Genomic DNA, 144,179 nt, shown 5'->3' with positions numbered 1-144,179 from the left:
AACCTCTTATGTAATACATTGTCACTAAGGCTAGCATCGCATCGGGGAACATTTGAAGTGATTTACCTGATCCACCTAGCGACAATACTATACTTCAATAATTGTATTTCATAGCATCCCAACGTGATTCATCTTATGAGGGGTATTCTAATCCCGTGCAATTCATAAATCCCTTTTATTTAAATCATTACTCAATCAAAGGCCTAAACGTCATCCTCTTATCAATCACAATTATACCTTTATTCTACCACCAGGGCAGCATTAGCTTAAAACTTCAACAAAATATTCTTTCACTTTTACCTCCCTTTGCTCCATCTTACTGGCTCTTCGGGTTGCCTAATATTCTATTTTTTACTAGGGGCAGGAGTCATACTAAGGTAAATATTTATCCTTTTAGGATTCCACTACATAGCTTCTAAAATTCCTGAATGTTCTGTATTCATGTCAAACTGTACTATTCTAGAGTGCACCATCTAGGTGTATTACAAGTAGAACTATTACCACATTTACAATATCCTTCGGAAATGTCAGCTAACACTAACAATCTATCCACCATTTTGGGTAACTTTAACCCTAGCTGGATCCTGATATCCCATCCTTCTCTTAAACTATATCTATTAGCTCTCACAGGCTATAACTGAGATGGGTGTGGCCAATTGTACATACCTCTGTTACTATTGAAGGTAACTCATAATGCTTATATAGCTCTTCTTGAATTGTAAATATTAATAATCTTCCCTAACTAGGTACCTCTTACCCTCCTTCACTTTGTTTCTGTTACCTGTTGAAACTTATACTTTTACCTTTTGATACTCCCATGGCCTCATATATGTGGAGCGCATTAGATATTCCCATCCTAAGGTATTAAGAAGGAAAATTTGCATATTGAATATGCACGATCTGATAGGGCCTCAAACCGGGCCATGTTGTCAAGAACTCTCCCTCTACCAGTGCCCTTACTTTCTGCTGTATTAGCCCTCTAACTACCTGTAATATTTCTAATCGCAAATATCTCTGCATCATTAGCAAACATAAGTTCTGGCTCAAACTCTTATGGCTCAGCTCTATAGCACAATTTATATTTGAAAGAAGGGTAACAAACTCCAAAATGCCTTGTAGCTTCCTATTTATATAATGTGGTGCAAAATATCTATAAATAAGGCTCTACTAGACACGACTTGTAGACTCCCTAGAATAGAACTGCTCTGATACCAAGTTTGTCATGACCCAAACCGAAGGGCCGCGATGGGAACTCAGTGCCTTACTCAACCGAATACAGACGTAACATATCTTCCTTATCGTACTATCATGGCTAAATGAGCCGGAAAGGCCGTCATGAGATAACTAAAATAAAACATAAAGGAATATTCGACATAGGACGACCCAACATGATATACAAACTTATACATATGACATGCGTGCCTATAAGGCCGGCATAATCATTTGTACACTCAAAACATAGAGTGACAAGGACAAGTATCCATATATATGATATCTTTCTACAAGCTTCTAAGAGTACATAAACATCATAAAGGTCGGGACAGGGCCCCACCATACCAATCTATTCATGTCCAAAGCATACAGACCACATAGGCAACTTCGGAGCAAGTGGAGTGTGCCAACACCTTCTACTGAGCTAATAGCCTACTAGGACGACTGTCAACCTGTCTATCGGTACTTGCAGGCATGAAATGCAGCATCCCCAGGCAAAATGGACTTCAACCAAAGATTCTTTCACTTTTAGCTCCCCTTGCTCCATCTTACTGGTTCTTCGGGTTGCCTACTATTCTATTTTTTACTAGGGGCAGGAGTCATACTATGGTAAATATTTATCCCGAAGAGCCAGTAAGATGGATCAAGGGGAGCTAAAAGTGAAAGAATCTTTAGTTGAAGTTTTAAGAATAAGGTAACTGACAGAGAATCACCGTGGGATTTCTAGCGTTGGATTCATGTTTTTGTCTTTGGTTTTCACTTTAGAATCATGGAGACTACTTTGAGAGTATTTTAGGAGATTATAGGGTCTGGTCGGGTCAAAAAATGACCCCAAATGAGCCTTGCCATGATCTTTAATGATTGGAAAATCACCCACCGCCTAAGTGGGTACCATGGGAGCTGCTTGCGCAGTCTCGCAATAACGCTCATATTTCTCTACTCTAATGCCATATTGACAAGCGGTTTAATGCGATGGAAACTAGACTCGTAGCCCTTCAATTTAGTATGTGGAGCATCCTGTAATTTCAAGAATATTAGGAGAAATGCTCAGCTACATTTGACCTAATTTCCAGCACATTATGAATGTAACATGTGATGACCTTTGCCAACTTTCGTTCCACAACTCGCTTGACTTCAAAACGTAATACACGAATATCATACGACTAAAATAACTCATAACATAACCTCCTTATCATGTTAATCATCCTAGTCTCACCCCAAAATTACATGTTATAACATTCAAAACTTGTCGACTTTCGACAAAACTTATCTTCTTCAATTCATTTAGCTTCTAAGTCTTCCAACCCTCTTGGTACTTGTTATTCATGATCTTAAATATTTGTAACCTCCAAGGTAACATGCAGTAAGAAAACATGGGGTGTAATAGGTTGTGTCCTTCCTTAAGGCACATCGGGTAGTTGAGAAGGGATGTGATACATATCTAGCCTTTGTGAGAGATGTCAATATTGATACTCCTACCGTTGGGTCAGTTCAGGTAGTGAGACTATCCAGATGTATTTCCAGTAGATCTTTTGAGCATGCCGCCCGATTAAGATATTGATTTTGGTATTGACTTGTTATCGGGCACTTAGCCCATTCTATTCTACCATATTGTATGGCCCCGGTAGAGTTAAAGAAGTTAAAGGATCAGTTGAAAGAGTTGCGTGATAAGGGTTTCATTCAGCCTATTATATCACCTTGGGGTGCTCCAGTTCTGTTTGTGAAGAAAATGGATGGTTCTATGCGTATGTGTGTTGATTATCTGCAGTTGAACAATGTTACAGTGAAGAACACGTATCCACTGCCGCGCATTGATGACTTGTTTGATCAACTACCGGGTGCCAAAGTGTTTTCAAAGATTGATTTGTAGTCAAGCTATCATCAGCAAAAGATTCGGGATCCGGATATTCCGAAGACTACCTTTAAGACTCTGTATGGTCAATATGAGTTCCTTGTGATGTCATTTGGGCTAACCAACGCCCCTGTATCATTTATGCACCTGATAAATAGTGTATTCCATCCATATCTTGATTCGTTTGTCATTGTGTTTATTGATGACATCTTGGTGTACTCTCGCAGCCGGGAGGATCATGAGCAGTATTTGAGGATTGTGCTCGAGATCTTGAGAGAAAAGAAGTTGTATGCGAAATTCTCAAAGTGTGAATTCCGTCTTGATTCAGTGGCATTTTTGGGTCATGTGGTGTCGAGTGAGGGGATCAAAGTAGATCCGAAGAAGATTAAAGCAGTGCAGAGTTGGCCCAGACCGCCTTCAGCTATTGAGATCTGTAACTTTCTTGGTTTGGGCGGGTATTATCGCCATTTTGTAGAGGGTTTCTCATCTATTGATGTACCTATGACCAAATTGACCTTGAAGGATGCTCCTTTCCGATGGTCCGAGGAGTGTGAGACGAGCTTTCAAAAGCTCAAGACTTCTTTAACTACAACCCAAGTGTTGGTGTTGCATACAAGTTTGGGGTCTTACACTGTGTACTGTGATGCATCACATCTTGGACTTGGCGCGGTGTTGATACAAGAAGATAAGGTGATTGCCTATGCATCTCGGCAACTGAAGACCCTTGAGAAGAATTATTTGGTCACCGACTTGGAACTAGTAGGTATTGTTCATGCCTTGAAGATTTGGCGGCACTATTTGTACGGTGTCCCTTGTGAGGTCTATACCGACCATCAGAGTCTCCATTATTTGTTCAAACAAAAGGATCTTAACTTGCGGCAGCGGAGTTGGTTAGAGTTGCTTAAAGACTATGATATCATCATTCTATATCATCTCGGGAAGGCTAATGTGGTGGCTGATGCCTTGAGTTGAAAGGCGGAGAGCATAGGCAGTTTCGCATATCTACCTATAGCAGAGAGGTTACTAGCCTTAGATGCTCAGGTCTTGGACAACCAGTTTGTTAGATTGGACGTTTCGGATCCCACTCGAGTTCTTGCTTGCGTGGTTTCCCGGTCTTCTTTATGTGATCGCATCAGAGAACGTTAGTATGACGACCCCCATTTGCTTCTCCGTAAGGACATGGTACAGCACGACAATGCCAATGAGGTTTCTATTAGAGATGATGGTGTGTTACGGATGTAGGGTCAATTATGTGTGCCCAATGTGGATGTGTTACGTGAGCTGATTCTTCATGAGGCCCAAAGTTTGTGGTACTCCATTCATCGGGTGTCGCTAAGATGTATCAGGATTTGAGGTAGCACTATTGGTGGAGGAGAATGAAGAAAGACATAGTGGATTATGTAGCTTGGTGCCTAAAATATCAGCAGGTGAAGTATGAACACCAGAGACCAGGTGTGTTTCTTCAGAGACTTGAGATTCCCGACTGGAAATGGGAGCATGTTACTGTGGACTTCGTTGTTGGGCTCTCACAGACTCAGGAGAAATTTGACGCAGTATGGGTGATTGTGGACAGGTTGACCAAGTCAGCCCATTTTATTCCGTTAGTGACTACCTATTCTGTAGAGTAGCTGACTCAAATCTATATCCACGAGATTGTCCAACTTCATGGCGTGCCGATATCTATCATTTCTGACCAGGGTACGCAGTTTACATCGCGCTTTTGGAGAGCCGTAAGTGTGAGTTAGGTACACGGGTTGAGTTGAGTACATCATTCCACCCCCCCCCCCACAGACGTACGCACAGTCCGAGCGCACCATTCAGATATTGAAGGATATGATTCGTGCATGTGTTGTGGATTTTGGGGGTTCTTGGAATCAGTTCTTGCTACTTTCGGAGTTTGCTTACAACAATAGCTACCAATCGATTATTCAGATAGCTCCTTATGAGGCCATATATGAGAGACAGTGTTGTTTTCCATTTGGTTGGTTTGAGCTAGAGAGGATAAGTTATTAGGCACAGATTTGGTTCGAGATGCCTTGGAAAAGGTCAAGTTGATCCAGGATCGGCTTCGTACAGCCCAATCTAGACAGAAGATCTATGCGGATCGGAAGGTCCGTGATGTTTCATTCATGGTTGGAGAGCGAGTTTTGCTCCGGGCTTCACCTATGAAGGGTGTGATGAGGCTCGGGAAGAAGGGCAAGTTGAGCCCTAGGTATATCAGACCTTTTAAGATCCTTGAGAGGATTGGTGAGGTGGCCTACAAGCTTGCATTGCCACGTAGTATCACGCCCCAAACTCAGGGAGCCCGACCGGCGCTCAACCGAGAGAACCCAGCCGAGCAAGCCTATTAGACTTCCTTCTACCCAAACTCATCCATGAATAAAGAGGAGATGTACTCCATTAATCAATCACTGAAAAGATTTTATTAACAACTTCCTTTCCATTCCCATTAGTAGCTTCATTCACAATTTTCAAAACATTACGAGTTTATAGAATTAATGAAAAACATGATTTCTAAGTACCAACATTTCTAGTTCAATTCCCAACATCAACCATAACCCACAACCTGTCTATGGAGCCTCTAAGTACAATAGAAGACTAATATGGAAATGCCGGCAACAAGGCCCCGGATATACCTCAAAACACAGTACATGAGAAACAAAAGATACATGACCCCGAAATGAAATGAGGCTCACCAAATTAGCTGAAAAGAGTGTACTGCTATCACTTATCAATGCCGCCTGTTGAAGAACCACCTGCATCCATTAAAGATGCAGCACCCCCGATAAAAGGGACGTTAGTACTGTCGAATAACACTAGTATGTATAGCTAAAAATCCTCTTTCAAAATAAAATGCCCATATAAGAAAAGGCAACACATAGAAACAGCAAGTCACAATCAACAATATCCAAAAGTCCAGTTAAAACATAATAATTTTAAAAATATGAACTTCATATATAATTTTGGTTGAGAGATCATTAGCACCGATATACCACCATCTTTGTTAGCACGGAGTCCGATCACGCCCGATCTGCTAGGCCATCTCCCCACGAACAATGTGGTTTGACATGTGATGCGAAAGAAAGTTGTTACCAAGAGTAGTACCACCATATGCACTATATGGCGTCTGATCTCCACCCGATCAGCTAGGCCGCCTTCCCACATATGCCGTGTGGGTTGACTTTTCCAATCCACAAAGGTTCCAGTTTCATCCCAATTAAGGGGAACAATATCACAATTTCCAAAGATTTCACTTTCATCCAAAATAAGGGGAATAATCCCAATCCAACCCTACACCGGCACGTGTAGTTTCAGGTGTGGGCCTTATGACCCACCCTTCCTCGGTATTGCTAATGATGCTCAGAAAAATAGTTTTGATTTGATTTGCAAACAGAAATATCATAAACACAATTGTACTCACCTCAACATCTTTCACATTGTATGAATTCTCATTAGTAATTCTAGTCATCACAAAGACAATATTTCCTTGGCTCATTAGGCCATTCACAAGATTCTTTATTCCTGGCATGATGGCTGTATTTCATATTCCACACTTTCACCTCTTTCAAGTTCAAAGATCACCATCAAGTATCAACATATAGGATATTTCAGAAATCATATACTTCAAATCCATTCGAAATGGAAACTTCAAACACAAATGGTATCTTCCCAAAGAATGAGGCATACCAACCAACAATGGAAACACACATGAAAAATCATAAACAGTCAATACACCATTTACTCTTGCAATACTCTTCCCCAGAAATGACAATGTACAATTTCAATACATGAGTATATAGAACTCGAATCACAGTGGATATATTTATAAATCAAAGCATTAGTTAAAGCAGCCACTAATGGGCATGAATTTAGTACAAAAGCTTTTAGACAATTCTATCTTCGAAGTCATTTTTAAACAACTGAGTCTAGGCTCATTTCACATTCTTTATCGCATCTTCTCAAATCATTTGCACTACTAGACACAATCATAACTTAAATTCTTGGCACGTTGGCCACAATCTATATCCCCAATTAACTTATTTCACTTCCAACCATCTTTATAGATTATCAACAATAAAATATTTCCAAATCAAGACTTTAGGCACACATATGAGCAATTAAGAGTCTTAAGAATATTGAGATTTTCTCACACAATTTGGCATACTATCTTTCATTGAAACACGACTCAAGGCCATAACCTTTTAATATGTAACCCATACTTTGAAACTTACGAAAATATTATGGAATTCAATACCAAGAGAGAAAGTTTAGCCAACATACCTCAATCAAGCTTCCTTAACTCTAGAATGATCCGGAATTCTTAGCAATCCTGATCTATTTTGAAACATAACAAAATTGAACCATATTTAGGAAGATATTCATGGTCTCAGCTCATTTGAGCATTTTATCAGACACTAGGTGTGCAAATTTAACCACAAGGTTCTCCTACAAGATTTCCTTCACTCCACAACCCAATCCTTACTTATTTCGGCTCAACAATCTTCCCACAATTCTTATTGGTATATGAATGTATAAATAATAATCTCATACCCATGAATTATACTCCTAATCAACCATCTTTTACCGAAATTCAAAATTGAAAACTACGGTATGGAACCTTACCTCTTAGATGAAGAACTGGCGGGTTTTCCTTATTAATCTTTCAAGATTTGAGCAAGACTTGATGAATAATTAGCCTAGGATTTTCCTCTCTCTAAAACAACAGATTTCTGCTCAAAAATGACCCAAAGCGTGTATTTAACGAAGTAGGGTCGGGTTTTAAAAACACAAAAATGGAGTTCAGGAACAGGTTCTGCAGTTGCATATGCGACCGCATAATGGATATGCGGACCGCATATCGGTCGCATAATTACATACCAAAATGATCAAAAGTCTGCCGGTCCGCATAACTGTTATGCGGTCACTATGCGGTCCGCATAACTGTTATGTGATCGCATAATGCAACACATAACAGTTATGCGGTCGCATAGACGACCGCATAATTGCCCCCAGACTGGCCCTTCTCATGCTCACTTCTGCGGCCATTATGCGGCCTGCAGAGTGATTATGCGGTCGCATAATGGATCGCATAAATGCACTTTTTTGGCAAAAATTTCCTTTACTTTCCGGTGCATTGTTCAACCTAAAAAGTCCGAACCGTGGCTCGCAAGCTCGGCGCGAAGATTTTATACCATCCTCAAACACGTAAGCCTACTCCGGCACCACGAAACCTTGAATTCACTTGCGAAATTTGCGGGGCTTTATACTGAAATACTTCAAAATTTTCCGGGGTGTTACACGTAGTCTATCTGCAGTTCATCCAGTGTTCCATGTTTCCATGCTCGAAAAGTATCACAGTGATCCTTCCCATGTTTTAGATTTCAGCTCAGTCTAATTGGATAAGGATTTGTCTTATGTCTTAGAGCCGGTGGCCATCTTGGCCAGGCATGTCTGAAAGTTGAGGTCAAAGAATATTGCTTCAGTAAAGGTCAACCAGTCGAGGAGGAGACTTGGGAGACCGAGCATAATATGCGTAGCCATTATCCTCATCTTTTCATCACTTCAAGTATGCGTAGCCATTATCCTCATCTTTTTATCACTTCAAGTATGTCTCTATATTTGTTCAAGGACAAACGCTTTTTATGAGGGGTAGGATGTAATGATCCGGCCGGTTATTTTGAGTATTTTAGCCTAGTTACCCTATTTATTGCCTCCTTTATGTTATATTGTGGTTATGTGACTTGTCGGGTGGTTGGTTTTGGTTTCGGGTGAGTTTCGGAGTGAAATGGAACACTTAATCCCAAAGTTGGAAGCTTAAATTGAAAGAGTTGACCGGAGTTTGACTTTTGTGTAGACGACTCCGAAATGGAGTTTTGACGGTTTCAATAGCTTTGTATGGTGATTTTGGAATTAGGAGCGTGTCCGGATATTGATTTTGAGGCCCGTAAGTTGTTTTGTCTTAAATTGGTGAAAGTTAGAAAGTTGAAGGTTTGGAAGGTTGAGAAGTTTGACCGGGAGTTGACTTTATTGATATCGGGGTCGGAATCAGATTTTAAAAGTTAAAATAGGTCCGTTATGTCACTTATGACTTGTGTTAAAAATGTTAGGTCAATCGGAGTTGGTTTGGTATGTTTCGACATTAGTTTTAGAAGATAGAAGTTCATAAGTTCATTAGGCATGAATCAATGTGTGATTCGCGGTTTTAGTGTTTTTAATGTGATTTGATCCTTCGAGCGACTTCATATCGTGTTTTTGGATTTGTTGGTATGTTCGGATGGGATCCCGGGGGCCCCAGTCGTGTTTCAGATTGACTTCGGATCATTTGTTCTTGAAATGAGATTGCTGGTTTTCTGAGTTTCTGGTTTCCTTTATCGCGTTCGCGAAGATTATATTGCGATCGCGTAGAGTCCTCAGTGACCGATGGAGTTTTACTCTTTGCGTTCGCGAATTCAGGGATACGATCACGATAGTTGGAGAGCTTGTGCATCGCAAACGCGTGAGTGGGACCGTATTCGCATATGAGGAAGGAGAGGCAGTGGAAAGGCATGCGATGTTCTTCGCGTTCGCGTGGCCTGGTGTGCGTTCGCGTAAGTAGAGGAAGGTTGGTCACCGCATTTGCGACTAAGTTCACGCAATCGTGTAAGAGGTGTTTTGAGCAGGGAGAATATGTTCTCCGCGATCGCGAGTGTTTTTCCGCCATTGCGAGTATTTTTCAGCGATCGCGAGTGTTTTTCCGCGATCGTGTAAGGCAATAACAGGGCAGCAGTATTGTTCTATTTTTCATCTTTTGAGCTAGAGACCTCGGTTTTGGGAGATTTTTGAAGAGATTTTCAAGGCGTTGATTGGGATAAGTGATTCTAACTCAGATTTAGCTATTATACATGAATCAATCATTGTTTTTACCATTTAATTAGTGTTTTGAGTTGTAAAATTAGGAAAATTTGTGAAAACTTCATAGACTATATTTTGAGGAATTGATGGTCGATTCGAGATCGGAACTGAGTAATTTTAGTATGATTGGACTCATTATTGAATTGGTGTTCAGATTGTTTAAGTTTGGTCGGCTTTTGAGATGCGATTTTTGGGTTGACCTTTTGAGTTGACTTTTTGTTTTTCTTTAAATATTGCAACTTTATTATCCGAACTAGTTTCCTATGGTTTGTATCTACCGTATAAGTTATTTGGATAGATTCGAGCCGCTCAGAGTTGGATATTCACGGAAAAGGCTTAGTAGTGGATTTGCGTGTTTGAGGTAAGTGTCTTACCAAACTTTATGTGGGGGAATCACCCCTTAGGATTTGTGTTGTTTTGTGTTAATTGCAATACGTGAAAGCCGTGTACGCAAGGTGACGAGTGCGTACACGAGCTAAAAGTGGTAATTGACCGGTTTAAGCTATGTAGATTATTTTCATGCCTTTAATTGAATTCATCATCGTTAATCTATCCTTACTTGCTTCACTTGACATTGTTAATACTTGTTTCATCTCTTACTTGTTATTTGCCCTTACATGCTTAGTGGAGGTTATTGTTTTCTCATTTTTTTGTTAAATACTTAACTGTTGAGTTACCTTACTTGAAGTTGTTATTTCATTGAACATCTTATTGTTGAATTTTGGTATTGAAGTTGTAAAATCCATGATCACATTGAAGCAAAGTTGTAAATTGTTGAAATACCATCCTTGTTGAGTTATTCACTTTCGGTTGCTATTATTGAGACTCTTGTACATATTGTGGTCGAGCCATGGGCTATTTATTGTGGAAACATTATTATTATTGACTTCATTCGCAAGTTGTGGTATTGTGCACTTGAGGTGCGATATGTGATATGTTGTGATATTGATACGTATGTGGTGGTATAAGGATAGGGATTGATACGCATGCGGTGAGAAAAGATGGGCTTGATACGCGTGTTACTAGTAGGGGAACTACTTGAAGCCACGCGGTGTGATAAGGTGGGCTAAAACGCGGGTACCAATTTAGGGAAAATGCTTTTCAAAACGAAATGTAAGGCTCCTGCGGTGATATAAGGAAAGATTGTGATTGAAATTGTGAAATAAGAATACCAGGCTAGGCATCCGTGAGTTGAGCTTTGGATCGGAGACTTCAAGATATACATGCTGGCGTTCGCAGGCCTCAGAGTCACCCTCTGTCCTTTTCTTTTTTTTACTGTTTACTCTGTATTTAGACTTTGATGTATCAGAGATTGGTCCAGTATATTTGTATAGAGCTTATGACTCAGTCTCACCAGATTTTGGGAGTTAATGTAAGCTGTGTTATGGAATTATTTTATGATAGTCGGTTGGTTTAGATGGGAGTTCTTTTATTATTTTTGTTATTTCTTCATGTATGTTAGGCTTACCTAGTCTTAGAGACTAGGTGCCATCACGACATCCTACGGAGGGAGATTGGGGTCATGATACAACCCTGGGCCCGCACTCCAGAACCGAACAAAACTCACAATTTTCGAACATCCGTTCCAATACGAGTCCAACCATACCAATTACATCCAATTCCAACCTCAAATGGACCTTCAAATCATTGTTTTTATGTTTAAGAAAGGTTTTTACTACAATCCCTAATTTTTACAACTAAATTCCTCAATCAATCATTAAAATTGAGGGTGGAATCATGAAATAATAACAAATCCGAGTCAAAAACACTTTTCCCAATCCAAATTGTGAAAATCCCCTCCAAAATCGCCCAACACCGAGCTATCTAACTCATAATTTGATAAATGAAATTAAACCCCTCGTTTAAGATATTTCTGCCTAGCCTTTTCGCTTTTGCAGTCCTTCAGTGGCATCTGCAACTCTGCATCTGCGGAAATTTCATTGCAGATGTGGACTTCACTTAAGTCCCAAAAACTCTACTTGTGTGCACCCTCAAGCGCTCCTGCAAAGCCGCTTCTGTGGACCTAAGAGTGCACCTGCGATCGCGTTTCTGCACACCCTCTTCTGCACATGTGGAAGCCCCTACCTAACCAACACCGCGTTCGCAGTCCGCAGTTCGCTTTTGTGGTCTCACACCTACCATCGCAGGTGCGAAAGTACCATATCTTATTGGACTTCAATAATGCAACCAAGTCTCAAAATACTCCGAACTCAATCCGAAACACACCCGGGGCCCCTAGGACCCCGTTCAATCACACCAACCAATCCCAAAGCATAACATGAACTTACTCGGGTCCTTAAATCACACCAAATAACATCAAAACTACGAATCACACGGCAATTCAAGCCAAATGAACTAATCCAAGTTTCCAAATTTAAAACTTACACTGATCAAGCCTAAACAACTCTGAATGACCTCAAATTTTGCATGCAAGTCCTAAATGACATAACAGACCTATACCAACTCCCGAAACCACAATCTGAATCCAGTATAAACAAAGTCAACCCTCAGTCAAACCTATCAACCTTCCACACCTTTAACCTTTTAACTTTCGCCAAAAAATATCAAATCTGCCTAGGGACCTGCAAATCTACATCTGGACATATGCCTGAGTCCAAAATCACCATATGATGCTACTAGAACCAATGAAACATCATTCTATGGTCATCTACATATAAGTCAAACTCCGGTCAACTCTTACAACTTTAGCCTTCAACCAAGGGACTAAGTGTCCCAAATCAATCCAAAACTCTCCCGAAACCTCACCAATCAATCATGCAAGTCACGAAAGCATAAATACACATATGTAAAGAATCAAATAAGGAAATGGGACTAAAATACTCAAAATGATCGGCCGGGTCATTACATTCTTCCCTTCTTAAACAAACGTTCATCCTCGAACGAGTATAAAGACAAACGTGAAGTGCCAAAAGGGTGAGTATATCGGCTCCGCATATCATGCTCGGTATCCCAAGTCTCCTCCTCTACTAGCTGACCTCTTCACTGAACCCTCACTGATGCAATGTTCTTCGACCTCAACTTCCAGACGTGAGACTAGGTGCCATCACGACATCCTACGGAGGGAGATTGGGGTCATGATACAACCCTGGGCCCGCACTCCAGAACCGAACAAAACTCACAATTTTCGAACATCCGTTCCAATACGAGTCCAACCATACCAATTACATCCAATTCCAACCTCAAATGGACCTTCAAATCATTGTTTTTATGTTTAAGAAAGGTTTTTACTACAATCCCTAATTTTTACAACTAAATTCCTCAATCAATCATTAAAATTGAGGGTGGAATCATGAAATAATAACAAATCCGAGTCAAAAACACTTTTCCCAATCCAAATTGTGAAAATCCCCTCCAAAATCGCCCAACACCGAGCTATCTAACTCATAATTTGATAAATGAAATTAAACCCCTCGTTTAAGATATTTCTGCCTAGCCTTTTCGCTTTTGCAGTCCTTCAGTGGCATCTGCAACTCTGCATCTGCGGAAATTTCATTGCAGATGTGGACTTCACTTAAGTCCCAAAAACTCTACTTGTGTGCACCCTCAAGCGCTCCTGCAAAGCCGCTTCTGTGGACCTAAGAGTGCACCTGCGATCGCGTTTCTGCACACCCTCTTCTGCACATGTGGAAGCCCCTACCTAACCAACACCGCGTTCGCAGTCCGCAGTTCGCTTTTGTGGTCTCACACCTACCATCGCAGGTGCGAAAGTACCATATCTTATTGGACTTCAATAATGCAACCAAGTCTCAAAATACTCCGAACTCAATCCGAAACACACCCGGGGCCCCTAGGACCCCGTTCAATCACACCAACCAATCCCAAAGCATAACATGAACTTACTCGGGTCCTTAAATCACACCAAATAACATCAAAACTACGAATCACACGGCAATTCAAGCCAAATGAACTAATCCAAGTTTCCAAATTTAAAACTTACACTGATCAAGCCTAAACAACTCTGAATGACCTCAAATTTTGCATGCAAGTCCTAAATGACATAACAGACCTATACCAACTCCCGAAACCACAATCTGAATCCAGTATAAACAAAGTCAACCCTCAGTCAAACCTATCAACCTTCCACACCTTTAACCTTTTAACTTTCGCCAAAAAATATCAAATCTGCCTAGGGACCTGCAAATCTACATCTGGACATATGCCTGAGTCCAAAATCACCATATGATGCTACTAGAACCAATGAAACATCATTCTATGGTCATCTACATATAAGTCAAACTCCGGTCAACTCTTACAACTTTAGCCTTCAACCAAGGGACTAAGTGTCCCAAATCAATCCAAAACTCTCCCGAAACCTCACCAATCAATCATGCAAGTCACGAAAGCATAAATACACATATGTAAAGAATCAAATAAGGAAATGGGACTAAAATACTCAAAATGATCGGCCGGGTCATTACATTCTTCCCTTCTTAAACAAACGTTCATCCTCGAACGAGTATAAAGACAAACGTGAAGTGCCAAAAGGGTGAGTATATCGGCTCCGCATATCATGCTCGGTATCCCAAGTTTCCTCCTCTACTAGCTGACCTCTTCACTGAACCCTCACTGATGCAATGTTCTTCGACCTCAACTTCCAGACGTGCCTGTCCAAAGCATCTCAAACCAAATCAATGCCCAATAACCTAGCCTCCCTAGGATCAAACCAATCAACTAGAGAATGACATAGGCTCCTATATAAGGCCTAGTAAGTAACCATCTAGATGCTCGACTAGTAGTTATTGTTATAGGCGAACTCTACTAGAGGTAGAAACTGATCCCATAATCCCCTGAAGTCAATGACACAGGCTTGTAACATGTCCTCCAATATTTAAATAGTGCGCTCGGACTGTCCAACCGTCTGTGGTAGAAATATCGTACTCAGCTCAACCTGTGTGCCTAACTCACACTGCACGGCTCTCCAAAAATGTGATGTGAACTGTGTGCTCCGATATGCGAAAATAGACATCGACACACTATGAAAAAGCACAATCTCTAGATATAAATTCGAGCCAACTGCTTTGAAAAGTAGGTAGTCATGACTGGAATGAAGTGTGCAGACATGGTCATTCTATCCACAATAACCTACACATCGTCGAACCTCTTTAAGGTTCGTGGAAGCCCAACTACAAAATCCATGGTGCGCTCCCACTTCCACTCCAGAATATTAAGCCTCTGAAGCAAACCACCCGGTCTCTGATGCTCGTACTTCGCCTGCTGACAGTCCAAACACCAAGCCATATACTCCACAATATATTCCTTCATTCTTCTCCACCAGTAGTGCTGCCTCAAATCATGGTACATCTTCGCGGCACCCATATGAATGGAATACCACAAACTATGGGCCTTCTCAAGTATCAGCCCCCGTAATCTATCAATATTCGGCACACAAATCTGGCCCTGCAACCACACACCCCATCATCACCAATAGTAACCTCATTGGCATTACCATGCTGCACCGTGTCCTTAAGGACAAGCAAATGGGGGTCATCATATGGACGTGCCTTGATGCACTCAAACAAAGAAGACCGTGAGACCACGCAAGTAAGAACCTGGCTAGGCTCCAAAACATACAACCTCACGAACCTGTTGGTCAAAGCCCGAACATCCAAAGCTAAAGGTCTCTCCCCAGTTGGAATAAAAGCAAGACCACCCATGCTCTCAGCCTTCTTACTTAATACATCGTCCACCATATTGACTTTACTCGAATAATAAAGAATGGTGTTATCATAGTTTTTCAGTAACTCCAACCACCTATGTTCCCTCAAGTTCAGATCGTTTTGCTTGAATAAGTATTGTAGACTCCTACGATCCATGAAAACCTCACATGACATGCCATAAAGATAATGCCTCAAAATCTTCAGTGCGTGAACAATGGCTGCCAACTCCAAATCGTGCACTAGGTAGTTCTTCTCACGGGGCTTCAACTAACGCGAAGAATAAGCAATGACTCTACCCTCATGCATCAACATACACCCGATGCCAATCCGGGAAGCATCACAATAGACTGTACAAGAACTCGATGCTGAATGCAAAACCAGAACTTCAGTTATAGTCAAGGCAGGCTTGAGCTTCTGAAAGCTCTCCTCACATTGGTCAGACCACCCAAATGGGGAAAACTTGTAGGTCAATCTAGTCAAAGGTGCTTAAATGGACGAGAAACCCTCCACGAGACAATGATAATACCCATCCAATCCAAGGAAACTCTGTATCTCAGTAGCATAAGATGGTCTGGGCCAACTTTGAACTGCCTCAATCTTCTTTGGATCCACCATAATCCCCTTACTGGAAACCACATGGCCCAAACCACTGAATCAAGCCAAAACTTACACTTGGAGAATTTAGCATATAGCTTTTTCTCCCTCAATGCCTGGAGCGCGATCCTCAAGTGCGGCTCATGATCCTCCCGACTGTGAGAATACACCAATATATCATCAATGAATAAGATGATAAAAGAATCAAGATACGGTTGAAACACATTATTCATCAAGTGCAGCAAGGTTGCTGGTGCATTGGTTAGCCCAAAAGACATCACCAGGAACTCAGAGTGACTATAGCAGGTCCCGAAAGCCGAAGCCTAGATCTTCAACTGATGGCACCCCAACCTCAAATCAATCTTCGAGAATACCCTAGCACCCTAAAACTGATCAAATAAGTCATCAATACGCGGTTGTGGTTACTTATTCTTGATAGTAACCTTGTTCAGCTGCTTGTAGTCAATACACATCCTCATCGAACTGTCCTTCTTCTTCACAAATAGAACTGGAGCACCCCAAGGTTAAACACTCGGCCTGATGAAACCCTTGTCAAACATCTTCTGAAGCTGTTACTTTAATTCCTTCAACTTCACTAGTACCATACAGTTTGGTGGAATAGAGATAGGCTGAGTGCCCCGCACCAAGTCAATACCAAAATCAATATCCCTATCGGGTGGCATGCCCGGTAGGTCTGCTAGGAATACATATGGAAAATCTCTCACTATGGGAACTGATACAACGGTAGAAGTATCAACACTGACTTCCCTCACAAAGGCTAAATATGCAAAGCACCCATTCTTAACCATCTGTTGTGCCTTCAGAAAGGACACCACCCTTCCACAAACATGATCTAATGTACCTCTCCCTGCCAACCGCGAAAAACTCGGTATAGATAATATCACGGTCTTAGCATGATAATCCAAGATAGTGTGATATGGTGGAAACCAGTCCATGCCCAAAATCACATCAAAGTCCACCATACTGAGTAAAACAAGGTCGACCCTAGTCTCATAACCCCTGATAGTGACACAAGACGACCGATAGACACGATCTACAATAATAGAATCCCCCACAGATATAGTTAAATAAACAGGAGTACCCAAAGAATCATGAGACACATCCAAATATGAAGCAAAATAGGATGATACATATGAATAAGTGAAACCTGGATCAAATAACACTGATGCTTCTCTATGAAAGACCGGAACAATACTTGTGATGACAACATCTGATGCAATTACGTCAGTCCTACCAGGAAAAGCATAACAACGAGCATGGCCTCCCCCTCTAGGACTACTTCTACCCACATGTCCTCCATCCCTAGCTAGCTATGCAGGTGGAGTAGTAATCATAGTAGAAATCATAGCCTAAGAACCATGTGGAGGCCCACCTCTCCGACGTATAGGACAATCTCTCACAATGTGCCTAGTATCACCATGCTCGAAACAATCTCCCTGTGGGAGTGGCTGCTGGTACTGAGTCTGACTTGGTCGGCTAAAATAATCATTGTCAGTACTGCATGTAGGGAGGTGAACTAAAATATGGTTACCCCACACAGATACCCTGAGGTACCTGACTAGGTGGAGCACCATGGGTAACATGAAGTGCAGACTAAACTGGTTGACTAATATAACCTCTGCCATGACAGATCTTTCCCCCATAGTAGGAGCCCCCAAATCCTCCCGAACCACGAGGCCTCTTAGCCTCCCTATCCTCCCTCTAACCTTGGAAACACCCTAACCTCCTGAAAATCTCCATAACTTGCTGAAATGGAGTATCAGTCTCTAGCTCTTGTGCCATCCCAAACCTGAGACCATATCTGAGTCCCTCAATAAATCTGCAGACTCTCTCTCTGTCTCTCTGACTATGGAAACTAAAGCAGGTGCATGACGAGATTGCTCACAAAACCTCGTGGCATACTTGGACATGGTCATAATCCCCTGACGTAACTACTCAAACTCTGTGGGCAACGCATCCCGAAGGGTCTGTAGAATAACTCCCTTAGAAATAGATCATAAAAATGAGCCCAATAGATTAGTGTTGCGCCAGCTTGCCTACTCTCCTCATAAGCCAGCCATCATCTATATGTCGACCGTGTCAGCTGGAAAGTAGTAAGGTCAACTCCGCTCACCTCAACTATGCCCATATAACGAAGAATATGGTGACATTGATCAAGAAAACCATGTACATCCTCAGAAGCTTCACCGCTGAAAGTAAGAGGAAAATACTTCTTGAACCTCTCAAGCCTCTTCTGATCCTCCTCTAATGCCACTGGACTGACCTCAGGCTAGACCGCAATCACAGGATGTACCGGCATAACACCCGGAGCCTGATCAATAAAGGCTCGTTGCTCTGGAGTGTGTGCGGCGGGAGTCTAAGCTCCTCCCCCAACCTGAGAAGTAGTTGGTGAAATTGGGATCAATCCCGCCTGAGCCGAGGTACCAAACATGCTCAGAAAATGTGTGAGAGTCTCCTGGAGTCAAGGGGTAGCAACATGCATCTCAGGTGCCTGCTCCCCAACCGGAGCTACTGGTGGCTCCTCAGCTGCTGCTATAGCAGTAGCACGTGCCCCTTCTTTGCCTCTACCTCGGCCCCGACCTCTCACGGCTCTAGCAGGGGGCGTGGATGTCTACTCAGCTGATCCGGTAGTGTGTCTCCCCACCATCTGTGAGAGAATAGAAAGACAAAAGCTTAAACTCCAAAATCAATAAATCTGCCCGATAAGGAATGAAAGAAGTGAAATATCCTAATAGTTCTATAGCCTATCGAGGATAATAATACACGTATCCATACCGATCCGTAAGACTCTACTAAAGTTGCTCGTGACTCGTAGAATCGATGAATCTAGAGCTCTGATACCAATTTGTCACGACCCAAATCCCTCCTTAGGAGTCGTGATGGCACCTAGTCCCCAAACTAGGTAAGCCGGTCATTTAACATTTTTTAGAACCATAAAAGCATGATATATCAAAAATAAAATTTAACATAAATGCGAAAATAGGAGTAATACATGCCAAAGTGGCAATAATCAACATAACTTCCCAGAACTAGGTGATACCGAGTCACAAGCTCTAACTGAATACACGAGAACATCTCAAAAATATGGTACTGTCTGAAATACTTAAACTGTAGAAATAAAATAAAAGGATGACTCTGAGGCCTGCGGTCGGATCATGCAAGGATACCTTAAATTCTCTAGTGTATGAAATGTCTCACTACCGATCAGCCCGGTCTAAAGTAACTGGATCTACACAAAAAATATGCAGAAGCGCTATATGAGTAAACCACAATCCGTACCTAGTAAGTATCAAGACTGACCTCGGTGGAGTAGTAACGAGGTACAAGTCGTTTGATACTTACTAGAAAAATAAAATGTGCAATGAATATATCAAAGAAAAACTAATAATTGAAAAATAACTAAAAACAATAATCACAATCCCTTTTAAAACATGTAATAACAACTCAATGTAGTAAAAACCCATCTTTGATCACAAAACATCAAATAGAGGTAAGGCATGTGATGAAATGTCAAGTACAACCATTAAATCAAGTAAGTGCAAAACATAAGCTTTCAGAGACAATCATGAGAATGAATTATCAATCCTGTCTCAACACAATCATAAAAACAAGAAGACACCCTGGAATATCACATAACATCATCAAAATGCCACCTTTATTACGCTGCATGTGCACATAAATATGATATGCCACGCTTGTTTTGCTGCGTGGGCAGCCCGATATAACACCACCCTTATTTTTTCCCACACGCATAACAATAATGCCAAGTGTCACAATATAACAACAATGATAACAAAGTTTCATCAAACTATAAGTTCACAACTTTGAACAATCGTGGACACATACCAAATAATCATAAAAGCGCAGGGATGTTCAATAAATAAAGTATGACTATGGCTAAGTCAATGGAATGATCACGATCAAATAGTCATAAAATGATCTCGCAAGTTTCATATAAAGTTCATAATCACATTAAGGAATATTAATAGCCTACAGTCTATTGGTGTCAAAACTACACATAGTACCCGTATACATACTCGTCACATCATGTACACGTCACTTACACGTCATAGAAATCAACAATTAGGACTAGAACCTAAGGGGTGTTTCCCCCACACAAGGTTAGGCAAGATACTTACCTCAAAAAAGCTAAATTAATACTCTAAGAAGCCATTCCTGTGTGAAACAACCTCCGAACGGCTCGAATCTAGCCAAAATTACAATCACAAATAAAAGCCATAGAAAACGATTCTGAAAAATAAAGCTTCAATCTTTAATTAAAATCAAAAGCTCAACTCAAAAAGTCAATTCCGGGCTTGCACCCTAGAACCCGACAAAATCACAAATACTACATACCCATTCCGATACGAGTCCAACCATTCCAATTACATCCAATTCCGACCTCAAATCAACCTTCAAGTCATTGTTTTATATTTTAGAAAAGTTTTTACTAAAATCTGCAATTTCTAAAACTAAATTCCTCAACCAAACATTAAAATTGAGGTTAGAATCATGAAATAATGATAAATCCCAGTTAAAAACACTTACCCCAATCCAAATCGTGAAATTCCTCTCCAAAATCGCCCAAAATCAAGCTCTTTATTTCAAAATGTGATAAATGAAATTAAAACCCACGTTCAAGATATTTTTGCCCAGCCTTTTCGCTTCTGTGGTCCTTTGGTCACATCTGCGACTCCGCATCAGGGGAAAATTCATCACAGATGCAGCCCCAAAAACTCTTCTATGGACCGTCAAGCGCTCCTGCAAAGCCGTTTCTGTGGACCAAAGAGTGCACCTACGATCGCGCTTCTGCGCAACCTCTTTTGCACCCCCAAAAGCCCCTCAGCCCAACCAACACCGCATGTGCGGTCCACTGTTCGCTTCTACAGACTCGCACCTGCAGCCCAACCATCGCACATGCGAAAGCACCAGACTTCAGCAATGCAACCAAGTCTTAAAATAGTTCGAACTCAATTTGAAACACACCTGTGGCCCCTGGGACCCCATACATTCATACCAACCAATCCCAAAGCATAACACAAACTTATACGGGGCCTCTAATCATACCAAACAATATCAAAACTATGAATCGCACCTCAATTCAAGTCGAATGAACTAATCCATATTTCCAAATTCAAAACTTACGATGAACAAGCCTTAAACAACTTCGAATGTCATCAAATATTGCATGCAAGTCCCAATGACACAACGGACCTATTCTAATTCCCAGAACCACAATCTGAACCCGATATTAAGAAAGTCAACACTCGGTCAAACCTATCAACTTTCCAAACCTTCAACCTTCCAACTTTCGCCAAAAAGACTCAAATCAGCCTACGGACCTCCAAATCTACATCCATACGTAAACCAAGTCCAAAATAACCATATGAAGCTATTGGAACCAACAAAACACCATTCTGGGGTCGTCTACACGCAAGTCAAACTCCGGCAAACTCTTACAGCTTAAACCTTCAACTAAGGGACTAAGTGTCCCAAATACATCTACAACTCTCTTGAAACCACACTAATCAACCTCGCATGTCACGTAGCCATAAATACACATATGTAAAGTATCAAATAGGGCAAACGGGGCTAAAATACTCAAAATGACCGGCTGGGTCGTTACATTCCCCATCTTAAACAAATGTCCGTCCTCAAACGAGTATAGAGACGTACCTGATGTGCCAAAAAGGTGAGGATATTGGCTCTTCATATCATGCTCGGTCTCCCAAGTGGACTCCTTGACCGGCTGACCTCTCGACTAAACCTTCACCGATGTAGCATTCTTCAACCTCATTTTTCGGACCTGCCTATCCAAAATAGCCATCGGCTCCTCCACTAAGTCAAATCCTTATCCAGTTGTACTGAGCTGAAATCTAACATATGTCACGGATCACCATAATACTTCCAGAGTATATAAACATGGAACACCGGGTGAACTCCCAATAGCTAGATGGCAATGCAAGTCTTTAGGTCACCTCACCTACTCTCTAGCGATAGAAATTGATTCCACTGACATGGGCTCGTAACATGTTCTCCAATATCTGAATAGTACACTCAAACTGTCCATCCGTCTATAGATAAAATGACGTACTCAGATCGACATGTGTGCCCAACTCATTCTACATAACTCTCCAAAAATACGATGTGAACTGTGTTCCCCATAGACACCGGCAGACCATAAAGGTGAACAATCTCCCAAATATAAGTCCGAGCCAACTACTTTGAAGAGTAGGTAGCTACGACTGGAATGAAGTGTGCAGACTTGGTCAGTCTGTCTACAATAACCCACACTGCATCGAACCTCCTAAAGGTCTGTGGAAGCCCAACTACAAAATCCATGGTTATACGCTTCCACTTCCGCTCCAGAATATCAAGTCTCTAAACTAAACCACCCGGTCTCTAATGCTTGTGCTTCACCTGCTGATAGTTCAAACACCGAGCCAGATACTCCACAATATCTTTCTTCATTCTTATCCACCAGTAGTGCTTCCTCAAATCATGGTACATCTTCGCAACACTTGTATGAATAGAATATAACAAACTATGGGTCTCCTCAAGTATCAGCTCCCGTAATCCCTCAATATTGGGCACACAAATTTGGCAATTCATCCTCAACACCCGATCATCACCAATAGTAACCTCTTTGGCATCACCGTGCCACACCGTGTCCTTAAGGACAAGCAAGTGGGGGTCATCATATTGACCTGCCTTGATATGCTCAAAAATGAAGACCGTGAAACACCGAATGCAAGAACCTTGCAAGTCTTCGAAATATCCAACCTTACGAACATGTTGGCCAAAGCTTGAACATCCAAACCTAATGGTCTCTCCCCAACTAGAATAAAAGCAAAACTACCCATACTCTCAGCTTTCTTACTCAATGCATCGGCCACGATATTGTCCTTCCCCGTAGACAACGAATGGTGATATCATAGTCTTTCAGTAACTCCAACCACCTCCGTTGCCTCAAGTTCAGATCTGTTTGCTTGAATAAGTGTTGTAGACTCCTGTGATCCGTGAACACCTCACATGATACGCCGTAAAGATAATGCCTCCAAATCTTCAGTGTGTGAACAATGGCTATTAACTCCAAATCGTGCACTGGGTAGTTCATCCCATGGGGCATCAACTGACGTGAAACATAAACAATCAATCTACCCTCTTGCATCAACAGATACCCGATGGCGATCCGTGAAGTATCACAATGGATTTTATAGAACCCGATGTTGAAGGCAAAACCAGAACTGGAGCTATAGTCAATGCAGTTTTGAGCTTCTGAAATCTCTCCTCAAACTCGTCAGACCACCTGAATGAGGCACCCTTCTAGGTCAAACTAGTCAAAGGTGCTGCAATGGACAAAATATCCTCCACGAAACGACGATAATACCCAGCCAATCCAAGGAAATTCAGGGTCTCAGTAGCAGAAGAAGGCTTGGGCCAACTTTGAACTACCTCAAGCGCTCCTACGAAGCTGCGCACCTGTGATCACGCTTTTGCGCACCCTTTTCCGTGCTTGCAGAAGCCCCTGAGCCTAAACAACACTGCATCTACGGTCCATTGTCTTCTTAAATGCACTAATCCATGTTTCCAAATACAAAACTTACGCTGAACAAGCCTAAACAACTACAAATAATCTCAAATTTTGCATGCAAGTCCCAAATGACATAATGGATCTTTACAACCTCCCAGAACCACAATCCAAACCCAGTTTCAATAAAGTCAGCTCTCAGTCAAACCTATCAGCCTTTCAAACCTTCAACCTTTTAACTTTCGCCTAAAAACATCAAATCAGCCTACAGACCTCCTAATCTGCATCTGGACATACACCTAAGTCCAGAATTACCATACAAAACTATTGAAACCAACAAAATACTATTCTGAGGCCATCTACATATAAGTCAAACTTCGGGCAACTCTTACAACTTAAGCCTTCAACCAAGGGATTAAATGCCTCAAATCAATCCAAAACTCTCTTGAAATCACACTAATCAACCCCTCAAGTCACGTAACTATAAATACATATATGTAAAGCATCAAATAGGATAAATGAGGCCACAATACTCAAAAAGACCGACCGGGTCGTTATATGACCACTTGGGCTACACTACCATGCACATAAATCAAGAGCTCAAATATTTAATCTAAGGATATTATCCATCTTTTAGAACTCACCGAACCAAAAAGATAATTTCCATTAATTTTTGTACCAATTAAGCCTCAAAAATCCCAAACCAACAGAAAATTTTAAAAACATGCTAGTATTGCAACAAAAAGAGTAAAAAATAATAGCAACAATTAGAATGGTCTTAGAAGAAGTTGAATTTGGACCAGGCTCTAAGAGGTGACTAGAGACCAGGTGCACTTATTAGGGGAGGGTGAGATTTGCATAATCCTAACATCTTGTCAATGTCAACATTGGCAACTTCTTGATCTTGCTGCATTTTTTCTTGCAGCCGCCCATTTTCACACTTGTAGAGAGGCAATCTCCCCATTCAGCATCTTATTCTCATCCTTGGATTCCTTCATATCACTGATCAACCGGGTGATTAGTCTGTTGCTCTTAGCACCTAGTTCCTTGTTGAGAAGGTTATACGTTTACAATGTTTCTAAATCAAACATATCATTTTTGGTCCTTTTTTTTTCCTGCTTTCACTAGAACATTAAAGTGATCATATACTTGAGTGAGTAAAAACCCATAAAGCAGTGCATGCTTTCCCTTAGGCGAAATGGCTATGCTAGTCATGTACTTGATCATAAATGATGACACATTGAATAACATGTTCTTGTCAAGCACGTCCATCACAGCCAAATCCAGGGCAATAACCCAATTCCTCCTTTTACCTCGGAAACACACACTTGTTTACAAACTCGTACAATAGTTTATGAAATGTGTTCATTTTTCTTTTATATACCTTCCTGGCCTCATCAGGCTTTCTTCCCTATGTGTAATTTACAATCACGTATGACTTCTTTTATTCCTTTTCACCTATCTTCAGCCATTCATGTTTTACCTAAGTGTCAAATACACAGGTATGAACCTCAGGATCTTCCCTAGACCCTATATATAGAAGGTTAGTTCTACCCCTTCACGCTGTGCTCATAGTTTTATCCTTAAACTCTTGAAAGTTAGATTAGAAATGGTATACTTTATCATCTCCCTTACTAGCACCAGAAGAACCTAGTTGTTGTCCAGGGGTATCTGGAGCAACACTAACGTCTTTTCCCTTACTGAAGGATTCATTTTTCTTTTTCCTTTTTCCTTATCCCCATCTTTTTCTACCACAAAAGTTTTGTCACTACCACTACTCACCTAATTACCCTCCTCCCCAGTATTAATTTTCTCTCCCTGAACTTTTACCTTTTCACTTACAAGGATTTTCGTCAAAGTTCCACCGCCAGCAGATTCTAGGATTTTTTATTCTTGTGTGAGGTTGGGATTTAGGACATTTTAGTTTGGGGTTTGATGGAGAAGCATCAAAACAAGTTTGGTGTGATTTATTTCATACGGAAGGGATTTAGGTATTCGACATTATTGGGTTCTTGGAAATTTTTGAAAGATTTTAAATTTGGAGTTTTCTTGCTTTTTTTGCTTTTAGCACTGAGACGAGAGAATTTGTGAGAATTTTGTGAGTGATTTACGCAATAAAAAATGAAGTTAATTAATGAGAGATACAATTTGATAGTTACTAACCTCATCAATCAGGGATTTTAATTCCTAAACTGGTTCTTAAGGAAAAGGAAAATGCGCTAAGATTTGAATTTTTAAAATTGGTGATTTTGATTAGATCTGTTTTGGATGGTAGAGACGTGTAGTTACTAGGTCTAGGAACATGTTCTCTTTTTTCACGCGAACTGACGGCAGTTATATTTTATCCTTTATGATATGGATAATATCAAGATTTGATTTTGTAACCTGATTTTATTATGTAGTAATTTAACAAGTTAATACAACTATCTGCTACAGAAGAGGCATATATCTCAACTTCGAAAGAACTAGTTTTTTTGTTTATTTTTTCAATGGGGCAGAGTATCCTATAATAATAGGGATAATATTATTAGACCTCATCTATAATACTTGTCCATGACATGCATGCATATTTGTTAAAATATAAGACCGAGTTAGATATTTTTAATATTTAGACATATTAGACACAATGATTTAACATAGCTAATCATTAAGGGAATCAAGAGTATGCTTAGTGCAGCTTGATCAAACCAATCTAGAAGCGGTTTCTCTCATGGTGATCCCTTTTTAAAGCTTTGGTAAATCTTCCTGCAATATGCTCTTTAGTCTTGTATACTCCATAGAGATGTGTCCTTTTTCCATATTATCTCTCATGGTGCCTAATATCAAAATATTCTGTGCTCTTATGATGAATTGGGTTCTTTGTCATGTTCACAATACTTGTATTATCACATAATATTAGAACCTGTTCAATTACCACATCATAGTCTTCAAACTGCTGTTTGATCCACAATAATTGTGCACAATATGACGCTGCAATAATATACTTAGCTTCTACCGTTGACAAAGTTACATAATTTTACTTTTTTGATGCCCCAGAGATCAAACATAAATTTTGGAAGTGAGCCATCTTAGGTGTATTCTTTCTATCGACAACATAACCAGCATAATCAACATCTACTTATCTCAACAAGTCAAATGTAATACTTGATGGATACTAACAAACCAAGTTTTGAGACCTTTTAGACACCTCAAGATCCTCTTCACAACTTTCAAATGTGACTCCTTGGGATTTGGTTGAAACTTGTCACAAACCCAACATTAAATACAATATCTAGTCTACTTTTAGTTAGATACATCAAAAAAATCTTTTGTAACCCTATATAATTTTTAATCAACATGAGAACCAAGTTCATCCATGTCCAATAGAGTTGCATTGGCTATAGAAGCATCAATTATCTTTGTATTATCCATATCAAACCTTTTGAGCAATATTTTATGTATTTTTCTTGATATATCATCATCCCATTCTCCGTTTTCTTAACTTGTAGCCCAAGAATAAAATTTAGCTCTCCCATCATGCTCACCTCAAACTTAATTCCCATTAGTTTTACAAACTCTTTACACAAAATTTTATTAGTAGCACCAAAAATGATATCATCTATATTGATTTGGACAATTGACAAATTTTTATCTGTCTTCAGAAAAAGCGTGTTGTCAATTTTATCTCTTATGAATACATTCTCAAGAAGAAATTTTGACAACCTCTCATACCATCCCTAGGTGCTTGTTTTAGTTCATACAATGCCTTGTCCAATTCGTATATAATCAGGAAATGCATGGATTTCAAACCTTGGAGGTTGACATACAAATACTTTTATCTTCAGATATTCATTCACAAAAACACTTTTGACATCTATTTAATACAATTTACAACCCATGTAGGATGCAAAAGCAATAAGCATCCATATAGACTCTGTTCTAGCAACCGGTATAAATGTCTCATCATAGTTTATGCTTCTTATTGATAGTAACCTTGCACTACCAACCTTGCCTCATTCCTAGTGATAGTACCTTGATCATCTAACTCTTTTCTGAAAATCACCTGGTTCCTATGATTGTTCTATCCTTCAGTCGAGGTTCCAGATTTCATACTTTATTTCTTTCAAACTAAAAAGTTCTTGTATAGCAACAATCCATCCAACATCTTAAAGAGCTTCCTTAATATTCTTTGGCTCAATCATGGATAAGTCGGTAGAGAAGTCACACATATTCCTCACTTAGATCTCGTCATGATTCCAGAATCTACTGGACTACGTATATTCTAAATAGGATGAGAGTTTTCATGCTTTCAGTTTTTCACTTGTCTTTCTTGAGTATCATCATTCACTTCATGTCATATCAGTATCAACCTGTTCGATTTTTCTTTTCTGTTGTATATATTGCTCAGCTTCCAGAGAATCAGATTCTTGTGTTGTCTCTCTTTGTATAAAATTGTTCTATGGAATACCTTGATAAGGTCCCTCAACATACACCTATGCGAGTCCAATTTCAACATTACTATTATTATCCTGTAAGCCTTTTGTGACGATCTTACTGGTCGTTTTGTTTAATTGTGCCCCGTTTCCCCTTTTGATGTTTCAGACATGTATGTTCATTCCTGGAAGATTTTTTGTTGATTTGAGCCCTTTGATTCTTGACATAAATGCTTAAGTTAGAAATGTTGATCAAACATTGACTTTTGTGAAACATGTCCCTGGAACGGTATTTTAATGTCTCTGATAGCTTCGTATCGTGAGTTTGGACTTAGGAGTATGTCCGAAATTGAATTCGAAAGTCTGTAGGTTGATTTGTGTTGTTTAGCCAAAATTTGACAATTTGAAGTTGAAAAGTTTGACCGTAGGTTGACTTTTAACTATTGAGTTTGGAATTTGATTTTGGGACTTGGAATAGGTTTGTTATGCGATTTAGAACTTGTCTGCAAAATTTGGTATCATTCGGAGTTGAATTGATAGGATTCAGACGCTTAGTTGTCATACTAGAAATTCTTGAAATTTACTTTGAAATTCATGTGTTTTAGAGTTCAATCCGTAGTTCTAGATGTTATTTTTGTGTTTTGATCATGCGAGCGAGTTAGTATGATATTTTCAGACTTGTGTGGACCTTTGGTTTGGAGCCCCTGGGGCTCAGATGAGTTTCGGACATGTTATGGAATCTTTTGGATTGAAAAACACGATTTGGTGTGCATCAGCCTCTCGTCGCATTTGCAAACACTAGGTTCGCAATTGTGAGGTTAGCAGGCGCATTGCGACATAGCTCGAGTAGAGGGTTTGTTCGCATTTGCGACAAAATAGTTGCATTTGTGATGGAGACAGGCTTCGCAAATGCGAAGCCAGAGTCATAATTGCAACCTAGACATAGGACTGATAGTGGTTGCATTTGTGAGGAATACTTCGCAATTGCGAACTCATGTCGCAATTGCGACATCTGCAGCTGATCAAAAGGGTTGGTAGTCGAGATTTCATCTCATATTCTCTCATTTTAGAACTCTGGACTCGGTATGAGGCAATATTTAGAGGGGATTTTCATTTATAAACATTAGGTGAGTGATTCTAACCCATTTCCAACTATATTTCATCAATATATCGTAGATTTAACATCAAAATCATGTGAATCAAAGTGAAAATTTGTGAAACTTTGTCAATTTTTTGAAAAATAAAAATTTGAGTTTTGAGACTCGATTTGGACTCAAATCTTGAAACCAATCATATATATGAACTCATGGGGTCATGGGTAGTCGGAATCTACTGTTGGACCCGAATTTTGACTGGGCGAGCTCGAGTTAACTTTTGTTGACTTTCTAAAAAAAGTGTAAAGATCATAACTTTATCTATGGTAATTGGTTTCCCTTGCATTGGTTTATGATATTAACTCGATTTTGGTTAGATTTGAGCCGTGTAGAGGCAAATTTTAGGAGAAAATCTATTTCTGAAGGTTGAATTTGCCTAGTTGAGGTAAGTATCTTGCCTACTTTGTGTGGAGGAACTACCCCTTAGAATTTGGGATTGATTGTGTCATTTGTGCTATGTGAAAGACGTGTACGCAAGGTGATGAGTGGGTACACGGGTTATATGTGATATTTGACCGGTTTAGGCTGCTTGGACTCTTTCCATGCTTTAATTGAAATGTCATATCATGTTCTAAATACTCATAGTCAATATACTCTTACTTGTTAGTCTATCGTTATATGCCTTAAATGACATTGTTAACACCTTTTCTACATCTTACTTGATATTTTGCTCTTATATTTTAGTTGAAGTTGTTACCTCTTTTATTATCACATGTTATCTCTTCCATTGTTGATTTATCATTATTTGAAGCCATTGTTACGTGTTATCTCTTTCATTGTTGATTTATCATTATTTGAAGCTATTGTTACAAGTTATATCTTCCATTGTTAATTTATTATTATTTGAAGCCATTATCTCTTTCATTGTTGATTTATCATTATTTGAAGCCATTGTTATATGTTATCTCTTCCATTGATGATTTGTCATTAATTGAAGCCATTATTACATATTATCTCTTCCATTGATGATTTATCATTATTTGAAGTCAATGTTACGTTATCTCTTCCCGTGTGAGTTATTCTTATTTTATATAGTAATTACACATTATCTCTCTTATTGTTGAGTTATTGATGTTAAAGTTGTGAAAACCATTTGTGGTGAAGTCGTTATTGTTGAGATATCCTTCTTGTTGAGGAATTTACATTCATTGTTATTATTGATATTCTTGTACACATTGTGGCTGAGCCATGGGCTATTGTTGTGGAAACATTAATATTGTTGATTATTGGCAATTTGTGACATATGGCCACTTGTGGTGCGAGTTGTTATTGTGATGTGATATTGATGTGCATGCTACGGTATAAACATAGGGGTTAATGTGCATTTGATGGCATAAAGTGGGACTTATGTGCGTGTTTCTTGTAAGGAAATTACTTGAAGCCACGCGGCATTATAAGGTGGGCTAAAGTTCGTGTAGCTATTTCGGAGAAAATATTTTCAAAATTATTTAAATGTAAGGCTTAAGCTGCGGTATAAGGAAAGATTATGATTGAAATTGAGAAATGTGAATACGAGGAGGTACCTCGGTTATGATTCTTGTTGTATACGAGGCGATACCTCGGTTGTGATTCTTATTGTGTACGAGGCGGTACCTCATCTGTGATTCCAGTTGTTTATCTCATGTTGTAAAGAGTTATTGGTGAAATACTCCTTGTTGTTTTTATTCTTCGGTGTTTTAGCAGTTTGGATCCGTGTTTGACTTTGGTAGTCCTCTTTAATTGCTTCCTTTATGTTATCTTTATGCTTACAATTTTGGTATTAGTTTATGTTATTAACTTGTTCGTATCTGTTATTTTCTCTCCCTGCCATTACTTCTCGTAATTATGTTTTCATGTTGTTGTTTATACCGTAGTAGGTGTCTTGACCTAGCCTCGTCACTACTCTACCGAGGTTAGGCTTGATACTTATTGGGTACCATTGTGGTGTACACATACTACGCTTCTGTATTTTTTTTGTGCAGATTCAGATACGTCTGCCCGTTCTGGATGCTAGAGGTTGATTGAGTAGCTGCTTTTGGAGACTTCAAGGTATATGTGTTTGACGTCCGCAAGCCTCGGAGTCACCTTCTGTTTTAGAAATTCTACTGTTTATTTCTTCTTTCAAACAGTATTGTATTTTGAGACTGTTGGTACTTTCTTGTAGAGCTTATGACTCCGTTCCACCAGGTTTTGGGGGAAAGTGTTGGCAATTGTACTGTTGAGTTTATGATAATAGTGTGAAGGTTTAATTTGAAATTTTAGTAGTATTTCCACTATTTCTCTATGCATGTTAGACTTACATAATCGTAGAGATTAGGTGCCATCACGACATCTTACAGTGGGAAACTGGGTCGTGAAAAGTTGGTATTAGAGCTCTAGATTCATAAGTGTTACGAGTCATAAGAAGGTTTAGTAGAGTCTTACGGATCAGCATAGAGACGTCTGTACTTATCTTTGAGAAGCTACGGAACTTTTAGGATAACTCCACTTCTTTGATTCCTTATAGTGCAAATTAGTTGACTTCGAAGACTAAATCTTTGAATTTCTAGTCTCTCACATATGGTGAGGATACGCACTGCTGGATCCGACGTGGTCAGGGCCATGGAAGAGGCCGAGGAAGGGCATGTGGTGCAGCTAGAGCACCTGCTCGAGCTGCGATAGAGGAGCCAAAAGGCCTTGAGGTACTGGAGGATTTAGTGGTGGCTACGCTGCAGCTACAGCCAGTTACGGTAGAGGCTATATGATCCATCCAGTTCACTCCGCACTTCCATCTTCTAGTGGTGCTCCGGTTATTCTGAGATCTCAGGTTGCACACTTTGCTCAGCCACTTTCTAGAGCACCTCCTGCATGGGGTGCCTTCAATGGTCAGTCCAGCCAACCAGGCCAGAGCCAGTCCCAGGAGCTATGCCTACTGAGAGATTTCTTCGAGTGTGGTGATACCTGTTATATGGTTAGAGACTGCCCCAGACTCAGGAGGGGTGCACCTCCGCAAACTACTCAGGCTCCATGAATTCAGTTAGGCCTACAGACTTCTTAGGCTATGGTTGCTGCCCCAATTGCCGCTCCACCCGCACAGCCAGATATGGGTAGGGGAGGGGTGGATAGAGGTTGCCCTAGAGAGGGAAGCCAGGCCAGATTCTATGCTTTTCTGCGTATGACGGAAGCATTCGCTTCAGACGCAGTCGTTACAAGTATGGTTTCGATTTTTCATAGAGATGCATCAGTCTTATTTGATCTGGGATCCACTTATTCATATGTGTCATCTTACTTTGCTCCATATTTGGATATAATTCGTGATTCTTTAAGTTCTCTTATTTATGTGTCCAAGCCTGTGGGAGATTCTATTTTTGTGGAACGCGTGTATGGATCGTGTTTAGTTGTTATTAGTGGTTTTGAGACTAGAGTTGATCTACTATTACTCAGTATGGTAGACTTTGATGTTATCTTGGGTATGGACTTGTTGTCGCCCTATCATGCTATTTTGGATTGTCACGCCGAGACTGTGACATTGGCTATGCCAGGTTTGCCACGGTTAGAGTGGAGGAGTGCGTTGGATTATGTTCTAGGTTTGTGTCATTTCTAAAGGCTAAGCGGATGGTTGAGAAGGGGTATGATGCATATCTAGCCTTTGTGAGAGATGACAGTGTTGACACTCCTACCATTGAGTCAGTTCCGGTAGTGAGAGATTTCCCAGATGTATTTCCAGCATATCTTTTGGGCATGCTGCCCAATAGAGATATCGACTTTGGTATTGACTTGTTGTCGGGCACTCAGCCCATTTCCATTGGACCATATCGTATGGCCCCAGCGGAGTTAAAAGAGTAGTTGCAAGAGTTTCTTGATAAGGGTTTTATTTGGCCTAGTGTGTCGCGTTGGGGTGCTCAGGTTTTGTTTTTGAAGAAGAAGGATGGTTCTATGCGTATGTGTATTGATTATCAGCAGTTGAACAAGGTTACAGTGAAGAACAGGTATCCATTTCCGCACATTAATGACTTATTTGATCAGCTACAGGGTGCCAGAGTGTTCTCAAAGATTGATTTGCGGTCGATTTATCATCAGCTAAAGTTTCGGGACCTGGATATTCTGAAGACTGCCTTTAGGACTCGGTATGGTCGCTACGAGTTCCTTGTGATGTCATTTGGGCTAACCAATTCCCCAAAAACATTCGTGCACCTGATGAACAATGTATTCCATCCATATCTTGATTCATTAGTCATTGTGTTTATTGATGAAATCTTGGTATACTCCCGCAATCATGAGGATCATGAATAGTATCTAAGGATCATGCTACAGACCTTGAGAGAGAAGAACTTGTATGCAAATTTCTCAAAGTGTGAATTCTAGCTTGATTCGGTGGCATTTTTGGTCATGTGGTGTCGAGTGAGGGGATCAAGGTAGATCCGAAGAAGATTGAAGCTGTTCAGAGTTGGCCCAGACCATCATCGGCTACTAAGATTTGGAGTTTCCTTAGTTTGGCCGGGTATTATCGTTGTTTCATAAAGGGTTTATTATCTGTTGCTGCACCTATGACTAGATTGACCTAGATGAGTGCTCCTTTCAGATGATCCGAGGAGTGTAAGGCTAGCTTTCAAAAGCTCAAGACTCCTTTGACTAAAGCCCAGTATTAGTATTACTTACGTGTTCGGGGTCTTGTACTGTGTATTATAAAGCGTCACGTGTTGGCCTTGGAGCGGTGTTTATGCAAGATGGTAGGGTAATATCTTACATGTCTCGGCAGTTTAAGGTCCATGAGAAGAATTATCCGGCCCACGACTTCGAATTGGCAGCTATTGTTCATGCAATTAAGATTTGGAAGCACTATTTGTATGATGTCCCTTATGAGGTCTTTACCGACCACTGGAGTCTACAACATATATTCAAACAGAAAGATCTTAACTTGTGGCAGCGGAGATGGTTAGAGTTTCTTAAAGACTATGATATCACTATTCTATTTCATCTCGGGAAGGCCAATGTGGTGGCCGATGCCTTGAGTCGAAAGGCGGAGAGCTTGAATAGTTTAGCATATCTACTGGTAGCAGAGAGGCCATTAGCATAGGATGTTCAGGCCTTGGCCAACTAGTTTGTTAGATTGGATGTTTCAGAGCCCAGTCGAGTTTTTGCTTGTGTGGGTTCTCAGTTTTCTTTATATGATCGTATCAGATAGCGTAGTATGACGACCCCCATCTGTTTGTCCTTAAGGACATGCGGCATGGCGATGCCAAGGAGGTTTATATCGGAGATGATGGTGTGTTGCAGATGCAGGGCCGGTTATGTGTGCCCAATGTGGATGGGTTGCATTAGTTGATTCTTGAGGAGACCCATAGTTCACGGTACTCTATTCATCCGGGTGCTGCTACAATGTATCAGGATTTGAGGCAGCACTATTGGTGGAGGATAATGAAGAAATACATAGTGAAGTATGTATCTCGGTGCCAAAAATTTCATCAAGTGAAGTTTGAGCATCAGAGGCTAGGCGATTTACTTCAAAGACTTGAGATTCCAGAGTGGAAATGGGAGCCTGTTACTATGTACTTCGTTGTTGGGCTCCCACAGACTCAGAAGAAATTTTACGCGGTATGGGTGATTGTGGACAAATTGATCAAGTCAGCTCATTTCATTCTGGTAGTGACTACCTATTCTTCAGAGCAGCTGGCTCAGATCTATATCCGTGAGATTGTCCGGCTTTATGGCGTGCTGATATCCATTATCTCTGACCGGGGCATGCCATTCACATCGTGTTTCTGGAGAGCTGTGCAGCCTGAGTTAGGCACACCGGTTGAGTTGAGCACAACATTTCACCCCCAGACAGACGGATAGTCCGAGCACACCATTCAAATATTAGAGGATATGCTCTATGCCTGTGTTATGGATTTTGGCGGTTCGTAGGATCAGTTCTTGCCGCTTGCGGATTTTCCCTACAACAACAGCTACCAATCGAGTATTCAGATGGCTCTTTATGAGGCCCTATATGGGAGACAGTGTCGTTCTCTAGTTGGTTGGTTTGAGCCGGGAGAGGCTAAGTTATTGGGCATGGATTTGGTTTAGGATGCCTTGGAGAAAGTCAAGTTGATTCAGGATCGACTTCGTACAGCCCAGTCTAGACATAAGAGTAATGCCAATTGTAAGGTTCGTGATATAGCATATTTATGGTTGGGGAGCAGGTTTTGCTCCGGGGTTTACCCATGAAGGGTGTGATGAGGTTTGGGAATATGGGTAAGTTGAGCCCTAGGTATAGCAGACCTTTTGAGATCCTAGAGAGGATTGGTGAGGTGGCCTACAAGCTTGCATTACCACCTAGTTTATGTGCAGTTCATCTAGTGTTCCATGTTTCTATGCTCCGGATGTATTATGGCGATACGTCTTATGTTTTATACTTCAGCACAGTCCAATTACAAGGATTTGACTTATATTGAGGAGTTGGTGGCTATCTTGGACAGACATGTCTGGGAGTTGAGATCAAAGGACATTGCTTCATTAAAGGTTAAATAGAGGGGCCATCTGGTCGAGGAGGCGACCTGGGAGACCGAGCACGACATGCGGAGTCGTTATGCTCATCTATTCATCACTTTAGGTATGTCCTTATGCACGTTTGAGGACGAACGTTTGTTTCAGGAGGGAGAGAATGTGACGACCCGAACGGTCGTTTTGTGTAATTGTGCCATGTTTCCCCTTTTTATGTGTCACACATGTATGTTTATGGCTTAATCACTTACAGGGTTGATTAGTTTTGTACCGGAAAGATTTCGAGTTGATTTAGACCCTTTGATTCTTGTCTTAGAAACTTAAGATAGAAATATTGACCAAACTTTGACATTTGTGAAAAACAACCTCGGAACGGTGTTATGATGGCTCCGATAGCTTCGTATCTTGATTTTGCACTTGGGAATATGCTCGAAATTGAATTTGGAAGTCCGTAGGTTTTTTGTGTTGTTTCGCCGAAATTTAGCAATTTGAAGTTAAAAAGTTTGACCGTAGGTTGACTTTTAGCTATAGGGCTAGGAATTTTATTTTGGGACCTGCAATTGGTCTGTTATGCTATTTAGAACTTGTCGGCAAAGATTGGTATCATTTGGAGTTGAATTGATAGGATTCAAACACTTAGTTGACATTCTCGAAGTTCTTGAAACTTACATTGAGATTCATGCGTTTTGAAGTTCGATTCATAGTTCTAGATGTTATTTTTGTGTTTTGATCGCACGAGCAAGTTCGTATGATATTTCTAGACTTGTGTGGATATTTGGTTTGGAGCTCCGGGGGCTCGAATGAGTTTCAGACATGTTACCGAATGTTTTGGACTGAGAAACAGGATATGGTGTGCATCAACCTCTAGTGTCGGATTTACGAACATGAGGTTCGCAATTGCAAGCTTAGTAGAGGTGCCTCAGGTATCGCAATTGCGATACCTGAGGCACCCCTACCAAGATAGCCACCAGACCTGGCTCGCAATTGTGAAGTAGCTCAGGTAGAGGGGTAGTTTGCATTTGCGACAAAGTCGTTGCATTTGCGATGGAGACAAGCTTTGCAAATGCGAAGACAGAGTCGTAATTACGACCTCCTCATAGGACTGACAGTGACCGTATTTGCGAGGAATATTTTGCAATTGCGAGGGTTTGTAATTGCGAACCCATGTCGTAATTGCGACATCTGCAGCTGATCAAAAGGGCTGAAAGTCGGGATTTTATCTCATATTCTCTCATTTTAGAACCCAAGACTCGGTAGGAGGCGATTTAGAGAGGGGATTTTCATCAACAAACTTTGGGTGAGTGGTTCTAATCTATTTCCAACTATATTTCATCAATATATCTTAGATTTAACATCACAATCATGTGAATCAAAGTGAAATATTTGACTTTGTCATGTTTTTGAAAAATAAGAATTTGCGTGTTGAGAGTCGGTTCGGACTCGGATGTTGAAACCAATAACATATATGAACTCATAGGGTCATGGGTATTCAGAATCTACCCTTGGACCCGGGTTTTGACCGAGCGTAAAGATAATATCTTTATCTATTGTAATTGATTTTCCTTGCATTGTTTGATGATATTAAGTCGATTTTGGTTAGATTTGAGCCGTGTGGAGGCGAACTTTAGGGGGAAAGCTATTTCTAAGGGTTGAATTGGCCTAGTTGAGGTAAGTATCTTGCCTAACTTTGTGTGTAGGAACTACCCCTTAAGATTTTGGATAGATTGTGTCATTTGTGCTATGTGAAAGCCGTGTATGCAAGGTGACGAGTCGGTACACGGATTATATGTGGTATTTGACTAGTTTAGGCTACATAGACTCTTTCCATGCTTTAATTGAAATGTCATATCATGTTCTTAATCCTCATAGTCAATCTACTCTTACTTGTTAGTCTATCCTTACATGCCTTAAATGACTTTGTTAGTACTTGTTCTACATCTTACTTCATATTTTGCTATTCTGTTTTAGTTGAACTTGTACCTCTTTAATTATCACATGTTATCTTTTCCATTATTGATTTATCATTATTTGAAGCCATTATTACGTGTTATCTCTTCCATTGTTGATTTTTCATTATTTGAAGCCAATATTACGTGTTATCTCTTTCATTGTTAATTTATCATTATGTGAAGCCATTATTACATGTTATCTTTCCCATTGATGATTTATCATTATTTGAAATCAATATTTCATTTTCTCTTCCCTTGTGAGTTATTCTTATTTGATATAGTAATTACACATTATCTCTCTTATTGTTGAGTTATTAGTGTTGAAGTTGTGAAAGAGGCTATCACGTTGAGGTGAAGTCGTTATTGTTGAGATATCTTTCTTGTTGAGGAATTTACATTCTTGATGTGATATTGATGCACATGCGGTGATATAAAGATAGAGGTTAATGTGCATGCGGCGGCATAAGGTAGGACTTATGTGCGTGTTGCTTGTAAGAAAATTACTTGGAGCCAAGTGGTGTCATAAGGTGGGCTAAATTGCGTTTAGCTATTTCGAAAAAATATTTTCAAAACTATTTAAATGTAAGGCTCACACGGCGGTATAAGGAAAGATTTTGATTGAAATTGAGAAATGTGAATGTAAGGCGGTACCTCGATTGTGATTCTTGTCATATACTAGGTGGTACCTCGGTTGTGATTCTTGTTGTATACGAAGCAGTACCTCATCCGTGATTTTTGTTGTTTATCTCATGTTGTAAAGAGTTATTGGTGAAATACTCCTTGTTGCTTTTATTCTTTCATGTTTTAGCAGATTTGATCCGTGCTTGACTTTGGTAGTCCTCTTTAATTGCTTCCTTTATGTTATCTCTATGCTTACAAATCTGGAATTAGTTTATGTTATTCACTTGTTCGTATCAGTTATTTTCTATGTCTGTCATTACTTCTCATTATTATATTTTCATGTTGTTATTTATACTCTAGTAGGTGTCTTTACCTGTCCTCTTCACTACCCAACCGAAATTAGACTTGATACTTACTGGGCACCATTATGGTGTACTCATACTATGCTTTTGCATATTTTTTTGTGCAGATCCAGGTACGTTTTCCTGTGCCGGACGCTAAAGGTTGATTGAGTATCTGCTTTTGGAGACTTCAAGGTATACCTGCTCGACTTTTGTAGGCCTCAGAGTCACCTTCTGTTTTATACATTCTACTATTTATTTCTTGTTTCAAACAATATTGTATTTCGAGACTACTAGTACTTTCTTGTAGAGCTTATGACTCTGTTACATCAGGTTTTTGGAAAAAGTATTGGCTATTGTACTGTTGAGTTTATGATAATAGTGTAAAGGTTTAATTTGAAGTTTTAGTAGTATTTCCGCTATTTCTCTATTCATGTTAGACTTACCTAGTCGTAGAGACTAGGTGCCATCACGACATCCTACGGTGGGAAACTGTGGTCGTGACACCTTTCTTAGCCAAGTGATCAGTTTCATAAAAAATCACATGTTCACTTTCTTCAACAGACAAGGTTCTTTTGTTATAAACTTTATAAGCCTTAGTATGTCAAGAATAACCAAGGAAGACACTCTCATCACTTTTTGCATCAAACTTTCCTAGAGCATCTTTTTCATTATTATGAATTGAACACTTACTATTAAATGCTTTTAGATGGGTCATATTATGTTTACAGCCTTTAAGTAATTCATAGGGAGTTTTCTCAAGCAAAGGTCTAATCATGAACCTATTAACTATGTAGCAAGTAGTGTTTATAACGTCAACTTAGAAGGTTTTAGGTAGATGATTAATAATTAATGTATGTTCTTGTCATATCCTCTAAAATTTAATATTTCTTTAATACAATACCATTTTATTGGGGAGTTCTAAGTGCAGAGAAATTATGATCATTGCCATAACTCACCTAATATTCAAGAAATCTAGCATTTTCAAATTGAGTGCCATGATCAGATCTAATACTAGCTAGTTGACTATCATTTTTCTTTGCAGTTGCTTAACAAATGAAATAATAGACCACATGATTTATCTTTAAATACATGAAACAAGGTCCATATAAACCTAGAATGGTCATCAACACACGTACCTATTTCAACCTCTACTTTAAACCCTCATGAAATCATATAAATCTATGTGCAGTAGTTCAAAAGAATGTAATGTACTTATCACTTTTTTTAATTTAAAGGAGGACTTGACATGTTTACCTTTTCCACAAGCATCACAAACTTTCTCTTCCTTGAATCTGAATTTGGGCAGACCGACAATCAGGTCCTTTAAGATCAATTTATTCAGTAGTGAAAAACTTATATGTTCTAGCATTTTGTACCACACCAATAAATTATTATCAAGTGCAATAAAATATGTTAGTTCATTTTTAGGAGAAAATATAATATTTGATTTATAAATATTATTGTACCTTTTTTGTTCGAAGAACTAAGTTTTTATAATGTAGATTAGTCACAGTACACACCAAAGTAAACAGAATCTAGTTTCCTTTATCACACATTTGAGATACCTTGAACAAATTATGTTTCAAACCTTTAAAATAATATATATTTTTAACCGCATGGGAGTGGTACTTAGAAATCTTACCTATACTAGTGATATCTCCTTACTTACCATTATGAATTAACAGTCTCTCCTTGATAGGTTGTCAATGAGAGAAATTGTTTCTCTTTTACCATCATGTGTTGATAGCAAGTACTTACAATGTACTATATATTATTACTTCCCCTAACCATAGCATGCAAAATAATTTAGGAGTTAGTTTTAGTAACCCAAACTAACTTGGGTCCCTTTCTTTTAGTAAAAGGATGAATCAATTTTATTAGCCCATCCTGAAAGTCTTATATTTTTCAATGAAGAACCAAGTTTAGCAATTTTTCTTTTCTCAAAATATTCAATATTTTTCTGAATTACTTTGAACTTTGCAGTTCATGAATCTTTGAAGTGTCCATTATTGTCATGGTTTGTGTACAAGCAATTTTAAAGAATAGAGACATAATTACTTTTGGGGTTATACGGACTCTTGACCTTTTTATGCCATAGTCCTTTTCTATTTCTATGGTGGTGTTCATGCAAGGTAGTTAGCATCTCTGAGGACTTGTTCTATTTCAGAATTCTTTCCGGTTCTTACTTAGTCTTTTTTAGATTCTCTTGCAACACCCTATTTTTCTCATATTCAATAGAGAGATCACTTTTGACCTTTTTCATTTTGTTCTCCAGATTTTCCTGAATCTCAGCAGCGTGACTCTTTTCCATAATAGGCGCATTAAGAAGCATTTTATTCTCAACTTCTAAAATTGGCTTTTTATTACCTAGAGTGAGAACCTAGTCTTTTAGAATTTTTTTTTATGGTGCTTTCCAAGTTTTTCTTACTTATATCTATATCTTTGTTATCAAATTTAAGTGAGGCATATTTATTTATAAGTTGTTCTTTTTTAGCACAGAGACTATGATGTGCTTCAATTAATACATGAGATAACAAAAGAAAGTTTTTTAGAGTAAGTATGAATCCTTTTTTAAATGTCATAAAAAAAATTATCACGACCCCAAATTCTCACCTTAGGATATCGTGATGGCATCTAGTCTCTAAGACTAAGTAAGCCTAACATACATCAAGATTCAGCAAAAATAATAATTTAGATATTAACTTAACTGGTAATCTATCATAATAAAACCAAATAGAACATCTGTCAATAACTCCCAAAACCTGGTGGAACTAAGTCATAAGCTCTACAGAGAGTTCACTAATAATCTCTAAATACAATACTATTTTGAACAGGAAATAAATAGTAATACAACTAAAAGCAGAAGGTGAATTCGAGGCCTGTGAGCTCGAGCAGGTGTACCTTGAAATCTCAGAAAATAACTGGTCAATCACCGACGTCCGACACGAACGGATGTACCTGAATATGCATAAAAAATGTACAGAAGCGTAGCACGAGTACACCACAATGGTACCCAGTAAGTATTAAATCTAATCTCGGTAGAGTAATTACGAGGCCAGGTCAAGATACCTACTAGGACAAGAAAAACTGAACAGAATATAATATAGACGAATAACAAAAACCAGAAAATGAATGATAACAAACAGTACAATAATGTAGTCTAACAACTAAATTTAAGGCAATAAAGGCAACAAGGAGTGAACACGTGATAAGAACAACAAGTAATCAAGTACGGATAAATACAAGTAAGACAAGTAAGGTTGTTCTCGGGGCCTGTCTTTTGCTCCCAGAGATGCTGGTTCGAGTTCGACAAGGAAATAACCAAAATTGTTCAACCAACAAGCCTTTTTATCAAAGAATGTACAACAAGAATCATAACCGAGGCACCACACCTCATATCCATATTTCACCACACCTCATATCCATATTTTCACAATTTACAATCACAATCTTCCGTATACCGTCGTGTGAGCCTTGCATTTGTATTTTATAATTTTTTTCCCAAATAGCTACACGCACTTTAGCCTCCCTTATCTCACCGCATAGTTTCAAGTAATTTCTTTACTAGCAACACGCGCATAAATCCCACTTTATCTCATCGCATAGACATCAACCTCTATCCTTATACCACCGCATGTGCATCAATATCACAATACAATAACAACTCGCACCACACGTGCCCATATGCCACAACTTGCCAAAATCAACAATATCAATATTACCATAATATATACAAGAGTCTCAACAACAACAAATAAATGAGAAGCAATTCGACAAGGAAAGATATATCAATAGTCACAACTTCAACCTCAATGTGCTAGTAGCCTTCACAACAACAACTTTAATAACCCACAATTTAGGTAATTCCCATGAAATGGCAACTTGCAAATTCAAGTGCAAAACATAAGTTTAACAATGAATATATAGCATTAAATAACAACTAAGCCTAATGCATGAAAACAAATCAACAATGGAAGAATGACATGTAACAACAACTAAAATAAGATGCATGTGAGAGTAACTTTGACAATAGAAGCTAGAACATGTAATTACAACTTTAATTAAAGCATGCAAGAATAAAATTGACAACAAAAGATATAACAATGAATAATAAATTTAATTAAGTGCTTATAAGAATCTTAAGTGTCTAATCCGGTCAAATAACACATATAAGCCTATATACACACTCGTCACCTCATGTACACGTCTTTCACATAATTCAATTAGTACAATCAACCCAAATCATAAGGGGTAGTTTCCTCCACACAAAGTTAGACAAGATACTTACCTCGAATAGGCCAAATCAACCCTAAAAATAGCTTTTCCCTTAAAACTCGTCTCCATCCGGCACAAATCTAACGAAAAATGACTTAATATCATCAAACAATGCAAAAAAATCAATTACGATAGATAAAGCTATGATCTTTACAAAATTCTTCAAAAGTCAACAACGTCAACCCCAGGCTTGCCTGGTTGAAACCCGAGTCTAAGGATAGATATTTACTACCTATAGCCCCACGAGTCTATATATGTGTTTTGTTTTTAAATTTGAGTCCAATTCGACTCTCAAATTCCAAATGTTTATTTTCCAAAACATAGACAAAAATTCCCAAAATATTTCTTTGATTCTCATATATTTTATGTTAAATCTCATATATAATCATGAAATATAGTTAAAAATTGATAATAAAAAAAACTACTTATCCAATGATTGTAGGTGAAAATCTCCTCTCTAAATCGCCTCATACCGAGCCTAGGGTTCTAAAATGAGAGAAAATGAGATGAAATCCCGACTTTCTAGCTCTTTGTTCAGTTGTACATTTCACAATTGCAAAGAAAGCCTCGCAATTACGGCTCCTGGCAGCCTAAGGGGAGCATCGCAAATGCAACAATGACTTCGCATTTGCAAAGCATGTCCTAATCGCAAAAGCAACTATAATGTCGCAAATGCGAGACTACCCAGCTCATGTACTATTTCACAATTGCGATCCATGCATCGTAAATGCGACACCTGAGACCCATTACTAAGATCAAAATTTCAATGCTGATGTTTCCAATTGTGACACCTGAGGCATCAGTACACCAGCAGACCTGTTCCAGCTCAAAACTAATCTAAAACACATCTGAAACTCACCCGAGCCCTCGGGACTCCAAACTAAACATCCACACAAGTCTAAAAATATCATATGAGCTTGTTCGCGCAATCAAAATACCAAAATAATATCTAGAATCATGAATCGGACATCAAAATGCATGAATTTTAAAAGAAAACTTAGAAACCTCTAGAATTGTAACCAAACGTCCGAATCCTTTCAAACCAACTTTAAATGACACTAAATTTTGCAGACAAGTTCTAAATAGCAAAACGGACCTATTCCAAGTCCCAAACCAGATTCCGAACCTAATAGCCAAAGAGTCAACCTACGGTCAAACGTGGAAAAACTTCTAAACCTCAAATTGCCCACTTTCGGCGAAACAAGTCAAATCAACGTAGGGACCTCTGAATTTGATTCCAGGTATACGCCCAAATCCAAAATAACAATACAAACTTATAGGAGCCATCAAAATACCGTTCCAGGGAAATTTTTACAAAATTCAAACTTTGATCAACATGTTCAACTTAGGCTTCCAAACCAAGAATCAAAGGGTCCAAATCAATCAAAAACTTTTTCGAAACAAAACTAACCAACCCTGCAAGTTATAAAATTATAAATACACATGTGTGAAGTATAGAAAGGGGAAACAGGACTCATTACATAAAATAATCGATCGAGTCGTTACAAAAATATATCTCTGTTTAGTCATCCTCTACATCTAGATCATAGTTGGCCATCCATGCAAGAATATCTTCATTGCTTGAGTCAAATTCATCATTTCCCATCAGGGACTGATATTCCTCACCACTATCATTATCAGAATATTCCCTATAGGTCTTTTCATAGCAGCTAGAGCACTTTCACGATCTTACCATCTCTCTTCTTTATAAACTTATTTCTAGGAATTTGGTTCTTTTTCTGCTCTTTTACTTTATCAATAGTATTTTTCTTCCGCTCAATCTTCCACATCGAGCAATTTTGGTGAAGTGATTGCTAGTGCCACACTTGTAGCACTCATTAGTGTAGCTCTTTTCTAGAATCTTATCTTTAGAGCTGCTACCCTTCTTGGAATTCACCTTTTCTGATTATCTTTTGGAACCTATGTATAGTAGTTCCATATCATCATCATTGGTTTCTAGCTTTGTAGTGACCTTGAGAATCAGGTTCTTACCCTTGCGAAGCTACTAACTAGTGATCTTGATACTTCTTCAGTTCATAGGTCTTCAAGTTTCTAATAAGATTGTCAATATTCATTGTCTCAAGGTTCCTTTCTTCAATGATAATGTTAACTTTTCTTAACTAGGAGGCTGGCAGTATGCTTAGAATCTTCTTTACAATTTTATTTGCAAGGATAATTTCTCCAAGAGAAATTAACTAGTTAGTAATCATAGTAAACCTAGTATGTATCTCTTTGATAGGTTTTCTCTCCTTCATCTTGAAAAGTTCATATTACTTTGTGAGCATGTCAATTTTAGACTGTTTGACCTTGTTCTTACCTTCATGAGCATTTTGTAAAGTATCCTAGAATTAGTACAAGCAGAAATTCGATTGTACTAGTCGTCTATTGCCACAGATTGAGATCTTATTGGCTTTGGCATTCTTCTGGACAACCATGCCATCTTCATTATTATATTTCTACCTAGTTTTTGGACCAGTAACTATTCCTTTGTCATCTTTCGCCATGGGAACCTTGGGACCTTTCCGAATAATGTCATAGAGTTCTAAATCTTTTACTTCTAAAAAATCACGTATTTATTCTTTTTACAATCCGTAGTATTTTATGTTGAACAATGGTGTCCTTGTATTTGATTGTTCTTCTTGAGTGTCTAGAGGTACAACTATCTCGGACCTTTTCAAGGTTAAGCCTTACTTTGAAAGAACTTGCTTTGAGACTAATTGTTATTTTAGGATGCACCAAGACACAAGAGGGGAGGGTGAGTTTTGTCATTCTCGTGTGTTAAAGAACCTAGTTCTTTTGATATAAGAATTCTAGACACAAACTAAAAGTGAAGTGTGACAACTAAATAACACAATAAGACGTAAAAAAATTTCTTGCTCAAGGAGTAAAAATCACGGCCTACACTCGTAGAATTTTTCTCAAAACTTCACTAACATTAAAGAGTGATTTTAGGTTATAACACAATAACCAAAGGGACTATAAACTCTAGTCATCAACCCTACAATCAACTCAATTTTAGCTAAACTTTAGGTTAAACTTGATAACCAATCCTTTTCTAATTTTACTCTAAGACCTAAAATATTTTGGTCACAATCTTAAGTAAAACAAATCCTAAAAGGATTCTATTTTATTTCCTTAAAAGCCCCTTCATGCATTTTTCTTTCCATGCAAGTATTTTCATAATTTATGAATCTCTGTTGACCTTGAATTCCACGAATCATTACCACACGCTTCCAGCCCATGAAATTAATCTTTAAGGAATCCGGCTTTCAACAGAAATTATTTTCCAACTCAAACTAACTTGAGCTAGGAAACAGCTTCTAGCTTCTGATCAACAGACTTCAAGACCTGATTCAATCACAAATGTTTGTTAGTCATTAAAATCAATATCAATTCAGCTCAGCAATTTTAACTTTGTAGTGTTTGTCCTATCATTTCTAAATCTCAAAAGGTTATTTTCAGATGGTGAATTGTTCTCGTCTTATTTCACATGAAATGTTTCAACTTATTAGAAAAATGTAACAATGCTTTAGGAAGGAAGAATATCTCTTTTTTCATTAAGGAAAGCCTATCATGAAGCTACTATTCCACCTTTCACCTACATAAATTCACTTACCTTTTCGGCCATCATCCTTTACTTTAACTAATCAGAAAAGAATTAATAATAGTTTTAAATTTAAAGTTAAACTCATCAGAAACATCTCGATAGTCATTACCTTGCTCTAAATCATCCTCGATGAGACCTTTCTCAAATCATAATCAATCTGCAAGCACATCCTAGTCCAAGAACTAATATAACGCATGACCATGCAATCGGATCGTCGATAGCAGGATCCCCCGCTTGGATCTAAGCCATAAAACACATCGTCTGTAGCCCATAGCACCCTTCCTCCATAGTTGCCCCAGTCTCGCACTGTTAATCAGCTGAATACTTCATAAACCCATGTGACTCTAAAACACTCCAAAGACTCAACCAAGTACATACTCACCATGGTGACCGTCAAGCCAACTTCCTCAAGCCCTCCGAAGTGGTGGTATATGCATTCCACTGAATAGAAGCCTCATACGAATCATACAACCGCAAATCTTCCCACCTAAGATAGCCCATCGGCTAGACTCAAATCAACACCCATCCTGAATCCGCCCATCGGCTAGACTCAAATCAACACCCATCCTGAATCCGTACTACTCACCTAAATACAAGAATCTGTTGCATCCCACAAATGAACAACTGGAAGGATTACCACTACACCCCCTTCCAAGACTAGACGAAATATCGCAACTGTCATTAAGAACACATATCCATTCATTATCCATCCATAGCATCACAAACCATCGGCGTATAGCTGGTACCGAGTGCGCAACATCACATACGAGTGAATAGGAGGAAATCAAAGATATAGGTGCCAAGCTGAGACAAAGCCGCATGATGAGGAAAGAAAGAAGGGAAGTTTCCTAGATGCCTTGTAGCCTCTAGAAGATAGGTATGGACATCATCATACCGATCCGCAAGAATCTACTAGACACTTGCTCATGACTCGTAGAACCTATGAACTTAGTGCTCTGATACCAACTTGTCACGATCCAAAATCCACTAATCGTGATGGCACCTAACTCAACCCGTTAGGTAAGCCAAACAATAATTACACAATTCTAAGGAAGATAAATAAGAACACATTAAGTGAAATAACTGAACTCAAGGATTTGTAGTACAAGACATGAGCTTTTAAGACTTATATTTACAAAGCTATTATGAAAATGATACAACATCTATTTCAAGTATACATAAATAGAACTTAAGTCCTAGGCTACCATGAACAAGAGGTAGCTTGAATCTGGAATGCTAGAACGTCTTCAATGCCAGATTTCATCTTCCACAGCTACGCAGCTCCAAGATCTACACGCAAGGTGCAAAAGTGTACTATGAGTAAAATCGATCCCATATATTCAGTAAGTATCTTGACTGACCTCGGTGAATCAGTGACGAGGTTTAAGTTAAAAGATACTTACTCAATATTTTACTTGTGCATATGATAAGGAAAAAGAGAAATGCGAGAAAGAGATACAAATAATCACGTAGTAAATGAAACGATAGAAAAGAATGATAATAGAAAACAATAGAAAAGAATAACCATAATATCTCTTCTCTTTTGTGGCGCGCAACCCGATCCACAAAAAAAATATATATATATATATATATATATATATATATATATATATATATATATATATATATATATATATATATATATATATATATATATATATATATATATATATAACATGTCTTCTTCGTTGAGGCGCGTAACCCAATCCACAAATTAATATATACAAATACCGTAGTGGCATGCAACCCGATCCCAAATAGTAATACAAATATATATTGCGGCGTGCAACCCGATCCTACACAATAATATCAATGACCGTTATGGCGCGCAACCTGATCCCACATAATAATAACAATATCTGTTGCAGCGTGCAACCCGATCCTATAAAATAATAACAATATTATTGCGGCATGCAACCCGATCCCACACAATAACATCTTCTCCATTGTGGCATGCAACCTGATCCCGTATATCAATAAAGATTCCGATGAAACTATTCAACAACAACAAACACGAGAAATTTACAACGTAACACCAAGGAAATTAACACGCGGAATTCAACTAGGAATACGAACTCAAACAAAGTAAGGTGAGCAACATAGCACCCCACATCTAATCTCCCATATTTTAAAACCAAAGGTTCTATAAAGCATAAACACACAACTAATCAAAAAATCACCCGATCCAGCTAAGCAAGGAAGTGTAGACAATGAAGCCAAGTAAAGATGTTTGTCAAGTAAGAACAAGGATCAGATGAAGACATTCAATATATACTAAACCATGTACCAAGTAAAATCATGTGGCGTATGGTAAGTAAAAGAATATGGTAAGTGAGGACATGTAATAATTGAAGCATGTACGGAATGAAGTCATATAGCAGATTAATAGAAACCAAAGTAAAGAGCATGTAAGTACTTAACGAAAGTGTAATTGTAACATAAATCCAGCTTTCATTATTTTCGCACAGTAATAACCAATAAACCAATCTCATTTCAAACCGCACGAAAATACTCATTGGCCAATATCATACCAACCGCACGAAAATACCTATTGTGCCAAATGTATCCCTAAGGCCAGATCATCATCTCTTATTACGAATAAAGAAGCTCAAGTAACATGATAATAACAGGTATAGATATAAGATCATGATAACCCGATCAAGTTAAGTATCCAACGAATCTCAAAACAGCACATTAAATCCTTTTAAGATGTCATATATTCTAGCATGATTTCTAACACAGTTGATTGAGTTTATTAATCATCGTGTTAAATGATGCATAGGTTAAAGGATCATCAAGTTCAATAAAGGCACGAAGAAGCATATAATTCCCCCTCCCGGGCATGGAAACCCTGGCACATGCACATATGTTTGTTACCTCGTATATACCTCATCCCCCGCATATAGAAAACAATAACACTTAGTAGGAAAGATTCCTTCAACGAAGCTAGGCAAGACAGTTACCTCAACAAGCCTAATCAATATACTAGAAGCACCATCCTGCACAAATCGACCCCCGAATGGCTCGAAACTAGCCAAAAGCAACTCAGAATTATCAAATTATTCCATAGAAAGCAAAACCAAGCGATAAAGGTCGAATCTTTAATCAAATACTCAAAGTCAACCAAAAAGTCAACCCGGGCCCGCACCTTGGAACCTGACAAAATTCACAAATTCCGATAACCCATTCAATTACGAGTCCAACCATACTAATTTCACTCAAATCCGACTCTGATGTTCAAATCTCAAATATTCACTTTAGAAATGTTTTGACAAAATCCCTCCAATTTCTCTTTATGATTCATCACCCAAATGCCAAAATCGAAGATAAAATCATGTAAAATAATCAAAACCGAGTTGAAAATACTTATCTCAATCCATGTGGTGAAATTTCTCACCAAAATCGCCCAAATCCGAGCTCCCTACCTCAAAATGTGATACAATAAGCTCAAGGTCCGAATTAGAGTACTTTATAACAATGCCCAGCTATGCATATCGCGATCGCGACATCACCCTCGCGATCGCGTAGAAGAAGAATGACATTGTGCAAAATACACATCGCCTTCGCGACATAGCCCACGCGAATGCAACCATCACAAGAATAGAACAACGCGAACGCGCCCAGCTCCAAGCGAGCGCGAAGACAAATTCGCACAGCACCCACACTGCCTCGTGATCACGAACACACTCCTGCGATCGCGATAGTCAAACCCCTCAATTTCCGAGAATGCGATCTTCTAGTTGTGAACACGTAGAGTAAAAGTAACCAGCTCCAACTGTGTACATCGTAATCGCAGAGAAGGTAAAACAGCACCAGTAATTAGAACAAACCAGCAATAAAACATGAAGGAAAAATGGTCTGATTCCACCCTGAAACTCACTCGAGCTCCTCGGGACCCCGTCCGAACATACTAATAAGTTCAAAAATATGACACAGACCTAATCAAGGCCTCAAATCACACATAATAGCATTAAAATCATGAATCGTACCTCAAATCAAGCTTAATGAACTAATAAACTTTCAATTCAAAACTCGTGTCGAACCATATCAAATCAACTCGGATTGACCTCAAATTTTGCACACAAGTTTAAAATGACATAACAAACCTATTCCAATCTGTGGAACAACAATTCGAACCTGATAACACCAAAGTCAACTTCTAATGAAACTTATCAAATTGCCTACTTTCGTCAAATAATGTCGAAACCTTCTAGAAAAATCCAAATGCAAATCCGGGCATACGCCCAAGTCCAAAATCACTAGCTAGATCTAACGGAACCATAAAACTCTGATCTAAGGTCAAATATAAAAAGTCAAACTTGGTCAACTCTTCCAACTTAAAGCTTCTAAAATGAGAATCGTTCTTCCAAATCAATCCCAAACCACTCAAAAACAAAAATGATGATACACGCAAGTCATGATATACCATATGAAGCTACTCGTGATCTCAAACCACTGAACTGAATGCAAAATACTAAAAATGACCGGTTAGGTTGTTACATATACACTGGCCACCCCGTATATACATCACCCCAATACCCTAAATACATAGCAATCAAGTCAAATCCTAGGGGTTTCTCTCTAAACAAGGTTAGCCAAGAGACTTACCTCCACTAGATAGCTAGAAATTATCAAAACTGCCAAATCATCAAATATCCAACTCCAAACCGCTCGAATCTAGACAAATAACACCCAACAACGTCAAATAAAGTCATATAAAACCATTCCAAATAATAAAGTTCGAATCTTTAATCAAATTCCTAAATGCCAATAAAAGTTAACTTGGGCCCACACAGTCAAAATCTGAGTCAAGTGGTAGATCCTGATTACCCATAATCCTACGAATCCAAATATATGATTAGATTTTAAAACCAAATCCAAATTGAACCTTAAATCTCCAAATTCGTCCTCTTAAGTTGTTGGAAAAAATCCCTTTTTTTCTCCAAAATCTCATGATTAAAGTGCATAAATTCATGGGAATTCAAGATAAATAGTTAAATCTAAGTGAGAATTACTAACCAAAAAGTGGTGATGAAAATTTCATGAAGAAACCGCCTCTTACCGAGCTCCAAATCTCAACATAGTGAAAAAAAGCCAAACCCGCGATTATAACATTTTGCCAATGATTTCCACTTCTGTGGATAACTTGGTCGCTCATGCGACATTGCTTTTGTGGCATTTCCCACGCAGATGCAAGCTCCACTTAAACAATCCACCTTCGCTTCTACAGTAAACTAACCTCTTCTGCGGAGCTGCGTCTGTGCTCAACCATCGCAGGTGCCCAAGCACTTCTACGCAGCTACGCCCGCGTATACGGGCTCCCAAGCGCAGACCAATCTCTGCTTCTGTGACTACGTAGATGCGCTACCTGGGCCGATTATGTGACCTTGCGCCTGCGCGAACTTCTCTGCTTCTGTGACTATGCAGATGCGCTACCTAGTCTGCTTCTGTGACTTCGCACCTGCGCAAAAACCTTCGCAGGTGCGACGCACTAGAACCAGTTCTGCCAACAAGCAACAAAATAGTTCGAACCAAACCAACAAGTCTGAATACCTAGTCCAAACTTATCCAAGGGCTCAAAACACCACGAATAACATCAAAACTAAAAATCAACGATCAAAATCTTTGTCTTCAGTTCAACAACTTTCAACTTCCATCCAAGTGTTTGATTTAAGCCTAACCAATCTAGACTCCAACCAAACTTCACACACAAGTTTCAAACCCACTATATGAACTTATTCGAAGTTCAGAAATAATAATCTGAATCTGATATCCTCAAAGTCAACTCCGGGCCAATCCTATGAACTCTTCAAATCTTCAAATTGATAACTTTCGAGAAATAGTGCCAAATCGTCCTAGGAGCCACTAAATTCAAATTCGAACATACGCCTGTTTAATCCAAAAATAGATTTCACGGTTAAAATCAATATCAAGAAGAAATCGGGTTATTGATAAACAAAATTTACTTCACTTTCTCAATAATTGGAAGAATAAGACAAATAATGGAAACAATTGACAAGGAAAGAAAATTCGAAGTAGATTGATAATCTCTCCTAGAATTGTGGTTGGAACCTTATGAATAAAATAAAGAATAATTGCATGTATTCAATAAAAAACAGATACCATTACAATATAGGAGAACATAATTATAATGGTTCCCTTAATAAATTCGGGCTTGTTAATGACATTAATTGCCTTGATTACCTGTTATCATATATAAATATAACGGAAGCACTTATGATTGATGACTTTCCATAACCAAGATTAATGTCGATTTTTCTTCCTATTTAGAACATATTCGTGCATCATCTCTATTTAATGGTCTTTATCCATTCCGCTCCTATTTCTTCTTTTCCAGCTGTCAGAGTCGGTTCCTTTCCCAGAGAAACCCCGGGGGTGTTTCTCCCATGACTTCTTGAATTCTTTAATGCATCTAATTGGAAGTGCCACATGTCACTTTGTTGATAGTCCACATGTCATGCTCTGTCACTTTGATGGTAGTCCCCGTATGATGCCTTTTTTCCACCAATACAGATAGTCCCTGCACTTTCTGAATATTCAGAAAGTGGTAAGTATTTATGGAGGGAATTCCTTGCCACCGTTTCTCGAGTATCATAATGCCTTTTTCAGAATTGATGCAACATACGTTGCGTTCAATTAATGCTCAAGACACGAGTCTCCCCATGATTGGTTCTGTGATTTTCAGCACCTTTTTAGAGTTTTTCTGCAGCTGCATCAGTCACAAAGTGACGGTTTCATGATGACAGTTCATAATGATCAACCCTGATGACGGTCGCTTTTCCTTATAAATACTTCTTCATACTTGATTTTCAAAATCTCTTCCTTCTTCTTTACATTCATCTCCTTAACTTTTCCTTGTATTTCTTCATCTCTTACCTGTATCTTCCTTTGTTAAGGATGTCTTCTTCAACACCAGACCCTCGTAAAGTGGTGATTATTGAGGAACTCTCTCCCTCTACTGCACCTACTAGGAGTAGGAGAGGTTGCAATCTCCGTAGTCTAGGTTCATTATCTACTCATAGTTCTACTCCCCAAAGTAGTACTACCAAACCCTCTTCTTCTAGGTCTAAAGCTCTCTTAACCCCTAGATCTTCTTCTAAGGGGAGGGATCAAAATGAACCCATGCGTGAGCCTACAATTTCTGAGATTGTCCCTCTAGAGTTTTCTTTCGTATCAAACCGCGAAGCTATGAAAAAACAGGTTTCTTCTATAGCATCTCTTAACCCTACTGAGCATTACCCAAGTCTGATCACTCCATGACTTTTTTCTTTAGTTCGACGTGAATGCCATTGAAAATCAGATTTTCCAGTTTTGATTCCTGGTGCCAATCAAAGAATCACTTCTTACCATGCTGGCTTTTCTTTTGTTTACACTTATCCTTTCACGTTAGGGTTTATACCTCCCATTGACCAAGTGATTATTGAGTTCTATCTCTATTTCAATGTTTGCCTCTGCCAAATCAGTCCCATCATGTGGAGGGCAGTTGTTTGCCTTTGCTACTTGCCAGATTTGGTTTCCACCCCTTTTACCTTCCGTCACTTGCTCCACCTTTATTCTCCAAAACTATTTCGTAAAGGTGTCTTTTCTCTCATGGCTAGAAGTAAAAGGGTTTTAGTCAGCCCCGAAGATGATCATGACCGTGGTTGGTATGCCCGATTTGTTGCTGCCTCGACTCGTGGATTAGTGGATGATGAAAACATGCCTTTTCCTGAAAAATGAAACTTTGCACGTAAGTGTTTATCTCCTTTTCTTTTTCTTTCCTTGATGTCTTGATTTTCTTTACATGAACGTATATTCATTTTTTCAGCAACCATGGAAGTTTTCGAAGAAATTCCTAATTTCCGTGCTTGAGTAGAAAAAATGTTGACTGTTGCTCCCAAGGATAAAAGATCTTGGAAATTTCTTTCACATAAATTCGGATGGAAAGTGAAGACTCATGATACCTTTTTATTCCCATGGTTTCCTTCCTCTTTGCTTTTTCCTTTCTTTGTATATAATTGTTTTCCACTTTTTCTTATTAGGGTATGTCATTCGTGGCATCAGTTTCGCATTTGTTCCCTCTGGGAGGCTTTCTGTAAGATCTGCATAAGAGCATATTTTGAGCGTATCTTCCTCCACGAGGAAAACTACTGAAGCCTGTGGGTCTGAAGATGAAGAGGATACCAAAAAGGTTCGTTGGTGAGGAAACCGTGTGTCAGAAGGCGCGTGGTTTCAGATGATGAAACCCATATCTCTCAAGATCCCCCTTCAAGTTAATTCCTTTTAGTATCGTCGATGAGCCAGAGAATGTCCCTTTGGATATCGCTGATGAAGATGTTGGTAACTTTGACAACCCTCCCTCAAGTCATGTTGAAAGGTTATTTGCCCAAGGCGTTGAGGGTGAAGGAGAATTTGGTTTTATTTCTGAAGAGCCTCCACTTGCCTCTCTTCCATTGTCGTGAATTACACCTACTTCTAATCCCCGTGTTTCTTTGCCTAATTTACCCCAATGGTTGCCCTCATTGCTGCCCCTCGCGAAGAAGCCGAGCCTTCTAGCGGCAGGCGGAGTATGAAAAAAGTCTTGATTGAAGTCCCTGATAGTGGGAATTTGTTGAAAAACTCTGATCAAGCTGTTGTGTGGCTAAAACCATTGCCAGGACCCATGGAAAGAAAGAAGCTAGAGGGTCACAGTTCTTTGACCTTCATGAATGACATCATTCACTCCTCCCTTGAGGTGTATCTTTACTTACTTATTTTCCTTTCAATATTTTCTCATTCATAACTCCTCTTCTTTTGTCTTTTTGTAAATCAATTTGATAGGTACGGAGCTTATGAGGAATTTCTTGGACAGATCAGCAGGTGGTTGAGTTGCGCACCAAGGTTGATAATTGGAAAGAATAGTTTGAAGGCCTTCAACTGGAGAAAGATGTTCTTGCTGAGGAGAAAGGATCTTTGGAACAACAACTGAGGATGATCTCTGCCGAACTAGTGTTTTTAAAAGCTTATTCCAATCAAGTTGAGAAAAACAAGGACAGATTGGAATCCTCCTTCACTAAACAACATTCCAAGGTAACTAAAGAGATAAGGAGTTTGAAAGAGCTCCTTAATCAAAAAGAGGTGTACGTGGGTGATCTGGTATAGATGCTTACACAGGCTCAAGAAAACCTTCGCACCTCTACAGACAAGGCTCAGTTCCTTGAGAGTTCTCTTACTCCTTTGAAGGAAGCTTATGAAGCCTCAGAAATAGAAAAAGAAAAGTTGAAAACTGTGATCAAGCGGTGGGAGAAGGATTACGAAGCCCTTGAAGACAAGTCAACACTTGATGTTAGCTGGTCTTTATTGAACACTCGCTTCGAGACTTTAACTGAAGCTAGCCATAAGGGTTTTGACCTAAATGCTGAAATTGCAAAGGCAAAAGGCCAAATAGACGATTGAGCAGACTCAGCAGCGTCAAACCTTCTCAACACCCAAGGACGAAAGTTCCAAGGGTGATGGTGATGGACTTACTCCTGGTGAAGCCGATGTTCAACCCCCTTATTCTCAAGTTAATCCTTCTTCTCCTGTGGATGATGCTCCCCAGTTCTTCCCATGTTGTCTTTTTTGTTGAAATTGTTTGTTTTTTGTTTTTGTTGGAATTCTCATGTGTTTTGGATAATTTGTGGAAGATTTTCTGCCCCTATTTTTGGGGTGATGATATAAATATTTTTTTTGCTGCATATTATGCTTTCTGCTCTTTGATATTTTGAGCTTATACTTGCATATCAAATGCTTTAGTAAATCGTGACTTTAATATACACGGGTTTTTATAAAATAGGGCCATTTTATATTAACAAAACTGATAAAGATGACGTCTCATCTTCATATTGGTGCAAAGATATGAAATATGAAGTAGATATGAAATACGAAGTAATTTGAGGAAGTTTTATTTTTTGAACTTTCAAATAAGTAAGTTTGTACAACATTTTCATAAATGCTTTCATTGTAGAAGGTTTACAAATTCTGGTATATCCTTCTGTGACTAAATTTATGGCCTTAATGTAGAAGCTCGTAGTAATATCATGCATCCTTTTTGCGAGTTTGAATGCCTTTGAAAAAAATTTCTTTAAGGGTTTCTTCAAGGTTTTGAATCATGCTGAACATGCTATTGGTATACATCTTCTTTCCTTGTGTATCCATCTATATGCATATTCTGCCTAGTGTTAGAGCATTGAATCATAAAATCTTAAACACTGGATCAACTACTTACTTTTGGTCCTTTTTTTGAAAAGGGAAATACATACGGGACTCGGAGATAATCTTTTAGATGATGACTGCATAACCCTTTTTCCAACAGAAATGTTGTAATCTAGACCGAAAATAATTTAGTATTCCGCGTGTCTTTCGGGCCTAACATCATCATCTGCTAGGGGCCAGATTTTTGCCTATCATCTAAAATGGTTAGTAAAATTCAAATGAACAAAATAAAATCAAACTTGCATGATACATGATCTTGGGTATTAACCTCTTTTAGAAGTAATACTTCTTCAAATGGACTACATTCTAATGTGATGGTAACACCTTTCCATCCATGGTTTCCAACTAGTATGCTCATTTTCCAACAATGTCTCTAACCGTATATGGGCTTTCCCAATTTGGACTCAACTTTCCTACGTTTGCCATTTTTGTTGACCAGAATACCTTTTTGAAGACGAAGTCCCAAATCTTGAAGTACCTCAAGTTGGCCTTCCTATTAGAGTATTGTTCAATCATCTGCTTTTGAGCAACCATCCGAATTAATGCTGCTTCCCTCCTTTCTTCTGTCAAATCCAAATTTACTCGTAATTCTTCCTCATTTATTGCTTCAGTAGTATGTGTATACCTCGTGCTTGGTTCACCTATCTGTAATGGAATTAAAGCTTCTGTTCCGCACACAAGTGAAAATGGGGTCTCGTCCGTACTAGTTTTTGATGTTGTTCCGTAAGCCCATAGCACACCTGGTAGTACTTCTAGCCATTTGTCTTTTGATTCTTCCAATCGCTTTTTAAAGTTGCTGATGATAACCTTATTTGTCGACTCAGCTTGCCCGTTAGCCACTAGGTGGTAATGTGCAGAAGTGATTCGTTTAATCTACCAGCTTTGAAAAAAATAGGTGCCTTTTGCACCTATGAATGTGAGCCATTGTCACAGATGATCTCCTTTGTGACTCCAAATCAACATATAATGTTTCTCCAAATGAAATCCATAACTTCCTTTTCTCGCACCTGTTTAAAGGAGGCACCTACTTCTACCCATTTTGAAAAATAATCCGTTAGAATTAGCAAGAATCATACCTTTCCCTTAGCTTGAGGCAAAGTCCCTATGATGTCCATCCCTCATTTCATGAAGGGCCATGGTGATATGACTGAATGTAATAGTTCCGACGGTCGATGCATATTATTGGCATGTCGTTGGCATTTATCGCACCCTGCGACGAAGTTTTCTACTTCTTCTATTTTTGGACAATAATAGCATGCCCTTATTAATGTCTTTACCAACAATCTTCCCCCGTCATGATTTTCATAATGCCCCTCGTGTACTTCTCTCATTACATATTCCGTTTGGGATGGTCCAAGGCATCGTGCTAAAGGTCTACTAAATATTTTGCAATATAAATTTCCGCGAATTAAGCAATATTGAGCAGCTTTCAACCGTAACAATTGGGTTTTCTTTTTATCCTCGGGCAAAATACTATACTGCAAAAAGTTCACAATTCGTTTCTCCAATCCGAAGGTAAATTATTGAAATTTACCTCACTCTTGGTTTGGTCTAGTGCTAAATGAAACAAATGTACCACAACAACATTTTTGCATTTGTTGCATCAGTGACAGACGCGAGATTTGCCAACACATTTGCTTCTGCATTTTCGTCCCTGGGTATTTGCACAGCCTTCCATGTCTGAAGTTGTCTAAGTAATTATCATACATTTTTGAGGTATTGCCGCATTCGTGTCTCTTGCCACGTAAGTCCCCTGCATTTGATTGACTACCAGCTGCGAGTCACTTTTGATCACAATTTGTTCAATACCAAGCTCTTGTGCGAGTTCCAAGCCTGCAATCACAGCTTCATACTTTGCCTCATTGTTAGTAATTGGGTAACATTTAGTTGCATGTCTTATGACTTCTCCCGGAGGTGGAATTAAAACAATCCTTAAACTTACTCTTTTAACATTTGAAGAACTGTCAGTAAATAAGGACCAAGTCCCCGGATTAGCTTCGGTAAATATTTGTAGCTCTTATTCTGCTTCAGGAACAAGGTTCGGACCAAAATATGCTACAAAATCTACTAACACCTGAGATTTTATAGCGGCTCTAGGCTGATATATAATATCATATTCACTGAGTTCTATTGCCCATTTAGCTAACCTACCTGATAGTTCTTGTTTATACAATATATTCCTTAGTGGGAAAGCAGTTATAACATAAATAGGATGACACTGAAAGTAAGGTCGTAACTTTCTTGATGCCATATTTAAAACTAAATCATGTTTTTCTAGGTGAGGATACGGTGTCTCAGCATCTAGTAAAGACTTACTAACATAATAAATTAGAGATTGTTTACCTTTATCTTCACGTACCAATATTGCGCTTACCGCTACTTCTGATACAGCGAGGTAAATGAGAAACCTCTCTCTGTCTTTTGGTTTTGCTAATAGAGGTCGATTTGATAGATACATCTTTAAGTCCTTTAGAGCTTGTTGACACTCGTCAGTCCACTCAAACTGATTTTGTTTTTTCAATACTGAGAAGAATTTAAAGCATTTTTTCGATTACTTTGATATAAACCTTCCCAGAGCTGCTATTCTGCATGTTAATCTTTGCACTTCTTTCTTGCTCATGAGTATATCTGGTATTTTCTCAATAGCTTTGATATGTCCAGGACTTACTTCAATACCCCTATTAGAAACAAGAAAACCTAAAAACTTACCTGAAGCCACGCCAAAAGCGTACTTTTCCTGATTTAACTTCATGTTGTACTTGTGGAGAATCTCAAAGATCTCAGACAAATGCTGAAAATGATCCCCCGTCTGTGTTGACTTGTCCAACATATCGTCTATGTATAGTTCCAGAGTTTTTCCCAAATGCTCTTGAAATATTTTGGTCACCAATCTCTGATATGTGGCTCCAGTATTTTTCAAACCAAATGGCATGACTTTATAGCAATAAGTCCCCTTGTCTGTGATAAACAAAGTTTTCTCCTCATCCACAGGGTCTATTTTTATCTGGTTATAACCAGAATATGTATCTAAAATACTTAAAAGCTCATGACCTACGGTAGAATCAATTAGTTGATCTATGTGTGGCAAAGGAAATGAATCTTTAGGACAAAATTTATTTAAATCACTATAATCAACACAGACTCGCCATTTCCCATTCTTTTTTTGGAACCACAACAGTATTAGCTAACTAGTCAGAGTACTTTACCTCTCGTATTGAACCGATTTACAAAAGTTTTTGTACCTCATCCTTGATTACTTAATTTTTGAAAGCCTCTTGCTTCCTTTTCTTCTGCTTGACAGGTGGGTGTAATGGATCCTCATTTAGCTTATGAGTCATCACCTCTGGTGGTATACATGTCATATCTGAATGCGACCAAGCAAAGCAATCTACATTAGCACGTAAAAATTTATTTAACTTACCTTTCATTTCTGGGCTCAAATTTTCTCCAATGTAAACTTTTCTATCTAGCCAGTGGACATATAATATTACAGCCTCGAGCTCCTTTGTGGTTGTTTTAATGTTCTCATTTTCCTCTGGCTCTTGAATCGTCATCAGTCTGCCCTTGTGTGTTTTTAGTTAAGGTATTAACAAAAGTGTCCTCAACTGAATTCTTTAATTGCTATTTCATATATGTGTCGTTGGCTGTTGTGTTTGAAATCACCACTGAATTAATACTTAGTAAAGCTTGTTGATCTCCGCGGATTTGTCGGATTCTCCACTATGAAGGGAATTTGATAACTTGATGCAATGTGAACGGGACAACATCCATATCATGAATCCATGGTCTTCCCAAGATTATATTATAGGTCAAATCCGCATATATTACCTGAAACTTTGTATCTTTGATGACTCCTTCTGCAAATGTGGCCAGTACAACTTCTCCTTTCGTAACAACGCTTGAATTATCAAATCCATACATAGATTGTGCCTTTGGTATGACCTTATCACTAGCTTGCATTTCATTTACTACCCTCAGTAAAATGATATTTATTGAGCTACCTGGGTCAATCAAAACTCGTTTTATATTAGTATCATGTATAAGTAAAGATATTACCAGTGCATCATTGTGTGGAATCATCTTCATCGTCCACATCTTTATCGTCAAATGTTATATTGTCACCATCCAAGATTTGGCGAACTCGCTTTCCGTGAGTGACAATAACTTTTGATGTCTTTTTCGCGTCTTTGTATGTTACTCCATTGACCTCATCTCCTCCGGTTATGACGTTGACTGTTCTCTTTGATGATGGAGGCTTTGGGGGTTCTTGTCTGTTTTTCATCTATGATTGTCTCCTTTTCTCACTGAACATATCAGTAAGATAACCTTGCTTTAGTAAATGTTCAATTGTCCCTTTCAAAAGCCTGCAATCTGATGTTCTATGGCCATGGTCATTGGGGAACTCGCACCAGAAATCTGGGTTCCTTTTGTTTGGATCTGATCTTATCTCTTTCGGCCATCGCACCTTTTCTCCCATCCCTCTTAGAACAACCACCAATTCAGAGGTGCTAATATTAAAGCTATAATCTCCTATTGTTGCTTGAGTACTGGAATTATTGCTTCGGGCATCTCGCTCCTTTTTTAACCTAGATGAAGAACTCGCTTCTTTTTGCCTTGATCTTGAATCAAATCGTGCATTCTCTTATTTAGATCGAGAATCTCGCCCTGCAGGTCCCATGTAAGGTTCGTACTTGTGTTTACCGGACCTTCTCTCTGATTTCGAGCGTCTCGAACATGTTCTTTCGTCAACCCTTGACTGAGCAACCGTATCTTCTTCTATCCGCAGTTTCATATTGTATCGATTGTATACATCGTTCCAAGTTGTTGAAGGAAATTCTCGCAAACTTTCTTTTAACCTCCTCATGGATTCCGAACTTTTCTCGTTCAAGTTGCTCGCGAACGCCAAGCCGCCCAGTTATCAGGTACTCGCGACAGCATCATCCTCTCTCGTTGGAATCTATCTACGAATTCTCTGAGCAATTCTATACTCCCTTGTTTAACTTTGAAGATATCTTCCATCCTTTTTTCAACTATTTGAGCCCCCGAATATGCCTTTATAAATGAATCTGCAAGCTCATCAAAAGAATCAATGGAATTTTCAGGTAAGAGAGAATACCATGTTAACGCTCATTTTGTGAGAGTTTTGCCAAATTTTTTTAGCCAAAACCGATTCAATCTCCTGCTTGGTTAAATCATTGTCTTTCACGAAGGTAGTGAAGGTGGTTACGTGATCTCGGGGTCAGACGTCCCGTCATATTTGGGAATACCAAGCATTTTAAACTTTTTGGGAATTGGCAAAGGTATTGCACTTGGCTTCCAGGGTTGTTGTGAATACTTGTCAATATCCATACCTTTGATCATGGGAGGTACGCCAAGTATTTGCTCTATACGCTCATTTTGCTCCTTCAGCTATTTCTGCAAAGTTAGCACTAAACTTTATAAATTAGAATTATTTAGTGTACCTGATCCTCCATCGCAAGATTCATTGGGCATTTCTCCACTTCTAGAGTTATCAAGTCCCGAACACGGATTCTCCAAAGTTGTTGTATTATTTGGTGGTGGAGTTTGTGCTGCGTTGGGTAATCCTCTAACAAAAGCCTGCAGTGCATTGTTCACATGTTCTGCAATCAACTACTTCAGAGTATCCTGATCAACGGTTTGGTCAACTCCATGTTGACCATCAATGCGCGAAGCAGACCTTTCAGGTGAACTTTCACGGGATTGTTGAGGAGTTCCCGTGAGTGTGTGATGTGGTGGAGTTCCACCTTGTTGATTCAGCTAGTTGTTCTCGTTAGCGGTTGACATATTTGGTCGTTAAAAATAAAGTTTGGAAAGTGAACAGATTATCAGATTTTCGGTAACGGAACCAATATGTTTAACCCAAAAATAGATTTCTCGGTCAAAGTCAATATCAAAAAGAAATTGGGTTACTTATAACCAAAATTTACTTCACTTTCTCAATAATTTGAAGAACAAGACAAATAATGGAAACCACTAACAAGGGAAAAAAATTCGAAGTAGATTGATAATCTCTCCTAGAATTGCAGTTAGAACCTTATGAATAAATTAAATAATAATTGCATATATTCAATAAAAAATAGATATCATTACAAATAAGGACTAGGCCCTTATATAGGAGTAAACAATTATAATGGTTCCCTTAATTAATTCGGGCTTGTTAATGACATTAATTACCTTGATTACCCGTTACCATATATAATTGTAATGGAAGCACTTATGATTGATGATTTTCCGTAACTGCGATTAATGTTGATTTCCCTTCCTTATTTATAACAAATTCGTGCATCTTCCCTCTTTAATGGTCTTTATCTATTCCGCTCATATTTCTTCTTCTCCAGCTATCAGAGTCGGTTCCTTTCCCAGAGAAACTCTGGGGGTATTTCTCTCGTGCCTTCTTGAATTCTTTAATGCGTCTAATTAGAAGTGCCACCTGTCACTATGTTGATAGTCCACGTGTCATGCTATGTCACTTTGATAGTAGTCCACGTGCGATGCCTTTTTCCCACCAATACAATGTCTAAGTCCAAAATTACCATACAACCCTATTAAAATCACCAAACTACCAATCTGAGGTCGTCTACTCAAAAGTCAAACCTTGGTCATCTCTTATAACTTAAGCTTCCAAAATGGGACTAAGTATCTCAGATCACTCTCAAACTTTTCTGAATCCAAACCAATCACCCAGCAAGTCACAAATAACAAACGAATATATAGAAAGCATCAAATAGGAGAATGAGGCTCGAATACACAAAACGATCGGCCGAGTCGTTATATTTTGGCTCATCACTTCTATACTTGCATTATACATATTCTTACCGAATAAACGTATTGGAATTTGTATTTACCTTTGCCAACTTTAGACATTTAGTTTTGAAGTTAGGCTTGTCCATTTCCCAACTTTAAACCTATGGGCGGGAAGTTTTCAAACTTAAGCCTGAAGGTACAAACTATTCAAACTTCAAACCAAGTGTAACTTCAAACCTGAAGGACTGAATTTTAAAATTCATACTCGCAATTTTCAACTTCTGTCTTGTAGGTCTAAATCTAACTCATCTGTACAATCGGATTAAAGCCCATCAGGCAATTCACATGATATCTTCGCTCCTACGAAGAGTCCACTGTTAGTGTGGTTAATTGTGAAATAGTTATGGATTTAGTGGAGTGTGGATATGTAAATATATGTTAAACTAGATAAATTGCAAGGAAAAATTCAAAGAATGAACAAAAAAACTTTTTCTTCAAAATTTCTATAGTTTTTTAGTTTATAGGCTACTTTTTTCTTCTTTTTCTTCTCATGGTGTGTTAATTAAGGTATTATCGGCATGAAGGGAAATGATCAACTCCTAATTACTGAGAGGCAGCAGGAAAATTGAAGAAAATGATAAACTTGATCTGTTGTTACGAATATCCTTAGTTCTACACAGAGAGTGATTTGAAGAAGAAAATGTGCGGAGGAAAATATTATTTTATGAAAAATATTTTCGTTTTGGCAATAGTTCAATGGTCCATTTTCAGTGTTGATTAGGTGTAAAAGCATTGTAAAATAGGGTAAGTGAATAATGTTATTATTTTGGGTATTAAAATTTTGTGATAATATCTAGGTATTGATTGACGGGTTAGAATGACTAAGGACCTGTTTGGCCATAGATTTTGTCAAAATAAACTTGGGTTTTATTTGACAAACACATGTTTGGCCATAGATTTTGCCTATATTTTGGCAAAATCTCAAATCTCAAAACCAGCTCAATAGCTGGTTTTGAGCCAAATCCCTAATAATACACATGTTTTTTCAAAATAAATTTGGGAAATATGTTTTAAAAACGTATGTCCAAACACATTTTCATCTTCAAGCCAAATTTCACCCAAAACAGATTTTTCAAAACAAATTTGGGAATCTATGGCCAAACGCTAGCTAAAAGTTAGAATTATTGCGAGGAAAGCAACTTTTGCCCATAAAGTTGACCATAAATGACGGAAGTAATTTTTTCCATCTTGATGGAAATTAAGAGACTATATTTTATCATACCAGACTTATTATTGTTGTAAATTTGCATATTATAGAATATTTATAAGCAGTGGCGGAATTAGAATTTTCATTAAGGGAAATCAAAATATAAACAAGTAAGCATGAGAATGATTTAAGCAGAGTCAGCATATAGTATATATATACATCAAAAATAAAAATTTAACTTATTTATACAATGTAATTTTTCGACGACAGGATCACTGCTTAGGATTATTAGTACAGAAATTAGAAGTTAGATCTCTATTGTTCTAAGTTTATGTTTTGGATTCTTTAAACTTGAATGAAGATAATCTAGTGATCAGTGGCGCGGCTGCGAGTAACAACATTTATGTCTACTTAATTAACTCATCAAAACATTGGCATTTTCAATAGTATATTTTACTATTGTTATCTTAGTTAAGTGCATCATTATATTTTCCACTTGCAAGCCAACCATACAATCCCAAACATTTATTGAGCAACTACTAGTATAATCACAGCAACAACCAACTATAATCCTACTAGTAGAGTTTGGGGAGGGTAGTGTGTACGCAGACCTTACCTCTAGAGAGGCTGTTTCCGATAGACTCTCGACTCCCTCCCTCCAAGAATTCCTCACCTTGTTCCTGGGGTGACTCGAACTCACAACCTCTTTGTTGGAAGTGGATAGTGCTTATCGCTAGAGCAACCAACTCTGGTACTTTATTGAGTAACTAGTGGTTGTTATTTTCTTCAGCGCAAACTCTATCAACTTATGATAAACCTTGTTATTTGCATGTACCTTAATGATTAGTTATATTAGTGCATTAAAGAAAGTAAAGTAATTATGATAAGGCAAAATAAGGGGGAACCATTTCTACCCACCAAAAAAAGAAGTAAAATTGAAATGACAAGAAGCACTGTTAGAATTTTTTGAATGAATAAACAACATTAAGGTGGAGCCAAACTGACAAATGACCCTTCAATAAACTAAAAGAAGATAGCAGTATTAAGGGCTCCGAAGCAATTAGAATATATTATCTTGAGGTGGGGTTCAAAAGCTATCTAATACTTCAATATTATTAACTTTCTTTGATTCTAATATTCAAATGATTCTAATATTCAAAGCTTTAATTGTTTTTCAACACTTGCATTGACTTGCTCATGATTTCTTTCTTTTGGAGTTCCTTTTTAAGTGAATTTAGCAATGGATTCCTCAAAGATAAACTTCACTAATCAATGATCATCACAAAGTCTTTGCTGAAATGACTTATGCTTCTAAAGACTGAATCTTTCAATTCTTTCTCGTTTTACTTTCTTGCTAGAAGCGCATCCATATTGCGATTAAAAGTCGCCTTTTAATTTGAATTATATGTGTATGTATATACCTTGTGTTTGTTCTCTCCTTGCTAAAATCTATTGTATCTATTTATAAATAATGTTGTCATGCTATATAATTTGATATTGTAGCTATGCCAGCGTTGGATAAGTTAATAAATTCCACGACTGTTTACAATAAACACAATCATGCCATAATCTAGCTAGCTAATGCAACTTGCTTTAAACAAATTAATACGGCTATTCTCTAATAAAGTGGATTTAGCTTAACTTTTTGATTAATTTCGCTAAACTTTACACTATCATAATTATAGATTTACAAAACTATTTCTTATCACACTAAAGTAATTGAACCTTATTCGGCACTATAATAATATATAAAAGTCAAAAGTATTTTTTATCATGTTAACTTAATTGAACTATGTGTCAATTGCTCAGAAATTTATGATATTGGGTTATGACACGTCTGTCGCCATATCAGGGCTTTTCCATTCTGGATTACGTCAAAAATTAAAATTCTACTCAAATTTTTAATAAGAGATGATTAAAAACTTTTTAATACAAGAAAAAAATTCGATTACCGTATAGAAGTCGTTCACTTCTACAGAAAAACAAAAATCCTACCCCTTTCTATATTGTAGTTATTTTTTCTTATCTTTTTGTTTTACTTAAATATTCTTAGTTGCCCTTTGTTTAACATATGGGAAGTCGAAATTCTTGCATGATGGGATATCTTTTACAGTGGTAAAGCGCTAGCGTGGCGAGCAGCGTACCATAAACCAATCAGTATTTGTATTTTTTGAACAATTTACTGATTATCTTAATGTGACAAAAGTAATTTTGTAATTTTCCTGCGATGTAGATTAGGTAAGTTCAATTTAGTTAATGTGACAAAAATAATTTTGTAACTTTAGCACTATTATAGTAGATAAAGTAGATATGTGAAATTAATCCTCTCTGCCTTATTGAGTAAGGGTCGGTGTTTGTAAAAATATCGAGCCGATGTGTGTATTCTCATTTAGCAGATATTGCGATATAATTAATCGACAATATTTTTAAGAAGCATATAATTAAGCATCAAGCTTTTCTTGAATGAATTGTGCACCTATATTATCACTAATAAATTGATTGATTTGTTTAGACATTTTACCCTATGTGGTTGATTCTTGTCATTCGCGAACTATTAAAAAGGAGACGAAAAAAAACGTAAAAACCGGCTCTTTGGGGATATATATAATTAAGTTTGATCTGGAACTTGAATATTCAATGGCTATGGAGTATGGCTGTCCAACGGGACGGGACGTCCCGTCCCGGTCTCGTCCCGCGTCCTATACTGTCCCGTCCTACTTAATTTTAAATGGGATGGTCCCATGTTAAACGGGACACGGGATGGGACGGGATGGTCATTTCGTCCCGTTTATCCCGTCCCATTTCGTCTCGTCCCGTCCCGTCTGTCTCGTCCCGTCCCGCCTGTTCCGTCTCGTCCCGTGTCCCTTTTTGTCTGTCCCGTCCCGTCTCGTCCCGTCCCGTCCCGCGTCCCTTTTTTTTTATATAATTATAGTCGTTGGGCAACGGCGATAATTGCAAAAATAGCCGTTCCCAACGGCCAAAAACAGCCATATTTGGCCCCCACTCCTACCAAAACACCTCCCATACCCCCAAACTTTTAATATAATCCCTAAATTTATTAAATTATACTTTGGCCCTATTTTCTACTATAAATACCCCAATCCTTCTTCATTTCTTCCCACAAAGATAAATTATTCTCTCTCAAATCCCTTTCATTCTATCTATATTATTCTCTCAATTTTCTCGCAATCAAGTGATAAGTTTTAAGTATTTGGATAAATATTTGGAGTAACTTTCAAGTTTCAAATTAATTTATCAAGTATTTGGAGCAATAGTTTGGGCAATTTCTTCAAGTTTCAATATTTAATCACGGTGCACTCGTTTCATCTCCTAATTTTAATATATATTTTTTGCGCATTATTTTAGTGCTTAATTTTTGTGTTTACTTTACGTGTTCTATTTTCGTATTTCATTTGTGTTTTTAATTTTTGTGTTAACTTTTTAAATTTAATTTCGTATTTAAATTATGGCACCTAAAAATGTATTTGGCATATTTAAAAAAATTAGTAAAAAAAGTAGTAAAGGTGAAAGTAGTAGTAATCCTAATCCTAGTCCTAATCCTAGCCCTTCTCCTATAATTAGAAAACATATAGATGAAATGACTCATGTTGATGAAACTTCATTTTCCCAACCCCCGCATGTTATAATATTAATTTCGGAGAACAACTAGATCATGAAACTTTACAAAGACAATTTGGCAAGGATATTTTTATTGAGGACGAAGAAAATGAGGATGAAGAAAATGAGGAAGAAGAATTAGATGAAACACCCACTAGTCCCGCAACACAAGCTCCAACTCAGAGTCAATCTCGATCTGGAGCTTTACCCCCTGTACCTCCTGTAAGGGGTAAGCCTAAGGGTGAACGTCCCAAAACATCACTTGTATGGAAATTTTTTAAACATGATAAAGTCAATCAACGTGCTACATGTGAAATATGTAAGCAACGATTTGTGCACACCAAAAGTGGTGGGACGGGGGGGTTTATCTAGGCATTTAGGTAGGGACCACAAAGCTTTATGGATACAAGCTAAAATAGAAGCCGGGCAAATACCGTATCCTAGCACTTGTACTAGCACTCCTAGTATATCTGGCGGGGGTTCTAATTTTTTACAACAACAGCTTGACCCTGCTTCTGGTATGACTTTACGCCCATATAACAAAGATAGAGATCGTGAGAACTTAGCAAAAATGGTAGTTGTATGTGGCTTACCTTTTACTTTTCCTTCTCACCCTGCTTTTGTTCATTATATACAAGAAACTTATAATCCTTCTTTTCAAGGTTTTCCTAAGACTACAGTTAGAAATGATGTTTTTAAATTTCAAACCGAATATCTTCAGTATATTCGTTGTGTATTTTTTCACTTAGATTGTAAAGTGTCTATCACATCTGATATAGGTCGTAGTCCTAATGGTTGTGATTATTTAACTGTTATATGTCATTGGGTTGATCATCACTTGAACATGCAAAAACGTATTATTGGTTATAAATTTGTTGATTCAAAACACACTGGAGCATATATTGCAACTACTGTTCTACAAATACTTGATTTTTATGGACTCATTGATAAAGTTTTAACTATCACCTTAGATAATGCTTCTGCTAACACAACTGCAGCAACTAGCTTAAGAACTAGATTTTGTCCAATTAATCCGGTAATTTTTCATGTTAGATGTGCATACCATATTTTTAACTTGGTTGTAAAAGATGGTAATAATTTATTTTCTGATGCTTGTAGTAAAGTACAACATGCTTGCGACTATATTTTTCGGGCTAATAAAGCGAGTAGAATTCGTGAATTTGCTCAACAATGTGCTAGTGCTAACCTTCCATATAGAAAAGTTCCAAAAGATGTTTGTACAAGGTGGAATTCTACTTATGAAATGCTTAAAGTTGCTTATGATTATCGGGTGCCTATACAAAAGGTATTTAATATACATAATGGTATCCCCGCTGATCAAATTGTTAATTCTGATTGGGATCAGATCAAAGAGCTTACTAAATTTTTAGAAAAATTTTATTATGCTACAAAATAATTTTCTGGTATATATTATCCTACTATTACACAAATATTATGGTATATTTGTGGAATTTCTGTTGTATTTGGTAAGTATAAAACTAATCCAACTTATGCACCGGCCATTAATGAAATGATTACAAAATTTAAAAAGTATTTTTTTCCTATTCCCCAAGTTTATTTAATTTCTACTATACTTAACCCATCTTTAAAATTAAGAGGTGCAAAGGGATTTGTTCGTAAAATTTATGAGAATTTAGCAATTCAAGAAAATGAACAACCATCTCTCGAAGAATGCCAAGCAAACATATATTCTTATGTTAGATCAATGTTTGATAAATATAAATCTATGGAAACAACAGGTGGTGAAACTGCTCATTCTACTTCTAAGTCTAGAGTAGAAGTTCTATGGGAAGATATAGATAATATAACATGTTTTGATTCCTCTATTGATGATGAACTTGATTCTTATCTTAATCAAGGATTGAAAAGTATTAAAGACGAAGAAGGCAACGAACAACTTTTGGCATGGTTGAGGGAGCGTGGCAAGACTTTTCCAACACTTTCCATAATGACCCGAGATATTCTTGCTATTCAAGCATCATCAGTAGCATCGGAGAGTACTTTTAGCGCGGCAAGATTTCAAATCGGAGATCATAGACATTCATTAGCGGAGGACAGCTTAGAGATTTCCGTATTATTTAGAGATTGGATTAATTCAGAAGAAAAAATCTTGGTTTTGAAAAATTAACCACTAGGGAAGAAGAAGAATACAATGAGATACTTAGCACTGGGAGCGATGACGGCATGGAACTCATGAAACATCAATCAATATTGCCAATTCCAAAACAATGTCCGAGAGAAATTATAAATAAATTACAACGAAATTATATAGGAGCTTACAAATATTAGTATGATAATTTTTTATTGGCTACTAAGAGGCCTAGTTCAAAGTTCAAACAGAACCCTTCCTAGAAGGTGGCTGCATAGATTAAGTGCTCTTCAAAAGAATTATATTTGTATGTGAGATTTGAAAGTTCTATTAATAAAATAAAAGGCTCTAAGCGTTGAATTTGTTTTACGAATTCTCTTACACTCTTACTTAGTTACTTAATGGATTGAAATTATATTAAATAAATTATAACTCTATTATATATTTATAATTGCTAGAATATTTTATTACAATATTTTGTTTTAATATTTTATAATTCTTTACTTAGTTTTCTAATTTTTATTTAATTTTTAAATTTATTGAATAAGTCAAAAAACTAGATGTTGCAAACTTTAAAAACTTAGTCATTGCCAAAAGAATATCCGTTGTCAAACTCAATGCTTAAATAATTTTTTTTAAAATGGCACTTAAGGCCCGCGAACCCGTCCCGTCCTATCTCGTTTGTTAGCAGGACGGGATGGGCCTACCGTCCGTTCCGTCCCGTCCCGTCCCGTTTGTTAGCGGGACGGGATGGGCCTACCGTTTTGTCCCGTTTGTCCCGTCTAATTTCGTCCCGTCCTATCACCGTCCTGGCTAAATATCGTCCCGTCCCGTCTCGTCCCATTAATTTTGTCCCGTCCCGTCTCGTCCCGTCCCGTTGGACAGCCATACTATGGAGAGATGATTCAAGGGGCTGATTAGACAACATTAATATGGTGGAAGACAAAGCTTTTGGTATTTCGCACGTTCTGTTTAAGTGCGTCTTATTTCTTTTTTACGTTTTATTTTTTGGTACCTTCAACTAGTACCAGAGAAATTAATCTTTTACAATATTTGGATTAAAAAGAATTTTAGTAGAACCATATATTGAATCTATAGTCAACCCAACTTATTAAGACTGAGACATAATAAATGTTGTTTTTCGTTCATCACGTTAAATAGGCGTTGGGACATAAAAATTGTAATTTCTGGAAAAAAAAAATAGTATTTAGAGTAAAGTTGAAAAATAGTATTTGGAATTTGAAATTATATGTGGACATACATCTCACTTGAAAAAATGTTGCAATTTTATGAGTGGAGAAACAAAAAAATTTGAAAATCTTGAAAAGGTGGTCAAAACAACTTTTTGGTTTTTGAAAAACTTATTTCCGAATTTATTTTAAAAACTTGTAAAATTTCATGGACAAACACGTTTTTTTTTAAAAAAAAATTACAAAAAAAAAAGAGAAAAAAACATTTATGAACAAACGGGTCGTAAAAGTCACAACTATAACGTGTCATGCATATTTTTACATACTTTCCACAATATATTTTGTCATTCATTGCTAGAAGATATAATGACATGTGAAGCTGAAATTTGTTATGAGCCAACGTACAATTGTATCAAAAGTTTTCAAGAAACCGTTTATTGTAAATTTGATAAATATTCTCTAGGTTTGACTTGGTAGAAAAGATAATTTAATTTATGTTTTGTGATGAATATACATAAAAATCCGATTTGGGTTTGCCAAATATGATTGAATTTATTTATTTCTCTCATGAGCGGCTTGTTTGATTTTGGACTTTTGGTGCATTTTGTTATTTGTAACATTATCGCGCATGCACAAGGACTACTAACTACGGTCTAACTTTCTTTTCATATAAAAAGTGTTTTGCACATGATCATGGGTCATGATCAGAAAAAGACAACGAACAAAAAAATAATTTGGCAACAACTTGGTACTTCAGTTCGGAATAGCATTGACATATCTTCTTCAAATGATTGTAATGATAAATTATAAGTCAATTTCCTTCTCAGTGCAAAAAACTTTTCAAAGTTTAGTGATATGTTGCTAATGATCTTTTGTCTAATTTGAATGATTATGTCAATAGGGTTTCAATTTTTATTTTTTTTATTGTTTAAATTTTGTAATGCTAGACACATGTAGCCACCTAACTTTGTTTTATGAGAGTCAATGAGAATAAACAAACAACTTTGTTTGCTTCAACATAATAAATGGTGCATGCGTCATTCAACGTAAGCTTGGTGCACCATCTGTAATATGTGTGTTGTAATTAATCATCTGGTATCAAAACAAAATTTATTAGTCCGACTGATATGAATTCATATCAGGTAGGTTTATGGGATCTTAAAGCACTTCCTAATGAAACGTTTTCCACTTTCAAGACTCGGAACTTGAGATATTTGGTTGAGGGTAAATAAACCGCAACCACTTATCTGTTGGTTAAAATGGTCTAAAGATACTTTTAATATTGTGTGATATTATTTGTTTTGAGTTAAATTTATACGGTTTTTTTCAAAAAGTCTCAAATTATTAAGAGTTTTCAACTCTTTATAAGTAGAATTTTTTTATTTTTTATTTTTCGTATGGGACTTTTCACACACAACCCAACAATTTCTCCTTGTAAGGTAACTCATTACCATTCGTGGACTAATTTGGAGATTAACTATGTGTAATGCGTCTTTGAAGCTACGGATAAAGGTAGTAAATTGGACCTTAGAAGGGCAAAGGCACTAAGTTGGGTCCTACACTATCACTTTGTCATCTACATATATATACTCGTCTCGGCAAACCATTGGCTCTGATACCATTTGTTAGGATAAAACGACCCAAAGATACTCTTAACATGGTGTGATATTGTCTTCTTTGTCTAATCCCCCACAGTTTTCCCCAAAAGATCTCACAATATTAAGAGTATTCAACTACTTATAAGTAGATCATTTTTTTTACTTTACGTATAGAACTTTGTTTATACACATTGTATACGGGTGAAACCGAACCCATGAGACGGCCTGGTCTCCGATAAAATAAATCGAGTAAGGGACGTGATGACAAAGAGCCGGAATCGAGGTAAGGGATCATCGAGACTGGTTTTGAGGGTACGACACCCACCCTCGAGAATATCGGGGTCGTGACCCCGGTATCGATCTAACTCTTAAAAGACTTCAGAAAGCATTATCGGGCGACCGAACATGATTAACAGGAGGTCGTCACATCCGTGACCGGCCGGATATCGCATGGTGGAACTCGGCACGTACCGGCGAAAATCCGGTGATTAGTTAAACAGAAGATTTTTTTTACCTTTTATTGAATTGTACCTAGAGCAGGACTCCCCCTACTATATAAAGGGTGTCTGATTATTCATTGAGCACATTGTAACACGCATACCAAAGCAATATACTATTACTTTTTCTGTTATTCAAAGCTCTTACATTTATTGATCAGTGTTTTATTACTATAAGCACGGGATCGAAGACGGATACCTCATTGAGGCTGCATTTGAGTCTAAAATCATCCCCCCTTATTTTCAAGTGGTTTGATAATCTATAACATCTTTTATCTATTTATTCTAGCAATCTTTGTCGTTTGTGTCAAATAAATCTACGTATCCTTAAAATCACTTACAAATTTAATTGTTATCCGTTTTTGAGAATAAACACATATTCTAACACCATATACATTAATGGTCATTTGTAATGTGCCAAAGCACATAATTGAAAATGGAGAGTCAAATGACATTCTGTTGGTATCTCTATCAATCTTTTACTTTACGTTAACAAGATATGTATATACCCAAAAAAGGGAAAGCTACTAACCGTTAGATCTTTTATAGCAAATTAGGGTGTCGAGCAAAACCCGCCAACTTACATATGGTTATCCTGATTAGTCTTTAAGTAAGCCTTGAGTAAAATGCAAGCTTTTCTTCAAAATAATATTACTGATGTTAGTAAAAACTCCATATATGTTGTTGACGCACGCTACATATTAAGTAATTGCGTAGTAACGAGCGCAAATTAACACTAAATTACTAATTCTCGATCCATCAAATAAAGGTAGTATTAACAAACAATGAGTTTAACGAGCAAAATAAGTCAGTCTCAAACGTTCAAAGGACGAGGAAAATGACTAAATGAATACCTCAAAACATCACTAATGCATGTTCTCCATCATATATAGTTATTATCAATTAAATAAGTTTAACCGGTAAAATAACTCGCCTTAAATGTTCAAGAGACAGCAAAATGACTAAATGAGCCACCTCAAAACATCACCAATTCTCCTTCAAATAGTGCTATTAGTTATTGCCAAAATTGAATTTACCATAACTGAGTTTAACGAGCAAAATAAGTCGTCTCAAATGATCAAGAGACTGAGCAAAATGACTAATGAGCCACCTCGAAAGGTCACCAATTCTCCTTCAAATAAAGTTATTACCAAAATTGAGTGAATTTATGAAGCAAAATAAGTCGCGTCAAATGTTCAAGAGACGAGCTAAATGACAAAATGAGTCACCTCAAAACGTTCTATCCTCCCACCTCATTCCATAAACCAAATGAGCTCTTAGAATGTATAGCATCTATATTCTATATATTATTAAAAGGAGAGAAAAAAGTTCTCTCATTAAGTCAAGTGGCAGCCAAGAAAAAAGTCACATAACATAAGTAATTAATAATTACTAGTTATCTATATATTATTAAAAGGAGATGAAAAAGCTCTCTCTTTAAGCCAAGTGACAGCCTAGAAAAAGTCACATGGCATAAGTAGTTAATAATTAGTTATCGGTTTTTATTTTTGAATTTAAATATCTATAAAATAATAAAATAAAATATTTTTTAATAAAAAATAAAATTTAAAAAAAAAACATTGAATTCAAATTGAATTCATTTGTTATTGTTTTTGAATTTAAATATCTATAAAATAATAACATAAATATTTTATAATAAAAAAAGAAAATTAAAAAAAATGTCCATTCAAATTGTTTAGTTTTTATTTTTATTTTTAAAAATAAAAAGTTTATTTATTCAGAAAATATTATTGATAATAATAGAATAAAATAAAAAATAAAAAAATATATGTCTTCTATTATATTTTAAAATGAAAGTAGCATAAAAAATTTAAATAAGGTAATATGCTAATAAAAATTTCTATTAATAATGCAATAATGCTAAATATTAGATAATAATATAATAAAGAAAAATACAGAACAAAAAATTTATTCGATGCCTATAAAAGTCTCACTAATTTAATAGAGATTTTATTTATTAAAATTTAAATAAAAAGAAAGTAGTAGACAAAATTATTAAAGAAAGTAGTAGACAAAATTATTAAATTATTAAATAAAGTAATATGCCAATAAAAGTTTCTATTAACAATACAGTAATACTAAATATTGGATAATATAATAAAAAAATATAAAATAAAATAGTTATTCAATAACTATACAACTCTCTTTAGTTTAATAGAGATTTTATTCATTAAAATTAATATCAATATATTATTAAAAGGAGAGAAAAAATCCCTCTTCTTAAGCCAAGTGACAGCCTAGAAAAAAGTCACATGGCATAAGTAGTTAATAATTAGTTATTTGTTTTTATTTTTAAATTTAAATATAAATAAAATAATAAAATAAAATATTTTATAATAAAAAACGAAAATAAAAAAAAAACTTTGCATTTAAATTGGAGAGTAGTTTAAAGTTGGAGTTTTTAAATTATTTTTAAAATAAAAAACTAAAATTACAAATAAAAAAAATATATATGTTCTATTATATTACAAAAAGAAAGTACTAGACAATAATATTAAACAAAGTCATATGCTAATAAAATTTTTTATTAACAATGTAAGAATACTAAATCTATATCTATATCTATATATACTGTCACGACCCAAACCGATGGGCCATGACGAGTGCCCGAGTCCTACCTGTCGAACACCCCTGAGCATGTGTCTAAGATATAAACATGAATTAAGGGTAGGTCATGAATAACACATGTCAATAAACTGCTGAATTACGTGAATAACATACGTGAGGAAAACATGTCCAAAAGACATATATACATATACATGCGGAATACGGTAGGGCGAGCCGACAAGGCTGCTATAGACAATTATATATCCAAAACTGGAAGCCGACAAAGCCACATACTATCCAATTATACATGATTGTCTACAGACCTCTAATAAAGTGTAGAACTGTATAAAGGACGGGACTGGGGCCCGTCGTACCCATATCTACATACCAAAAATAGCGTACCAAAACTAGTAACAGCTCCGGATCAAGTGGAGCACACCAACTCTCGTTGAATAGGCACCCCTAGTGCTTCTATGAATAGAGATATTTATGAAAGTTGTGCGTTTGTTCGTTTCGTTTGTATCATATGAATCATGCCAAAAGGAAAGAAGGGATAGCCTTAACATACCTGATCCGATTTTCTTAACAATCCCTCTAACCCAAGTCTTTTGCGAAAAACACGTAACGGCGGATCGAACTAGGAAAACATCCATATGATATTCTTGAGAAAGATTGTATTGTGCTCTCTTAGAATTGCATCTCACGCTGCTGTAGTGTTATAAGAGTTCATATGAATTTTTGGTGAAATTACATCTGTTATTTTGTAGAGACAGGCAACTCCCTTAGTGAATTAGAGAGGTCTCATATCTTAGTGGTTGTGGGATCCACTTGATAAGGGTGCCCTTGCCAACCTCCCCTAAATGTGTCACCTAGTTACATAAATTAAGAGTCACTATTTGGCTTTGATTAAAACCCCATTTGCTGCCACGTTGGGAGGCTCATTAAGCTTATCCAAAGATTCTAATTACTTAGTTAATCTTCCACTAAAAATTAATAATTACCCAATTATTCATATAATTAAGAATTATCTCAAATTACTTAAAATATTAATAACTTTTAACACACTTTATATACCTTACTATCATGGTCTTGTGGTACCTTGTATGACACTAATCCATAACTACCGGGTATTATAGCTTGGACCGTATTTTATCCCAAATTGACAAACTTCAACGAATACTCATTCTTTGATTTGTTTACCCTCTAATCTTTACGGCACTCACTTATCACTTGTTACAAATAATATAAATACTTATAACCTCAAAAATAATCTCATTCTCGAGCTTACGGCGAAACTTTAACGTACGAAATGCAGGATGTAACATCCTTCCCCCCTTAGAAATATTCGTCCTCGAATGTTTAACTCCCCGGGATCTATATAAATTTTTGGCAGAGCCACCTTTGTAACAGTACTACTACCAACCCTTCCGGTAGAAAACTCAATAATCCAATGCCACATAGGGCCACAATCATCATTAAGGACAATAGCCTCACACGACCAATGACAATAACTAACACAGGAATCCATACACGCACCTTAAGGCTGTGATGTCTCAGTCGGATCCTCCTTTGGAAGAGGAAACAAGTGAAGATACCTAGACTTCATGTTTTCTTCCGCTTCCCAAGTTATTTCTTCCATATTATTGTTTCTCCAAAGTACTTTCACCGAAGCTACGTCTTTAGTTCTCAATCTCCGAACCTGTCTATCTAGTATAGCAATGGGAGTTTCCTTATATGATAGCTACTTTATGACCTAAACATCATCAACTGACATGATTTTGGAAGGATCTCCGATACATTTACAGAGCATAGACACATGAAAGATCGGATGTACAGATTCCAAGTCAGAAGGCAAGTCAAACTCATATGCTGCCTGCCCTACCTTGCATATGATCTTATATGGTTCAATGTACCGAGGGCTAAGCTTTCCTTTATTAACGAACCTCATAATGCCTTCATTGGTGATACCTTTAGGGATACCCAGTCGTTAACCTGAAACTCCAAGTCTCGTCATCGATTATCCTGATAAGACTTCTGATGGCTTTAAGTTGCTAATAGACTTTCTTGTATAAGTTTAATCTTCTCGATTGCCTGTTGTACCAACTCTGGTCCTACTAACTTAGTTTCCCCAACATTGATCCATCCTATAGGCAACCTACACTATTGTTCGTAAAGAGCTTCGTATGGAGCCATATGAATACTAGCATGATAGTTATTATTATACGCGAACTCAATAAGCGGCAGCTGATCATCCCAGCTACCCTTGAAGTCCATCACACAAGCCCGTAACATATCCTCAAGTGTCTGAATAGTACGCTTAGCATGTCCGTCTGTCTGGGGATGAAATAATGTACTAAGACTTACCTGAGTCCCCAATCCTTTTTGTAAGGACCTCCATAAATTAGTTGTAAACTAAGCTCCTCTATCCGAGATAATAGATATAGGGACACTATGAAGTCGTACTATCTCCTTAATGTAAAGCCTTGCATAATCCTTTGCGGAATATGTAGTCCTAACAGGCAGAAAATGGGCTGATTTTGTAAGTCTATCAACAATCACCCATATAGAATTGAACTTACGCTGGGTACGAGGTAAGCCTATGATGAAATCCATATTAATTACTTTCCATTTCCAAGTTAGAATATCTATAGCTTGCAATAATCCACCGGGTTTTTGATGCTCAATCTTAACCTACTGGCAGTTAGGGCACTGAGCAACAAACTCCGCTATATCCTTTTTCATTCCGTCCCACCAATATATTTCTCTGATATCATGATACATCTTTGTTGCTCTTGGATGGACAGAATAACGAGAATAGTGAGTCTTTCCCATAACCCGTCGGCACAGCCCTACAACATTAAGGACACATAATCGTCCCCGATATCTAAGTACTCCATCTCCTGTAATCTTAAATGGTGTCTTATCTTTCTGAGGGATTGTATCCCTGTAACGAGCTAATACAGTATCCTCATACTAGCGTTCCTTCACTTTAGTTACTAAATAGGATGTTGTCGTGTCCTGAATAGTAACTCCGGTATCACTTGAGTCCAGTAATCAAACTCCAAGACTAGCTAGCTGATAAATCTCATGCGCTATCCCCCTCTTCTCTAGATGTAAATATGATAGGCTACCTAAAGATCTACGGCTGAGGGTATCGGCTACTACATTCGCCTTCCCTGGATGGTATAAAATTTCAACGTCATAGTCTTTCAATAGCTCCAACCATCTCCTTTGACGTATATTCAATTCCTTTTTCTTGAAGATATACTGAAGGCTTTTATGATCCGTATAGATATCAACATGAATGTCATACAAGTAGTGCCTCCACATCTTTAGTGCATGAATCACCGTGGCTAACTCTAAATCGTGGGTCGGGTAATTCTTCTCGTGCTTTTTTAGTTGTATAGAAGCATAAGCTACAACCTTACCATGATGCATCAATACACAACCCAATCCAATTCCCCAGGCATCATAAGAGATAGCATAACCATCGGTTCCCTCTGGGAGTGTTAGAACCGATGCTGAAGTTAATTTGTCCTTCAATGCCTGGAAACTCCGTTCGCAAGCATCGGTCCATTGAAACTTAGCTCCTTTATGAGTCAACTTTGTCAATGGTACTGAAAGAGAAGAAAATCCCTCTACAAATCTCCTGTAATAAACTGCCAAATTGAGAAAGCTACAAACCTCCGTCGGTGTCATGGGTCTAGGCCAAGTCTTCACTGCCTCAATATTTTGGGTATCAACCCGGATACCCTCACCTAAAATAATATGTCCAAGGAAAGCTACAGAATTCAACCAGAATTTGCATTTAGAGTGTTTTGCATACAACTTCTCTTTTTGTAGAACTCTGAGTACTGTACGCAAATGATCTGCATGCTCAGCCTTTGAATATGAGTAAACCAATATATCATCGATAAGTACAATTACGAACAGATCTAGAAAGGGTTTGAACACACGGTTTATCAAGTCCATGAATACTGATGGGGCATTGGTCAAACCGAATGACATAACACAAAACTCAAAGTGCCCGTATCTGGTCCGGAATGATGTCTTCGGAATATCTTTCTTCTTAACCATTACCTGATGGTACCCAGACCTTAGGTCTATTTTCGAGAAATACTTGGCACCTTGCAACTGATCAAATAAATCATCAATCCTCGGGAGCGGGTACTTATTCTTGATCGTCACCTTATTCAACTGTCTATAATCAATACACATCCGCAAGGAACCATCTTTCTTCCTCACAAATAACACAGGTGCTCCCCAAGGTGATGTACTAGGTCTAGTAAAGACTTTTTCAAACAAGCCCCTTAGTTGTTCCTTCAACTCTCTCAGCTCTGCAGGTGCCATTCTATAGGGAGGAATAGATATTGGGTGAGTATCTGGTAATAGGTCAATAGAAAACTCAATTTCTCGCTTTGGCGGAAGACCCAAAAGCTCATCGAGGAAAACATCGGGAAACTCATTAACCACAGGGATAGATTGAATGGTTGGTGACTCTACTTTCACATCATGTACCCGAACTAAGTGATAAATATAGCCCTTTCTAATCATCTTTCCTCCTTTGAGATAGGAAATAAACCTACCTCTCAGCGATGTCGTATTACCTTTCCGCTCCAAAACAGGCTCCCCTGGAAATTGGAATCCAACCATCTTTGATCTACAATCAACATTGGCATAATAAGAAGCCAACCAATCCATACCCAGTATAACATCAAATTCTACCATATCTAACTCAATTAGGTCTGCTACTGTAGATCGACTATGAACTACTACTGTACAATCTCTATATACCCGCCTAATTATCACTAGATCCCCAACAGGTGTGGACACCTCAAAATGTTTAACCAACTCAGGTTCTATTCCAAACATACTAGCAACCAACGGAGTAACATATGATAAGGTGGAACCTGGGTCGATCAATGCATATACATCATATGAGGAGACTAATAATATACTTGTAATAACATCAGGTGACGACTCCTGATCATGTCGACCTGCTAATGCATAGATGCGGTTCTGAAGACCGCTCGAGCTAGATGCTCTACCGAATGCCTCTACCATGACCTATTGGTGCTTATGAACCTTGCCCAGGGGGCGTACTGATGATGACGAACCAGGTACAGATCTCGCTAGCTGAACTATACTTGCACCATCTCTCGTCGGACAATCTCTCATAACGTGGCCTGGATAACCATAAGTATAACAAATACCCAACCCTATACGGCACTGCCCGACATGCTGCTTACCACACAGAGCACATCGTGGCAAGGGCGACCTCATCTAACTTGATTCACCCCTATACTGAGAATTTGAGGACCTGGAATTCTGACTAGGCCCTGAATATGTGGAACGATCAAATCTCCTACCGGCAAACTAAGGGGGTGCACTAGCCGATGGCTAGGCTGGATACCTCGGGTATTGTTGTCTCTAACTATCTCAAAACTCACCCGAAGGACCCGAAGATCTCTCTATCTTACTCTGGCCCCTATCATGCTCACGATCAACCCTCTGCTTATGCTTACGCTCCTCTACACCCTGAGCGTATGCCTAAATACGAGAAATATCCATGCCTGGCTGGAGTGAGACCGACATACAGTCATTAAGCAGGTGCAGTTCCAACCCCATCACGAACCGGTGAACCCGATCCTCCATATTAGATACAATAGTGGGGGAATACCTAGCCGATGAATCAAACTGAATACTGTACTCCCGAACACTCATGTTACCCTGCCGAAGGATCAAGAACCTATCAACTCTGGCCCGTCTAAGCACTGGTGGCAGATAATGATGAAGCAAAGCCTCTGTAAACTCATGCCATACCGCTAGAGGCGCATCCTCACCTCTGGACAACCCCCAATACTCGTACCAATTAACTACAACATCCTGAAGACTATAGGAAGCTAGCTCAACTGACTCAGTCGCAGTGGCCTTCATTACCCTCAAAGTCCTCTGCATCCTATCGATAAATACCTGAGGGTCCTCATTTGGATCTGCTCCAGCTAATACCGGAGGGTCCAAATTAATGAAATCACGAACCCTCGCACTGATAGCCCTATCTACATGACCAATACCTACTTCTCGACGTCGAGCCTGTGCGGATATTAATCGAGTCAATAGCTGAATAACATCTCTCATCTCCTGCCACGGTGCATCTGGCTGAGGAGTTGGGTGTACAGAGGTAGACGCTGGAGTCGGTGCCCCTCGGATCTCCTCTGGAGAGGACGGGGTATGTGAATTCTGAGATGGAATTTCACTATGAGACTCTCCCCGAGCCCTGGCAACTCGTGGCGCTCGACTAGTAGTCTCATCAGCCACAGACTTTCCCTTCTGGGAGGCTGTAGCCTACTTAGGCATTGCTAAAAACATATTATATCGTTAGGGAAATGAATCCTTATAAAGAACGATCTAAGATAAGAAAGGAGGATAACATCACATATGTCCTGTAGCCTCCTGTTTATAAATATGGTGCACAATACACACACATAAACAAGACTCTACTAGACACGGTCTATAGACAATCCTAGGACATAACTGCTTTGATACCACTTTTTTCGCGACCCAAACCGATGGGCCATGACGAGTGCCCGAGTGCTACCTGTCGAACAACCCTGAGCATGCGTCTAAGATATAAACATGAATTAAGGGTAGGTCATGAATAACACCTGTCATAAACTGCTGAATTACGTGAATAATATATACATGAGGAAAATATGTCCAAAAGACATATATACATATACATGCAGAATACGGTAGTGTGAGCCGACAAGGCTGCTATAGACAATTATATATCCAAAACTAGAAGCCGACAAAGCCACATACTATCCAATTATACATGATTGTCTACAGACCTCTAATAAAGTGTAGAACTGTATAAAGGACGGGACTGGGGCCCGTCGTACCCATATCTACATACCAAAAATAGCGTACCAAAACTAGTAACAGCTCCGGATCAAGTGGAGCACACCAACTCTCGTTGATCAAAGATCCTAAAAAGGGGGACCGTCAACCTGTCTACCTACACCTGCTGGCATGAAACACAGCGTTCCCAGGCAAAAAGAACATTAGTACGAATAATGTACCGAGTATGTAATGCATGAATCAGTACATAAAAGACATAAAAGAAACATGGAGTAAAGGAATCCACATGTAAGTCTAAATAACTTTGTGAATTCTGAAATATTTATAAGTTCATGCATGTGCGTATAAATGTCGTATCATGCATATGTTTATGTAAACATAACATCATCAAGTCTCTGAGGGCATCCTGTCATATCATCTCGGCCTCTGTGGGCGAAATCATCAACATATACCAACTGATCAGGTGGTGGTGTGTATATAACGTCGTAACCTTTTTTCATATTCCATATACATATAATATACACGTATATAATGCCATCTGGTCATGAGTCAATGTACATGTATAAATGAATGACATGCATAAGAAGTGAGTTAATAAGATTTCTCGGAATGCCATAAAATCAATATTTCTTCGGATAAATTTTATCAATTACATATTTTTCTGAGACCCATGAATAGAAGATATAATAATAAGACACATGGGTATTCAAGAACATAGGCACCCCTAGTGCTTCTGTGAATAGAGGTTTTTATGAAAGCTGTGTGTTTGCTCGTTTCGTTTGTATCGTATGAATCATGCCAAAAGGAAAGAAGGGATACCCTTAATATACGTGAGTCGATTCTCTTAACAATCCCTCTAACCCACGTCTTTTGCGAAAAATACGTAATGGCGGATCGAAGTAGGAAAAAATCCATATGATATTCTTGAGAAAGATTGTATCGTGCTCTCTTAGAATTGCATCTCACGCTGCTGTAGCGTTATAAGAGTTCATATGAAATTTTGGTGAAATTACATCCGTTACTTTGTAGAGACAAGCATCTCCCTTAGTGAATTAGAGAGGTATCATATCTTAGTGGTTTGTGGACCCCACTTGATAAGGGTGCCCTTGCCAAGCTCCCCTAAATATGCCACCTAGTTACATGAATTAAGAGTCATTATTTGGATTTGATTAAGACCCCATTTGCTGCCACGTTGGAAGGCTCATTAAGCTTATCCAAAGATTCTAATTACTTAGTTAATCTTGCACTAAAAATTAATAATTACCCAATTATTCACATAATTAAGAATTATCTCAAATTACTTCAAATACTAATAAATTTTAACACACTTTATATACCTTACTATCATGGTCCTGTGGTACCTTGTATGACACTAGTCCATAACTACCGGGTATTATAGCTTGGACCGTATTTTATCTCAAATTGACAAACTTCAACGAATACTCATTCTTTGATTTGTTTACTCTCTAATTTTCACGCCACTCACTTATCACTTGTTACAAATAACATAAATACTTATAACCTCAAAAATAATCTCATTCCCGAGTTTACGTCGATTAACTTACGGCGAAACCTTAACGTATAAAATGCGAGTTGTAACATATACTAATTAAATTTCTCATGCAGAAAAATTTAGTTAATAAATATAACTCATAATTTCATAATAGAAAATATAAAAATATAAAGATACTATTAGGATATTATAACACAAATTATTATTTATTAAAATATTGATAGGTTTTTATAAAATAATAAAAGGCTTATCTCTTTATACTTTTGATGAATTCAAAATTATAATTTAGTAAAATTATATTATATTATTTAAATTTTCTATAAAATACAAAAATTGGGAAAACTAACCAAATATTACAGTAGTAAAGAATGTAGGAAAAGAGAGAGATAAAGATAATATTTTGATATTTATATTTTGAATTAATTAACATAAGTTTAGACAATTAAATAATTTTGAACAATATAACATAAGTTTGAAAAAATATTTTCAGAGTAAGAAAAAAATAAAAATAAAATATATATATATATATATATATATATATATATATATATATTAAGCATTTATTTATATGAAGGAACAATAAAATTTAATTAATGAGAGAAATTTTATGCACAATAATACAACAATCATCTAAATGTAGAAAAATATTATTAAATTAGTATAATACATGAATTTGAAATAAGGACATCATCAAAGCTTACACAAATGATCAATTTTGTCATATTAGTTAGATAATTATGTATTATAGTTTAAAAGTAATTAATGTGATTGTATCTTAACGAACACTTCTTTGTGGACAATGTTTTTGTGTGTGTATGTTTCCTCCTAATGCTTTGGTTGCTCTATCTTAACCAGAACTTTTGTTGTCGATCTTGATATCCCTCTTGAAAGTGTAACATACAGTAGTTCGTGCAAGAAAATATATTGCGGTAAATATAGTCCAATATTTAGGATGTTTGTCTTTGTGCTTTATTTATTATATATGCAAAACATAAACATACTACAAATTATTTTCACACAAATTTAAAAGGATATTCCTTAGTTTCGGAAGACGAAAGTTGAATTCAGGGATAAGAATATACTTAGAAGCACATTGACCAGTATCATAATTTTTGCATGTATAACGTTATTGTCAAAACTTCTAATCATCAGTATGCTATTACATAAGTTATTCGGCATATCTAAATTTTTCAGTAGCATGATGGGCATATTTTTCTTCAAAATCAATCTATATACAATGGAAGATCAATTTTAACTTAGTCTATTATATATACGGTGACACTAACATACGTAAGAAATAATAAACTTGACAATAAACATGTATGACAGAATGCTATTTGGTATTAAAGTATTTAAGTATTCTTCTTAGTAGTAATTATTGGTATCATTTTCTACTGAGTCAAAAACTTAAAGTATTTTATTTTTACTATAAAATTTTACAATCCACATTTTATTTAGTTGATCAACATATTCATTTCTACTAGCTAAGATATCTTTTTAATTCTATCATGTGATTTGTACAATTGTGTTTTAATTTAATGATAGAAATATTTCTCTTATTAAATGCACTATGATTACCATTGGGGTTGATAACCAAGTGTTCAGGAAGAACCAAATCATCTTTTATTGATGCTCTTCTTCATTTTCGATACGAAGCAAGAAGACACTGAATACTGGATCTACTCTTACTTTATATTTCTTGTCAATTGAATCTTTTTCATTTGAGGCCAAAGGTTTAACTTTGGCAATCTAGCTTTTACAATCTATGCTTTTGTCGATTTTGAAACTACTAGTAGTACTTGACATAAATCATCTCCCAAACCATAAATTTTTCACCAAACGGTTCATTAATATTCAATATATTTGTAGAACTCTGGACAATTATTTTGATCGTTTGACACTTAGCCATAAGTGTTTCATCCCATATTATCAATTTTGCTTTCCTTATAAATTTAGCACCATTGCTCTGCTTTGATATATTTGTGATGGTTAATTAAGTTGTTTGATTAGGTATATCAAATCTAAAGTGGGTGGCCTCACAATAAAATTGTTGTTGGTATACGACTTGCTATTATTGTTAACAGTGTCATGCCTCTTGATATGATATTTGCAAGTAATGCATGACATAGAAATATTATTTTGATTCCGCCAGAGGCATCTATAAAGAATAATCCCGTTATACCAGAGTCGACTCTTTATAATATAGTCTTGAAAGCTTGTTCTTGTTTAGGATTTAGAGTTGATTGTGCTTCCTCAGACACTTGTATAGTATTTTGATTCTTAATAATATACTAACCTTTTTACTTTGTATTCTAATGCTCTTTTTATGGAATAAATTTATGTAACCTAAGATTTGTTTTAACTTGAATAAGAATTTTACTCATATGATGAATTTTAAAAATAATCGAGTTGGATTTTCTTGCTAAATAATTATTTAAAAGATTTAATTATTTAATTTTAACATAAAAAATAATTTATTCTATGTTGATTCATATATTAATATTAGTTCATCTCTTGTTTTGAATATTTAATTTTAATTATAATTTTATCCACCATAAATTGTATTTTCAAAGAGTAAAAAATTGATATGATATTTCACTTTTAAATATTTATGTTTGTAGAATCATTAGTGGTATTGACTCATACCAACCATTATTTTTTCTCTTTCTCACACATTTATATTCGTAGATATTTTCTTAATTGTTGTTTAATAATTGGGTATTTTTTAATATTACAAAAAAAATTGATAAAATATATTATTTTAGTTAAAAAATAGTTCAAATATAATATAAAAATATATTATCGTGGGGGTATGTTTTTCCTCAATTTCAACTCTTTATGCAATTCATTTAATATTACTTTTATTTTTTTGGTATCAGACATTATGGAGTGGCAATGTATTGTCAATACGGAGGATTTATGAAATTGATTTTAATATACCTTCCTACATATTTTTAATAAGAATTTAATAGAAATTTTTTTATTAATTTTAAAATCTTAAATATTAAAAATTAGAATAGAAGGTATTGTAGTCCAAAAAATAGGTTATTGCGGTGATGTTCTTTCCTTATGAGTTCTTCTGTTTAATATTTTAGGACTTTTTTGGTCTATTAATATTGTATTTGTGCTTTTATAATAATATATGCCCTCCTTTTTCTAAATGAATTTGGACAATATAATAGATTCTCAAACTAAATTAGTAATAGAAATTTTTAGGAAATATATCCTAAAAGTAATAGGATTACATGATTTAAAATATGTATTTACTCCGAAAGTAATTATATTAAAAGGAAACATAATGTGTTCCTAAATGTATTAGGTATACATGCTAACATGTAGTATTATATGTCTGTCACGACCCAAAATCCCAACCTGTCGTGATGGCGCCTATCTCGATACTAGGCAACCCGGCAATCTCGATAAACCACAATTTCTCTTAAGTTTGAAAATATAATAATTTAATACAATACAAAATCTCACAAATACTGACACGAACACTCCCCAAAACCTAGTGTCACTGAGTACATGAGCATCTAATATGAATACAAGTCTCGAAAATATGGTCTATAATAGTATGAGACCAAATACAGTAAACAAAGAGATAGAGAAGGAGAGATAAGGTCTGCGAAACACGACAGCTACCTCAAAATCTCCTGAAAATCAACCGCGCGAAAGGATCAATACCCGATATGTCCGAAAACACCTGGATCTGCACACGAAGTGCAGGGTGTAGTATGAGTACAACCAACTCAGCAAGTAACAATAATAAGTAAGTAACTGAATATAATGACGAACTACACAGTTATAGTTCACTTTCAGTAATTCCAGCAAAGAATAGACATGCTTTCAAATCCGCCAGTTTAAGTCAAATCAGTTTTATACAGTTCAATTTCATGTAATCCGGATATAAAATCTTTCAGAGATTTCAAAACAATGACAGATAGCAATCAAGTGCAATAACAAATGCAAAGCAAGTACAGCCTCTCAGGCAACAATCACTCAACTCATCACTCGGCTCTCAGCCCTCGGCACTCATACTCAATGGGTACCCGCGCTCATTGGGGGTGTACAGACTCCGGAGGGGCTCCTATAGCCCAAGCGCTATAATCTGCACGGACAACTCACGTGCTGCACGTATAACTCACGTGCTATAATATCCTGCACGGACAACTCACGTGCCATAATATCCTTACCTCACAGACAAGCCCTCGACCTTACTCAGTCCTCGACCTCTCTAGACTCTCGGGCTCTCAGAAATCAAAAAATCAGCCCAAACAAAGATAACATAATACATCAACAAATATCAAGAAAGACTGAGGTATGATACGCAAGTAAAATCATGACTGAGCACAAGATAGAAATTAGCAATTAATTCAATAAGTACGTGCCCTCTGTGGGTCCCAACAGTACTATCACATAGCCTAAGCATGATTTCTAACATGATTTATAGTCAAATTTCTTCAACCATAGAGAGTATATAGCTAACAACAAATTATTCAACTTTACAGTTTCACGGGACGGACCAAGTCACAATTCCCTCGGTGCACGCCCACACGCCCATCACCTAGCATGTGCGTCACCTCCAAAATAATTACATGACACAAAATTCCGGGGTTTCATACCCCCAGGACCAGATTTAAAACTTTTACTTACCTCAGAGCGTGAAATTCTTTACTCTGCTATGCCTTTGCCTCGCAAATCGGCCTCCGATGCCTCGAATCTAGTCACAAATAATTCGTTTTAGTCAATAAAATTTATTAAAATTAATTCTATAAGAAAATGCTAATTTTCCATAAAAATCTGAATTTTAGCTCAAAAATCGCCTGTGGGACCCACGTATCAGAACTCGACAAAAGTTAAAAAATTCGGAAGCCCATTCAACCACGAGTCTAACCATACTAATTTTATCAAAATCTGACCCTAACTCGACACTCAAATCTTCAATTTAAACTAAGAGGGTTTTCAAACTTTTCCAACTTAATTCACCAATTAAATGATAAAAACAATCATGGATTCGGGTAATTTAACCAATATTGAGTTAAGAACACTTATCCCGCTGTTTTGCTTGAAAAACTCCAGAAAATCGCCTCTTCCCGAGATCAAATCAGTCAAAAACTGAAAATGGGATTCAAAACTTAAACTCTCTGCCCAGATATTTGCTCTATGCGATCGCGAACATTCCCACGCGATCGCGAAGAACAATTTTCCATCGCCCAGATTTTACTCTACGTGATCGTGGACTTTCCCACGCAATCACGAAGCATAACATCACAGAACTTAAACTCTCTGCCCATACATTTGATCTACGCGATCGCGAAGAATAATTTTTCATCGCCCAGATTTTACTCTACGCGATCGCGGACTTTCCCACGCGATCGCGAAGCACAACATCACAGACCTACGCGATTGCGAACTCGTCCACACGATCGCGAAGTACAAAACGCATGACTTTTATTTCCACTCCACTTACTCTATGCGAACGCGACCTTCTTCACGCGTTCGCGAGTCACAAAATCCTAGAGCTACGCGATCGCGAAGCACAAAATGCCACTACCTCACATTAACCCTACGCGATCGCAGATATCCCCATGCGATCACGTAGAACAAAAACCCCCCACTGACTAACTAAGCCTACGCGATCGTAGACGCATTCGTGCGATCGCAGACGCATTCGTGCGATCGCATAGAAGGAAAACATCATCAGATATCAGAAAATTCCAGCAGCTGTTCAAGTCCAAATTTTTGATCCGTTAACATCCAAAACTCACCCGAGCCCCTCGGGACCTCAACCAAATATACCAACAAGTCCTAAAATATTCTCCGGACTTAGTCGGACCCTCAAATCACCTCAAACAATGCTAAAACCATGAATTATACCCTAATTCAAGCCTAATGAACTTTAAAATTTCTAATTTCTACAAATGACTCCAGAACCTGTCAAATCATGTCCGATTTACTTCATATTTTGCATACAAGTCATAAATGACATAACGGAGGCACTCAAATTTTCAGAATCGGATTTCGACCCCGATATCAAAAAGTCAACCCCCGGTCAAACTTCTAAAAAATTCAGAAGCTATTGGAATCATCAGAATTAAATTCTGAGGTCGTTTACACATAAGTCAATATCCGGTCAACTATTTCAACTTAAGCTTCTAACATGAAAATTTATTCTTCCAAGCTAACTCCGAAATACCTTAAAACCAAAACCGACAATTCACACAAGTAATAATACCTCGTAGGAAGTTATTCAAGACTTCAAATAGTTGAAAGGAACATAAATTCTCAAAACGACCAGTCGGGTCGTTACAATGTCTATGCCCAAAAGTAATTATACTAATATGATTTCAAAAGGTAATCATATAGGATTCCTAACGTGCAATATTATGTCCTAAAAATAATAGAATTATAAGGCTAATATTTAGAATTCCGGTTATATCCTTTTATTATGAGTTATTATACTTAATATTATAAGGTTATTTTTGTAAACCGATATTGTATTCATCATTTTATAATATATATATATATATATATATATATATATATATATATAACAGAAGAGGAATCTATACCTGCAGGCCACTTAATTCTTGAAGGGGGGAGGTACCTGCCTTTTTTGGGAAGCATTCTTCTACATCACAAAGGAAAAATAGAAAGGAAAAAAAGGTATATTATTAGTAAAAAATTTACAAAAAATAAAGTACTTTTGTCCGTACAACCAGCAGGTAGCATATTCATGGAGAGTTCAATGTTAAGAAACTTCCCTAGGCCCCTCTTGTTTCCTTTTTCTTTTCCTCTTTATTAAAAGTTAAATATATTTTTCAATTTTTTCTTCCAAAATATATTTTTTTTCTCACATAGTTATCAAGGAAGTAGAAACGGCTCAATAGGATTAAAGTTTTACTATTTGTTTTTATTAATATTAAGACGTTTGAATCTGAATATATATCTGAATATTAATATGTGTATTAAGATTAAAATGTCTGAATTCGAATACACATCTGAATATTAAAATATTATATTAAGATTTGAATATTGAATAATTACGACTATTTATATTCTTTACATTTGAATGTGTAAAACTTGTCTTATTTAAAAATTAATAAGTATAAATTTAAGTCAAGTAGTACAATTTAATCTAATACTAGATTAATAAAATATTTTTTAAAACTTTTTATGGTGGTTGATGGTGATGATGGCTAACCGTAGTGGTTCTGGGTCCGACTAGGTAGTGGTTAATTGGTGGTAATGTTGGTGTTGGTGGTGATTATGAATAGTACGTAGATGGTGGATGACAGTAATAGTTATTGATGGTGGTTGATGGTGGTGGTGACTGATAACAGTAATGAGTGATATATAGTGGTGGTTGATAGTGGTGATTGGTGATTGTTGTGGTAATGGCGTTTGGTAGTGATGGTTGTAAATGATGGCTAGTGGTAGTGACAACTAACACTCGTGTTTGGCAACAATGGTGATTGTGGCTGAGGATGGTGGTAATGCGTGGAGTGTAATAGGTGGTGGTAGTCTATAATGGTGGAGGACAGTGATAGCAGTAGTGATGGTGATTAGTGGTAAAAGTATAAGAGTAATAGTGAAATAATATTATTTTTACATAAATTCTTGAATGTAAAATATCTTAATGATATTAAGATCTATTCAAACCCATTAGGTGGTTGTAAAATTAAAAAAAACTAACAGACTTAATTAAGATCAGAATAATTAAAATTTTGACATCATAAATACAACTGTTCGAGTTGTGACCTGCTGGTTATCGATGTCTCTTGAGAACTCTCAAAAATTAGATCTAAGTAAGTTGGCTTTATGATCATAGCAAATTAAATAAATACAACTACTATTTTGTTATGTATATGCTTGCTTAAACTCGATATTCTGATAAAATTGGGGCGTAACGGCATAAATTTCAGACCCCTTCTCTTGTTCCTTTTTGAATTTACGGAATGAATAGTATATCTTTGGAAATTCAGTTTAAAGACCTTGTGTATTAACTGAGATTATGAATAATAACCTGTTTGACCAAGCTTTTGAAATTAACTTATTTTGAGAAATATTTTTTTCAAAAGTATTTTTGGTGAGAATAGTTTGTGTTTAGCTAATTAATTTGAAAATCACTTTTCAAACAATTAGTGTTTGACTAATCTTTTAAAAAGTGATTTTAAGTATAATTTTCTCCAAAGTGTTTTTGGGGAGAAGCTACTTTTTTCTATTTCTGCTTCTATTCAAAAGCACTTTTTTTTTCTTCCAAAAGTTTGGCTAAATACTTCTAATTTGAAAAGAAAGTATTTTTTTGAAAAAAATAATAATTTTGACCTTGAATAAACTTGGCCAAAAAAAGGCTATAAATTGATTTTAAATTACCAATTTGATATATATCGTGCCTCTATTGCTATTTTATTAAATAACATACTGCAAATTAAGCCACAAAGGTAAAGAAGATATGAAAAAGAATAACAAAGGGTGTGTTTGGAATTTGGTATCAAGGAAAACATTTGTTGATTTTTCAATTTTTTCTTGTTTGGTTAGTTTAAATGTATTGAAAAATATTTTTCTCATAAACTCATTTTTCTCCAATTGAAGGAAAAATAACTTTCCTACCAAAAGAAGGAGAAATATTTTCTAAAACTCTTTTTCAACCTTCCCCACCTTATTGCTCACCCTCACTCTCCACCACTCTCACCTCCACCACTCCCACCCATGTCCCCTGCCACCCACCTCACCCCTCACCCCACAAAACGCCTATCCCCACCCCTAACCCACCCCAACCCACACCCAAACCCCTCTCCCCCGCCACCCCTATCCTTGTCACCCCACCCGGCCCCTAGACCCCGACCAACCACTCTTTTTCGTCCTTACCTATTTGTCTCTCATACTGTTTGCCTAAATTATATATTATTTTAAAAAAATATCTTTTGCTATATAACTTAAGGCCAAAAAATAAGTAAGTTAACCACTTAATTTTCAAGAAAATATTATTAAAAAAAATATTTTTTTTTCGTACTAAACACACACGTAGAAGGGAAAACAAAGGAGAAAACCAAATCCCCTAGATTGTTAAAAAAAAAAAAAAAAAAAAAAAGAAGAAGAGAAAAATAGTATAAATAAACAAACATCTCTATTCAGATTCCAAGGTCCATTCACCATTTTCTGAAAAATTAATTGCAAATGTTCCCATTCCTTTAGTCAGAAAAAAAAGAAAAAGAAAAAGGATTCTTCATCTTCCCATTAATCAAATGCCATGTACTGACTATTCCTTTCCTATCCTTAGCAATAGTAAAGTAAAGAACATGCAAAAGTTCTATGGAACATTTTTTCATTTTTTTTCTATTTGTCCAATAAAAACTTTTCAGGGGCAAAATTTCCTTAAATGGCTGGTTCAAGCTAAAAATGAATTAAGTAATTCAGCAGCCGCGGATCCTGCAAATGCACCATTTATTTTTATTTTCTTGAATTGAATATCTATAGTTCAATAAGTTTTAAAAAAATATTTATGCTAATTTCGTATCTATAGGCAATAGCTACAAAGGAACAGTGAGTGCGATGGTATTTGAACCCCTTGATTTTATATGATTGTCAGCATCATCTATGTTCTATTCCTACTTATAGGAAAAAAAATTGGTACCTAATTTATTGTGTGGTTGTCTTATTCTGCAAAATATCGTTCCTAAGAACTCAGTTAAAGCCAACTAAAATGTGCACTACAGAACACATCTAAAAGACCAAAAAAGGAAACAAGAGCATTTACAAGAAGACAAAGCTAAAATAGTGGACTAGTAGTAATCAAGAAATTATAATGTGGAGCTAGGAATAATTTATCATGTCCTTGTAGATCATATATTTTATCATAGAAGCATCAAAACCACTGTATACCAATTTCATTGGCCGTTATACTTTAAGGACAACAAGTTGCCAAAAAAGTACTTATTGATAATGTAATGTGATCGCAAGTGTTTAAATTATCCCAAGATAATAAGTAGCATTAGTCCTAAACTAAATAAAAGAAGTTAAGTACTAACTAAACAAACATCGATTAGGGAATTCAAAGCAACTAGTTTTGATAATCCTAACTTATTTAATTCAAGTACATATATAAGTTATCTCTTCTCACTAGATATTATATGGTAACCCTATTTTAATTTTGGCATTCTGATGGGCGCTTAATTTATGTTCAACTTCGCGAAAAACTATGTCTTATTCTTTAATTAATAACTTTAACTTCGTCCTTTGCCTAATTAAAAACTTTTGGAACCAAGAATCATTCAGTTTGGTCCCCCACAAGAATATGTTCTTTTAATTTCATGTTGCATCGAATGACTATTTTAGTCGATAAAAGATGAAACACACACACCACTCCTTTTGCTAATTTTTCTTATTCAACTGTATGAAAAAAAATGCAATTGTTTCCTAAATATTTGATGTGCGTCAATCACTAGCTTCGAGAGGAAAACACTTTAGACTAATTCAATCCACGGAGTTCAGAAGGTAAGGTTTCAGTAATTTAAATACTTAAGCATGGTGAATGATAATCGTGATATTAATTGTTCACCGTAATTCTGGGCGACTATGGTGAAAAAGATATTTGAGCAAACAATCGCATGTAAAAAGTCACTGATAATAAAAAAAATTAAATCGATCAATGGATATAACTAAAATCCTTTTCAGAAAAGATGGAGATAAAAAAATTAATTTAACTTTTATGCATTGGTAATTAATATAATTATTTTTTGTACTATCAGGTCATATTAAATTATAACGTGAAAAATAAAATATTTAAGCCAATTAACCTTTTAGATATGTTAAATTAAAATTTCATTTACACTGTAAGTGGGTATAAGTTTAAATCAAACTAAGACGAGGCACATAATGAACACGTCATAATGAAGATGCCGAACCTCAATAAATAGGGCTTCACTTGAACGATTGAGCCCTCAGAATTACACCAAATGAAAGATATATACCATTTTCTATCTCATAACAAAAGCTCCATACTTCTGTAGATAACGCATACTAAACACACATTCCTTTAACTTTTGATCAGAGAGGAAATTCGTTGGAACCTTTCTGCAGACTGTTTTTTGCTATTTGCTACTTACCGTTTGCCGCATACGTAATTTTTAGTCTTGTAAAAAAGGTACGTTTAGTGATCCTCTCGACTTTACGTATTAACCTTTCCATTCACTAAACTTTGCCAAAAAAGATAGTAAGAGGTTTTACGGGGCTGAAGAGTTGAAATTATCGACTTGATGTTGCAAAAATATAGGGCTTGCTATAACTTCTCAAGACTTTATTTTAATTTTTATAATTTCTTGATTTATACAACAAGCAGCCAGCAGGGGTGGAAACACCATAGGCCCAAGAGCTGTCATCCGACATGCTTCGTTGGAAAATTTATTAAATACACATATGAATAATATGCAAAAACAAAAATTAGAGTATAGATAATTTTAAATGACATTGCCTTCAGCCGCAACCTTGACAATTGGTTTAAAGCTTTTTATTTTGAATTGTGTTTTATTAATTTTCTTCCATTCTTCTTCTTGTTCTTCACAGGTTTTATATATAGGTTTTACATGATGATGAATATTGCATCATATGTTTCTTGCAAACAAGTAATTCATCATGAGCCACTTATTAATTTCCGAGAGGGTCTAACTATAGATCCCTTTATGCCCCGTCGACGAAAGGACAAGGTGGTGATAGTTATGGGAGCAACAGGGACTGGAAAATCTAAACTTTCAATTGATCTAGCCAACCATTTTCAAGCAGAGGTTGTGAACAGTGACAAAATGCAAGTGTACAATGGTCTTGATATAGTCACAAATAAGGTAACAGAGGAGGAGACCTGTGGCATCCAACATCATTTGTTAGGAATTGCTGATCCTAACGAAAATTTCACTGCCACAGACTTTGTTCACCATGCTTCTATGGCTGTGGGATTAATAACAAGAAAAGGTCACCTACCGATAATTGCTGGAGGGTCGAATTCGTACATTAAGGCCCTAGTGAATGATGACATTGAGTTCAAATCTAGGTATGAATGTTGCTTTCTCTGGATCGATGTGGACTTGGCAGTACTGCGTCGATTCGTGTCAGAACGAGTCGATAAGATGGTGAATGAAGGATTAGTAGAGGAAGTGAGAGAATTTTTCAACCCTGAAGGTGACTACACAAATGGAATTAGACGTGCAATTGGAGTTCCAGAATTGGACCAATATTTCAGAAATGAGAATAATAAGTTAATAAATGAAGATGCTCGTAATAGGATTCTTCAAGTTGCCATTGAAAAAATTAAGGCGAATACATGCAAATTGGCGACATCCCAACGTCAAAATATTCTTAGACTTGAGAGCCAACTCGGGTGGAATATTAGTCGACTTGATGCAACTGAAGCATTTGAGAAAAAAGGTAGTGAAGCACGTCAAGCTTGGCATAGGCTTGTCTCTGAGCCAAGTACTCGATTTGTTCGCCATTTTCGTCGTGAAGAACTCTTCAATATCCCTTCTCCTTCCTTCAATATTGAAATCACCAAACCTCCTGCAATATTGTCCACTTTTTGATATGTCTTTACTATAGCTAGTTTCATAGTGTGGCAATAATTATAAAATCAATAACTCTCGAGATTTTGTTCGCCCACTCAACAGATCTTGGGAAGTCTTTCTCTTTCTTTTTCTTCTTTCTGTTTTTAACTGACAGAGGTTGCTGTCAAGTTAGTTATGGACTTGGAATTCAGTGCCTTATCCTCCCTAGCTAAAATATTGTAAAGTGGCGGCAGCTATTTTGCACTATAAGTGCACGGGCCAATTTTTGATACCCTTTTGTCAGAGGGTATTTTTCTTAGGTTGTTTGTGGGGTCTTTTAACTTTTAGAATGTCTATATTGTATTTTTTGAACCTAAATAAACCGTGTAGAACCTTTGCCACCTCATTCTTCAGGCGGAAAAACAAAAAGAAAGAGAAGGATGAGTGGCATTTTGGTTTCTAAATTCTGTACTTTGACATGAGCTGTATTATTCTCACTTTAATGTATAGCCATGTTAAAAAGTACTTTGCATGTATGAGTATGTATATGAGGTGATATCTTAGGAAAATGCTTCATGTTTGTTTATGATTGAATGAATGAAATCTTCAGTGATATATATATATGTTTGGTAGTATCTCCAAATGGGCATCAAGCTTTAATTTTTTCCCGTTTATGGTTGGACAAGGAATTATCTTTAGTTTAGGTTAAACCTTTGTTGTTTGCTCATCTTATGAAATGATGAATTCTGTTGTCTCACCTCATTTAAGTTCTCGACATTTAATTTTGCAAGACATTCATAGTTATATATCCACCGCAAAACTTTTCCTGCTCGTCTTCGTTTGTCAGGCAACGCCATCCATAGGCAGATGCAGCTCTGCGGCAACAATTCATCCAAATAATATATTCTCGAAATATAGATAATATATATTCGCTGTTTGACTGGGCAAATAGTTTAAGAAAAAATAAATTTTTTTAGAATTTGTGGTCTTAAACAATTCAAAAAGGGACCAAAAATATTTGTGTGGTTATAAAAGCTTCTCATTAATGGTAGAAGTCTAAGTTTAAACAAAATTGTTTCCAAATTTAGAAATGTGTCTTTTTTTTCGAACGGACCAAAAAAGAAATATGTTCACATAAACTGGAATTGAGGTAGTATGTGAAAATTCGCTAAAATTTCAATATATACTAGATTTAGACTCATAATTTTAAGAATACAATGAGTTTAGTATTAAGAGCCTTAAAAATCAAATCTTCTTACACCATTGATCCTAGGTGCTCGGAAAAAAAAAAGTTCATGAATGACGAATCATAGATTGAGCCGTCAGATATTTAGTTAAAGGTTTCTTTTTAAAGCACTGTATATTATAAGTTCAAAGCAACCATGTTCAATGCAAACAAAACAGCGTTTACTATTTGTATCTTGCTTATGCTTTTAGAACACTATTTATAATGTAATAGTAGCAGAGTTTTTGGAACCGACTATGGGCAAAACCAAAGAAGTAGGACAGAGCTGGTGTGTATATATATATTTAATTGTGAATTCAGTAATTAAAGCGAGCTAAGAATTAGGTGGTAAACTCAAAATTCATAAATTTTTAATCCTAACTCCGCTTAATGTCGGACATTCAACCACAGGCATTGAAAAATGATTCTTGCAGCACTGAGCTATAGCTATCTGAAATTCGCGGGGATAGATAATCATCATCATGGAGAGAATATTGTGGATCCCCATCGCCAATTTCATCCAAAGGACTTACAGTACCTGTACGGACTTCCTTATATTCATGCACCAAAACACATAAAGATTACAGCATGCCTGTATGAATATGCTTGACGTTGATATACACACACAAATAGCCGAATTCACGGTTTACTTTTCTAAATTGGTATACATAACTTATAGACGTGTATACATGTTATATATAAATTATACTACCTCCATTCCAGTTTATGTAAACCTATTTTCTTTTTGGTCCGTTCCAAAAAGAATGACCTCTTTCTAAATTTGAAAATAATTTTGCTTAAACTTATAATTCTACCCTTAATGAGAAACTTTTATAACCACACAAATACTCTGTGTCCCTTTTTGAATTGTTTAGGACCACAAATTCCAAAAGTCTTCATTTTTTCTTAAACTTTGTGCCCAGTCAAACATGTTCACATAAATTGGAACGGAGGGAGTATACATATATTATACATCTGCCGACGATTTTTAATTTAAGCGGTTGTGTGAGCAGCTTAGATTATATCTTTTTTTTTTTTGGAATTCATAAAAATACTTACCAATATCAATTTGGGGAGTTTAGTACTGTTATTCCTACTTGTTGCAATTACCTTTTTTTTTAGTCGTTCTCTAGCCGATGTCTATCGGAAACAACCTCCTTGCCCTCCAGGGATAGAGGTAAGTCTGCGTATATCTTACCCTCCTAAGAGCCCACTCATAAAATACTAATGGATTTGTTGTTGTTGGTGGTGATTGTAGAAGAAAATTTAGACGGTCTAAATCTGAATATGACTTGACTCACCAAATGGTAATAATGTCATTCTTTAGGATGAATGGAGTTGAAAATAGAACTCCTTGTTAGTATTTCACAGCGTGACATCTGATAAATGGAGATATGTATTTAGTTTCTATTGATTCACTCAAATCTCGAGAAAGAATTCTCTTCTCTTTTTATCTTTTAATGATTTTCCCATTTAGAAAATTCTCTCTGGATTTCATTTACTTTATTATAAAACAATAAAAGAAGAAGAAGAGTATTGCGAGAAAATTAGAGAGAGAATTCTTATTGATTTGAGATGAATTACAATGAAATAGAACTCCTCTATTTATAGGGAAAGAGTGACTTAGCCACCAAGTAATAAACCCTAAAATCTATCTAAAATATAGACATTCACCATAAATAAAATATTATTTTTAACATACTTAATTTTTTTCAAAGTTGACGTACCTAATTATTCTGTTCATATGGGGAGTAAAATTAATACAAATGATACATAACATGGGGAATCTAAGGAAAAATTGACAAAAGGTAAAAGAAAGTTATACTAGCTATTTGGCAGGTCCAAATCAAGCATCATTCCTAACCTTCATTTTTTCCATGAATATAGCACGGACTAGCCAATTTTTGGACTGGCAATTGAAAAATTGTCAGTGTTTGCAAAGTCATTGATAAATAGTCACTATTTTGCTGCAACATGAAAAGTTCCAGCATAATATACTGGAGATTGGTGCACCTCTGTATGAACTTCTAGCATATTATGCTGGAACTCCAACACACGAAAAGTTCCAGCATAATATGATGAAATCAGCTAACCATGGCGCTCTGCCATGGATGTGGAGCTGAAGTTCAAGGTTAGAGGAGAGGGAATCTGACGAAATATTCTAGAAGTGGAGGAAATGAAGATGTAATTCATCAAATCTACTTTACAAGTGTAGTTGTGTGTATATATATATATATATATATATATATATATATATATATATATATATATATATATATATATAGAAGAAGAAATAAAACTAACTCTACTCCTCAACTGGAGTTAAAATTAAAGCTAACTCTAGAAGCTTACTCTAGTTACACTAACTCTACTCTACTGTAAGTTAGTTATAACTAACTAATGAAGCTTAACCACCACTATCACTACTAATCTCAACATTCCCCCTCAAGCTGACGGGTAAGAACAGGTTTTCAACCCCCAGCTTGCCAAGCAAAGAGTAGTGTTGAACCTTTCCTAGACCTTTAGTGAGTATATCTGCCAACTACGCTTTGGCGTTAATGTGGTGAGTTTGAATAAGACCCTACTGCAATTTCTCTCTCACGAAATAACAATCAATGTCAATGTGTTTTGTCCGCTCATAAAAAATAGGATTTGCAGCTATTTGAATGGCTTCTTTACTGTCACAATACAAGACAACTAGCAGTTGAATTTGGACTCCCAATTCTTTGAACAACCCTACTAACCTTGAAACCTCTGCCACTGTGGAAGCCATGCTTCTGAACTCTGCTTCAGCTGAGCTTTTGGAGACTGTGTTTTGCTTCTTCGATTTCCATGATATCAAAGAGTTTTCGAACTTTACTAGATAGGATGTAACCGACTTCCTGGATTGAGGGCAAGCGGCCTAGTCTGAGTCACAAAAGGCTACCAAGTTATTCGACTGATGTGAAGACATCAATAGGCCTAATCCTGGTGCATTTTTGACATACTTAATCACCCTCAGAGCTGCATCCATATGAGTCCTTTTAGGTTTATGCATGAACTAACTTAGAACCTGAACAACATAGGCTATATCAGGCTTAGTCATAGTTAGATATACTAGCCTTCCCACTAACCTTTGATAAGTTTTAGGGTCAGGTAACACACAGTCCTTGACTCTTGCACCTGTGGCATCACCAGAACACAAGATAACCTCATCAAATTCTGATGTGGTCGGCCTTTGATTGCACTCTAATGGGGTAGATACTGGCTTAGCTCCCCCTAGCCCAGAGTCAGCAATCAAGTCAAGGGCATATTTCCTCTAATTCATTAAAATCCCAGCTTTGCTGTGAGCAAACTCTATTCCCAAAAAGAACATGAGTTGCCCCAAATCTTTCATTTTGAACATCTTCTGCATGTTGTCTCTAGCAGACTGAATTAGTCGAGGATCATTACCTGTCACTAGGAGGTCATCTACATAGACTAAAATGACATCCAAAGCTGAACCTATCTATCGTGTAAACAAGGAGTAATCAAAATGAATTTGAACAAATCCCAAGTCTCTAAGAGCTTCTGTCAATTTCAAGTTCCATTATCTCGAGGCTTGCTTCAAACCATAAGGTGACTTCTTTAGTTTGCATACTTTGGTCTTGGGCTCCCCTTGATGTTGTACCCTTATGGAAGATGCATGTACACTTCTTCAAATAAGTCACCTTACAAGAAAGCATTGTGCACATCCATTTGATAAATATGCCAATTCTTAGAAGCTACTACTGCTATAACTGATCTAACAGTGACCATCTTGGCCACTGGGAAAAATGTTTCCTTGTAGTCTAGGCCCTCATTTTGACTGAAACCTTTGGCTACCAATCTACCTTTATATCTCTCCACCTCCTTATTAGCTTTATATTTCACTTTGTACACCCATTTGCACCCTATAGGAACCTTACCAGCAGGAAGATCAACAACATCCCAGGTGTTATTTTCTTCTAATGCTGTAACTTCTTGTTGCATAGAAGTTACCCACCTTTCATCCTTTGAAGCCTCATGATAATGTTTGGGCTCAACTATAGAAGATTGAGCTGATAGAAATTTAGAATAGGAATGGGATAAACTATCATAACTCATATAGTTTGACATAGGATATGCACAAGAGGTGAAGACAAAATCCTGCAGCCATTTTGGTGGACCTGCAGTTTTGGGTGGCTTTCTGACTGCAATGGGTAATGCATCATCCACAACTTGCAAATGTGAAGAATCATGTTGCAATTTTGGAGCAGCATCAACATCTTCATCAACTGGTAATGGAGAAGTATCAATGAGAGCTTCTGTTGCCTCAGAAACTGCATCAGGCCTTGCCTCAGGAACTGCATCATGTTCAGTTGCCTGATCTTGATACAATACTCCTGTAGTATCTGGTAAATCAGCTGGCTCAAGTACTGGAAAGACTGGAACAGATGACGACTTCATTTGTTTGAAAGGAAATACATGTTCCTTAAAGACTACATTCATGCTAACAATGAATTGCTTGGACTGCAAATCATATAGTTTATAGCCTTTCTTGGTTGGGGAGTACCCCATAAACACAACAGGTAATGCTCTGGCTGAGAATTTGTTCTGCCTCCCTTACATTCACAGCATAACAAAAACATCCAAAACCTCTCATATGATCTATAGAAGGTTCAGTGTTAAACAACTTTTCATATGTAGATTTACCCTTTAAAATTATGGAAGGCGGCCTGTTTATGATGTGCACTGCTGTAAGAATACAGTCACCCCAAAATCTTAGAGGGACTGCATCCTGAAACCTTAAAGCTCTTTCCACTTTTAGTATATATTTGTGCCTCCTCTCAACAACACCATTTTGTTGTGGACTATACACACATGTTATTTTGGTGAACAATTCCATGTGATTCTAAAAATTATTTCATATCTGAGTTGACAAATTTTGACCCATTGTATGTTCTTATAGTTCTAGCAGAACAATTAAACTGTGTGTGAATCATACAAATTAGCTTTTTCATCAACCAATGAGTCTCATCTTTGGCATTCATCAAAAAACAACCAAGTGATCCTAGAGAAGTCATCAACAACTGTAAGGAAAAATATTTTATTATCATGAGTAGGCACCCTGTAAGGCCCCCATACATCTGCATGTAAAAGGTGAAAGGGAGCCTATGCTCTGCTAGTACTAACAGAAAATGGCAGCTTAGTTTGCCTAGCTAATGGACAAACATGACAGTCTAAACATACAGCCTGTGAACTACCTTTCTTGAAATGCTGCTTGAGCTTGCCAATTCTCTTAATAGCTTCCATAGGGAGATGTCCAAGCCTTTGGTGCCAAACTCACAAATCTATTGAGCTCTGCTTATTCTGTGTTGAAGTCTGCATAGCTGTGGTATTTACAGTTAGTGTAGATGACTATTTTTTTATGAAGGCAACTCCTAAGAATGTATAGCCCATTAGCTTCACTACCAATCCCCAACACCTTGCCAGTATAGAGGTCCTGAAATACACATAGGTCAAGAAAGAATCTAACCATGCACTGCAATTCCTTAGTAAGTTTTGAAACTGACAGTAGATTATACTTAAAATGTGGAACATGAAGTACATCACTAATTTTGTAATCCTTGAATATGTTAGCGGATCCACTGTGAGTGATCTTAGCTAAATCTCCATTTGGCGGGTGAACTGAACTACTACTGCCTAAGGGACTTAGATTATTTAGTAAGTCAATCTTTGAGGTCATATGATTGGAGGCTCCACTGTCTATAATCCAAACATCCTGATTCAGAAAGGTCATTAAGGATGTGATATTACCTGATATGATATTACCTGAACTACTACTGCTGCATTAGCTGTAACTTTTGTAGGCTTACTATTCAGCAGTTGTAAAATCTGGTGGTATTATTCTGGTGTGAAGGTTGGTGCAGTGGGAGTGGAAGTAAATGCTGCAGGTTCAGTCTGCTCAGTTTGTCATATTAGCTGCTGCATGAGTGTTGTACTTCTTCTTCAACTTGTAATCATTTGGATATCCCACTATTTTATAACATGTTTCCTTAGTATGCCCCTTTATCTTGCAAAAGTCATAGAAGAGGTTGTAGTTCTTCCTCATTTTCTGTTGGTTTCCAGCTCTATTTGCCATCAAGGCAGTCATTTCGATATTATCCATGTTAGCGGAAGCATTTTCCATAATCTTTTAGCTCTCACGTTCCATTAGCATAGAATATGCCTTGTTTACTGACGACACTAGCACCATAATCAAGAGCTGACTACGAGCTTGTTCATAAGATTCATTGAGTCCTATCAGGAATTGTAGAAGCTTTTGACGCTCCATAAACTGGACAAATTCACGAGAATTGGCAGCATCACGGTTAGGAATTGGTGCGAAACTATCAAATTCTGCCCAAAGTACTCTCAATTTTGAGAAATAGGTTGAAATTGAGCTAGTGCCCTGCCTAACAGTAGCAATTTCTATGTGAATCTGAAAAATCCTAGAACAATCCACCTTATCAAAACACTCTTTCAGATCATCCCATACCTCACTAGCATTTGAGGAATACACCATTCCACTCAACAATTTCGGTGAAACATAGTTCATCAACCAAGATAATACAATTACATTGCAATGCTCCCAGAGATCAACAAGATTCGTTCCGTAATTCTCTTTTTTGCATGTGTCGTCAATGAAACCTAGCTTATTTCGACCTAGGATTACAATCCTCATTGCCCGGCTCCACACAAAGTAATTTTTCGGTCCTCTCAATTGCAATGAAATCAATATAGCTCCTGAATTATCATTTGAATTCAAGAAAAGTGGATGATTGTGACTTAACCTCTCTGGTTCGGTGTTATCGAGAGTCGCGATTGTTGATCCTCCAAATGAACTTTGAGACAGCAGCATTGATGATGATAAGACCACACTAATGGCCGTGTGGCTCTGATACCATGATGAAATCAGCTAACCATGGAGCTCTGCCATGGATGTGGAGCTGAAGTTATAGGTTAGAGGAGAGGGAATCTGACGGAATATTCTAGAAGTGGAGGAAATAAAGATGTAATTCATCGAATCTACTTTACAAGTGTAGCTGTACATGCATATGTAGAAGAAGAATTAAAACTAACTCTACTCCAGCTAACTCTAGAAGCTAACTCTAGCTACACTAACTCTACACTACTGTAAGTTAGTTATAACTAACTAATGAAGCTTAACCACCACTATCACTACTAATCTCAATATAATATACTGGAGATTGGAGCACCTCTGTATGAACTTCTAACATATTATACTGGACCAGTATATTATGCTAGAATTCCAGTATATTATGTTGAAAGTTCACACGTAAAAAATTCGAATTCTAGTATATTATGCTGGAATATTTTTCGGATTTTGAACAGTATTTTCGTTCAAATTTATCTTTACATGAAAAGTGACTAAATTTCGATTGTTTTTAAAATTGTAACTACTTTTCAATTATCAATTGTAAATCTTACTATTTTTGAATTTCACCATTTTTTCCCCCCCCGTTAATTCCCTACTCCCTTTTTGCGTTGTATGGATAGCAGCCCTTATACTCCCACTCCCCAACAGACCTTTTGTGGACCTAATTAAATGAGATAAAAAGACATACTTTGTTCCTTATGCAAAAGTTAACAAAACTTTATCGGTCAAATCAAACTTTTGAGAAAGTGGAATTAAACTTTTAATCCTTTGAAAAGGAAAAAAAAGGTGTCTTATGACTTCCAAACCTTTCATGGGAACGTTGGATTCTTTCCCCATCCTAAAAAGTACTCTTTTTGTCCCATTAATTGTCTTATCTTAACGACTAGCAAGCTCCATTAACATTAATTTTGAGGATGATTTTATGCACTTATAATGTATAGGGTTTTATACATTATCATATGGTCAAGAAGATTTGCATGAACTAGTAACTATTTGTAAGGGAAACAATATCCTATGCCTGATTAAAATTTGAATAAAAGAAAATAATCCTAAAAAAATATTCGATATATTTTATATTTATCGATTTTTTGTGCTATATTTTTCTCTATTAATTCCTGCCGAAAGGAGTATATATTTAAGAAAATATTTGTAGTGTGTCATAAAACCGATCTCCCCTATTAATTATTTTATGTCTATTTGATAATCTATAAATAAGATATATATAACCTACTAATTAGCCTATTAAATTGCATTGAAAATATAAATTTTTATCTTGTAAGTGTATATAGTAACTTAAATTAGTATTAATTTTCTGAGTTATTGCCTTAGTCGATTATTTGATTGATACTAGTAACGTATAGCTGGCAAAAGTTGTTAGTGTATGTTTCTGTCCCTTTATGCTTAAGACAAATTGACAATTCGATTATCGCTCATATACAAGCAGATCAAATGCAGTTCAGCTGATATTCTTTCCCGCCTGTAGGTGTTTTATTAGCAAATGAGATGATTTTAAGCTAAAATAAGGACTTATGCACATTTGTGCATTACTTGCAGTAGGTTTTATAGTAGAAAATGATATAATAATAAATATAAATGGACATAAAATTTAGAATCAATACTTTTGAAGTGAGTCCGATTATTATTGTTGTTATTATATAAACCTCAGTTTTAAAAGGCGTTTCTGGGGCGAGCTCCGGAGCGAGGCGTACCAAAAACGCCCCGGGGCGATGGTGTGGGGCGAAAGTCTCAAGAGGCGTTTGGGGCGTACGCCCGGACGTTCGGGGCGCATTTTTTTAGTAAGGAGTAAGCCCTAGAGACTTTTTTAAATTAAAACAAAATTTGTTGAATTAGTCCTTCATATAATACCCAAATTCTCAAAAATCAGTTTGGTAATTACTCAAAAGGTTTTAAAAAGAACTCAAAAGTATTAAATTTAAAAGTAAAGACCTTTTTTTATTGATTTAAGCTCTAATTTATGGTTTTCTCAATTTTTTATCTTGTCCGCTAGTCTGCTAATATCTCCCAAAAGCAACGAATATTTAAAATATTTTTACAAATACAAAGAGAACTACATTTTTCTTCATAGCAGCAAATCCAAAGTTCAAATTGCAGGTTAATCATCCTTTTTGTTCCTCCATATAGAAAACTTTATTTTTTTAGATTCAAATTACTTGTGCTTGTAAGTAACGTATAATAGATTGTTTGATTAGTTTTTTGTGGGGATGGAACACACATATATGTCGCTTTCTTCAATTTTTATGCAATTTTACCTGTTTATAAATATTATCTGTCATTATATTATTTTATAAAATATTAAAAATTAAATACATATGGGGCTTACGCCCCGATGAGGCATATGTAAAATGCTCCGCTTTACGCCCACGCCTTTTAAAACACTGATATAAACAGAAGAATTAAACTAAATAGCTGCTCACCCATTTACTTAAACTAAAAATAGACGGAAGATGTATAATATATGTATAATTCATATATAATATATGTATAATCATACATAATTAGTTTATATTTTATATATACCGACTAGAAAAAGTAAATAGTGACTCTAGTCGGCTACTTGTGTAAAGATTCAATATCAAAATTTTCATTCAAATATACGTGGTCCAAGCCGTATTCATTGTCGAAACACTGGATCCACACGTAATAAGTATATCAATGTCTCACATCATATTCAAATCCATTTGACTCGCAATGAATTAATGAGATTTTACAAAGCCCTTATTCTAATTCAAGAGCAACAGTCCAAATGTTTAAGGGAAACAAAAAGAAACTCGTGATTTAATTTGATCAAGTTCTTTGTTTCTTGTGGCATATTGGGACAGTCAAATTAATAACGACAGCTTGTATATATGAGGACAGCCACACGAGGATTTGATGTACTTACTCTCCTCTTATTCTAGGTATCTTAATCACCAGTTTGGACATAAGAAACTTTTTCACTTTTTTTTCGAGTTTTTTTTACTTTTTTTCGAAATCAGTGTTTGATCATAAATTTTTCAATTTTCACTTGAAAATGTATTTTGGAATTTTTTGAAAATTTAAAAAATTCCAAAAAGTTATTTTTCAAAATTTTCACTCTGATAACTCACAAAACTTCAAAAACAACTCAAAATTATATTCATGTCCAAACACAACTCTAATTTTCAAATACAATTTTCACATGAATTTTTTTTTCACTTTTTTTGGAATTTTACAATTCTTATGTCCAAACGCCACTTAGTTTCTTATCCTTTTGTACTCTTCTGAATAACCAAAAAAAGAAGAAAAAAAAGAAAAAGAAAAAACCAACCAAAAGTTGATTGAGATGGAAGGAAATTATTTCACATTTTCACCCTTCCCATCAAAGTTCAAAGGAAGCAACAATTTAAAGTTCAAACTATCTCTTTGTCAATCTCAATCTTAAGAACAATAATGCCATAAATTTGCGATGACTATCAAGCAAACTCTTTGATTTCTTTATTTTATTTTTTGGATGATTATATTATTGTGGTTCTGCTGGTATTATTTTCACGATTATTATTTCATTGGTAGGTTTTCTAGGATGGCAGTGTCCGTCGTTGATCGTCGGCAGGTGAAGGGAGCTGGTAAAACCGATTTAAAGGTCACTAACTTGAATAAAATTTCAAGAAAAATAATTTAAAAGCTCAACACAGAATAGTCTATAGTTCTGTACCACAATTCGAAAAAAGATTGAATAACAATTCACAATTAGCAATAAAAAGTATTCTTCTCAAACCCATCAAGAGTAAAGACAAACATAATGGTTGCATGATTGTTTATCCTTTGAATGTAAAAGGGCCATGTAATTTTGTCTATTACGATAGAGTGATCTGTATCAAAAGTAATGGCAGATTCTAAAATAGTTGTCTTCTTCAACATATGTAGCAATTCTCAATCTGTAAATTTTGTAATTTATTGTTTGACCGAAGCTACTTATTTGTTCTCTTCTTCAGCATTTCAGGACTGGTACTACTTGGAGATGTTGAGAGTACGTTTGGTATTTCTCCTTGATTTTTTCCATGTTTCTTCTGGGGTACGTGGTGCGTGATAAGCTACAAGATATTTTTGACTGATAAATTGACTTGATCGAAACTTACATGATTAGATTTTGATTGAACTGGTCAAAAGGTCACACATTTTCGAAGAGTAGTGTAGCCAAAAAAGAGGAAAAAAAGAAATTACACCTCAACTCTAAACTATTTGGTTTGACCATTATAAATCTTCTTGCAATGGCATATTTGCTCTTCTAGTGGGCAAATGCAACACAGTCTGTATTTCGGGATAGGTGGATTCCACTATTTAAGATTATCGCATTTAATCTACCTTCTATAACCCAACTTCTGGTATTAGAATCAAGTAATGCCGATTGTCGAACATATAGTAATTCCCTCTTCAAATCACATTAAGATAAACTTTGAAGTAAAGAATGTTACTTTGGCTATATGAATTATGGTGGGGAGTCAAAAGAAATGTTGATGGGTTTGACCTAGGGTTGTCTGAGGGGAGGGTATTACCCGAATCGGTATCGATACTGCACGGTACCAGTCAGGATTGGGGTAGGGGTAGGAGATTTGGGTAAAGGGTAAAGGATCTGGGAGGGTACCGGAAAAAGTACCAGTAGAACCGGTCTGGTTGGTACCGAATCGGTACCCTTAAGTTTTTTTTTTTTTAATAAAATGTGGCTATTTTTGTACCGTTAGCCAATGACTATTTTTTTTTTAAAAAAAGAGAAGTTATTTTTGCTTCCCTAACCCCCTAACACTCCCTACCCCTAATTTGTGTTAAGTTTGTTCAAATATACTTTGGCCCTATTTTAAAATATAAATACACCATTTCATTCTTTCAATTTTCACACAAAACTCTCATATCTCTCTCTGTCTCTTGTAATTAATGTTCTAGCACTCAATGAGTTTGGTATAACTTTTCAAGCATCAACATCAAGTATTCAGTGGCATATTTTTTCTTGGCACTACACTATTAGTTGGAGTATTTTCTTCCATCAACATCAATTATACGTCGGCGTTTGGTACATTCGTTCCAACTCATATTAATTTTCACATTTATTTTTGTTATACTTGTGTTGCTATTTATTTTTATTTCAATTATTTATTATTAGAAATAGCACCTAAACTAGTAAAAAATGTGTTTAAAAAATTGACTAAGGGTAATTCTAGTTCTAGTACTCTTACTCATCTTGATGACTTCACTCACGTAGATAAAACACCTGTCTATCATGATGTTAATGTTAATTATCAACCATTATATCACGAAACACTACTAGCACAATATGATAATTATGATAATTTTAGTGAGGATGAAGAGAACTTAGACGAAACACCAACTAGTCTTGCTCTTGCAATTCCAACTTAGAGACAATCTCAGTTTGGAGCTGATGTTCCGTTACCTCCCACTAAAGAACTAGTTGAAGGAAAAAAAAGGATAAATTTTTTGGCAATGGTTTACGCACGATAAGGCTAATGAAAAAGCTATTTGTAAACTTTGTAAACAATGATTATTTTTTAAAAATAAAGCTGGTCATGGCAGAACGAGAGGTTTAACAAAGCATATGCAACTTCATTACAAAGATGTTTGGTTGTCTAGGATGGGGGGTGGGGGTACCCGTTCTGAAATAAATCCTACTTAGTCTGGGAATGGTTCTCATGCTGTACAACCACGAATTAACCCTGTGAGGGGAGGTCTTCTCCATTATGATTGTATGAGATGAAATTGATTAGTGACAGTTGGACGAATGATGAAGTGACTCGTGGAACTGAAGACAGGTGGAACGTGAGTCAGCAAATAACTGGAGCCGGATGCAAGTATGTGACCGGTGCTGGACGAATCCCAAAGGCAGAGTAGCTGAAAATAAAGATTCAAAGATTTGATATTGGATAACATTCAATGAGCAACCGTTACAAAGAATATCAACATTTATAGCCAACCATTATGCAGCCATCAATGAAGATTTTATTCTCATTCAAGAGGAGCTTGAGTTGGGGACATTGTCTCCCTAAATAAGGCTATAAATAGGAGAACTAACATCATTTGCATAAAAAGACATTCTGTATACAAAAGTTACATTTTGTTCTCACTCTATGACACTATTTTCAGTCTTTATTCTTGAATATTAATTTTACTTTTGCTACCGAGGAGGCTAAGTTCATAGCCACACTTGTATTTTCTTAAATTATTTCACATTCTTATTTCTGTTCTTATTCATTTCATACTTTAGGATCAAATCGATTCACTTGTCTATAACCACGTTATAAATTCAATTGTACCATTTTACGGGTAAATAGTTTGGTGCCCACCATGGGGCATAAACAATTGTGTGATTATCTTGATCCATTCGTTTGTTACTAATAAGTTTTGATTCTTTTCTTAGTAAAAGAAAAATCAGATATGGCAGCTACTGATTTCAACAATGGCTACAATGTTGGAGCACAAAATGAACTGGAAGATGAGTTCCGGCGTGATGACTCAACTTGTGAAACCCGCAACGAAGGAGATGAGGCAACCCCAGTACACGAAGGCTAGTATTCTCGACATGTGAGGGCCCCAACTCCTGATGATGCGGAGGATGAGCACGTTATTGAAACAGTTAAAATCTTGAGAGAACAAAAACAAAAAGCGATTATGGATCACCTCTCAAGGCAAGATCGAGTGATTAAGGAATTGAAGTAGGCATTATCGGGTGCTTCAAATAATGCTAATGGAAGGGATCCGGTTCCTCCTAGTGTTCCTACAAATCAAACGGCTCAGAGAACCGATAACGACACTCCAAGAGAGAAGGCCGGTTTCGACAGGGCCGAGGGTACCCGTAGTGGATCTGGGAACAACAACTTAAATGACACTTTCAAAACCGAGCTTATGAGATTCATGAGAGAAATGAATTAAAGAATGGATTAGAATGCAAAGGAATTTCATGCTCGGATGGATCAAATCCCGGGAGAGCCGTCGCTGTTAAAGGGACCAGATTCAAAGAAGTATATATAGTTGCCGTTTAAACTAAGTGCGGCACCAGAGATGATCCCAAAGAGGTTTAAGATGCCAGATATACTGAAATATGATGGGACTTCGGATCCACAGGAGCACATCATGACCTACACTACGACAATAAAGGGAAACGACTTGGCCTAGCATGAGATCGAATCGATTTTGTTGAATAAGTTTGGCGAAACCCTAACGAAGGGTGCCTTAACTTGGTATTCCCTCTTACTTGAGAATTATATTGATTCTTTTGAAATGCTTGCAGATTTGTTTATCAAAGCTCATGCTGGAGCAAGAAAAGTCCAGGCAAGGAAGGAAAATATATTCAGAATATCTCAAGGAGAATCTGAACTGCTGCGGGAGTTCGTGATCTGGTTCCAAAAAGAAAGGATGTTGTTACTAGCAGTACTGGATGAGTGGGCAGCGAAGGCATTTACAAAGGGTCTCAACCCATTGAGATCTGATTCCTCCCGATAGTTGAAGGAGAGCTTGCTCGAATTTCAGGTGACCACATGGGCAGATGTTCACAATCGCTATGAATCAAAAATTAGAATAGAAGACGATGAACTTGGTTCCTCGGTGTTTTCCAAAGGATGAAATCATGATCGGAATCATGATAAGTTGAAAAATGATTTTGATGTAGATCATAGATCCTCCAGAAGTCATTTTTAGCCTTACAAGAGGACTGATAGGCATGGTAATAAAGGATTCTAGTCAACGGATAGGTTTGCTTTCGATAGAAGGGCGGATCGTGGTCGGAGTAGCAGATCATTGTAGGAGAAAGAGGCGCCAGGGTCCTGAGATCCCGCATATTCCAAGTTATTTGATTACAATTTTAATATCAGCCTGGTAGAATTGGTGTTGGCAATGAGGAATATTAAAGAAGCCAGGTTACTAAAACCAATCCAATCGGATCCTAGCCAAAGGGATCCTAATCTATGGTGTGAATTCAATGGACTCACGACCATAGGACTGGGGACTGCCGTCACTTCAGTAAGAGGTGGCAACGTTGTTGAAGAATAGTCACCTCAGAGAGTTTTTAAGCGACCGCGCCAAGAGCAACTATGGCAGAAACCGAGATAATATAGAACCATCAAAGCCGACAGTAGGGTCACCTCATATGACAATCAACATGATCTTCGGAGGAGACGAAGTCAATGAAGTGACATTTTCGACAGCGAAGAAGACGAAGATATCAGTGACTCATGGCAAGAGGATCCGGGAAGTCTTAGAAGATGACATTAACTTCATAGAGGAAGATGTTGAGGGACTTCTTCTACCGCACAATGATGCTTTTGCAATTTCTCTTAATGTTCTATATTTCAAAATTAATGTTCGACTAATATCATACACTGGAGAGTTTTTGAGCAAGGGAAGTTATCTAGGAACATTATTCTGACGGCAAAGCTGCTAGTTGGCTTCAACTTAACAAGTGTGACAATCCGAGGAGAAATTTTGCTTCCCACACATGCTGAAGCAATAACAAAGACCACCCTGTTCGAAGTGGTAGATGGCGACACGGGCTACACTGTAATCCTCGGAAGGCCTTGGATACATGAAATGAAGGTTATACCTTCAACATACCATCAACGGTTGAAATTTCCGATACTAGAAGGGATCAAGTAGATCAGAGGAGATCAACCGTCCGCAAGGGAGATGAATGCAGTTACCGTTTTCAGTAGCAAGGGAAAGGAAATAAGAATAGCAATTACAGGAACCGATGCCTTCTTCCATCTAAATTGAAGATGATAAAGACGAGGAGTCATCAAACTTATATCAGATACCAAGTTCTTTTCAGGTACTGGAGGAGACAGATGCGATGAAGTCCACTGCAAATGTAAGGCCCCGTAAAAATTTCCTAATAATTTAAGTTTTTAAAGTGCACCAACGGTATTTGGGAATAACATATATGAGTACTAAAGGAGACCTATGGGATAGAGCTGCATAATTTTGAATTGATAATGTATGTTTAAGGTGTGTTGGAATATACTAAGGAGTTTTGGGAATGGTAAGAACTTGTGTGGAACAAGTTGGACACATTAAGTGGAAAGGATATTTCAATTGGCACAAGACCCAAATTCAAATGAATATAACTACCTCAATATAATGACTTAGGTGGTGATCTACCTATAAAATTAAAGATCTTTGGGTCTAGTTTCCAACACATTAAACTGTTCGTCATTTGGATATGTATAGAGAAAGTTATGGCCATTTTACTGGACCTGTGTCATATGCGCGCCCAGATGCGTGGCCGCGCATTTTTGAGAGTTTCTGCCTCAGGTGCGCGGCCACTTGCCCAGGTGAGCGGCCGCGCATGTATAAACTCATTAAATAACCCTAAGAATGGGTATAGAGAGGGGCTAAGTTATTTCTTCAAGACTAGGGCTTTCTCTCCACCACCCATCCGGCCAAGGCTTAAAATACACATCTAAGGTGAGTTTTTAAGTGTGCTTTTATAATGATTTCACTTCTCAATCACTAGTTACAACAAGGTTTTGTATTGGATTCCATAGGATTTTTTCAAAATCTCAAGAACACCCCAAAAGTTGACTTTCAAGATTTGGTCTACAAGAGGTAATCTTTCACCCTTAAACCTACATGTATGGATTGTTAGTGAATAAATGAGCAAGGAATAAATACTAGAACTTATGAGATGGTGATTGGAAGCCATAAATACTTAAACTAGATTATTGGGTGTGGTAGAGATTTTGTAATGAGTTAATTAGTACAATTTGGTAGATGTGAGTTCATTGATGATTATAACGGTGCTAAGAAGGTAGTTAGTGGACAAATGATGTTGTAGTATCTCTTGTTGGTGGTAAGGAGGTATTGTTGGAGGAAGAAATACCATTACTAGAGGTAGTTGAATGCTATGCACTCTAGGTGTTTGATAAAATGCCAAAATGACCAAAAACCTGGAAATATTTACTAATATTGGTCCAATTGAATTATGTTGATATCGATTGAAGTTGTAAGAGTAGTTGGTGGTTTTAATATCACTAAAGAGCTCCATCAAGGTATGTTGGCTAAAATTTCTCTCTTAGAATCGAATTTCATAATGTTTCCGTAAGATTAAGTATGATTTGCTCAAGATTCCTAACTTCTATATTCCGGGTTATTCCCTATAAGCTTGTTTATTCCGAATGAGCCTTATGTCTAAAGATAGATGTTCAAAGTATGGTTTTCGTATTAAAATGTTGTGGCTTTGATTCGTGTTTTAAATGAGAACTAGTATACCAATTGGGTGAGAAAAACTTGATATTCTTAAGACTATTAATTGCTCATATGTGTACCTAAAGTCTTGGTTGAAAATATCTTATTGTTGATAACCTATAAAGGTGGTTGGAAATGAAATAATTGAATTGGGGATATAGAGTGTGGCCAACGTGACAAAAATTTAAGTTATGACTGTGGGTAGTAGTGCAAATGATTTGAGAGAATACGATAAAGAATATGAAATGAGCCTCGACTCAACTGTGTTAAAAATGATTTGGAAAATAGAATTTGCCTGAGAGCTTTTGAACTCAATTCATGCCCATTGGTGGTTGCTTTAACTAATGATTTGCTTTATAAATATATCCAGTGTGATTCGAGTTCTATATACTCATGTGTTGAAATTGTACATTGTCATTTCTGGGGAAGAGTATTGCAAGAGTAAATGGTGTATTGATTGTTTATGATTTTTCATGTGTGTTTTTATTGTTGGTTGGTATGCCTCATTCTTTGGGAATAAACCATTCGTGTTTGAAGTTCCCATTTCAAATGGATTTGAAGTATATAATTTCTGAAATTTTCTATATGTTGATATTTGATGGTGATCTTTGAAATTAAAAGAGGTAAAAGTGTGGAATATCAAATACGGCCATCGTGCCAGGAATAAAGAATCTTGTGAATGGCCAAATGAGCCAAGGAAATATTATCATTATGAATGACTGGAAATACTAATGAGAATTTGGACAATGTGAAAGATGTTGAGGTGAGTACAATTGTAATTATCTTACCTTTGTATGCAAATCAAATCAAAAAAAAATGTTTTTGGGAGCATCATTAGTAAAATCGAGGAAGGGTGGGTCATAAGGCTCACGCATGAAACTACATGTGCCGGTGTAGGGGTAGATTGTGATTATTCCCCTTATTTGGGATGAAATTGTGATATTATTCCCCTTAATTGGGATGAGTTGGTAATAATTGTGGAATGGAAAAGTCAACCCACACGGCATATATGGGAAGATGACCTAGCTGATCGGGTGGAGATTGAACTCCATGCTGCGCACATGGTAGTACTACTCTTGGTAACAACTTTCTTTCGCATCACCTATCAAACCACATTGTCCGTGGGGAGATGGCCTAGCCGATCGTGTAACAGGCTTTCTCGGCCGGGTTCTCTCGGTTGAGCGCCGGTCGCGCTCCCCGAGTTTTGGGCATGACAGCAAAAGAGCTCGAACAAGTGGCCTTGTTCGAAGAATTTCTAGAAAGAAAATTCCATTTAGGAATGAGGTTGAGTCCCGAACTCAGGTTAAAAATTATGGATTTTCTCAAATCTAACATAGATTATTTTTCATGGTCGCATTCAGATATGACAGGCATTCCATTAGAGGTGGCAGTCCACAAATTGAGTCTGGATCCTAACTTCTCTCCGGTAAGGCAGAAGAAGCGACCGATAGCAGAGGTCAGAAACATGCTTGTTAAGGAAGAGGTAACCCAATTACTTATTATTGGTTCATTTCGAGAGTTAAGTTACCCTGATTGGCTAGCTAACGTGGTAGTGGTGCCTAAAAATATGTGTTGACTATAAAGATTTAAATAAGTCATGCCCTAAAGACTTTTTTCCATTGCCGAACATTGATCAAATGATTGATGTTACGACCGGTCATGAGTTAATGCATTTCCTTTATGCTTATTATGGATATAATCAAATTAGGATGGACCCGAAAAATCAAGAGAAGACTTCTTTCATCACAAATTTTGTCACTTATTGCTATAATGCAACGCCTTTTGGGCATAAAAATGCCGGAGCCACTTTCTAAAGGCTTGTTAATAAAATGTTTGAAAAACAAATAGGTAAGACAATGGAAATTATATTGACGACATGTTAGTTAAGTCTTTTAATACAGTAGATCATCCCAAACATCTCCAAGAGACATTCGACATTTTTGAGAATATACAATATGAAGCTCAACCCGAAGAAGTGCGCCTTCAGAGTTTATTCCGATAAGTTCTTAGGATTCCTGGTCTCTCAAAGAGGAATCAAAGTAAAACATGATAAGATCAAAGTCATCGAGGATATTCCAGACCAGCTAACAAGCGTAAAGGAAGTATATAGGTTGACCGGTAGATTGGCGTCTCTAAGCAAGTTCATCTCTAGGTCTTCGGAAAAGTGCCATCACGTATTTTTGTTTTTGAATTAGAAGAACGATTTTTTATGGACTTCGGAATGCCAACATGTACTAAAGGACCTAAAATGTACCTGTCTAGCCCTCAATTATTGTCAAAACCAGGGGAAGGTGAGCAATTGTTGATTTATCTGGTAGTCTCGGAAGTAGCGGTAAGCACTATTTCAATTTGAGAAGAAGAAGGTATGTAATTTTCGTTTATTATGTTAGTAAAATACTATCAGAAGTGGAGATACGATATCCGTACCTTGTAAAGCTGGACTGAGCTCTCGTAGTTGCCTCTCAAAAGCTGATGCCTTATTTTCAATGTCATCCAATATCCGTGGTGACAACCTTTCCCTTAAGGAATGTCCTTCATAAACCTAAGTTGTCGGGTCGTTTGGCTAAATGGGCATTCGAAGTTAGTGAATTTGATATCGAATAAAAACCTAGGACTGCAATCAAGTCACAAGTTTTGGTCGATTTCGTGGCTAATTTTACTTCGGTATTAATGCCTTTAGCTGCTAAAGAAGTGGCGTTGATATCGGGAATGGTATCCAGAGTTTGGATCTTGTTTATGGATGGAGCTTCCAATGTAAAAGGGTTCAGTCTCGGGGTTGTATTAATCACTCCTTCGGGTGAAACCCTGACAGAGTCCATTAGAACTGTGACATTAACTAACAATGAAGCCGAGTACGAGGCTTTGGTTACAGGACTTGAATTGCCTCGAGGACTAGGTTCCGAGGTCATCGACATCAAGTGTGACACCTAGCTGATGGTGAACCAAGTATACAAAATTTTTGACACCAAGGAGGATCGCATGCAACCGTACTTGAATAACCCGGTTCAAAGAATGGTCAATCATCCACATTCCAAGGGAGGAAAATATGGAGGTAGATGCATTAGCCAATTTAAGTTTGTCCACAGAAATGAAAGGTTCTGATTCTGGCACTGTAGTTCAATTAATGCACTCGGTGTTGGATGTGGACGGCTACTATGAAGTTAATTCAACCAACTCAGTCTGGTATTGGAGGAATGCATTCATTGAATATCTAAGGCATGGCAAATTGCCTAAAGATCCAAAAGCATCCTGGGCGCTGTGGACCAAGGCGGCTTGTTGAAGGTTTAGAAATTTCCTAAGTTTGATCGTGGATTGAATTTGTGGCTATCAGGTTTGGATTTTGGTTTTGGGACTTGGAATATGTTTGTTTTGTTATTTGAAACATGTATGTAAATTTTGGTATCATTCTGAATTGGTTTGTTAGGAATCAGACGCTTGGTTATGATTTTAGCGATTCTTTAGCTTCATTGTAATTTCCATGTGTTTCGGTGTTCGATTCGTGATTTTGAATACTATTTTAGTATTTTGAGCTCACAAATGACTTTGAATGATGTTAATAGACTTGTGTGGATGTTTGGTGTGGAGCGCCAAGATCTCGGGTGAGTTTCGGAAGTGTTTCGAAATGGTTTGGACTTGATTCATATATGCTGGTGTGCAGGTGCTACAGTTATCGCATTTGCGAATACTGAATTTGTGAAATACATATCGCATTTGTGAAGGGGACAGTGGATGGCAGAATTCACATTTGCAAAGAAGAGGGATCGGGGCAGGTCACATTTGCGACCAATTGGCCGCGTTTGCGAAAGGGATAGACTTCGCAAATGCGAAGTATGGGTCGCATTTGCGACATTCTCAGGGTTGCTCAGGGATTTCTTTTGCGATGTATTTCTCGCATTTGTGAGGGATCGCATTTACGAAACCCCAGGTCTCATTTGCGACATCCGCAACTAAAAAAACGGATGGGATTTCGGGACTTAGTCTAATTTTATTACATTTTTAGCCCTAGACTTGGTGGGAGGCAATTGTTGGAGGGGATTTTCACATCTAGCTATTGGGTCAGTTATTTTGACTCAATTTCAATACTTTAAACTTGATTTCTTATGAATTTTAACATCAAAATCATGGGATTGAAAAGGAAATTTTGGGGATCTTTTACTATGTTTTAAAAAATAAAAATTTAAGAATTGAGAGTCGATTTACACTCGGATTTGAAAACCAATCACATATTTGTATTTGTAGGGTTATGGGTAGTCAAGATCTACCCTTTCACTTGGGTTTTGACCGGGCGGACTCGGGGTTGACTTTTGTTAAAATTTTTGGAAATGTATAAAGATCTTAACTTTATTAATTAAAATTGAATTCTCTTGCATTGTATGATGTTGTTAAGTCAATTTTGCCCTCATACCATGTGTTGTTAACTTGTTGGTCAATGAATACCATGTGTTGATACCCAATTTTGCCCTCATATTTTTTCAAATAGTATATATACTTTCAAAATATCATTTTGCATCATTACTCAATTTATAATAGTTATACAAGTATTTTTATAACTTTTTGTAAATTTTAAAGCTTTAAAACTGATTTTCTTGTAGTTAAATTATTGAATATGTATTAATTACCCCCTTTAACTCTTTTGTGATGATTTAATCATCCAATTCTATTATTTGCATTCAAATATCTGTTTATAATATTTTACTTCATTTTATATAATTACATTTTGCACTTTTTATGCCAAATACGTAATTTTGCAATAATAGCTTATATTTTACAATAAATTGCATTTGTCATTTTATTTAAGGTCAAAATAATTAGTTTACATTTTTATAATCTTCAACTATTGTTTTAAAGTACTAAGTTGCATAAATAACATTTTTATATTTTATTTAACTATTTTATTAAAATTATTTCCCCTCAATCCCCTACTTCACAATCTGGCCCAAATTATGCATTATTTCCGGACCAATTAAGGTCCAAACAAATGAGCCCAACCCCCTATCTAGCCTAGCCAAACCAAATGACCCCTTTGTTCCGACCCGGTCGGGACCCGTTTACTCGACCCTCCCCACTTTCCTTTAATCACGGTCATTGATCTCAGATAATTAACGGCCTATAATAATCCCTACTCTTTCCTTATATCCCCTCACCCTAAAACCTAATTCCATTCTCAGACTCCAGCCGCCCCTAAATCCTTTACTCTCATCTTCTCTAAGAAACCCTAGCTGCCATCCAAAATCTTCTCTGAATCCAAATCATCCATGGATTCTTACCATGATTTACTTATCTTTTCCGGATTATACCGCTATGTCTTGTGTAAATATGGTGTTACTTCGTACTTGCCTATTTTTGGCAAGTACCAGTCTCTAAATCAAAGGAGATCGGCCTTACTTTCCAAGATTTGGACGATATTTCGTTTGAGGTTCTTATTCACCAAGATCTCCGGCCAATTTCTAATCTTAGTCAAACTAGGGTTTACCCGGTTTCTTCTCCTAATCTGATTCTAAATTGACGTTTGCATGGTATTCTTTCTTTGTTTATATTCGATTGACTGTATTTCCTTATTTATGTGTTGATTTTTATTAATATATATATCTCTCCCCAATTTTCCCATTGGACAAACGCGAATCGCTTAAGAACTACTGTTATTCTCTCACTTTTCACCTTCTATATTATTTCTGCTCTCTTGATTGTGGCCGGTTGAAAGCCAAGGCCACCCGAATTTTCTCTATTAACCTCTGTAGTGCGAGCACTGCTCGGAGCTCACTGAAGGGTCACGACCCAAAATCTCACCTGTCATGATGGCGCCTATTTCAATACTAGGCAAGCCAACAATCTCAATAAACCACCATATCTTTTAAGTTTGAAAACAAAATAATTAAATTCAGCGAAAGAAACTCACAATTTCAAATATAACACTCCCAAAACCCTGGTGTCACTGAGTACATGAGCATCTAATATGAATACAAAATCTGACGGATAAAAAATTACTGTCTCAAAATATAGAACAATACAATAATTAAACAAGAAAGGAATCGAGTCTGCGGATGTCAAGCAGCTACCTTGATAGTCCCCAACAAAATTAACTTTGAAATCTAGCAGTCGCCGTATCCGGGAGCACCTGGATCTGCACACGAGGTACAAAGTGTAGTATGCGTACAACTAACTCAATAAGTAACAAGACTAACCCCTGGGCTGAGAGTAGTAACGAGCTTCGTAGGTATATTAGTGTAGTATTAGTACAACTAACTCAATAAGTAACAAGACTAACCCCTGGGTTGAGAGTAGTAATGAGCTCCGTAGGTACATTCCATTATAAATAATGATACAAAAATGTAGGTATGCTTTCAAGTTCAACAGTTAAACTCAGTACAAGTGAAATAGATCAATACTGCATGATATAAGGAATATGACATCTCAGTATAAAGACCTCATGTAAATACTGGTCACAAATTATTCGGTCACTCGGTACTGTTTATGGCCAATCCATCCAGGGTGTTCCAACCCGTATATAAATACACATCGACTGACAGTCAGCCACTCAGTACCGTATAAGGCCAATCCAGCCCTGGGTAATTTATCCCCAAATGTCAATGATACGGATAAGATCCATGTCCAGATAAATTCATTACAATATAAATAAGTAAGGCAAGTCCATGCCTTGGGAAAATCCATCCTGAATATATATATATATATATATATATATATATATATATATATATATATATATATCCATCTACGCTCACTGGGGGTGTGTACAGAGTCCGGAAGGGCACCTTCAGCCCAAGCGTGATATAAAGCCGATATGGCCTACTGCAAGCGGGCAGTCCCGATCCGTATAATAATAAAGCCTATAAGGCCTGCTGCAGGCGGGCAACCCCGATCCATAAATAGTAATGTATAAAGCCATCATGGCCTACTGCAGGCGGGCAACCCCGATCCATATAATTGACCTAAATTTCTTTGTTATTTGTGAATTCCAGTGTTGTATTGTTGTATTCTTTCTGTAGTTTTATTGTCTCAATGACGTTCTACAGTTTCATGTTCTCTAATATTAGACTTGATAGGCTTCAACATGTGTAGTATACTTTCACTCTATGTATTTGACTCAAATGGTTTCTCGCCTTCTTAAGTTTTGTTTGATTGGTCATGCTCATGTTAGCCTCAATGTCGTGTCCTTTGCCTGTTATGAGTTCATATTCATGCCTTGGATTTCTGGAACCTTTTGTAGAAACTGCTTGCTCAAAGTCTGCTTTAATGAATCTCTTCCTACTAGATCCCTTATGTATAATCTATTGTTTCATGCAAACTGATCCTCGACTCTCCCATGTTATAGCATTGTCTTAATCTCTAGCCAAGCATGTTTGTCTGCGATTTATAACTCTGATAATTGTGTTCCTTGACTGGGCAATCCTGCACTCTTTAGCATTTCTTCTAGGATAAATCCCAATGTGTAGTTATCTCTCATGTGTGGTCGACTGGCATGAATCCTAACGCCTGTCTGTCCTGTTAGCCTATAGTTGACATATTCTTTTGCCTACAATGCGTTCTTTAGAATCTTTATGCTATAGTTAATGTCCATTAGGTTAGGTTTCATGATCAACCAAGTATGTTTGCCAAATTGTGCCCACTAGCATGTTGATATTCTATTTGCAACCACATTCTCATTAGGTTTTCATGATAAAACCTTCATATCGAGATTGTACTCTACCTACTTCTTGTTTATGATTCTTTTAGACTATCATCTAAAGGTCCTTAGGTTGTTTCTGGATCATGCTTTACTGAAATGGTTTACTGTCCTATGATGGTCAATCTTGTCACTATCAAACTTTGTTTCTGGAATTACAAAGCATAAGCTTCCCTCATATGTATCTTGTGTGCCTTTCCATTTAGCATGATCCTGTTTATAGCTATTAATGGCTACAACTCTAAGAACTAAGGGATTAAGTTGTTCTATGAGTATTGTGTCACATGCATAGCTAAATTTAGTGTCTATGTGGGTAAGTAAGTTATTCATTGGGCCTGGAGATGGGCCATGGGTGTTGTTGGACCTAGGCATTGGATTCAGGTGCACTCAAGATATCTTGTGAGCCTGTGGTTTGGGCCTACTGTTTGTCCGGAGAGTAAGCGTTTTGAAGGCCTGGGATATTCCTGGGTTACTTTTATATTGGGCTTGTAATTGCTTTGATGGGCTTGTATTCGTTTCAGCCTGTGTTTTGTCATCTTCAAGTCTGTATTATTTCATTCTTGGGCCTGTAATAACTTGTAACAACGAACAATTGGGGATTAATGAAAAGGGGGAACTGGTATACTTTATCTTTTGCATGAATGGGTAGAGATCATGCCTATAGGATCTTAATATCTTGTTTACTCATCATGCCTCATTCTCTAGAATTATATGCACACCAAGTTATGACTTGAATGGCTAGAGAGCATGCCTATATGATCCAAACTAGACTTCTTACACGTAGATATCATGCCTATATGAACACAAACACTTCACCTATTCAACCTGTCTAATGACCGCACGCTATTAGAAACATGTTTGTAAGAACCTAAGTGTTTCACTTGTTTGTGTGTTTACTTTTATGCACTATTAGATAACATGCCTATAGGATACAACAATGCAATACCTTTACTTATCTAGATACCATGACTATAGGGTCTCAACTAATTAATCAATTGCTTCATGCTGCTTGTGTACTGCTTCATTTAGATAACATGCCTATAGGGATAAAGTGTTTAAATATCAAGTCCAATTGTCAATTGTTGGAAATCCTGCCCATAGGATATTTATTGACGCTACTAATATTGCGTTTTCAAATGACTTCACTGCCTAATTATGCGACCATTTGAGATCATGCCTATAGTGTACTATCACCTACCTAAGGTGCATATCTATAAAATCAGCATTAGTAATTCAGAATTGTGGGATTGTTTTCACAACCTTATTACGTAAACGATTAGATATCATGTCTATAGGACTTGCAATGCTCTAACTTGCCTAGATGTTAGTCCAAAAATTACAGCACTGCCTATATAATACTGGAATCCAGAATCACATAGAAATCATGCCTATAGGACTTAACGATTCCAACACGTCTTGATGCCGTCTACTGCCTAACTAGAAATCAATTTGCGTGCTTTCCTGCTTATGTGTGGAGGTTACTTGAGCCTTTTATTGCAATTATATGCAGTCCTATCGGTTTTGCATGTCGCATAGTTTTATTATTTTGATCAACCTAAGTAAAGTCTAGAACCACCTTATAGTAGGTTCAAAGCCTCGTGGACCCTAGGCACGGGACGAGTAGTGCACACATAGGGTACGACTTAGAATTGAATTAGAACGTTTTTAAGTAAACAACTTCAACATAAAATCGGATAGTAGGAGATTATGGTATATGCGTGCTGAATAATACGAACAACCTCTACTTTAAGGGAGTTGCAAAGTATTATTATGTTGCAAAGGGTGATTCTTTAGGCTGAAAAACTTAGGACCCTCCATTTTTGTCATTTATGTACTTGCTATCTATATTTAGTCGTTTAATATAGACCAATGTAGTTGTATCCTTGTAGTCATTAAGACTTATATCGATTCTCATATGTTTTAATAAGACTCTAAAACCTCTGAACTTCCCTTCTATTTATTTGATCGCCTAGCCTAATTGTATAATTCACATGGTCTAAAGTTCGGTGGGGACCCACAATTATAGACCGTGAAGAGTGCCTAACACCTTCTCTTTGAGGTAATTTAAGCCCTTACTCGATCTTTGGTGGCGTTGACTAGTCAAACAGAGTTATTTGCAACTAGGTGCCCTAACGAACCTTAAAAATCGTTAAGTGGCGACTCGTCTGTTTTAATACCTCCTTTTAAAAGAGTTATCACATGTCGAAGCCCGCTTTCACGAGAAAATGCGGTGCGACAGCATGGCAACTCTGCTAGGGAAATACTCAGGCTTTTACCATAATAAACTTGACTTATGTGGATTGCTTTCTTTTATTTTTCTTAAAACTGCTATTAAATGCACATCCTTTTCCTTATTCACCTTTATTTATTTTAAATTGCTATGACATGCACATCCCTTCCCTTATTCTCCTTTGTTTGCTATGACATGTATGACCACTCTCCATCTCTTTTCATCTTGTCTATGACTGATATATTATGACTCTTCCATCCCTATTTCCTTACCTGCTTCATTAAGTTCTCGCACATTTTCATGAGCTAAACTAACTTCTCTCTTTTGTCTTTCTTTTCTCTTCTTTTCATGTTCACTTTTGCTATTTTATTTACTGCTTTTATGTACTTTTATTATGAAAATATTTGGCAATATGTTATTATTTCTACATAAATCATGCTCCACATCATACTCCACTCATGCCAATTATCAACATAGAGGCACTTGATGAGTGTACGCGTTTTCCCGAGATCACCCTTTTAAAATCGGAAAGGTGTATTTGCGGTAGACTAGTCGATCAGTGGTGCAATCGACGGTCCCGTGCCTTTCCCTCTCAAGTTTTCCACTTGGGAGTACCAGTCTAGACTATTCTAGAAACCCTACTCCAATTTGAAATGTACATGCATCACGCTAAACCTAGTACGGGTTGAAGCGTTATTAATGTAACGACCCGGTAAGATGAACCTTGTCCAAAGTCCGACGGGATTTCCACAATCCTAATAGATAATATCATATTATTTGCATTACTTGGAGAAAATGTGCCAACGTGTTGGTCATTGTTGCATAAATAGTCAAATCTGGAGGGGGAAATGGCTAACTTTTGTTTGTTTGCAGAAAATGAAGCACGAAATTCCCAAGTTCGGTATGGTCCAAAACATCCCACCTTTGCTACTTGACTTGTGGAAAGACCTTGCACCTTGCGACAAAAATCATGTGAGGAGAGTACTTGGTGACTTGCCATCCTTGCTAAACATTCGACTAAATAGAGAATTGATTGAGGCCACTACCATGTTTTGGGATGAGAAAAGAGTTGTTTTCCGATTTGGCAATATAGAAATGACTCCTCTCTTAGAAGAAATAAGAGGCTTCACCAAGTTGCCATGGGATAGTCTGGAATTACTGGTACCAGAGAATCGCACTCACCGCGGTTTTCTGAAAATGTTGGGTTTTAAGAAGGATGATGAACTGCTATGTCTAAAAAATCATACATCCCTTTTGAATTTCTTTATGAGAGTTATGGGCATAAAAAGACATATCGTCTTCACCATGATAAACTCGCCATTACTTCCTTGGGTTGGGTGCACCGCTGGGTTTATGTGTTCATCGTCTGCTTCTTGGGGTTGTTAATATTTCCAATAAAAGGAGGAAGAATTCATAATCGCTTAGCCATGGTCTCCAGGACCTTGATGGATGGCATCGAGGGACAAACTTATACCATCATCCCTATGATATTAGTTGAGATGTACCGCGCTTTAGATCGGTGCAAGCAGGGATTTAGACACTTTGAGGGTTGTAATCTATTGATACAAGTCTGGCTGCTAGAATACTTTCATAGAGGAGAGTACCATCAAGAGCTTCTGCGAAGGCCACTGAATGACTACATAGCCAACCATCACCAAAAGAAAGTGACGTTTATTCCGGACAGGTTTGCACAACCTGGAAATGCTATAAGTTAGGTGTGTTTCTTCAGCAATCTGACAGACGAGCAGGTACATTGGATGTTTGAATGGTTTTCTAGTAGTGAGTTCATCATCAGGTCAAGGGGGACTACTCATTTAGTGCTGATCGGGTTGCGAGGCATCTATCCTTACTCTTCTATAAGGGTAATGAGAGAAGCTAGAAGGAAACAAGTCATACATCAGGTTTCCAACATGGTCCAATACAAAGCAGATTTCAAGGGAGACGTCATTCCATTCAAGTTCGAGGCACAACATATGCGGAACCAAAAGATCATTGTGGAAGGAGAAACTATCGAGCCAGACAGGTATCACGCCGGTCATATGTACTACTATGTATCATGGCTGGAAGATGACGTAGCAGGGGACGCCAATCCAGGAGTCAATCTATAGGATAGGATCATAGATGAAGTGGCTGAGGCACAAGTTAAGTACAAGAGGCTACGCAAAAGGGTGTTTGAGTCCGAAGCTAAACATCTGGAGCAGCACAAAGTGAACATGGAGGCGATAAGGGAATGGAAGGAGATTGCCACTAAGTCAACAAAAAGATTAGAATACTTGGAACAAGGACTGATAGAGCTAGAAGGAAAAATGAGAAAAAGACTCTCGAACTGTCAAGGCATGAACGACAATGAAGGAGAAATTCTAGAAAAAGCTTAGTTACTGTTGGATATGCGCGATCTGGGAAACCTGATTGATGGGGTCAAAAGAGTCAAGCATGGAGAAGGTCCTTCAGGGACCTAGTAGATTAGTGGATAATGTTCTTTACTACTTTATAGCTTAGATTTCAATGTATTAAGGCTTGATGCCATTAGTGACTTTATTATTATTGTCGATTTAGTGAAAGTTTGTTTTAGCCTATTTTCTCACTAATGAAATGAAGCAAAGTTGGCATCAATTTTCTCCAAGTCTATGTGTCTCTTAAGCCTACCTCAGGCATAATGAGGTCCCCAAAATTAGGACGCGAATTATTGCATGACTTTGAGAAACATTTTTAAATACTGCAAACATTATTTTATTTTCACCTTACTAACTTGGTTACCTTTTGCTTTTTCTTTTCTTTTTTGATTATTCCCATTTCCAAAGGTTGGTTCGTGCATACTGGCATCATCATCATACCACACTAGATCCATAGGTCCTCCTCCTCCTCCTCCACCTAGTGACCCGAAAGGAAAAATCAAGGGAAAAGGAAAGATGGATGATTTAAGTATCAGGAAAGACAATGCTATTGTGGCAGAAAATGTGAAAACTTCAGATGGAAGAAGTACTCCGGGGCCGAATGAGATGGTCTTACGTTTGGAGCAGAAAATCCCGGAACTACAGGGCGAGCTTGAGCAAGTCCGGTCCTCCTCTTTTCCGATATGAATAAATTATCCAACACAATCTAGCGTTACTCTCAATGTTCCCGACATTAACCACCAAAACCCGACTACCTAGAACCAAACACCACCACAAAACACACAAAACCAGAATCAACCACCAAATCCTCCCGCACCACACCAGTATCCCGCACCTCCCCAGAACCTTAACCCGCCACCAGTGTCGACCCCTCAACAACACCGCCATCATCCAACTCAATACCCACAAACCACTACTTATAACACCCCCTAAAATGCACTGCAACCCACTCCTCATCCCCAAAACCCGACCAATGACCATCCATATACCCAAGTTCTAAGAATTCATCAAAGCAACTCGATATATGTGGAAACCTTACCCCCATACACCACAACAAACCCTATACATACCCCAATCGACTGAAAAGGACATGCTCCTTGAAACACAGTAGAGGAGCTCAAGAAGCTCACAAGGAGAGTCCAGAGTGTTGAAGGTTGTAAAGGCGTTGAAGGTCTAAACTATGAGGACATATGTATTCAGCCAGACATGGAACTACCGGAGGGTTACAAACCTCCCAAGTGTGAAATGTTCGATGGTACCGGTGATCCGAAGGTGCATCTCAAAGCATACTGCGACAAGCTTGTAGGGGTTGGCAAGAATGAACAAATCTGCATAAAACTGTTCATGCAAAGCCTTACAGGAGACGCTTTGTCTTGGTATATCAGTCAAAAACTCGAAGAAGTGGGTTAGTTGGGTGAGTATGGCATCAGATTTCATGGATAGGTTTAGGTTCAACACGGAAAATGCGCCAGACGTTTTCTATATTCAAAACCTCAAGAAGAAGCCGATAGAAACCTTCCGCGAGTATGCTACTCATTGGAGATCAGAGGCTGCAAAGGTAAGGCCGACACTTGAAGAAGAACAAATGAACAAGTTCTTTGTCAGAGCTCAAGACCCGTAGTATTACGAAAGGTTGATTGTTATTGAAAATCACAAGTTCTCCGACATCATCAAGCTAGGAGAAAGAATAGAAGAAGGAATTAAGAATGGGATGGTAACCAATTTCGAAGCATTGCAGGACACGAATAAAGCTTTGCAATCAAGAGGTATTTCAAAGAAGAAAGAAGTGGGTGTTGTGATGGTAGCTCAGGGCCCTAAGTCTGCCCTCACATACTAAACACCTCCATCTATATATCAACCCTCACCCCCAAAATACCAATACCATGTCACCTACCATACCTACAATGCTCAACCTGCATATTACCATTCACCTCTACCCCCTGCCAAAACTACCTGAAGCCACGTTAAAATTTAGACCGCAGACCTCCTAGACAATACACCCCAATTGCTGAACCCATTGACATACTGTACGAGAGACTTAAGGCCGCTTGTTATGTTGCCCCTATTCCTGTCGTTGTTGCAGAGAATCCTTCCCAATGGATCAACCCTAACAAAATATATGCTTATTATTCAGGCATGAAAGGTCATACCATTGAGGAATGTCTCACGTTGAAAGATAAGATTCAGACGTTGATCGACACTAAGATTATACAAGCAAAGGAAGCTGCACCAAATGTTTGCAATAACCCTCTCCCAGATAACAGAGGTGCGGGAGTGAATGTGATAGAAAATGACGAGGAATGGGATCAGGAAGGGTCCATCAGACTCTTCGAGAGGGACATGCCTCTAAAACATCTCCGGTCACCCCCACGCCAGTTATGGTACAAACCCAGGTGCCATTTTAAGTTGAGGTAACTACACTCTTCACTGTGATGGTGGCTCCCACACCATCTTACAAGTCTGATGCCATCCCATGGGATTATGTTGCAGAAGCAAGAAGAAAGGGAAAAGCCAAAATGGAAGAAATAAGTGCAGTGCAAGGTATGACTAGAACTGGAAGAGTTTACACACCTGAGAATCTGGGAGGAACGAGTAAGGAATCTGCACCTAAGCCGTATGTTGTCGAGACTGGCACTGTCTATCTTTTGAGGAAGATACAAGCAAGTTAGTATTCTGTTGTTGACCATTTGAACAAAACTCCTACTCAGATATCCATCTTATCACTGCTGCAAAACTCAGAAGTGAACATGAATGCTCTGATGAAAGTGTTAAGTAAAGCTTATGTACCTGCGTGCATCACTAGTGGAGAGATGGCTAACATGGTTGGACAGGTATTGGAGAGCCACAAAATCACTTTCCACGAAGATGAATTAACACCAGAAGGACTGAGTCACAACAGGGCATTGCACATCACTGTGCAATTCGAAGATAAGTTCATCGCCGGGGTCTTAATAGATGGAGGTTCGAGTCTTAACATATGTCCACTGACCACTCTAAAGAGACTGGGTAAGGGTCTGCACGAGATACAAATGGGAAGGATAAATGTGAAGGCGTTCGATGGATCTCAGAGAGCCACCATTGGAGAAATCAACCTCAATCTATAGATGGGTCTGACTTGGTTTGATGTCGAGTTCCAAGTGCTTGATATATCTTCTACTTACAATCTATTGTTGGGATGACCATGGATATATGCAGCCGGGGCAGTGGCTTCAACTCTGCACCAGGCTGTGAAGTTTGACTGGAATCATCAGGAGGTGATCATCCATGGAGATGGGAGCAACCCCATCTACACCAACCAGATCGTTCCAGTCGTAGAAAACAGAACGAAGCTGGGTGGAGAAACATATCATCGCATTGAACGAGTTAATGCAATTGTAAAGGATCAATAGTGGAGCAACAAGATAGAAAGTATATTACTGTGGATAGGTTTGAGCCAGACAGGGGTCTCGACAAAAAGCTTCAGGGGATCACCAAACCCGTACAACCATAGTACCATGGTACGACTTTTGGACTCGGATATGAATACACATGGCAAGTATATCAGGATTGGACACCACAATGGCGTGCTCCTTATTATCCACTGGAACAACCCGTACCAACTCTGAACCAGACATTCCATCAGGCTAACATGATGTGGGGATCTGAGGAAGATGAGGTTCTGGCTGGCATGATGAAGCTGTTTCTAGATGAAGAAGACATGGACTGCAGTGCAATTGTTGTTGTTGAGGAGGAGGAAGACCTTACCATTCAAACCATAAAAGAAGGAGTTGTTCTCAAGAAATGGACCGCTGCACCATCCCGGGCTCGCCGAGTTCCTGAGTAGCCTGGCAAATTAGCATGAATTACTTTCAAATAATTTTGAGCATTTAAGGCATTTTTCAGTATTTTGTTTTGAAATAATTACTCGAGCCATCGAGTTGTACTTGTTGACATTTTTAAAGTTTTATTAATGCATTACTGCTTTTCATATTTATTATTATTTTTCTACATTCTTTTCAACATAATTATTACATATCCTGATGAACCCACGACTGTGACATGTAATAAGACAACGCAACATAAGAACAGTGATTCACAGGATTTGGAAGATGATATAGTACCCGAGGAAATAGCCAGAGAAGTAGAGGACTTTAAAAACAAACCGAAGTCTAATTTGGAGGAAACTGAGGCCGTTACCTTAGGGGATTCCAAAATGGTCAGGGAAACGCGTATAAGCATTCATCTCGTCAGAGAAAGAAGAGTATATCAGATTCCTAAAGGGGTATGAGGACATCTTCAAGCTACCCACCAATCCCATGTGTCCACCGGTAAAGCAGAAGCTCAGAAAGTTCAAACCAAATATGAGTTTGAAGATAAAAGAGGAAGTCACCAAGCAAATCAAAGCCAAGGTTCTCTGAGTGGTCGAATACCCGACCTGGTTGGCCAACATTTTGCTAGTTCCGAAGAAAGATAGAAAAGTTAGAGTATGTGTCAATTATAAAGATCTGAACATACCAAGTCCTAAGGATGATTTCCCGCTACCCAACATACACATACTGATTGACAACTGCGCCAAGCATGAACTCCAATCCTTCATGGATTGCTTCGCAGGATACGATCAGATCTGATGGATGAAGAGGATGCTGAAAATGCTGCCTTTATCACACCATGGGGAATATATTGTTACAAAATGATGTCGTTTGGTTTGAAGAATGCTGTGGCCACCTACATGAGGGCCATGACGACTATTTTTCACGACATGATATACAAGGAAATAGAGGTGTACGTGGATGATGTTATAATCAAATCTAAAAGGAGTTCGGATCACATAGCAGATTTGAAGAAATGTTTTGATCTACTTCGGAAATACAATTTGAAGTTAAATCCTGCAAAATGTACCTTTGGAGTCCCTACTGGAAAGTTGTTAGGTTTCATCGTCAGTCGCCGATGTATTGAGTTAGACTCGTCAAAAATCAAAGCTATCCAGGACTTACCACCGTCAAAAAATAAGAAAGAAGTGATGAGTTTTCTAGGGCGCCTCAATTATATCAGCCGCTTTATAGCACAATCAACCGTGATATGTGAGCCAATCTTCAAAATGCTGAGGAAAGATGCTGCAATGAGCTGGACTGAAGAATGCCAGAAAACCTTCGACAAAATCAAGGAGTATTTATCTAAAACGCCCGTGTTGGTAACACTAAAACCATGAAGACCTTTGCTACTTTATTTGTCCGTGTTAGATGGGGCTTTTGGTTGTGTTCTAGGACAACATGATGAAACTGGAAGGAATGAGCAGGCGATATATTATCTAACCAAAAAGTTCATACTTTATGAAGCCCAATACTCTTTGTTGGAATGCACTTGTTGTGCTCTGACATGGATAGCCCAGAAGCTGAGACATTATTTCTATGCGTACACTACATATCTCATATCAAGGATGGATTCGCTAAAATACATCTTTCAGAAACCCAAGCCTACGGGTAAGTTAGAAAAGTGGCAAATATCACTGAGTGAGTTCGACATGGTCTGTGTAACTCAGAAGGTAGTCAAAAGGCAAGCCTTGGCGGATCACTTGGCAGAAAATCCCATAGATGGAGAATGCGAACCATTGAAAACATATTTTTCCGACGAGGATGTGTCGTTTCTAGGAGAAGATATTATCGAGGCATACAATGGTTGGAGGATGTTCTTCGATGGAGCAACAAACTTCAAATGACTGGATATCATAGCTGTCTTAGTATTAGAAACCGGTCAACACTATCCGGTATCCGAAAAAGTCAAGTTTCCGTGCACCAACAATATGGCGGAATATGAGGCTTGCATCCTGGGACTCAGGTTGGCCATTGACATGAACATTCAGGAGTTGTTGGTAATCGGAGATTTAGATCTGTTGGTTCTTCAGGTTCTATAAGAATAGGCTACAAAGAATACCAAAATATTGCCATATTTGCATTGTGTACAAGAACTGATCAAGAGGTTCATAAAGATAGAGTTCAAACATGTTCCAAGGATTCAAAATGTGTTTGCAGATGCATTAGCCACTTTGTCTTCCATGATACAACACCCAGATAAAAATTTCATCGATCCTATCCTAATAAGAATTCATAAGCAGCCAGCTTATTGTGCTCATGTTGAAGAAGAGATTGACGGAAATCTGTGGTTCCACGACATCAAGGAATACTTGGAAAAGGGAGAATATCCAGAGCACTCTACCCATACTCAGAAGCAGACGCTTCGAAGATTGGCCAACTATTTCTTTCAAAGTGGAGGAATTCTGTATAGAAGGACTCCTGATTTAGGTTTGTTGCGATACGTCAATGCTAAGGAGGCGTCTAGATTGCTCGTGGAAATACATGCCGGAACTTGCGGACCTCACATGAATGGTTTTGTTCTGGCCAAGAATATATTAAGAGCATGGTATTTCTGGATGACTATGGAAACAGACTGTATCAAATTTGTTCAAAAGTGTCACCAATGCCAGATACATGCTGACATGATACGGGTACCACCCAACGAACTTAATGCAACAACTTTTCCCTGGCCCTTCTCTGCTTGGGGTATGGATTTCATCAGACCAATCAAACTCGATGCTTCAAAGGACATAGGTTTATTTTGGTGGCTATAGACTACTACACAAAATGGGTTGAAGCCGCATCCTATAAGGCTGTAACTAAGAAGGTTGTAGCAGATTTTGTTCGGGACCGCATCGTTTGTCGATTTGGAGTACCCGAGTCAATCATTACTAACAATGCTGCCAATCTCAACAGCGACTTCATGAAAGCCTTGTGTGAAACATTCAAGATCAAGCATCGGAACTCTACAACATACTGGCCACAAATGAAAGGAGCCGTAGAGGCTGCCAACAAGAACATCAAGGAGATATTGAGGAAAATGGTAGATAATTACAAACAATGGCGCGAGAAGTTACCGTTTGCTTTGCTCGGGTATCGCACCACAGTTCATACCTCAACTGGGGCAACCCCCTATCTACTGGTCTATGGTACTGAAGCTGTTATCCCCGCCGAATTGGAAATCCCTTCTTTAAGAATCATACAAGAAGCCGAGCTCAGTGACGCAGAATGGGTACTGAACCGGTATGAACAATTAGCTCTCATTGATGGAAAAAGAATGAATGCAGTATGTCATGGTCAACTATAGCAGAATAAAATGGCAAGAGCTTTCAACAAAAAGGTCAGGTCGAGGCAATTCACAACGGGGCAATTGGTACTAAAGCAAATCTTCCCACATCAGGATAAAGCAAATGGGAAATTCTCAACTAACTGGCAAGGCCCTTACATGGTTCACCAGGTATTAACAGGAGGAGCACTTATACTTGCAGAGATGGATGGGGAAATCTGGCCAAAACCCATCAATTCGGACGCAGTCAAGAGATACTATATTTAAAATTATGTTTGCACTTTCTATTTGATGTAACTGAACTACGCTTGACCTGATTCTCATTTAAGAGGGGATACGTAGGCAGCCCTATGGGTTTGGTCATATTATAATAAAATCTTCATTCCCCCTATGGTCAGAAACTGGGGCAAGATATCGAGTTTGCCCAATCTCATCATGTTTGGAACCGCCAAGGAATGTATCGCCAGAAGTACGCATTTAAACTGGGGCAGAATATTTAGGAGGATCCTTAAAATTCCGAACCAAGTAGGTTGCAATGTCTCAAAAATGCATCACAATCATCAGTTCATCAAAATTATTTGATCTCGTGCATTATCACATATTTCAAACAACTACATTTTTACAAATAATTTGTCAAATACGTGCATGTTTTTCGAAATTTTGTTTGTATGTCAGCCAGACGTTACCCTGGGTGACTTAAGCAGGACCTCAAGACAAGAGTAAAAGCGAAGCAAGGAATCGAGAGCACGAACCAACCTTTCCCCTCGCCAAAACTCACGATTTGTCTTTGGGCGTAGGCACAATGAACATAACAGGAACATCCGCAAATACATACACACATCAAGATCACTATCTTCACACCAACAAGAATCGCCAAACGCAAACACATCAAGCTAAGAAATGCTTTAGTCTCTCACAGTTATTCATTGCTTTTCTTGCATGAGGCTAAGCACTGCTTTCATATTGCATAAGGCTAAGCACTGCCTTTTCTCTGCATGAGACTAAGCATTGTCTCCATACCTTGCATGAGGCTAAGCACTGCCTCCATATAGCATAAAGCTAAGCACTGCATTTTCTCTGCATGATACTAAGCATTGTCTCCATAACTTGCATTAGGCTAAGCACTGCCTTAATTATTGCATAAGGATAAGCACCACCTTTCCTTGCACGAGACTAAGCACTGTATCCATTTCTTTGAATGAGGCTAAGCACTGCCTCCATATTGCATGAGAATAAACATTGTCTCCATTCCTTGCATGAGGCTAAGCATTGCCTCCATCATCGCATAAGGTTAAGCATTGCCATTCGTTTGCTTGAGACTAAACACTGTCTCCATTCGTTTGCATGAGACTAAACATTGTATCCATTCCTTGCATAAGGCTAAGCATTGCCTCCATTATGGCATAAGGTTAAGCATTGCCTTTCCTTTGCATGAGACTAAACACTATCTCCATTCCTTTGCATGAGACTAAGCACTATCTCCATTTTTTGCATGAGACTAAACACTGTCTCCACCTTGTATAAGGCTAAACACTGCCCTCACTTTGCATGATACTAAGCATTGTCTCCGCTCTTTGCATCCGGCTAAGCACTTCCCTCATCTCATACAAGACTAAACCTTATCTCGTCTCGTTCTCGCATACGACTGAGCATCACCTGTTTCCTTTGACAAGCGATCCATATTACCGCATCTTTGCATTTCATGGGCTGAAATATCGCAACATTGTCCGAAGGCGTCATAGTCTGAGGGAATCATCCTCATAACTTGAAGACATCATGTCATGTCCGGAGGATCTCTCAAAGCTGCATATCATTATTCAAAGGCATCATAGTCCAAAGGCACTATACTCATGGCCAGAGGATACCATTTTATGTCATGCGAATCCCTTATCATATGCTTCATGGCCCTAGACGTCATGGTCCAAGGACATCATCCTCAAACGTCCGAAGACAACCCTCATGGTCTAAAAGGGAATTTGCATCATGTTTAAATTACGCAATTACCCCATATATTCGTGTGCATCGTGTTTTAAATTTTGTAGGTAACTCGGGAGGTAACCATTCTACAAACAGGAGCAATTCTCACTTTGGTTTCCATTCACAACTTTTGCATCCTTTGACTATCTCAAACGTAACCGACGACCACTAATTGATTACTTTTGTTCTATAACCGTCCAAATATCTGCCTCGTACATCTGTAACGTTCATTTCACATTCATGGCTCCACCCAAATTTATCCATTACTTATGACACTATCTTACCCAAAAGATCCTTTTGAGACGTACGACCACCCTTGTAATAACTCCATCGGTTTCGTTCGCCGTTGGATCCAGAACTACACACGGCCCGATTCCCATAATACCAGGGATATGTAGGCAACTCAAGAACAAAGGTTCGGCCCCCCATTTTGCAAAAAATGCATCATCCCCCACTCATTTCGGACAAAATTGGTATCATTTTCTTTACCCGACAACTCTTTCATCTTTCCCGGGTAAAGAGTGGCAGTTGTTGATACCCAATTTTGCCCTCATATTTTTTTAAATAGTATATATACTTTCAAAATATAATTTTTCATCATTACTTAATTTACAATATTTATACAAGTATTTTTATAACCTTTTGTAAATTTTAAAGCTTTAAAACTAATTTTCTGCAGTTAAATTACTTGAATATGCATTAATTACCCCTTTAATTATTTTGTGATGATTTAATCATCAAACTCTATTATTTGCATTCACATATCTATTTTATAATATTTTACTTCATTTTATATAATTACATTTTGCACTTTTTATGCCAAATACAGAATTTTGCAATAAAAGCCTATATTTTACAATAAATTGCATTTGTCATTTTATTTTAGGTTAAAATAATTTTTTTTACATTTTTATAATCTTCAACTATTATTTTAAAGTATTAAGTTGCATAAATAGTATTTTTTATATTTTATTTAGCTAATTTATTAAAATTATTTCCCCTTAATCCCCTACTTCAAAATCTAGCCCAAATTATGCCTTATTTCCAGACCAACTAAGGTCCAAACAAATGAGCCCAACCCCCAATCTGCCCTGGCCCAAACCAAAGGAACCCTTTGTTTCAACCCGGGCGGGACCCATTTACTCGACCCGCCCCATTTCTCTTTAATCACGGCCGTTGATCTCATATGATCAACGACCCATAATAATCCCTACCCTCTCCTTATATCCTCTCACCCTAAACCCTAATTCTATTCTCACACTCCAGCCGCCCATAAATCCTCTACTCTCCTCTTCTCTAAGAAACCCTATCCGCCACTCAAAATCTTCTCTGAATCTGAATCATCCATGGATTCTTACTATGATTTACTTACCTTTTCCGGATTATACCGCTATTTCTTGTGTAAATATGGTGTTACTTAGTACTTGCCCATTTTTGGCCAGTACCAGTCTCTGAATCAAAAGGGATCAGCTTTACTCTCCAAGATTTAGTCAATATTTCATCCGTATACATTCATAGCAAGGCTATGAGGTTCTGATTCACCAAGATCTCCAACCAATTTCTGATCCTAGTCAAACTAGGATTTACCCGATTTCCTCTCCTAATCCGATTCTAAATTGATTTTTGCATGTTCTTCTTTTCTTGTTTATGTTTGATTGACTGTATTTCCTTATTTATGTTGATTTTTATTACTATATAAACCCCTCCCAAATTTTTCCTTTGGACAGACGTGAATCGCTTAAGAACTACTGTTATTCTCTTACTTTTTACCTTCTATATTATTTCCGCTCTCTTGATTGTGGCCGGCTGAAATCCAACGCCACCAAAATCTTCTCTATTAACCTCCATAGTGCGAGCACTGCTCGGGGCTCACTGAAGCTCCTGGGAATTCTGACGCACTAGGATCTGGGATTCTCACTGTTATCTTTCTTATCGCCGAGATTCTAAGTTACTCACTCTTTTGCTCGTTTATCTTCGCAACTGGTTAGCATTCTCTACCCTTTACAACCTTAATTATTACTCCTCTACTTATTCATGTATGTGTATTCTGCGTGCCAATACTGTTTGAACTTTTATAGACAAGCATGACCTAAGTTTCTTTGTTATTTGTGAACTCCCAGTGTTATATAGTTGTATGCTTTCTGTAGTTCTATTGTCTCAATGATGTTCTGCAGTTCCATGGTCTCTAATATCAGACTTGATAGGCTTCAACATGTGTAGTATACTTTCACTCTATGTATTTGACTCAAATGGTTTATGGCCTTCTTAGGTTTTGTCTGATTAGTCATAGTCATGTTAGCCTCAATGTCGTGTCCTTTGCCTGTTATGAGTTCATATTCATGCCTTGGATTTCTGGGACCTTTTGTAGAAACTGCTTGCTCAAAGTCTGCTTTAATGAATCTCTTCCTACTAGATCCTTTATGTATAATCTATTGTTTCATGCAAACTGATCCTCGACTCTTCCATGTTATAGCATTGTCTTAATCTCTAGCCAAGCATGTTTGTCTGCGATTTGTAACTCTGATAATTGTGTTCCCTGACTGAGCAATCCTGCACTCTTTAGCATTGCTTCTAGGATAAATACCAATGTGTAGTTCTCTCTCATATGTTGTCGAATGACATGAATCCTACTGTTTGCCTGTCCTGTTAGCCTATAGTTGACATGTTATTTTGCCTACTATGAGTTCTTTAGAATCTTTGTGCTATAGTTAATGTCCATCAGGTTAGGTTTCATGATCAACCAAGTATGTTTTCCAAATTGTGCCCACTAGCATATTGATATGCTATTTGCAACCACATTCTCATTTGGTTTTCATGTTAAAACCTTCATATCGAGACTATACTCTACCTGCTTCTTGTTCATGATTCTGTTAGACTATCATCTAAAGGTCCTTAGGTTATTTTTGGATCATGCTTTTTACTGAAATGGTTTGCTGTCCTATGATGGTCAATCTTGTCACTATCAAACTCTGTTTCTGGAATTATAAAGCATAAGCTTGCCTCATATGTGTCTTGTATGCCTTTCCATTTAGCATGATCCTGTTTAAAGTTGTTAATGGCTACAACTCTAAGAACTAAGAGATTTAGTTGTTCTATGAGTATTGTGTCACCTGCATAGCTAAATTTAGTGTCCATGTGGGTAAGTAAGTTATTCATTGGGCCTGGAGATGGGCTATGGGTGTTGTTAGACCTGGGCACTGGATTCAGGTGCACTCTAGATATCTTGTGAGCCTGTGGTTTGGGCCTATAGTTTATTTGGAGAGTAAGACTATTAAAGGCCTGGGATATTCCTGGGTTACTTTTATATTGGGCCTGCAATTGCTTTGGTGGGCTTGTATTCGTTTCAGCCTATGTTTTGTCATCTTCAAGTTTGTATTATTTCATTTTTGGGCCTGTAATAACTTGTAACAATTAACAATTGGGGATTAGTGAAAAAGGGGAACTAGGATACTTTATCTTTTGCATGAATGGGTAGAGATCATGCCTATAGGATCTTAATAGCTTGTTTACTCATCACGCCTCATTATCTGGAATTATATGCACACAAAGTTATGACTTGAATGGCTAGAGAGCATGCCTATAGGATCCAAACTAGACTTCTTGCACATATATATCATGCATGTAGGAACTCAAACACTTCACCTATTCAACATGTCTAAAGCTCGCACACTATCAGAAACATGTTTGTAAGAACCTAAGTGTTTCACTTGTTCGCGTGTTTACTTCTATGCATTATTAGATAGTATGCCTATAGGATACAACAATGCAATACCTTTACTTATCTAGATACCATGACTATAGAGTCTTAACTAATTAATCAATTACTTCATGCTGCTTTTGTACTGCTGCATTTAAATAACATGCCTATAGGGATAAAGTGTTTAAAAATCAAGTCCAATTGTCAATTGTTAGAAATCCTGCCCATAGGATGTTTATTGACACTATTAATCTTGTGTTTTCAAATGACTTCACTGCCTAATTATATGACCATTAGAGATTATGCCTATAGTGTACTATCACCTGCCTAAGATGCATATCTATAAAATCAGCATTAGTAATTTAGAATTGTGGGATTGTTTTCACAATCTTATTACGCAAATGATTAGATATCATGTCTATAGGACCTGTAATGCTCTAATTTACCTATATGTTAGTCCAGAAATTATAGCACTGCCTATATAATACCGAAATCCAGAATAACATAGAAATCGTGCCTATAATACTTAACGATTCTAACACGTCTTAATGTCGTCTATTGCATAACCAGAAATCTGTTTGCGTGCTTTCATGCTTATGTGTGGAGGTTACTTGAGCATTTTATTGCAATTATATACAGTCCTATCTATTTTGCATGTCACATAGTTTTATCATTTTGAGCAACCTAAGTAAAGTCTAGAACCACCTTATAGTAGGTTCAAAGCCTCTTGGACCATAGGCATGGGACGGGTAAAGCATGCATAGGGTACGACTTAGAATTGAATTAGAACGCTTTTAAGTAAAGAACTTCAACATAAAATCGGATAGTAGGAGATTATAGTCTGTGCGTGCTGAATAATACGAACAACCTCTACTTTAAGGGAGTTGCAAAGTATTATTTATGTACTTGTTATCTATATTTAGTCATTTAATGTAGACCAATGTAGTTGTATCCTTGTAGTCATTAAGACTTATATCGATTCTCATATGTTTTAATAAGACTCTACAACCTCTGAACTTCCCTTCTATTTATTTGATCACCTAGCCTAATTGTATAATCGACATGGTCCAAAGTTTGGCCGGGACCCACAGTTGTGGACCTAGAAGAGTGCCTAACACCTTCTCTTTGAGGTATTAATCCCTTACCCGATCTTTGGTGGCGTTGACTAGTCAAACAGAGTTATTTGCAACTAGGTGCCCTAATGCACCTTGAAAATCATTAGGTGGCGACTCTTCTCTTTTAATACCTCCTTTAAAAGAGTTTTCACATGTCAAAGCCCGCTTTCGCGAGAAAATAGGGCGTGACAACATGTTCAAGTCCTTCTTCATCTCCCTATACCACTCCACCAATCTCATTTCAATGTGAATGGCTTCCACAGTTGAACACCCTGGCATGAAACCGAACTGGTTCTCAGAAATGGACACACTTATCCTTACCCTCACTTTAACCACCCTCCCAAACTTTCATCATACGGCTAAGTAGCTTAATCGCCCTATAATTATTGCAAAATTGGATATTACCCTTGTTTTTATACAGAGGAATCATCGTACTCCACTTCCAATCATTAGGCATCTTCTTCGTCCCAAAAATGATATTGAACAACCTTGTGAGCCACCCCAAACCTGCCTTAACCGCATTCTTCCAAAATTCCACAAGTATTTTATCTGGTCCGGTAGCTCTACCCCTGTATATCTTACGCATAGCCCCCTCGACCTCCTCTACTCTTATGTGCGTATCTCGGAGTGCTCCAAGTCACCCAACACAATGTCCCTATCACCCTCTTCGTTCAGGAGTTTATGGAAATATGTCTATCATCTTCGTCTAATCTGAGCCTCTTCTATCAATACCCTACCTTCCTCATATTTGATACACTTAACTTGATCCAGACCACGAGCCTTCCTTTCTCTCACCTTGGCTAGCCTGTATAGCTTCTTGTCCCCACCTTTGGCCCCAAGCTCTTCATACAAACTCCCAAATGTTGCAGTCTTAGCCGCAGTAACCGCTAACTTTTCCTCCTTCCTAGCCCTCCTATACCCCTCCCTGTTCATCCTCTTCGCCTTCTCGTCCATGCTCTCTTTAAATGTCAAGTACGCCGTTTGCTTGGCTTCCACTTTCTCTTGTACCTCATCACTCCAACACCAGTCACCTTTGTAGCCGCTAGTGAAACCCTTTGAGACCCTTAACACTTCTCTCACAGCTACTCTAATACACTCCACTGTTGTGGTCCACATACAACTCGCGTCCCCACCGCTATTCCAGGCTCCCACAGCCAACAACGTCCCCCAACCTCCTATGCTTTGTAACTAGTCAAAGCACCCCACCTGATCCTGGGTCAACCATACACGGCCCTCTTCCTCATCTTCCTCACGATCTCTAAGTCCATCACCAATAATCTCTACTGAGTCATGAGATTCTGGCTTGGTATAACCTTGCAATCCATGCACAAACTCTTATCGCACTTCTGGAGGAGTAGATAATCAATTTGAGTCTTGGCCAATGATTTAAATAAAAATAAAGTTATTATTATGCATTACTTTATTTGAATCTTGATAGTTCTCTGGAATGTGATATGGGTAATTGATACGAAATCAAATTTATACTGTGGCATGAGGTCTTTGTCATGCGATGTGACTTATGATGTGGTACGCGGTCTTTGCTGTGCGGTGTGACTTATGCTGTGGCACAAGGTCCTTACCATGCAAGGTGATTGACAATGTGGTAGGAAGTGCTATATGTGTACGGATTTATTGGATGACTTGTTGTTGAAACTGAGCCTTATATGTATTAAATTTCCATCACTTATTCTAATAAGATTACCGTTATTGCTTCCTGTTATTCTTCCCATTGCTAGTCTTTGATATATTTGAACAAGTTATTTGACTAGTGAGTATCTTGACTTGAACCTCGTCACTATTCCACTGAGGTTAGTCTTGATACTTACTAGGTACCGACTGTGGTGTACTAATACTACACTTCTATACATTCTTTGTGCAGATCCAGGTACCTTAGAACACACCAGTCATTAGAGAGTGGTGACTTGTTGTTGGAGACTTTAAGGTATACATGTTGTTCCATTCCAGGCCTCGGAGTCCCCATTCTATTTTCTTTTCTACTATTTATGTCTTCCAAATAGAGATGTATTTTTTAGACTTCATGTACACTCTATGTAGAGCTTATGACTCCGTATTATCGGACTTTTGGAAGTTGCTTATTGTATTCGTGTTTGATAGTGTATTTTTATTTCGTAGCTTTTTGTTAAATTCTAAAGTTGTTATATTCTGATTGGTATCGTGATGTGATAGGCTTACCTATTCCTAGGTACTAGGTGCAATCACGACCCTCACGGTGGGATTTTGGGTCATTACAAGTTAGTATCAGAGCTCTATATTCATAGATTCCACGAGTTATAAGTAAGTTTAGCAGAGCCTTTCGGATTGGTACAAAG

The 144,179-nt window shown here is 37.4% G+C and overlaps 6 protein-coding genes across 6 annotated transcripts; 2 read left to right on the top strand and 4 right to left on the bottom strand.

The window, feature by feature from the left end:
* The first annotated feature begins 32,364 nt into the window (after positions 1–32,364).
* LOC138898625 (uncharacterized) lies at positions 32,365–33,149 on the top strand. Its single transcript, XM_070184704.1, has 2 exons — positions 32,365–32,751; positions 32,910–33,149. The coding sequence occupies exons 1-2, from the start codon at positions 32,365–32,367 to the stop codon at positions 33,147–33,149; spliced, it is 627 nt and encodes a 208-aa protein (XP_070040805.1).
* Positions 33,150–57,169: 24,020 nt separating this feature from the next.
* LOC138898624 (uncharacterized) lies at positions 57,170–60,775 on the bottom strand. Its single transcript, XM_070184703.1, has 5 exons — positions 60,644–60,775; positions 59,525–59,819; positions 59,159–59,338; positions 58,523–58,648; positions 57,170–57,654 (listed from the first exon to the last, which is right to left on the bottom strand). Exons 1-5 carry the CDS (start codon positions 60,773–60,775, stop codon positions 57,170–57,172), a joined length of 1,218 nt encoding a protein of 405 aa, XP_070040804.1.
* Positions 60,776–79,059: 18,284 nt separating this feature from the next.
* LOC138898623 (uncharacterized) lies at positions 79,060–81,432 on the bottom strand. The gene is made up of 3 exons (XM_070184702.1): positions 80,598–81,432; positions 79,797–80,303; positions 79,060–79,322 (listed from the first exon to the last, which is right to left on the bottom strand). Exons 1-3 carry the CDS (start codon positions 81,430–81,432, stop codon positions 79,060–79,062), a joined length of 1,605 nt encoding a protein of 534 aa, XP_070040803.1.
* Positions 81,433–95,671: 14,239 nt separating this feature from the next.
* LOC104110738 (adenylate isopentenyltransferase 5, chloroplastic-like) lies at positions 95,672–97,800 on the top strand. Its single transcript, XM_009620274.3, has 2 exons — positions 95,672–95,888; positions 96,308–97,800. Exon 2 carries the CDS (start codon positions 96,328–96,330, stop codon positions 97,312–97,314), a length of 987 nt encoding a protein of 328 aa, XP_009618569.1. The 5' UTR covers positions 95,672–95,888; positions 96,308–96,327; the 3' UTR covers positions 97,315–97,800.
* A 6,875-nt stretch (positions 97,801–104,675) lies between these two features.
* LOC138898622 (uncharacterized) lies at positions 104,676–105,380 on the bottom strand. The gene has a single exon (XM_070184701.1). The coding sequence runs from the start codon at positions 105,378–105,380 to the stop codon at positions 104,676–104,678; it is 705 nt and encodes a 234-aa protein (XP_070040802.1).
* A 37,165-nt stretch (positions 105,381–142,545) lies between these two features.
* Positions 142,546–142,965, bottom strand: LOC138898621 (uncharacterized). Its single transcript, XM_070184700.1, has one exon. It carries the CDS (start codon positions 142,963–142,965, stop codon positions 142,546–142,548), a length of 420 nt encoding a protein of 139 aa, XP_070040801.1.
* Positions 142,966–144,179: the final 1,214 nt, after the last annotated feature.

The sequence above is a fragment of the Nicotiana tomentosiformis genome, chromosome 9 (genome assembly GCF_000390325.3).
Source record: "Nicotiana tomentosiformis chromosome 9, ASM39032v3, whole genome shotgun sequence".
In the NCBI taxonomy this organism is placed as follows: Eukaryota; Viridiplantae; Streptophyta; class Magnoliopsida; order Solanales; family Solanaceae; genus Nicotiana; species Nicotiana tomentosiformis.
The sequence above is the reverse complement of the archived record's forward strand: the minus strand, read 5'-3'. Positions and strand labels throughout refer to the sequence as shown.

Excerpts from the sequence above, each read along its gene's own strand:
- LOC138898625 (XM_070184704.1), top strand. The coding sequence starts at position 32,365 with ATGGTTGCTGCCCCAATTGCCGCTCCACCCGCACAGCCAGATATGGGT. Across the intron at positions 32,752-32,909 it reads ATCTACTATTACTCAGTATG|GCTAAGCGGATGGTTGAGAA; the intron begins GTAGACTTTGAT and ends TCATTTCTAAAG.
- LOC138898624 (XM_070184703.1), bottom strand. The coding sequence starts at position 60,775 with ATGCAAGCTAGTGATAAGGTCATACCAAAGGCACAATCTATGTATGGA. Across the intron at positions 59,339-59,524 it reads CGCTTTTGGCGTGGCTTCAG|TATTGAAAAAACAAAATCAG; the intron begins GTAAGTTTTTAG and ends AATTCTTCTCAG. Across the intron at positions 58,649-59,158 it reads ATTGGTACGTGAAGATAAAG|GCTTGGAACTCGCACAAGAG; the intron begins GTAAACAATCTC and ends CTGTGATTGCAG.
- LOC138898623 (XM_070184702.1), bottom strand. The coding sequence starts at position 81,432 with ATGGTAGAGGCATTCGGTAGAGCATCTAGCTCGAGCGGTCTTCAGAAC. Across the intron at positions 80,304-80,597 it reads ATTTGTGAGGAAGAAAGATG|ATCTGTTCGTAATTGTACTT; the intron begins GTTCCTTGCGGA and ends AACCCTTTCTAG. Across the intron at positions 79,323-79,796 it reads TTGTGTATTGATGCATCATG|CTCGTTACAGGGATACAATC; the intron begins GTAAGGTTGTAG and ends ATACTGTATTAG.
- LOC104110738 (XM_009620274.3), top strand. The coding sequence starts at position 96,328 with ATGATGATGAATATTGCATCATATGTTTCTTGCAAACAAGTAATTCAT.
- LOC138898622 (XM_070184701.1), bottom strand. The coding sequence starts at position 105,380 with ATGCTGCTGTCTCAAAGTTCATTTGGAGGATCAACAATCGCGACTCTC.
- LOC138898621 (XM_070184700.1), bottom strand. The coding sequence starts at position 142,965 with ATGTGGACCACAACAGTGGAGTGTATTAGAGTAGCTGTGAGAGAAGTG.